This window comes from Opisthocomus hoazin, chromosome 23 (genome assembly GCF_030867145.1).
Source record: "Opisthocomus hoazin isolate bOpiHoa1 chromosome 23, bOpiHoa1.hap1, whole genome shotgun sequence".
In the NCBI taxonomy this organism is placed as follows: Eukaryota; Metazoa; Chordata; class Aves; order Opisthocomiformes; family Opisthocomidae; genus Opisthocomus; species Opisthocomus hoazin.
In genome coordinates, this window is record NC_134436.1 from 4,594,519 (window position 1) to 4,731,247 (window position 136,729).

Below are 136,729 nucleotides of genomic sequence, written 5' to 3' on the forward strand. Positions count from 1 at the left end.
GCCAAAACCTGAAAATAAACAGCGTTACTTGACTATCAAAACGCACAAGCACAACTTCAGGTACTACGCACGGTCCCAGCGTGGTTTTGGGTTTTTACGAGCTCACAGGGGCAGATTTTCTCCCCATCCATCAGCCGGGTGCTGGAACAGGAGCGCAAACGCCCGCTGCTCCGGCTTCTGATGTGCCAAGAGCCTGGGGACTCTGGGCCGAGGCGTTAACCCCAACCGAGCAACACCTAGGGCTAAACTCGGTATTTCTGGAGCCTCCTGAAAATACCAAATAAAGGGTAAAAATAAAAACACAGAACAGAACTTTTTTTTTTTTTTTTTTTTCTTCCCCCAGAAAGGAAAGCAGCGCTGCAGTTTGCTCAGCCCCGGGGGCCCCCATCGAGCGCCCAAGCAGCACCTGAACCTAAACTAACCCCCCAAAACAGCACAGTAAGTGTTTTTACATCGATCAGCCGTAATTTTGGGGAAAAAAAAACAAAAAACGAGTATTTGTTGGCTCCCCTAAAAGCGGGAGGCCCCGCCCGGCCCTGCCCTGCGCGCCCAGCCGGGAGCCGGCGGCGGGGGAATCGCGATACCGGCACCGCGATACCGGGTCCGCGACATCCCGGGTCCCCCCACGCGCTCACCGCCGCCACGAGCCCGCCCACGCAGCGCCCTCCGGACATCAATCTCCACGAGACCCCGCCCCCGGGCCCCGCCCACCCCGCCGCAGGCAGCAGGGGCCGGGCCGGGGCACAAAGCAGAACCAGCGAGGGGGGAGCCCACGCTGCAGCACCCAGCCTGGGTCCCAGCCCCCTCCCCGGGCCCGCGCTGCCCCTGCGCGCAGTGCCGCGCCTCGGACCACCGCTGCCGTGCGGGGGGGTGCGGGGCTGCCCTCACAGGTGGGTCCCAAACCCCCTCCCCTGGCCCCTGCGCGCAGTGCCGCGCCTCGGACCACCGCTGCCGTGCGGGGGGATGCGGGGTGCGCTCTCAGGCGGCTCCCACAGCCCATTCGGCCGCGCCCCGCGTCGTGTTTTCCCAGCCCACCCACTCTCAGGCAGCAGCACACCGGTTCCTGCTATCGGCTAGGTAAGGGCAGCCCGCAGCCTGGAGGTCCCACCTGACCCGGGACAAGGTGTCGGGGACCAGGATAAACGCCGGTCTAACGCGGCTCCAGCAGCCCTGACATACTAGGTAGCAAGTTCTCATTTTTCACAGCTCTGCTGTAGTGCAGAAATAGAACTATAAAGATAAAAAAAAATCTCTACAGATTGAACTTGTTTCTAGCTATTTAAGAAACAAACAAGCAAATGCACCCCCAAAAAACCACCCAACCCCAAACCCTACCCACCTTCAGCAACCCAGGTAAGACAATACCCCAAGTTTCCAGCCCTGTTTCAAAACACAGGACAGAGCAGGGCTGGGACAGCGCTAAGGGGAAGAATGGGCTGGGTGGTTTGCAAGGTAAGGTCGGTCCCATCTTCACAGTAAAAGAGAATTACAAGGGGAGGAACTCCCCTTTTTTCTCCCCAAAGCAAACACTGCCTGCTACCCAAGGTGGGAGTCTGAATTCCCCCTGTAAATCAGTTTTGCTGCAGAGGGTGATGACAGCAGCACAGGGAACAAGCCAGCTCTCTGACACCAGGTGAGGTGGCAAGCTGGAACAAAACAAGTTTATCTTCTGTTCAGACACATGGGTTTCTTTTTCACAGATCTGGCTAGTCACTAGAGCAGCATTTTCTGCCTCCTGATTTGCAAAGAACATTACTCATAATGCTAGAAGCAAGTACAGCTGACCAAATCAGGGTCAGAGTTAGGGCCATCAGCCCAGTGCCTCCTTTGAGACAGCCAAATAGCGAACGCAGGAATCATACAAGTGCAGGGTAAGCACACAGCAATTCTTCTCCAGAGTACTAATTCAGTCACCAAAAATTTGCACCCAGAGTGTCTTTCTATTACCAACCTTGATTTCTCACACCCCCTCCCCCCAGTGCCTTTCAGAACCCGTGTTCACAATACCTGCTGGCAACAGCTTGCACAGCTCAACTAGGTGCATGTAAAGCAACTTCTTTTTTTCTGAGCCAGCGACTTGCGAGTTTCATTTGATGCTCCTCTAGTACCTAAATATTTGGAGAAACCCTGTCCAGCACCTGTAGCTTTATAGACCTTACAAATCCTTTCCTAGCTTAGTTCTCTCTCCCCAGCTACGAATCCTCATTCCTCATACAGGAGCTGTGCTATCATCCCTCTCTGCACCTAGTCTAATTCTACTGTAACTTACTTCTCTGGGCACCTAGTGGGAGCAACACTGACTTCTGCCTGCTTCACACTGCAGTTACACGAATTGGAGCTCACTTCTGGCCAAGCTTCACCTCCTCCCCATAAAGCTGAAGCCTTGGGCTGGCAGTGCTGTAGATGTCCTAAGGGGACTAGGCATTGCCTGTGAACACATCAACAGATCTGGTCAAGTTGGTGTCTTCTTCTGACCTGCCCTGTCACAGACCTAGGGAGGGGGAGTGAAGAGGGAGATAACCACAGGCCTAGAAACAAAGTCACCAATAAGGGCTTTAGGAAAGCGAGACTGCAAAGAGCAGACTCTTATGGAAACTGCAACTCAGAGAAACAATGACATCTAAAACCAGTGCAGGAAAGGTTTCCTGAATCAGCTCTGCAGCTTCCTGCAAAGCTTTTCCTTGAATCGGAGGCGTAAGCAGGAGTGTCCGCCAGCCCACCTGCCCTCTGGCAAGGAAATTCAGGGTGCTCTCCTCATTGCACACTGAGGCTGCAAACTCAGCAGCGTACACTGAGGTGCTGAACACCCTCCATTCATTCAGACAGGTAAGATGGCGGAGGACACTACCCTGCCAGGGATGACACGCACACTCTCAATCCTTGGGAGGACAGAAGTCAAAAAGGTGTGAGTATTAAACAGACAAACAACAGGTCAGGTAAGAAAAATACTGCCTCTTCATTTAATGTTTAAAGACATCAGTAAACAAACAGAACAGTACAGACAGTCAGAGGCTAAACCCCTCCCGCTTCCCCAGACCACGCACTCCAAATGACGACAGGTACCAGGTGACGACTCTGGCGAAGGAGCAGCAAGTCCGGGATTTGAGAGATGGCCGAGAGAAATCTCTGCTGTGTGAGGGCAAGACGACAGGACTTGAGAAGCAGCATTTTCCCTCACCCATGAGCAGAGCAACGTCTCCTGGGTACAGTGAAGAAGGAATCGTTTCCATCCACTCCGAGCAAGCAGCCCAAATCTCTTGCGAACACACAGAAGGGCCAAGTGTGAAGTTGGAAAACACAGCTGGAAGCTACACTAGAGGTGCAAGACACACTATGTACTGACCTTGGCAGCCAAATCTCTGTTCCACAGTGATTTTAGCCTCTCAAAAAATAAACGAGGAAGTTAGGTCCAACTTGGCAAAGTGTTGCAGTACTGTGTATGGAGGGAACAAACAAGACTAAGCTCTGCGCACATTCTTCCATCTTGCTCCATCAAGCTGCTCCTGGTCCAGGGACATTCACGAGCCCTATTCCACAACTGGCCTTGTCTTCTCGAACAGTTTTCCTTGAGCTGTGGAGCATCAGTTGGTTAGAAGTGACATCAGGAAGCAGCTCTCAGTGCAGGCTTCAGAGGACAGTCGACTGCGTATCTGAGTGGAGGGCCGGGGAGAGCAGAATGTATCAGGTGTTGCAGCTGAAGAGAGGTGGAGTTCGTAGGCACAACCGCTCCAGCTCCCACCTTGCTGGCAGCAGCCTGCACAGGAGTTACAGGAGGTGAAGGAACCAGTGTGGGTCAGGCTCTGAGGGCAGTCGCACAGCTACCAGCCAGTATGCAGCACAGATTCAAGCGCTACTTGAATTTCCATTTCCCAGAGCGGTGACAGCTGGAACCGTGACACGTGGTGGAAAGTAAGGAACGCGTTTCACTGCTCTCTGCCTCTCCAGGCAGCAGAAGCCTGCAGTGGTGCTGTTTCTGCTGCCACTGCTGCAATCAGATACAAAGGGGGGGGGGGGGGGGGCTGTCTCCTATGTGGCCCAGTTAACTGCACCAAGCACCAATGTTCAGTGCAGGCCCCCCCATAGTCCAGAGCCCCAGCTCAGAGCCCTCAGATCTCAACGTCACTCTCTTTGTCGTTATCATGGTCACCATCATAGAACTCGTTGGCAGCTTCAGGCCTGAGGGAAAGACAATCACCATCAGCAAGGAGAGCCCCAACACCCTTGAGGCCAGAGAAGAATATCTAGGTCACACTGCCGAAGGCCAGAAGGCGCCCTGCCATGAAACAGCCCATGAAATGTTATGTGAGGAGACCACACATTTCTAGAGAGAGGCTCCCTGGACAAAACTGGGGACTCGGAAGTGACTCAGTAGCTTTTCTAGGAAACAGAGGGTCTCCACTACATCATCTGCCCACCCTAGCATGGAGAGAAAGGGAAGCCCATTTCTCCAGAACAAGAGCTGGTACCTGCTGTAGTTTTCCTCAGAGCCTCTTTCCTCTGGATCAGGCTCATCTGTGCGATCGTAGCTTAGCAAGTCAGAAGGGACATCATGGATTTGCACGCTGGGAGCATGGTTCAGCATTTTCAGATTCTCAAATATCGTCTGCCTGATCTGATCCAAGTACTACACAGAAAAAACACAGAGATTGCCACAGTGAGATCTGGCAGTCTGCTCAGAGCCACAACTGCTAGCACTGCTACCCACCTGCATCATCTATGTGGTGGCCACGAGAAACAAATTTGTGCAAAAAGCTATTTATCTGAGCAGAGTAGGTGGGAGAGTTAAATTAATCACTGAGACTCCAGCACTTAGAAAACAGCGACACAACCCAGCAAGGTTCTCAAACGCTATGAGACTTTCTGACATCCCAGAGGAAAGGCTCTGCTTGTTCTTAGTCATCCTTCTGCCCTGCAAGAGTTCCTTGCCTGGGCGTCAGCTGGTTTCACAGGACAGAGCATCAGCCACAGGGGTTTGGGAGGACATACCTGAATACCACAGAATCACAGAATCACAGAATAGTAGGGGTTGGAAGGGACCTCTGTGGGTCATCTAGTCCAACCCCCCCGCCGAAGCAGGGTCACCTACAGCAGGCTGCACAGGACCTTGTCCAGGCGGGTCTTGAATATCTCCAGAGAAGGAGACTCCACAACCTCCCTGGGCAGCCTGTTCCAGTGCTCCATCACCCTCAGAGAGAAGAAGTTCCTCCTCATGTTCAGACGGAACTTCCTGTGCCTCAGTTTGTGCCCATTACCCCTTGTCCTGTCACTGGGCACCACTGAAAAGAGCTTGGCCCCATCCTCCTGACACCCACCCTTCAGATATTTGTAGGCATTTATAAGGTCCCCTCGCAGCCTTCTCTTCTTCAGGCTGAACAAGCCCAGTTCCCTCAACCTCTCCTCGTAGTGGAGATGTTCCAGTCCCCTCACCATCCTTGTAGCCCTCCGCTGGACTCTCTCCAGTAGCTCTTCATCCTTCTTGAACCACAGTAGGGCTGCAAGCACTCACCTGCCTGGAGTTCTGATTTTCAATCCTTGTGCTGACGTCAGGATGAAGGGTGAAGTCTGGGGCAAAGTATTCAAAGTACTCTGCGATAGAACAAGCAAGAGAGTTACAGCACAGAGGCAAAGGAGTCCAGCCAGCAGACCCCTGCAGAGAAACAGAGCTCACTCTCCCACCACACTAGGGATAACCAGACCTTAAAAAGCACAGGGACACACAGCTCTGCAACTACAAGGAATTATATGAAACAGAGCAAGCAACAGTAATGCTCAGGTCACCGAAGAGGAAACAATCCAAATTAAATGATATACAACACAGTAAGAGTGTGTCTGCCCAGCAAAGCCTAGATGTGGGAGACAGGAGACGACTAAGGCCATCTCTGAGATGTCACTTCGGTCTTATCTCTGGTCAATGCAGGACAGAAGTGTTAATACTTCAGCTGACATAACAAATATTTTAGCTGATGAAGAAAACACAGAACTCCAACTTACCACTATATGGGAGCTCTTCACTAATTGCTTCATCCACAAGCAATGACGTTTCGTAAGTCCTGAAAACATGGAATAATGTGAGCTCAGTCCAGAGAAAACTACGTGGTGCATGCAGGGACAAAGCCCGCAGAAACCGCTTAATCAGTGACAGGGAAGAGACTCACCAGCACCGTGCCACATTGCGGACTGTGTAACCCCCTCCTCCCAGGACCAGCAAGGGGATGTTGAAGCTCTTTACATACTCCACACACTCCCTACAAAAAAATGTCAGAGCTGTTAACAGCAGCACACCTTCACGTGTCAGCGATGTCATGCTGCACTCCAATGCCACCACAGCTGGTGTGACACGGCTGGAGTTCAGGGCTTCCACTCAGGGAGCTTGAACCACATGCTACTCTGCACCACTGCCCTGCAGCACCTTGTACAAAGCCTCATTCCGAGACCCCCTCCTGCCACACAAGAGTTAAAAATCCCCTCAAAACTGCTGGTAGGCCAAAGTCAAAGCTCAAGCCTTGCAACAGAGGACTCACTAGAGCCCTTTACACTAAAGGACAGTCCTTTAACTAACTGCTGCACTACAGCCTTGGGGAACAGTGCCTGGAAAGCTGCCCAGCAGAAAAGGACCTGGGGGTGCTGGTCAACATCCGGCTGAACATGAGCCAGCAGTGTGCCCAGGTGGCCAAGAAGGCCAATGGCATCCTGGCTTTTGTCAGGAATAGTGTGACCAGCAGGAGTAGGGAGGTGACCGTGCCCCTGTACTCGGCACTGCTGAGGCCACAACTCAAATACTGTGTTCAGTTTTGGGGCCCTTCACTACAAGAAAGATATTAAGGTGTTGGAGCATGTCCAGAGAAGAGCAACGAGGCTGGTGAGGGGTCTGGAGAACAAGTCTTATGAGGAGCGGCCGAGAGAACTGTGGTTGTTTAGCTTGGAGAAGAGGAGGCTGATGGGAGATCTTACTGCTCTCTACAACTACCTGGAAGGAGGTTGTAGTGAGGCAGGTGTTGGTCTCTTCTCCCAGATAACCAGCGATGAGAGGAAATGGCCTCAAGTTGTATCAGGGGAGGCTTAGATTGGATATTAGGAAAAATTTCTTTACTGAAAGAGTGGTCAAGCCTTGGAGCAGGCTGCCCAGGGAAATGGTGATCACCATCCCTGGAGGTGTTCAAAAAATGTGTAGATATGGCAGTTCAGGACATGGTTTAGCAGGCATGGTGTTGATGGGTTGACAGTTGGACTTGATGATATTAGAGGTCTTTTCCAACCTTAACGATTCTATGCTCTGCCCCAGCCCCCACTGTACTTACCCATGTCCTCTTATACTGAGGTTAAAACAACCCAAACGGTCACAACCCAGAGAATCAGCACCGCACTGGGGAACAGAAAAAGAAAAACTCAGTTTTGGCTATGGAGGCATTGTTATCCAGACACATTTCAGCATCCCCACTCCCCAGCCACCCTAATTCACTAGGGGGTACAGACAGCAGCTCGGCTACGACACACCAACCCTGACCCCAGGGAACAGAAGGTAATGCTGTGATAGCAGCCCCTTCCCACCTACAGCCTCTGAAAGGGATGGACATGCACCCAGAGGCTTGCTTTCTTACCTGCAGTACTATGCAGGTGGGCTGATAGTAGTCTACCACCTGGTTAATGACTGGCTGGAAGAGGTGTTTATAACCTTTGGAGAGAAAAGGTAGATTAGACATGGCTCTGGAATAGAAGGACCAGCTAATGTCTGGGCCAGGGGAAACAGCAGGGAACACCTACTTACTTTGGTCATCAATGCCATCTCGTAGAGGCACATTGAGACAGTAGTAACGACCACTTTCTGCGCCAACTTCATACATGTCACCTGGCCAGGGAAAGACAGGATAGTCACAAGAGCTCTGAGACTCCAGAACTGGTGTGGAAAGGCCAGACCTGGTCTGGGTCAAGATATCTGTTAACTTACCTAGGATCCCTCTTTCTTACAAATAACTACACTTCGGTCCCTCTCCAGCTGCTTTTCCATGCCCTTTTTCCAAGCTGTTCTCCCCATAGCTCTAATTTCATGATTTTACACTTTTATACTCCAGCAGAGCTTTCAAAGGATTCTGAAGCGAGGCCAGGTTCACACTATAAGGGAAAATACATACCTGTACCAGGAAAGAAGTAGTTCCCGTATTTATGAAATGACACTGTCATGACACGGTCTGTCAAGTAGAAAGCCTCCTGCACACCATCTCCATGATGGATATCAATATCAATATACAGAACACGTGGGTGATACCTATTGAATAGAGGAGGAAAAACAGCATTACTGTCTGCACTGCACCCAACTTCACTATTCCCCACACGTCTCAGCATTGCCTAGAGCTCTGAAAACCACCACCAACATCTACTCGCAAGCCCACTTGCCAAAAGAACTCACCTGTCCCACCCCAGGCATATCAAATGGCTTTAGATATGTGACATTCATATACAGTTAAACACGCCCCACCATGAAAACGTTTTCTTCTGATGTGCTTGGAAAGAGGTATTGGAATAAAAGGTTTTCACATGGGGCCAGAAATACCTCAGAAAGCACATGATAAAGAAAATCTATTTTAACCACACAGGGGTTAGAAAGTTGTGGAGTTTTGTTTTTTCTACAACCAACCTGCTGTTAGTTAATCTTTAAGAGCTTCAACAATTGTTAACAATACGTGTAAGTGAAAAGTAATCTAGCCAAGGAGGAGGTAGGCACACTTACTTCCTCCACGTGCCAGATTACTGGCAGCCCCGTGTCCCAGCTGGCTAGCACCAAGAGCACCAGGCTGGACTAAATTTACTGGAGAAGCTGCCTGTGGGGTCACAGAGACAGAGGATGAAGAAGAGATCATCACAAGTAAATGCACTGGGGTAACGGTCAAAGCCAATGTGTTGTCAAGCACAGGAGACACAGCCCTAAGCCATCCCTGCCTGCCAGTTGTAGAGCTGCCTGCTCAGTTGGGAGAGAACTTCTCCAACTTTTCATAAGAAAATACTGCATCTGATCAATCCCCAAAGAGCAGGTGATCTGGCATCCACGCCAAAACCCTAAGTGACTGGGCAGGGACCTGAACAAAAAACAAAATAACATTAAAGCAGCAAGGAGGAGCATGTGGTTTGTGCCAGCTGCCTTAGAACCATGGCTTAAGTGTGTCTGCAGCGATCTGATCAAACTGGCTGATGGTGCTGACCCATTCTGATTAGCAGACCAGTACCTTGCCTCAGCCTCCCAACAGAGACATAAATCATTTAAGAAAGCCCAGATCATTCATCCCGTATGACGGCAAGGAGAAAAACAGGATGCATACACACAGCACTTGCACACTAGTAAAGGGAGAAAGGGACCTTCTAAGAGCAGAGGCACCACAGTACTCCCCTGGTGGGAAGCTAACTCAAGTATGCAGCCATCTGCTGCAGAAATGGTTCCTGAAAAGAGGGAACAAAAGAATGGAGACATATTATAATTTCTCACAAGGGGTAACTGGGCTGTATTTTAAGCCTCTGGTATATGGGACTCATGTGAGACAAGAAAATGGTTGTGCAGAGATACACAGTGAAGACCTGAGCTTCCAAACACAAAGTAGGGAGAACTGGCAGAGAGGAAAGTGGTACAAGAAACCCCAGTACATCCCATAAATCTGACTTTGAGGGCAAATAAACTGGCCACCAGTTAACTCCACAACAGCTTGTCTAAAACTCAGAGATAAGGAGGGCATTTTAGAGTACAAAAAGAAAAACAATCACAGATTAATCCCAGAAACAGAAGGTATTTCTGTAATTCTTCCTCCCATTCTGAATTTATTTTTCATTTTCTTAAAAAAACAAACTAAAACCCCTCTGATTCTTTTCTACTCAAAGCAAGTGTCCTTTGATCATTCTTATGTTACTCAGGTCCTGTTCTTAAGTCACTCAAGGAAATCAAGAAAGATTTGAGCCATTTAACTGTCTCCAGTGAGCCATAACTTGCATTTACCTACAAAAGGTTCACTGTGGCAAGAAGGCTGAGACTCAGGAGACCCTGAAATGAGTATTTCACACATGGATAAGGAGAAATGGAACTCAGGAACTTTTCTGTATCACTTAAGCTGCACGCAACAAAACTGGAATCAGACATTGCAATTCTCAAGCCCCTCTTCCTGTGCCTAAAGAAGAGGCCAGGCCAAAAACCAAGTCGTGGACTGCCTTAGACTCTAGAAAGGCAAACGATGCGGGGAAACAGAGAGAGAAAACGGTGAACCAGCAGAGGGAAACCACATGCCAGCCAGGACAGTGCTGCACTTGCCCCAGGTCCTTACTTGAGCAGCTCCAGGATGCCAATAACTATGTCATTAACATAACAAAACCCAGAAGCCTGCAAGACAGAGAAAAATCAGAGCATTAGAATAGGATCAACACAGAGCCTGGTCCTCAAAAAGAGAGAGGAGTACAGTAGGTTTGCCTCATTACCTCAAACTTCTTGGCATGATGTAGGCCCCCTGCCCAGTTTATCGCAATATCACAGATCTAAGAAAGGAAAGAGAAGTTAGTTAAAGGTGACAATGTGGTAACAACAACCAAGCACCCACTTCCTCACAGTGCACCCACTTTAACCTGCCCAGCCCTGTGGACCACAAACACCCTTCTGGCCTTTCCTTCTCCTACAGACGCCTTTCCAAGGCTCTATCTTGGTCGTCAGCCCAGACAATAGTGTTGGTTACATCATGTCCATACCAGATTAGGCCTGTGCTCTACGTTCCCTGTTAGACCAGAAAAGATCACCTCTCACCACCACTGCTCCCCTCCAGCCAGCACCAGACAGAGCACCTGGCACATACAGTGTATTTCTGCACTTGTTCTTTACACTCATTAGACCTTTCTCAGGTCTCTAAAAGACTCAAATCCTCTGTAGGTTTTGTGGTTTTTTTGATACCTTCCCAAGGAACCCTCTTCTTCAGAGCTTCTGCGTGATCTCATTTAGAGCATTTCCACAGCAGAGACCTAGCAGCACTCTCGAGGTCTCCCAGCAGCCAGTTTCACTGAAGACCCCAGGCATGTTCTACAGTGTTGAGAGTACTTTGTGACTTTAGTACACGCAGCATTAGTATCCTCTGATCCCTCCAGATTAAGCATCTACTAAATGGTTGCTTCTGACAGTACAGGAATGGTCTCAAGCTTAACAGTCCTACAGCACATGTATTCACACTGCAACACAGCAGTGCTTGCTGTGTTGTTTTACACAACAAATCCATGAGGTTCTCCTTAAATTGAAAACCAGTTGGCTTATGCCTGTGTTTCAAAAGATAAGCACATCAGCTCAATTACCTTGTTGTTCAGCTGTGTTGCTCCCTGCAGGGAGGCCCCAGTATAGCGAGAGCAAAATTCAAAGAGGCCTGGAAACACTGGGCTGAAAAAGAAACCACGATGCAAACATAGAACATCATCTCATTCCTCCCGAGCAAAGCCAGGAATAAAACTGTCCAGGGACATTACCTGAGCAAGATCAAAACTCACTCTCTGTGAAACAGTTAATTTGGGATCACTCTGACCCTGCTTATAGCACACTGAGCACCAGCAGGCCGAAAACACAATGGGGAACTCAATGAATCTGATAATGACTACCAAAGCTTCCAAGCTAGTCCTGAAAATCTTCCCCTGCTCACAGTGCATGCTAGTGTCTGTCCTGCAGCTCTGCTGACACCTGTCCAGAGGTAGGACACTATGTGAGACACTGCAACAGGAGAGGGTAGGACTGGTCTGCTCCTGTGCTGTCTCCCCCCTTGGCTGTATCTGGAAGATCCTGCCCCCCTCTGCTTCCCAGCACACCGCCCAGCATGTGCTATCCTGCAACCGGACACAAACGCTGCTCTTAAGACAGCACTGAGGTCTGATCCATCCCACCAAGCAGAGCCAGCCCAAGCACTGGGAGAGTACAGAAACACAGGACATGGAGCCCCTGTGTCACCAGCTTGCTGGCACTGCGTCACAAACAACATTCATGGATGAACCATGGCTTCAGGACTGTGGGGTTTTCTTTTCCCCCCTCATTTCCCTTAAGAACATGGTTTCTGACCATCAGAGCAGCAAGGTCACAGAACAGTTCTGTGTTCTCAGCCTAAATATTAAAAACCAGGCTATACTAATATCTGCTTGGGATAACACTGTTCTCTAGCCAATGTAATGCCTCCTGTGTTAGTACAGCTTTCTCCTCCACAGAATACATAAGAACAGTCTTACTCTGACAGCCCTTATAATCCTCAACCAGACAAGATTCACTGCTACTTACTCAGTTGCCCACAGAGCCCTTCCACACGTTTCAAGTTTCATCTCTCAAGAGCATTAAAGACTAGAATTGCATAGTCTCAACAAGATTTCATGTAGCTTTGTACAGAAGCATAAGTATCTGGTTAGTTCTACCTGAAAATCAGGCTCTCAAATCCATCTTGAATTTTGCATGCACATATTAAGGTATCTAAAATGACAGGCAATTATTTAAAAAAATAGTCAGCATGTTCAAGAACTGGAGGCTCCGCAAGAACAAGTACAGATACAGTCTCTAACCCAACAAGCTTACAGCCTAAATATAGATCTAAAAAGGAGGACTGTAAGATCTAAAGAGAAAAGAAAGGAATCAAGGGTGTTCCAGTAATCTGATATACACAGGAGGGACATGCACCTCATTCTCGTTAAAAACAGGTAAGAAACGGGACATTCTAGCAGAGTTCTCTGGACATGAGCAATGCAGGAACACCCTTTCCGACTGCGGTTTCGCAGGAGGCACAAAGCACCCACCAGTCATCGCCCACGTTGAAGGCGTTGAGGCTCTTGGTGAATCCCTGCATGTTGTTGGGACTCACTCTCTGCAGGAAGTCTATGTAGTCCTCGGAGTGGAATCGGCACATGTCATGCTGGGATGCCTGGTATGGTTTGAAAACCTTCAAGAGAGAAAGGCAAGACTTATTTCCCCTCCAAACTCGCACTTGCTTTGGCTGTCAGAAATCTCAAGCTAATTGACAAACGACTTGCACGAGGTATATCAAAAGAGTTTCCAATACTTTGGCTTCCTGACATTTGTACTCATTTAAACTCAACAAGTTGCTCCAAGAAGCCTGCTTTCCTACTGACTTTTCTCTTTCGGCCACAAACCTATCTCCTGCCTCTTATAATAACTGCAGCTCTTGCCACATATTCTCTGACGCCTTCATTCCCCCACTGCACCCCCCCCCCCCCCTTGGACAAGCCAGCAGAACACAACAGCTGAGTTCAAACTACAGCTTTTTCTTCACTGGGGGGCACTATTCCCTTCTCAGTCACCACTTTTCATACAATTTTAAGACATTGGTATAGGGGTGGGTTTGGTCCCTCCCTCAAATTTGCCTGTAATGGGCTGAGAGGTTCAAAGTTATTTGGAGAAAGCTCACAGACAGAAGAGTTGCATAAGCTTTGTTTCCTTTAGAAAGCTGGCAAAAAACGGTCAGGGAACTGGATGGATTCAAATTAAAGATCTCATGACAATACAGGCTTGCTGTTTTGGCACTTAATGCACATACCTCTATACACAGGAAGTTAAAAATTAACACCACATACCTGGCGAGAGGAAATGAAAGCTACACCAAAATAGATAAGAGATCTTTCTTGTGCTTTCCAGTATCTCTTAATTAAAGCACGCACTTTATGGAAAAAGTAGAATATAAGAAAAATAGTAAGGTGCACGGGCTTGTCTCCAAAGGGAAAATTCATCAGGGCAACCACACCCAAGTGCCTGTTTGCTGGGCTAAGCAGGAAACGTGTTAATTTTCCGAGACACAATATACGCTAACAAACAGGTCCTCTCCTTTCCTGACGAGATCTGCATGTTGCATGGTGTTTTCCACAGGGATGCGTGGGGTTCAGTGTTTCTCGGAGGCTGCTGCCTCTGACAACTCAAACAAGGAGGATGAGGCCACTCACAAGCACGAGCCATTAGTGCAGCTGCTAAGGGTGAAGGTGAGACCTATTCCCCAGGAGGGCTCTGCACAGGTACCTCCCACAAATCCAGAGGGCTGATTACATCACACAAGACCAAAACCAGCACTAAAGAGTCATCATAGAAAAGATACAGCTCTCACCAGACATCCAGAGGCTCTCTCAGACAACAAAAAGTAGGGAAAAGTAGAGATGTGTAACTCAAAACAGAAAGGCGGGCGGGGGGGGGACACACACGGACCAAAAGCTTCAAGACTGACTCAGCTGCTGGCAGAAGGAGAAAGCAGCCTCCTTCCACCCTTCACCCTGCTCCCCGCAATCCCACCCACCTTCCTAAGCAAGCTCTGGCACTCAGCCCCCTCTCTCCACTGTCTCATTTTGCTGACTCCACAGAAAGCTCTCCCAGCTTTGCCGTGTTATTGAGTTGCATCAGTTCACGCAGGGACCCGACAGCTTCCAGACACAGCACAGGACAGGCAGCAGGAACGTGCAGCAGAGGAGCAGGGAAGGCGAGCAGCAGGACAACCCTGCGTCTTTTGGCAACGCTGAGCCTTGGTTCACCGTGTTCTTGCCACAGATAAGCTGGGAAAGGTGCGAAGAAGGGAACCCAGCTTGACAGGACAGCGGCCTTTTCTTTGGAGGAGGCAGAGAGAACGGATAACGATGTAACCACAACACAAAGTTAACAGGACCTTTTAGAGCCACAACCAACCCATAATCCCCACTTTTATTTGCTCGCAACTGCCAGTCACCGACTGCTCAGGATGAAGCTCTGCAGTTTTCAGCTTCATGAGGGCATCTTGTGGAAGTTATAACCCCCAAAAAGGGGGTTTCAAGACTAAAAATACGGCAAAGAGTACAGCTCTGCCTCCTGCCTCATTCAGGCATGGATCTGACATTTAGAAGTGTTATGTCAGAATACGCTTTCTGCTGTTTCTGCAAGAAAAATCTCAACTCTAGGGAAGTTATTCACAGAAGTTCATACATTTACAGTGAAAATGTGAAAGAAATTCTGCAAAGATTCCACATCCTAAGCATACTCCAGCTGCATCCCCCTGGTGAGTGCAACAGCAGGTCACTGTGGCTGGATGTGCCTTTACTAGCGAATTATATTAATTACACAGGGAAGCTTTTCTAATGTTTAAATATACCAAATTCATTTTATATATTGCATTAAGAAATTGTTCCACTGATCCGTTTTAGCACCTTCCTTTAAGAAAACTGATACTGTGCTTTAGTTTTGAGACCGCTTATTTTCTGTTTGCTTTTGTGCAATCCACAGGTCTCTCACGGCGGAGGGAGATGCACTGGCCGTGGAAGAGCTTGAACTTGAGCCCATGCCAAACACCAGGCACTTGTACCATGCTAGAGATCACGACCACGCTGGGCAGCATGGATGGGCAGGTACAAAGCAGCCACGACCTAGCTTTTTCCTCTGCCCCACTTGTACCCATTCGGCTGTTCAGACTTTGCCCTTAAAGAGCAGGAAAACTGTATTGTTATCATGCTTGCATGAATACTGTACCTTGTCCTGCCCATACAGTGGAAAAGACACCGTAAACATGCTAGAACTAAAACCACTGGTCTGATCTTGCTCTCTGGTGCTGAGTTTAACATTGCCTGATTCTCAAATGCTTGAGAAGCGCCCTTTAAGAACAAGCTTTTTTAGGTGTCACAACAACTAAATACTTAGTCAAGTCTTTGACGGCGCAGTCAAAGTTTTTTATAGGTTTGCTTGATGTCCAACAGTAGGGTTGAGGGAACCTGGGAAGCTGATCACAGTCTGGAGAAGTGTCTGGTCTAGCTGGAGAGGGACTGAAATTTGCATGTTTCTGTCCGACAGCTCTGCGTGATCACTGTGTTTTCACAATGGCTCGTGATTTATCCCTAAAGCATGCTGCGGATGTGAACACACATCAGAGACAACTGATCACACTTTCTTCTCCAGAGCCTCAAAACAAGCCTGATTCTATGACCAGTTACTCACAATCACCCACAACTGTAAGCAACAATCCACAACCGAGTTCTGCACTCATTTTGAGAGCACATGCCTTCAAGTAACCACAGGGGTCATCCAGTTCAGGCTCATGAGTAACAGGGGAAGCAGCTGGTTTGCAAAGTGTCACATGGAGCAAAGCCTGATTGCAGAAGGGTGAGGAACACACGCGAGATGCACGAGCATAAAGAGGAAGAATGGGGGAAAGTCACAACATCCCTCACAGATCAGAGCAACAACAGTTTTCCGCCGTTCTTTCACCTTCCCTCCCTGTTTGTAGCTATGGATGACGCGGACTGTGACAGAAGCGTTCGTCACTTCTTTTAATGAGGTAATTCTCATGAAAATACACCATAAATGCACATATGTCTGCATATGTACACATATAAATACATACATATGTGTACATAAAACCAGAAGCACCTGGAGCTGTAGCCTACAACATTTAAAATAACCTTCTGGGTAAGGGCCCTTCCCCAGGGCACATCAGACAGATCACAGGCTGTGGAGACAATAGGCACCAGCTACACCAGCCCCTGGATCAGACAGCACGACCTGGAACCGCGCCACTCGGCCCACACATTAAATCGCTCAACGGTCTGCATCCGCTCAGAAGCAATCCTGCCACACACAGCAAGAAGCAGCCAACAGGAGCCAAAACAAGTTGCCCTGAAACGATCATCATCAGCATGTTCTGCACATCAAACCGGGCGAAAGTTATCTCAAAAGGGGAAGAATGGTAGAAGACTTTTACCATCCCTGCCTTGATCTTGTATCATGAGACATTAAGTTACATGCCCTGTACTCCGAGAGCCTTTCCTTCGCTCTGTGCTGCAAGAACAGGCAGAAAAGTGAACAAGGACTCTAGGGAAAGGAGCACAGCTCTTTCCCCACTTGCACCAAGTGAAATAAAATACTTCAAAAGAGGAGTACCAGACACTCGTAGTGTGATTCGATCACCCCCAACCAGTTCATTTCTTGAAAGGTGAAGATTTTCAGTTTTCTTGTTGATTATCGCTATGTGATAATAATGTTTTCCCTGGTTTACACAGGCTGGATTTCAGGAAGAGAAAAGTCCTTCTAACAGTCATCAACTGGAGTGCACTGGACTAGGTTGTTTGAGCTGGCTGGGCAACAAAGACTTTGAAGAGCAGGTTGGACAACCATTTATCAGACATGAGTGAACCCCACTCAGGCATCAAGGTGAATTAGCGAGCTTCCTGAGGGTTTTTTTTTCACCTTTACTATTCCACAATCACACAGCCCATAGTGGTCACTGGGTCCTTCCTAGAAGTGGCTACAGACACAGCAAATTCATGTATGGTCCCCGGCGGCACTGCTGCAGCTCCAGGGACAGCACTGCAAATGCAAGTTCAAATAAGATGCTGACAGCGAATGATGGTGCCTTTCAAATCAGCTCTGGGTGCTATAGTGGGGACTTTGGTTGATGAGGATGCCCAAGGCTGCTTAAAGCCTTATCTGCAACAGCTCTGCTCGTCGCCGTGCCAACAGCAGCGCTGAACGTGAGGCAGGGCCACCAGAAAGCTGCGAAGAACCTACCAGCACAGGCCAAGCCTCAACGTGGAGGCCACGGCTGGAGTCAGCGGGACGGCACCCAGCGCTCCAGCACGCTTCACGCACGCCGGAGCCTAAAGCGCCCGCTGGGAGGGCTGCCTGCCCCGGCCCCCTCCTCCCCGCCGCCCGGGCCCCCTCGGCCCCCAGGGAAGCGCCGCTTACGATCATCTTCTTGTAGAGGCCGTAGTGCAGGACCAGGCTGTGAGTGAGCGCCAGGCGATGCGGCTTCATGGGGTGCCCCGCTCCTGCAAGGGAAGCGGCGCGGGGAGTCACCGGGGGGCAGGGCCACACCAGCCGCCCCCACCAGGCCCGCTCGGCCGCGGTGAGGGGACCGGGCCCCGGCGAGCCACGGCCGGGCCGGGCAGGGCCGGGCAGGGCCGGGCCGGGCCGTCCCCCCGCCCCGGGACCGGCCTCAGCCCGCCCCGGTTCTCCCGCGGCCCCACCGCCCGCCCCAGCCCGCACCGTAGTGGAAGTTGCCCACGTCCGGGTCGTAGAAATAGGCCACGGTCTTCGCCATGGCGGAGAGGCCGGGACCCACCGCCCCGCGCTCCCGCTGACGTCATCACACCGCGCCCGCGCCGCCAGCTCACGCCTGCCGGGGCGCCGCCGGCTGCGACCGAGGGGCGGGGCCAGGGGCGGGGCTGTGGAGCGAGGGGCGGGGCTGGGGCGGGGCCACCATCGCTGCGGCGCCCCCGCGGTCCCAGCGCCCGCCCCAGTCAACCGGAGCTGCCCCCAGTCACTCCCGGCGGCTCCCAGTTGTCCACTGGATTCTCTCCTGTAACCGGGTAGCTGCCCCCAGTCACCCCCGGCTTCTCCCCAGTCACCTCGAGTCCCACGCCACCAGACACTCCTTGCTGCCCTCCACCTAGCCCCAGCTGCCCCCCAGGCACCCCCAGCTGTCCCCAGTTACTCCCAGTTGCCCACTGGATTCTCTCCTGTAACTCTACAGTTTCTCCTCCGTCACCCCCAGCCGCTCATCAGTCACCCCCACTTGCCCCCCTATCACCCCCCGTCACCCCCCAAGTGCCACAGCCCACCCACTGAGGGCACAGGGGACAGGGCAGCAGGGTCTCCCCGGGGCACCCACACCTTGCTGGGGCTCAGCCCCTTACTGGGAGCAGCCCCCCAGGCTGTGAGGGATGGGGACCCCCACCACCGGCCATCACCCGGCCAAGCAGCCCTCCTAGTCCCCACCCCGCCAGGGCGCAGGTCCTTCCGACCTCTGGCAACCTCTGAAAATAACCCGCCGGGCTTGGCAGGGAGCAGGGACAGGGAGGCACCGCCAGGCAGCCGGAGAACAAAAGCTGGGTGGAAAACTGCCGTGTAAGAAAAACCAGCCATGGAGAACGGGGGAAAAACCTGGAGCCTCACCTGGAGCCGACGAAGGATGGGGACAAGGCTGTGCCACGGGTGACGCCGGCAGCAAAACGTTTTTCCTTGCAGACTGGAAAGAAGAAAGGATGAGAGGAGCAGGCATTCTTGCCCGAAGGCTCCGAAAAGAAGCCAGCCGAAATTGGCGCTTGGCAAGGACTTGGTACTGCTGTTCTCCTGCCCGATCGCTTCCTGCGGGCAGGAGGTTCGGGGCGAAGGATGCGGCGCTGGAGGAGGTCTGCCCAAACCACCTGCAGCAGGGTGGGGTGTCAGAGAGGAGCAGGCGAAGGGCAAGGACCGCCAAGGGGCACGCCAAGAGCCGGCTGAGGATGGAGACCGTAGCAGACCAGCACCGGGACATTCTTGGTGACGGGATTTTTATGCCGGGTAATAAACTTGCGGGAGGGAAACCCCTTGGCGTGCAGCAAGAGGAGCTTCACGTGTGCATGGCCTGAGGTGCGTGGGATGGGGCTGGTGGGGCGGGATGGGATTTTGGGTGCTGTGCCAGGGCACAGCCAGGTGACAGAACTTTTGCCAATGCGTGATTAAATTGTGGGATTATTAAAGGCTGTTTTTGGCTGGCTCTGCCACCTACTGTGGGGACGATGCTCCCTCCGCACTGCTCTTCATGCCCTCCGGAGGTTTTTCCCTCTAGGATGCCAGCTCCCAAGCACGGAGCAAGGATGTTCTGGGGGATGCTGGAACCCTCTGGCCGTGACCCCGCAGGGCACAGCTGTGGTCGGGGACGCTCAGAGCTGCGATCCCTGGCACAGTGAGCATTAAGCCCAGCACGCACCCAGCTTAAATGAACAGAATTTTAACGTGCTGAACAACAAGGGTGTATCAGCAAACGCGTGGAGTGCGCTGACGTCTCAGCGGGGGCTGCTCACTCGGCATGAGATCGCCTGGTCGCCGCTCTGCAAGGTGCTGCCACCAGATAACGTCCAGCCAGGGACACCCAGTGGCTAAGCTGCCTGGCTGGGGGAAAGGGGCAAGGAGGGGAAAAACACGTCCCCACTTCCAGTGGGGATCGCTTTGACAACTAAGCTTGCCCTCTAGAAACTGGTTGCTGCTCTGGGCATCTTCACGGGTCTTGGAGCAGTGCAAAGAAAGCATCGGAGAGGGATATTTTTAGATGCTCTTTGTGCTCAGAGAGCAAAAACATGCTGTGGTTTAAAGGCCATTAGCTTGCTGGCGATGTTTGAAAAACTTAAATAAGGGCTTAAGATTCAGAGGGGTGTTTGATGGGATTTTTGCAGAGATGATGGCAATTTTTGGGCTGAGCATCACCACAGTGACCTCAGGAGGAGTTTGCCTGTGGGGTTGCCAGAGCTGGGCAATCTGGCCCATTTAGTTGCCACGTGGACAACCAGCGGGGCCGGGGCGGATGATCCCCCGAGCGGGTGTGTTCGCATTGTTCACGGGGTGACGTCTGTCGTAATGGCTGCGGAGGAGGCGTGGGAAGAGAGCGGACGAGAGGTAACGTGGCAATGCTCTGGGACCGGAGCCGGCTGCGGGACAGGGTGATGGGGGATAGTGCTGTCGCTCCACCCTATACTCGGTTTCTCCGTCCCCTCCCCCCCGGCCACCTCTTGACCTGGTGGCTTAAAATTTAAGGGCTTCCAGGCAATGTAATGAGAGGGATCAAAGCCTCCAAGGACCCCCAGGATTTACACCTGCACCCACCGGGGACCCCTGAGTGGGTGACCCAGGGAGGAAGGGCAGGAGGATGGCCTTGGTGAGGGCAGCAAGCAGGCAGCTGCCCGCCCCAGACCTTTGGCCGGATTGCCATTATGTCTCGGTGTGTGCTGCCTTGGCTGGTGGGGTCACACAGGATGGGGACAGGAGCTGGGATGGGGTCAGAAGGATGGAGTGGGGACAAAGGATGCAGAGCTCAGCCTCTGGAAATGCCATGAGCATGCAGCCCACAGCTGTGTTTGCACCTCCCCAGCATGCTGTGGGGCTTAGTCCCACACAGGGACTGTCCCCACCAGCTGGGATGGACATGGCCAGCCTGTTTGGAAGGGAGAGCTCAGCTGTGTGCATTCACACCTGGAATTCTGGCTGGTCTCAGGGCAGAGAGGACCTATGGTGTCCTTTTTGGGTCACCTGTGAGGTGCTGCATGAGACAAGACTCATGGTCTGGCCATAACAGTGTTAATGGGGTCCCACAGCTGGATGAGGACTGAGCAGCCCAGAGGGATGCTGAGGCAGGGGTGGTGGAAGCAGGAGGGAGACTGGGGGCACATGACACCTGAGGGGACCGTTGGGAGAAGAAATGCAATTGGCTGGGATAACCCAGCTGCAGAGCAGAGTGGGAGCTGCTGGACGGTAGCGGAGCCCCCTTGTCATCCCAATTCACCCCATGCAGGGTCAGGATTTGTCCCCAGGTGGGCTGCTGCACCATCCTCCCTCTCCCTGTCCTGCATCCCCCAGGTTATGGAAATGCGTCGACACCAGAGGCTGTGGGAAAATGAGAATATTCCCTCCAAGCATGGAGGGCTGAGTGACCAGGGCTTGTTTTGCCTGGTATGGCTGGCAGCTGCGAGGGCGGTGGAGTGCAGCAATGCATCGGGTGGGTGGGAATGCCCAGGAGAAGAAAGATTTATTGTGATTTATTGTGCAGGACAGTATGCATGGGCACAGGCAAAAATGGGAATAAGATCACAATGACTGCATCCCCTTGGGGCTCTGCAGGAACCCAGACCTGTGAGGTCCCCCTCTTCAAAGCAACAAGGGCAAGGAGTAAACTGCCTTTAAGGTCTTGATCAGCTGAGACTTGCATTGATGTTGCAGCTTGTTGGTCCAGCATTAGGAGACCTCTCCTTTCCTGTAGCCTTAGCAATGCATGGCAGGAGCAATAACTCTTGCTGCCCGTAGTCTCTTCTTGCCATCATTGGTTTATCTTAGGGCCTGTCTCCCTGCCAGGACAGCAGACAGACAGATGGCACCTGTGATGCGGTGACCTCCTGAAGTCATGGTGATGGAGGAGGGACCTGGGCTCTGGAGAGCTGACTCTTGGTCACTTGAGGAGAGGGGCAGGAGCTCTCATCATCACATAGTTGAAAGCCTGGAAGAGATGCAGGTTGTCTCACAGCAACATGGAGTGTGAGGCGATAATTCCCACAAACTGATATTTGCAGATAGACACCTAGTTCAGCAGAGACGGGGTGGGAGGGATTTTAAAAGCCTGTGCCTTTCAAGGTCTGGGTGAAGGACTGAGAGGAGCAAGCCTAACTTGCAGTAGCAAAGGAGGGTTGGGTGAAGCCTCCCAGAGCGAAGATAATGTGGCGGAGATGGAGGAGGTCATGGGACTGCCATGGCTAGAGATTTTGAACAGCTTATCCACCCCTTTTTCAGCCAGGAGGGAGAGGCAGTTGGCCTGGGGCAGGGCATTGGGCAACAGGGTCTCCTTTTCCAGGGTCTCCTTGGTTCTGTGACCACAGTGCGGGTGTCTGCACCCCTCTCCCCCCACACACGCTGCTGTGGGAATTGTCCTGATCTTGCTGAGCCCCACTTCCCCCCCCCCTGCCCTCCCATCGCCACGGCTGAGTGCTCTAAAAATCGCCGAGAACTTCGGAAAGGAGGGTGCCGGGGAGGTCAGGGCTGCCTTGCGTTCGTGCGAGGTTGTTCACCCCGCGGCGGGCAGCAGCTCGCCAGCACCGGCTCTCCCGGCCGGCGCTCCCGTTCGCTCCCCGCTGCAGCTGCCCGCGTTCCCCTGAGCTTCTCCCCGCACCTTCAGCCGCTGAAACCGCTTCGGAGAGATTTTTTTTTTTTTTTCCCGGGGTCGGGCCAGGCGGGTGCTCTCGCTGGCAGACGGCGGCAGGCTGCCGCGGCAGAAGCAGCTCGGCTCCTTGCTGAGGAAGGCAGGCAGCCGGGAGCCGGGGGGCCGGAGGATGCTCGCCGCGGTCCCCAGCCGAGGGGATGCGGGGTTGCTAGGAGGCAGGTGAAGGTGAAGAGGAGAACGCTGCGGAGGACCGCAGGCCCAGGTACCGCCGCCGCAGCGGAGACGGGGGCCGGCCGGGAGCGACCCTGCCTGCGCCGGGAAGCGAAGCCGGCGAGCGGGCGGCCGAGCTCCGAGCCCGCGGGGAGGGAGACGGCAAAGCCCAGGGGAGCTGGGGCGGAGAGAGGAAGCTCGGTTCTGCGGGCGGACGATGCGGGAGCCGGCTCGGCCCTCCGCCAGCCCGGCTGCCACGGCTCCCCGCCTGCCTTTGCCTTTGCGGGCAGAGGCCCTCGGCTGCGAGTAGCGAGGGATGGAGGGGGAGCCGGCGGGCACGGCGCGGTGAGGATGCTCAGCCCCCCGCAAAGGCGAGCGGGGTGATGCCGCCCGCCGCAGAGCCCGGGGGACCGGTGCCCTTGGGAAGCCACCTGCAAGGGACGGGGGAGTGCCACAGCCCGGGGCCGGGCGGGCCTGCGGGGATGCTGCCGCCGATGCCCTTGGGATGCCTCTTGCCGGGTGCGTGCGGGGCGGCAGTGTCCTTGGGAGAACATCGAGCCGTCTCCAGCCTGCCTTCTCCTCCGCGGGGCCCCTGCCACGATGGACCTTGCAGGGCGATAGATGAGCCCTTGGCAGCCCACCCCAAGCCGAGAGCTGGCTCTAGCCCAGGGTGGATGGGAGGAAGAGGAGGAGGACGATGGGCACGGGGACCTTGGCAGGGGGTGAGCACCGAGGTCTCTGATCCGCCTTCCCCCTTCTCCTAGATCCGCATGTCAGACCAGAACAGCACCGACGATGGGGAGTCAGACCCCCAGCACAGCCTGTCTATGGTCTTCCTCCTCGTCCTCGTCTTCTTCATCATGGGGCTGGTGGGTTTCCTGATCTGCCATGTCCTGAAGAAGAAGGGTTACCGGTGCCGGACCTTCCGGGACGAGCTCGACCCAGATAACAAAGACGTGCTGGCGGAGCTCCAGGCCAGTGAGTGCTGGGGCGATAGGGGCTCAGTGGGGGTTCGGGTGCTGCCTTTCACCAGCATGGACCAATACTCCTTAAACATGCTTCTGGGACACAGGCTGAGGCTGGGAGGGTTACCCATCACATACCACTGGGCTGGAAAAAAGAGATGAGGCAGTGAGAGCAGCACTGTGTTCCCCAGGGATCGGGAGTTTACAACCCCAAGAGACCTCTAATCTGCTGGCTCTGCAGGCTGGCGAAGGCTAGTGGTGCCAGGGAGGTGGGAATCAGCATCTGGCCCTTCCCAGAGTAGTGTTATCACCAAAAGTAATTCTGATGAACACCCAGGACCTGCTGAGCTCTGGTCCTTTGGTGTTAGGAGGTCTGGCATGGGGCCAGCATAGTGTTTGCTAAATGTCATGTCCTCTTCTAGTCCCTGTTATGCTCATGCAGCCCAGAGGGACAGGAGTGCTTGCTTGAGATCTCTGCCCCACACTGGAAAGGGACCTCTAGAGTTTTTCCATCGCTTCAGGCCATCATAAGCAGCTCTTTGATAGCAGGGTTGGGAAATCACTGCAGCGTTGAACGTGGGTGTAAGCCAGAGCTCAGTCCATGCAAGCTCTGTCGTTTGGTGGTGTCATCGGTCTCTGCTGAAATAGAGAAGACACATTCCTCCAGCTGCTTTCTTGCTTGAAAACAGCCAAATGGTGCTACACAACTCCTCTGGCTCCTCTGTGCCACCGTCAGTGCTCAGGAGGATCAGCACCTCCCACTGCCACTTCTCATGCACGGGAGAAAAACGTGGCTGCCTCAGCTTGCCCACAGATGCAGTGGGAGCTTCCAGTCATCCTTGGATATGCTCCTCTTGCTTCAGTGACTTGGCTGTACATGACATGGAGACAGTGTCTGAACCTTTCAGGATTGGCTTTACCTGCTGGAGTTGCCACAGCTCAGGAAAACATCTCTGTGGGCTTCCAGGAGCACAGCAGCAGCCCCTGACCATGCTCTTTGAGGCAACTGTCTACCAGACCATAACTCTGACCTGCTCACAGGGATGTATAACTGCAGACTCGGCTGCAGGTCCAGCCACCCAAGCCTCCTGCATCCAACAGTGGCCAGAAGCAGGTTGTGATGAACGCTGGGGATGAATACCACAATGGAGCAGACACCAAGCCAAGTTTCCCCAGCACACTTTTATGAGCTTCTAACAGTGTGTAGCTCCGGGGCTTTCTCCATCAGAGATGGTTTCTCTGTATTTAGCAGGCCCCAGTGGGTTTCTTTTCTGTGAACTTGTCCCATTTACCCTTAAGGACTTTTAGCACCTGCAGCATCCTCCACCCAGGGGCTCCAGGGCTGGACTGTCCCCAGGATTACCCTCCTCTTTCAACTTGTTTCGAACCTGCTTCACACTCGTTTCACGTGATGCTCCCTAGGAGCCACACAACCCCCCTCTCCCTGCACCTATGGATGCCATTTGAGCCATTTCTTTTCCAGAGTAAGGGATCTGGTGTTCCCCAGGGGCTTCCTGGTGTGATGTGGGACACAAGGCTTCTCTGACCTCTCTGTCGATGTGGCTGCTCCTGGGGAGGGACTGGCGAGCTAAGTATCTGAATCCCAGCCCTCAGTTCCACGTTTTTTCTTTTCAGATGAAGAGGAGGAGCTGAATGAGGACACTGTGGAGAAGATAGTGAGATGCATCATCCAAAATGAAGGTGAGCATTTCCTAGGGCTGGCCCAGAGACTTGCTGACCGCTTTGGCTGACACATTCCCTTTTTCCTCTTTCTTCAGCAAATGCGGAAGCCCTCAAGGAGATGCTGGGGGACAATGAAGGGGACATCCCATTGCCAGTGCCCAGGTGAGGGAAGCCTATTCCAGCTTGTGGCTTCTGGAGAGTAAGGGAGAAGCCTCTGAGTATCACCTTGGCCTGCACACTCTGCAGCCAGCCCCTTTCTGGCTTGTTATAAAGCATCTTCCCAACAAGAAGTCCTGCTCCCCCAGGGGTTGCAATGAGTACTTCACACCACTGTCCTCATTCCTGTCCTCACAGGAGGTCCTCTCCAGAGCTGCTGCTTCTCAGGACTTGCTACAGCGAGGCTGCACCAAGGTTGGGAAATCTCCTCCAGCTAACAAGTCCTGTCATGTCCTTCTATTGCAGCCTTTGTCCTCATCGTAACAGCCAGGATGGTGGCCCACCACACCACCACACAGTGCATTTGGGCTCCACACAGGCCCCCTGCATCCACTGCAGCAAGAGGAAGAGGCACCCACTGCATCGACAAGGACGGTCCAAGGATGGCAAAGGCAGGATGCATCCTGGAGAGACAACTGTCTTCTCAGTGGGCAGGTACTTAAAAAAGCCTTGCCAGACATGGCCTATCTGCTCTGATGGACCTAGCATCACAGAGAGTCTCCTCAGTTCCCCTATTCCTCTCCCCTTCCCCACTTGCCAGACACCAGGCACCCTCTTGCTCTTCTCCATTTAGATGCCCCAGTAGTAGCTCTGCAGCTGGGAGTCCCGAATACACAGGTGCCTCCTGCACCTGGAAATGCCTGTGGTATGTGGCAGGCCATGACGCACCAGTGGCTTCCCTCCTCCTTCTCTGGGAAGGTGATTCAAGCCTGGGCTGTCTTGCTGACGAAGTGCTGGGCAGAGCCCCAAATCCACGTCCTTTCAAAGCCTGTTGTCCCAGCTATGTGTGAGCAGGGCTCTTGCTGTGCAACAAGGGCAGTGACCCCAGTTTTAGGGATCTTATTAGGAGGGGGAGGAGGTGACAGCAGGTCCCAGGTACAAGTTCACAGCCACCACTGTCAGAATGAAAGAGTGGCTAAGCTCCTCCATCATCGTGGCCTCCAAAAATGACTGTAATTAGATGCCACGGGAGGAATATAAGAATAGGGGAGTGTGCCTGATACTTCCCACAAATGCTCTTCCAGTCCTCACCTGTTCTCACCTTAAGGGACTTCCTGAGCTGCCCGTGGTCTGTGTGGTCTGTAACCTTTAGTACAATCTGCAGTCTTGCCCAGGTTTCCCCATTCCTCAGCAGAAAGGTTTAAAGACCTTTAAGCAAGGTCTTACAGTGCTCAGCTCCCTACCTGCCATGGTGATCAGGGCAGGGTGACAAGCAACTGCTGGTCCCTGGATGACCACCCCAGTGAGACACAAAGCTCTGCTGTGCTCAGATCCTGCGGTAGGTCTTCATTCAGGGCCTAAGCCTTGATCAAGCTCCATGTTGCGGTGCAGAGAGACAGTCCTTTCATGGCAATGTTGAGCCAGAGTGGGCATCAGGGGTGTGGGTTTTTCCACCATCAGAGCTAGGATTCTCAGTAGGGAGGTGAACTGGGGGCTTTATGGGGAGCTGGTAAAGCGGAGAAACATGCCAGACCTCCCCATGCTGAACTCCAGCTAAGATCACACCCATGCTGAACTCCAGCTAAGATCACACCTTCTGGAGACCAATAGCTTCTGGCTTCCTCTTTGCCCATTGCTGTCAGTTGTCCTTAGTTTAAGGGGTGGTGTTTGGTAAGCCACTTCTCTGCAGAGTTGCATATTTGTGGTTAATCTCATTCCCTGCCTGGTGCCCAGCTCCATCCACTCCTCTGTGTCCTTCGTCCATGCTCTTCTCAGTCTCCTCTCACTCACCTCTGAGTGCTGGAGAAGGTGGTCTTCTTTCCTAAAGGCACCTTCCCTCAAATCTTGGTTGCCTCTCTTTACACTTAATAACCCATGTCACATCAGCCTTCTCCATGGGACAGTAATTACATTTCTCCAAGGTTACATTTTAAAAGTTCTGCTTCCTGAAGACCTTGGTGTAGGTCCAACTGCTAAGCGGCCTATGTGCCCACAAGGTACAGAACTACCTCCAAATTCTGGTTCTTGTTTCCAAGCTGGCCCCTTTGCTCTTCCAGATCCTAGATGACTTTTCTGGGACTGCCCTTGCTGTGTCTTATTTACCACGAATATCCTGATTGCACAAAGTACCTTGATTCATGAGTGATCCTACTTACAAAAGCTCTTTTAACCCACCTCTTCTGTTGCAATCTTCAGGTCTTGTTCCCCTCTTTTTTTTTTTTTGCAATTCCTTTTGTTTTGAAAACAGTGGTTGAGAGTCCAGTCCCCTTCCCTATTATCTACAGCTCACTGACTTAGTCTGGTCCCTGTCTGGTAGGCACAGGATCATTGCTGAAGAAAGGAAAGGAGTGGAAAGGAGCAAATTTAGTGGACATTCACCAAGAACATCAGGGGCTGGAGAACGTGGCATGTGAGGAGCTGCTGAGGGAACTGGGTTCGTTTAACCTGGGAAAGTCTAAAGGGGGAATCTAGTTGCTCTCTAAAACTACTCAAAGGGGTGGGGGGAGTTTAAATGAAGATGGAGCTAGACACTTCTCAGAGGTGCGCAGAGAAGGGCAAGAGGCAATGGCTGCAAGTTGCAACAAGAGAAATCCAGAAAAGATTTAAGGAAAAACTATTTTACCCAGAAATGGTGCAATCTCCATCTTCGGAGATTTCCAGAACCTCACTGGAAGGGGCCCTGAGCAGCCTGACTGAGGGTGGGAGGTGGCCCGTTTTTGAGCAGAGAGTTGGACTGGAGACCTCCCGAGGGCTTTTCCCACCTAAATTATTCTGTACTTCTGAGGTAGTTAGCATTATAGGATCTGTACTCTCATATTATTGAACAATTTACCATCCACCTTAGGGCTTTCCCTAAACCTTACCAAAGCTTTCATTTTTACTACCTCTACGACGCTATTGAACAGCCACATTGAAGGGGTCCTCTGTCATCACATGCTCCTGTCTGCAGACCACCCCATGGTTGTACCTCCCATTGCACACCTGCTGTCAGCGGCAGAGCTCGCCCACCGAGGCATCTGCGTCTGACCCTCCGTCCTTAGCCCGATCAGCTGCAGTGTGTCACATCCTACTGAATCAAATGCCTCGCTGATGCTGACTAGGCAGACATCCAGCATTCTCCTGCCTTTCCCCTCACCATCCGGAGGCCGATTACGCTACCTCTTGTGCCCCCTCCAGTCCAAACCCTGCCTGCTCCTTTGAATTTGTTCCCAGCCCTTCCAGGCTGACATTGCTGAACGGCATTACCAAGAAATAATCCTGCCACTTGTGCCTCCTCCTGATCCCACTTTGGGACTGGAACATTCTTTGGTCTTCCTGAATCACAGTGTCGTGCCTTGTCTCCAAACACCTGGACAGACCTGAAAAGTCACATTTGCTGCTGCTTGGCCTGAGCCAAGCAGTCCTGTGAGTACCTCGTTCAGAGCTGGAGCATTTCTCTTCTTGACCATTCCAATCATGAGTAGGATTTCTGACTGCAGTGCTGAGGGGTCTATACTGTCCACAGGCTGCCGACTGGTCCTCAGTCTGGCAGTGGTCTCCTCCATCTCTGGAATCGCATCTGGCATCTATTCTTACCTCTTGGACCTTTCTTCTCAGCTTCTTCCTTCAGAATGGCCATACTGCCATGTGCTTAACCTTCGGGTCTTGTTCTTCTTTCAACCCCAGCAGCCCTTGAACTTTGCTGCTGAAATTGTATTTTGCCCTGATGCTAACTCGCAGCTGAACCTCAGCAGAGCCAGGGCCATCTGCAGCTTCTCCACGTGTGACTCAAGTGCAGGGAGAGTGGTTGCTGGGTGAGTCACAGGCTGCATGATGGCTCTGTGGTGGGATCAGCATTTTTGGCTGGTGGACATCAGCTAACCATGGAAGAGATTTCCCATCCGCTGGTCCAGCTGCACTACTTACAAAGAGGAATCACAGTGTTGGTCACAACCAGTTCACTTGCAATTCAGAATTTTAGGCTTTGCCTATATGTTTCCCCTCACAAATCCTAAAGTTATGGCAGATCCCTAACTTCTCTTTTCTCCCCAGGTGCAATATTGCAACACCTCTGATTACAAATGCACCCTTTGTGGTCATCAGACCAACTTCTGCAGCTGTTCTCCTGCCTACTGTGGAGCTCTGAGCTGTTACCTGATACATGGCAGAACCTTGGTGAACCACCTAGGCACCATCCATCATTCCAGGGGATGGCGCACAATGTGCTTTGGCAGATTTTAGCCAAATAGCTCCTCCTGCCTTTGATCCCTGTACCCAAATATAGCTCGCTTTGCCAAACACCTGTCCCTGCCCTCACTTAGGGTGCACTATCTGCCAAAAACACTGGCTTTTGTTCCCCTGATGGCAGTCAGTCACTGGGCACAATGTCCATGTAGCTCTGTAAGGCCCTTGCTTCCTCAGCAGGCTCAGCCGGTTTGCATTTCACCTTCTAAATCAGAACCTGAGTTTCTGTACAAGCTCCTGTTCATCCAGGTTGCATCTCAGAAGCATTTCCCAGAGCTGTGACCCATCTTGTTGCAGGGAGGACAGGCTGGCAGGGGCTGCACCAGCTAACATCTGAATTGACCTCTTTCTCTTTCTCTTACTATTTGTTTTGTCAAAAATGAAGGGAAAAATGAGGTTAAGTCAGTGGAGGCATGGCTAGAGTGGAGGTCAGTGGTGTTGAATGGGTCTGAAAGGTTGGAGATTGGCACCAGTTGATGACAAAGAGAGGAGATGCAAGGCTGGAGGTGCAGGCAAGTGGAAATACAGCTGGATGAGAGGAGGGAAAGGATTTTGATTCGTCCTGCCCCCATTACAGGTTTCGTGTCACACACATTGGGAAGAAACCCACTTTCCATGAGCAGCAGGACGGTCCCCTGCCTGACGGCAGCCGGGAGCTGAGCACGGAGGAGCTGGAGCACAGCAGCAACCGGCTCCAGCAGGAGCGGGCTCGCAATGGGACTGTCCCTGCGGGTGGCCTGCAGAATGGAGCCGTCCAGAAGGGTGCCCAGAGCAGCAAGGGTGGGGAGCAGAGCCGCTCCGCCACCCCAGCTCCGAACACACCAGCCAGCTCCAGCACTCGTGACAGCAGACGCACAGGCAAGGGGTCTGGCGTGGCAGGCACGCTGCAGGATGCTGGCACTGCCCCCGGGAGCACGAGCCGCCAGCGGAAGCTCCTGAGCCATCGGCTGTTGGGAGGGTCGAGTCCCAGCATCCCAGGAGAGCTGGTGCAGGAAGGAGCCAGCATCTGCCTAGAGGAGACCGGACTGGGGTCAGCAGATGAAGTGTCGGATATTCATGGGAGTCTGAGTCTGCATGAACAGGCTGACGACTGGGGAAGAGACGACAGCAGCAGAAAACAGCCCGGAGCGGAGGACACGGGGCAGCAGGTAGGTTCCTCCTCTTCCTTGTGCCCGTGTGGTCCCTTGGGCTGGAGGACTTGAGTGGTTGTGGCACAGCACCCAAAGTCCTGCTGCCGACAAATCAACCAGCCCAAGCGCGGTGGTGTGAGCTGTGCAGTGGGGATAGGCAGGCCGAGGCTTGCGCCAGGCTGACTGCAGCGTGGGACCTGCCCTGTCCTGCCCACCCTGTTTCTGCTTACCTTTTTTGATTGCATTTCCCCATCCGTTTTCTAAGGTCTGGGGCATGCAGAGGCATGACAGTTCCCACCCTGCTGGTACCTGCACTGTGGGGAAAAGGCAGGTCACTGGTTGACTTGCGTGGGAGATGCTGCAGACCTGCTGCTGCCGGCCCCTTCAGCAAGAAATGCGTTTTCTTCTGTTATTGGGCTCTTTGGGGACATCCACCAGGATTACTTTTTCCTGACCTGGGGGATCTCTGCTGATGCATACAGCTTGCAAACCTCCAAAAACTGTAGCCTTCTGCACTGCTGGGTTTCAACATGGCCAGCAATGTACAGGCAGGGACAGATGTCTCCAGGAGCCCTTCTTGCCTTGAAGTCTAGGAAATGGTGAAGCCAACTGGTCATTTCTTGGTTGCTCTTCCCTGCCCTAGAGAGGCTGGCGCTGGCTGTGCTCAGAGAGGACAGCCCACCCTGGCTGGAGCTCCCAGCACCAGGTATCTCCCAATCTTTCCACCCAACCACTTTGCTCCAGGGCAGCACTGATGAGGATGCCATCTGCTTGGCTGTCGGTGGCCCACAATTTGGGGGATTTGTTTCCTGCTACGGCCTCCAGGCTGTTACCACTGAGCAAATGATGCTGTTGGTGCTGGTAGCGGACACTCAACACATTCACTCACTTACACGCTCGCCTGTGGTTCTGCAGTTGTGGAAAGATGGTTTTCGTGGAAGGGAGCTGGGGGAAATCACCTGGCGTGATGTCATCCCACCAGGGCTGCCCACGTTGAGCAGCCCCAGGAGCTGGCCTTGGCTTACCCCCAAAAAACCAGCACCAGGACACAAGTGGTAAAGCCCCTGGTAGTAAAAGGAAGCAAACGGATCTGGGTAAAAATCCTGGTTGTGTTCTTCAAAGACAGGATATTCTCTGGGGCTGGCTCTGCTGGAGTCCAACGGGCCTGGTACAGCACGTGCCTGCAGCCCTTGGCAGGGAGGTGGGATGGGGCAGGACTGGGTCAGCGTAGAAGAGCCCGAGGAAAGGTGCCTAGCTGAATGTCGGCTAAGTGAAAAGCAGGAACCTGCTGCATTTTTTGTGTCCCTCGGCTTTCTGGTCTGGAAGGGTCTGGGCTCCTCCACGCTGGAGGTTTGAGCCATTTCGTGAAGAATGGCAGACCAAGGCAGCCACGCCAGGCAGAACTGATGAGCTGCAGCCCTTCTCTGGAGACCTGGAGAGATGGCGACAGGTCCTCCTTCCTCCCATGGCCCACCACGCCGCAGGAGATGCCCATGGCCCCTCTGATCTCCAGGGAAAGATGTGCACGCAGGACAAGTCCAGGGACACTGTGATTTTCTCCTCTTCATCTGTCTCCTCTGTGGTGCCAGGCTCTTGCCTCAGACCCTGCTCCAGGCTTTGGGGTATTGTTTCACTGTGCTCCAGGACATACAGTCCCAGGAGAATGGTGATGGGACCTCACTGGGATGTCTGTCACTGAGCCCTGGCACCGCTCGGAACCTCTCTTGTCCCTTAGGTCCCAGCCAGGGCCACCATGAGGGTTGCCAGCTGCTGCTCACCGTGTCTTGCAGGTGATGGGGCTTGGGCTGTAGTCAGCTCCTGGAGCCTCAGTGGGGTTGTGCCCACCTGCCTGTGGGTCACTGCTGTCACCAACAAACACCTGGCCCCCCTACCCCTGCACCCCAATCCCATGGGAGCGCTGACATCTACATCCCTCCTCCCTCCCACAGGAGCTCAGCGCCATGGTGCAGGACCGAGGAGCAACTGTTTGACGTGAGTGCTCGTCCCCAGCCCCTGGGGTGATGTCCAGGGTTGGGTGGGCAGGCACTAGCAGTGTCCCTGCCATGGTGGGTCACAGTCTCGTGACGGAGAGAGGGTGAACCTCTTCTCCATGAGGGTTGGATGCCAACCCTGGGCCACCAGGTCCTACATGGGCAGGTCCTCTTGTTTGCATGCCCAGCCAGAGGCAGTGATCCCAGCCCTGTTGCAGCTGGCGGGGGATGCCATGGCTGTGGGGACGAGCCCCATCCTGCCCCTCTCCCTGCAGCTCCTCTCTGCTCCTGGCTGGAGCGTGGACGGGAGGCGCATGGCCCCTGGCCCAGCACTGGGCTGAGGGCTCTGTCACGGGGGGACCGTGGGGCAGCTGGCCCCAGGTGAGCAGCTACGCGCTTGGCATGGCCGGAGCGACGCGCCGACGTTACAGACAACCGCACTTGGCGCCAGACCTCATCCCATTGGCAATAGGTACCTGACTCCCACCCACCGCATCCGCCCTGGAGACCCCCTCCGGGGGACCCTCGGGCCTGGCAGGGGCAGGACAGCACCCAGTCCCTGCTGCCCACCTGGTCCCAGCAGCCCCCCAGCGCTGGGGGAAGGACGCATCAGAAGGGGCTGCAGCGAGGGGCAGGAACAGAAGCAGCAGTTCGAGACCCCCTGGGGTGGGGGACAGCACCCCCAACCCACCCGGCACGTTCACCGCAGAACACAGTCCCCCCCAGGCACCCCCGCCACGCAGAGCGGTCACGGGCACAAATCCTGCACCGGCGAGGGACCCTGCAGGTCCCCGGGAGATGCTGGCGGAGAGAGGAGCCTCCAGCCCCACCCCAGCACAGGAGGGGCTGGAGCCCGGCACTGGGGGCAGGACCGCATGCCGGCCGGGCCAGCGGGCAGCCCTGGTGCCCGCGGCGAGCTTGGTGTGTAACCGCACTGTACATAGACAAGCTAAACCCATTAAAGCTGCTGAACCCCTCGGCAGAGTTAACTGGCTTTATTGGGGCACAGCCCCCACCTTCCACCCCTGCCTGGGGGGAGATGCTCGGGGCGCAGGGGCTGAGCCCCCCCGGAGAACCAGGGCTGCACTGGGGGTGTACGGGCAGTGCCAGGCAGAAGGGGCAGAGGCAAGAGCTGGGTGAGACGGGGCCTGGCCGGGGCACTGAGCACCCCGGTAAAGGGGCTGCCAGGATGCCCTGTGCTGTATAAGGATGCAAGGGGCGCTGGGCAGGATGTGGCCCCCGGAGAGACCAGCTCTGGGCACGGGGCAGCGCCAGCCTCTGCTGCCGGGACAGCAGCCCGCGGCGGCTCGCTCAGGCGAAGCTTTTTGGGGAGCGGGGAGGGACAGGGGACCCACAGGGTCAGCTGAAGTGCAGCTCGGGGTCGGGCTCGGGGGCTCTGCCGGGCGGCGGGGGGGGTGCACGGAGCTGCGGAGAGACGAGAGGAGAAGTGGTGCTGACACACCGTGGTCGCTCGCCCCCCTCCAGACCCCCTGAAAACACACGGGTGGCAGTGTCCCCTGCTACAGAAGGGCTGGGGGCAGGTTTTGGGGGGCACAGCATCGCTGTGATGGGGCTTACTGGCCGGAGGCGGGTGGCTGCCAGGTCTGGAGAGCTCTGCCCGCTGCCCGTGCCATCCTGCCTGCAACCTGCAAGGGCCCAGCAGCTCAGCCCAGTTCTCCACACACCCTCCCAGCCCCTTTCCCAGTCCCCCCAGCACTCACCTCCCAGCAGCATTTCCGGAGAGGGGGTAGGGGCCAGGCTGGCCCCAGGTGCAAGGCCAGGAGGAGAGAAGGGTGGTGGGGACGGGGATGGCAGCTCCTGCAAAGACAGAGCCAAGAAGCGTGGGAGCAGCAGGGAGGGTGTCCACCCTCAGCAGCCATGGCACAAGATGGGGGGCTGCCCCATGCCAAGGGGACGCAGTGACCCTCCTGCCTCCTACCTGCCCAGCTGCCCTCCAGCCCCCGGTGAGCTCCTCCACCACGAGGGAGGGGAAGACGCCAACGCGGCCGTTGAAGTCGCCTGTCCAGAAACCGTCGTCCACCTCGCCGGGGGCACGGGGCAGCACCCGGATGATGGCCCCCTCGGGGAAGCTCAGCTCCTCGGGGCTCTGCCCCTCGTAGTCATACAGGGCTCGCACCAGCCAGGCTGTGGGGAGGATGGGGCAGGGGGCTCAGCACCCGCCGGCGCTGCTGCTCCTGCAGGGGCTCAGCAACCCCTGGGCACCAGCCCCACGCACCCGTCCCCCTCTCCAGGGAAGGTGACACCCCAGCACTCACCTCCGGGCTCCAGCACCAGCTCAGCAGCCATGATGCTGGAGAGCTGGCGGTGAAGGGCAGAGGGTTCCGGGGGGCCAGCCCCAGCCCCCGGCTCACCGCCCAGGGACAGCAGGTACTTTTCGGGGACATAGCCGACCTGGCCCACCTTGTTCCGAGCCTGGAGAGGCAGAAACTGTGTGATCATCCCAGCCCCTGGGACAGGAACAGCCCTGGAGGACTTCTGAAATCTGTATCCCCCAGCTTGGGGGTGCTCAGCCCCCCGTCTCCCACCTTCACCCACTCTTCTGCGTCACCATCCTCGATGACCTCCAGCTCCTCGCCCTGGGTGATGGACAGCTCATCTGTCTGGCAGCCCTGCAGGGGACAGGGGACAAAGTGGCATGGGGGCTGGGGATGCCAGCCCTGGGCAGGCAGGCTGAGGGGCAGGCAGCCGTGGCCATACCTGGTACCCGAAGATCACCCGGCAGGTGTAGGGGTAGGTGTGGGCAGCGGGGCTGGGCCCATCGTCCTCGTCTGGCTCGTCACTGTCCTCGTAGTCATCGAACTCGGCTGGATCCAGCCCTGTGGGTGCCTCCTCGCCGGCCCCCACCATGGCCCCCGCCAGCCAAGTGTCCACATCCAACCCTGCTGCCCGCAGCAGTGCCAGGCGTGCCTCTGCCTTCGCCCGGCTGACCTGGAGGAGCCACAGGGGGGGAACACACATTGTCAAGACCTAAGGGGATACCTGTGGAGTGGGGGACAGCCCAGCAAGCTCCTGGTCCACAGCGTGGCTGCCGCAGTGGCAGAGAATCCCCAGTGCTGCATCCCCAGCCGCCACACCTCCCCATCCCTGGGTGTCCCCCTCCCCAGGGGCGACAAACTTCGAGGCCACCCCGAGCCTCCTGCCTGGGGGACCCACCTCTGCCTTCCGGATGTTTTCCCTTGCTTCTTCCATCCGCCGCTCCATGGCGGCCGCCTCCGCCTCCGGAACCTGCTGCCGCCTGGCCTCCAGCCGCTGCAGCATCTGGGTGGGCACCCACAGGTCAGCGGGGTGGGGGGAGCAGGGAAAGCCCGTCCTTGAGCCACCCCCCCGTGCTCTGTGGGGAAGGACAGCACCCACCTCCTCGCTGTGTGCCTTGTTTCTGTGGTCCCGGGCCACCCGCGTGGCCCAGCGACGTGCCTCCTTCTCCAGGCTGGCCCCGTCATCTCCCGGCGGCAGCAGGCACACCTGGGTGAGGGGACATGGTGGCTGAGAAGGGGCTGGCTGTGTGGAACCCCCCCCACCATAACGTCCCCCTTTACCTACCTCCTTCACCCCTGCGAGCTGGAAGTGCTGCTCAGGGGCTAGGGTGAAGGTGGGGTGGTCCTGCAGGAAGAGGACGAGGTCCTGCTCCCGGCAGACCTGTGGCAGGGCAGTGGCATGGGGCCGGGGGGCTCGCCTGTCCCCTCCTGCCCCCCCACGCCTGGGACGGGTGCCGTTACCCGTGCGGATGCCTCCGCAACGCCCTGGAACCAGTCCCGCGTGGCCTGGCAGGTCTCCACCTCTGTCCTGCTGGCCACCGACAAGTGCTCCCGCAGCCGCTCGTAGAGGTCACCGTCCAGCGCCTGGGGGAAAGAGTGTGTGGGAATCCCCCTCTCCGGCGCTGCCTGCACCCCCCCGGGTAGCATTCCTGAACCCCCAATGCAGCTAGCCCTGACCTCCCACCAGCGGGACCCTCCCCGCTGCACCCCCTCCCAGCAGCACCGGGACCCCGGGGAGGGGCTGCGGGGGGTCCGGGCAGCTCCTACCTGCATGGCGGCGGGCAGCTCTACCCGCCGGTAGTGCTCCAGGTGAGCGGCGGCAGACACCAGAGCGAAGCCGTACTCGTTCTGCACCCCCGCGAGCTGCCTGGAGTGCTCGGCCAGCCGTGCCGAGAACTGAAGGGACGTGGAGAGCGAGGCTTGGCAATGGGGTGGGGGCCACCAACCTGTGCCCCCTGCATCCCTGTGCCTGGGGACCCCAACGGCTCCCTGCACTGCCGACCTTGGCGCTGAGTTTTTGCAGGCTGGCCTTGGTGTGAAATATCCTCCGGTCGCTCTTCCGGAGCCTGGGGAGGTCGGAGCGGGGGATGTGAGACTGCCCCGCAGCCACGGCAGCCCCCCCCACCCCCCCCATCCCCTCTGCTCACCGAGCCTCCACGTCAGCTGCCTTGTCCTTGGCCACCTCGCTGCTCCGCTGCAGGTGGCTGAACTGCTTCTTGGCCTTGTCTAGCTCCTTCACCGTCTCCAGTAGCTCCGCCTGCGCCTTCTGCAGCCGCTCCATGCCCTGCAGGGAGTGTCAGCCGGAGGGGTACAGGTGTCCCTGCCACCCAGGCACGGGGGACATGTCCTCACCCCAGTACCTTCTTGAGCATCTGCTCCTTGGAGAGGCGGGCGGTCCGGGCAGCCTCCGCGGCGAGGGCACGGTAGCTCTCCGAGGCGGTGACACGGACCTGCCCTGCATGCGCGGTCCCCTCAATGATGCCCTTCCAAACAGCGACTGTGCTCCTGTGCGTGTGGGGGTTAAGACAGAGCAGGGTGCTCTCCTGCCTCCCTGCCAGCTTTCGGGGATGTCCAGCAGGACAACCAGCAACCCCAGCCCCTGCAGTCCCCTCCGAGTCGGGTACCACATCCTTGGGGACATCCCACCCAGGGCTCCATCCCCAGGACACACAAATCCTGCTTGGCATTAGGCATCTCCCAGCTGGGAGGGCCATGGATGGGCGCCGCCAGCCCCAGCCCCTTGTCCCTATCCCTGTCCCCAGCCCACCTCGCATCGCCGGCCTCGCTGCGGCCCCGCTGCCAGTCTCTCTTCACAAACTGGCTCGCCAGCCTCTGCAGTGCCTGCGGACGGACCCGCTGTCACCGGCACTCCTCAACCCTGCTGGGCACCCCAGTACCCCGCCATCCCTCTCCGGGGCTGAAACTGGGCTCCCCCACACTGGCTGCCCACCTCACGGGTGTCAGAGCGGGGGGGGGGGACACCCCATGGTGCTTCGGTGTCAGCAGCAACCCCATCATGCTCCCCTCAAGAAAACCTTATTGGGGAGCAGCCACCACCATGAAAGGACCCCCCTAGCTGCGGCTTTTGGGACAGAGGACTGGGAAGGGGACACCAGTGAGGGACACTGGCTGCAGAGGCAGAGCAGAGGAGCCCTCAGCAAAGCCAAGCACAGCACGACCCCAAGCCTGGGGGGATGCCCAGCCCCCCCCAGCCTGGGGGCAGCAAGAGGGAGCGGGGTAGCATGGTGCCCGGCTTCAGGAAGGGGGGATGCATCTCTGCTGCAGGGTGTCCCCAAGGGATGCTGCAGGGACATCTCACTGAGCAAAACCAGGCTCTGACATTTAAAACCAGAGTCCTGTGATGACCCAGCAGAGAGCAGAGCTGGGCGGTTTCCTTCTCCTGCAAGGTTTTCCCTCCAGGACCCCCAAACGTCCCAGGTTTGGGCCACACTGTGCTCAGCAAAGCATCCGAGTGGGTGCCCTGACGTGGCTGGTCCCCCGCCCCGGCAGGGAAAATGCTGAGCCCATCCGCCACCGGCCTCCACGGCTGGCACGGAGCAGCCGAGCCCCATTTTGCTCGGATCATTTCTGACGCTGCCCATTGCTTGCGTGGGGCCGTGCCCCGCTCTGGAGCACCCCATGTGGGAAGGATGGGGCTCGGTGCTTGTGTCCCTCCCCTGGGCCGCTGGTCCCAAAACCTACGGCACCTCCTCACCTGACCATACTCCCTGTCGATGGCGGCCCTCTGCTTGCTGTAGGACCTGCGAGGAGAAAGCACGTGGGGCGGGCGAGGACCCACGCAGGGGGACAGGGACGGGCCACCCTTGCCATCCCCCCCTCTGCCACCACCCCACACCAGGATGTCCCCGCACGGCCACCCCGGCGGGTGATGGAGCCCACGACCTCGAGGCGGCAGGCTCAAGGTGAGCGGTGCCTGACCGGCGGCCTCCCCCCCCACTGCGATGAGCTGGCCGGTCTCAGCTCGTGGGGGGGGACACGCGTGGGGACCCTACCTGATGTCCTCCAGCAGCTCGGCGTCCCGCTGCTGCTTGCCCTGCAGGCCCGAGAGCTGCTCGAGGAGGTGGACCCGCACCTCCTGGGTGAGCTTCACCTGCGGGACGGCACCGCTCAGCGCCCGGGGGCCGCCGCGGTGGGGGGCAGGGGGGCAGGGGGCGAGCACTGCGCCCGCCGGCCCCGCGCCCGGTCCCCACCGTCCCCCTGCCCAGGTGCCACCGGCCACCGCCCAGCCGCGATCCCAGCGGCTTCCCCAGCTCCGGTGCGGGTCCGCCGGGGGAGACTCCCGATCCCCGCTGCAGGACCCGGCCCCGCTTCCCCGCTCCCGCTCGCCGTCCCGGGACCGGCCCCGTGCGCCCTCGGCCCCGCGCTCACCTTGCGCGGCGGCGGCTGCATCGCTGCGCTCCCCCGGGCACCGGTCCCGGTCCCGGTCCCGGTCCCCGCCACCGCCCCACGCGTCTGCGGAGCCCGGAACTGCCGTGACCAGCTCCGCCCCGCCCTCCGCGTGGCCCCGCCCCCTCCCGGGAGACCCGCCCCGGCAAGCACCGCCCCTAGGCCCGCCCCCTGTCCCAGGCAGGCCGCCCCTCGCGTCGGTTAAGCCACGCCCACCACGCCGGGCAAGCCACGCCCCCCCTCAGGGCCCCTTGCGCCGCCCAGCGGTGGGTGCTGCACGTCCGCCGGAGCGCTGGGAGAGGCGGACGTGGGGACATGGGGACAACAGGGACAGAGGGACGCGGGGACATGGGGACACAGACAGACGGGGAGATGGGGACGCAGGGAAACAGGGACACTGGAACACGGGGACACGGTGGGACAGGGACATGGGGAGATGGGGACACGGGGACACAGGAAGATGGGGAGACAGGGATGTGGGGACATGGGGAAACGGTGAGATGGGGACATGGGGAGGGCTGGGGCCTGTGTCCTGGGCAGGGGGACATGGGGAGTGCTGGGGCATGGGGACACCGGGAGCGCTGGGGCCGAGTCCTTGTTTGTAGGGACACACAGAGCACTGGTTGTGGGAAGTGGTGACACGTGGGGTGCTGGAGCACTGGTTCTGGGACACAGAGAGATGTGGGACACTGGGGCACTGGTCCTGGGGTACGAGGACCTGTGGGGCACTGGGGCCTCAGCCCCGAGGCACAGGGACATGTGGGGTCCCATGTCACATGGAAGGCACACGGTGACCCTGGACAGCTTGGCAGGACCCTGCTGTGGGGACACGGGTTCGGTGCTGAGCAGTGGCATTTGGTGTGGGGCACCATGAGGGCTCCCCAGCCAGCCCTTGTCCCGTCTGTCCCCCAGCCACTCTGTCCCTCTACCTTCCCCCTCCCACCCCCTTCAGCTCTCACTTCTCCTTCAGTCCTGTTTTTCCTCTGTCTGTCGTTCCTGCAGATCTCGTGGCTCTCCCTGCTGTCCCTTTTGTCCCCTTCCTGACCTCTCCCTGACATTTTTGGGGTCCGTTGCGCTTGTCCTGGTTCCCCTGCTGCGTGCTGACGCGCAGGGCTGGGCTGGGGCTGTGTCCCTGGGTCAGTTATTTCCCTCCACGGCCCCTTTGCTGCAGGAGGCAGCTGGGAAAATGGACCGGGGGCCACCCAGCACCCACTTGGCTGGCAGGAAGGGGATGGCAAAGTGGGACAATGCAGGGTGGCCCCATCAACAGGGTGGCATCGGCTGGTCAGCCCAACCGAGGTGATTGATGCCTGGGGATGTCTGGCCCTGGCAGGGCTGGCAGGCAGGGTGCCCTGTGCCCCCGGGGTGCTGCACCGGGGCAGGGGCACACGTCACCCGGCCAGGAGCCAGCTGCCTCCTTCCTGCCCCACAACTGGGGCACGTAAAGCTCCGCCTGATCTCTGCGGTTCGCAGCTGTCTTTCGACGGCTGCCTTGTGTCTGCTTCCTCCTCCTCGCAGCAAGCCGTTGCGTGCCGGCGGGCTGGAAACCACCCCAGTCTCCGTGACGTCCCCCGGGTGCTCGGCAGCGGCGGCAACTGGTGGTCATCTTGCGCTCCCCGCCTCCTGTCTGGCAGCTTGGACCACGGGGACGTGGGCAGCCCCCGGGCGCGACGAGGAGGAGAAAGAGGAAGGGTGCCAGCTGGGAGGGGGCTGGTGCCCGTCCTGCCACGGTGACACACAGCGGGGCCAGCCCTGCCTGTGGCATTTGTGCAGACCCAGCTTGTGCAGAGGCCACTCTGCAGAGATGTCCCAGCCAACGCCTTCACTCAGCTCCGCTGCTGCCTGTGTCACCATCCTGCTCAGCTGCGCCTGGCTCTGCTCGGCCGCCCAATTGTCCCCAAGTAAGTGCCTTGTTGGGTCTGGGGGGTGATGGGCAGGGCAGGGAGGCCTCGCTGGGACACTCCAACATTGTGTCCCCTGATACTTGGAGGGAATAGCTGGGTGTCACGGTGAAAGCTCAGGGCACTGCTCTGCTGCCTTGCCTGGGTTTCCGTGTTGAAGATCTAAGTGAAGACCTGAAACCCTGCCACTCCTTCCCCTTTAGGCAGCAAAAGTCATGTTACTGCTCTTGTAATCTGAATTTCCCCTGTTCCCTGGATGTGGAGAGGTGGCAGAGGTTGTGGGAAACTGGTTGGATGTACCTGGGGCCCCCAAGGGCCCGATGTCCTGGGGACCACCTGAATGGAGCTTTTGGAGCCTGGGGGTGACGTGCAGGGAGCAGAGCCTGGCTGTGTTTTTTTTGCGCAAGCCAGGAAAGGGATTTGATGGGATGTTGTTTCCCTGGTGTCCTGGGACCTTCCTGTTCTTCACTTCTGTTCTGAGCACACAGTGAAAAGCCTTGAACCACAGGAAGATGGGGAGGTGTGTGCAGCCCCAGCCGCAGTGGGGGGCCAAGCCGGTGGACTGGCTGGGAGAAGGAGGAGGCAGGAGCCCTGGTGGGAGAACATCTCCTCTCCTGGTGTGGGTGGCCATATCCCGACCCTGTCCTGGCACCAGTTTCCCATCTTCCCTTTTGATCCTGTTGGGTTACAGGGGACCCGTTGCACTAGGCTCAGTAGGAAGAAGATGTTGGCAGAGCTGTGTGTCCCTGCAGCAGGGCATGGGAGCAGAGCCTGCCTGGGCTGTGGGCAGGGTGCCTGGCTGGGCTGGCACCGCCGTGGTGCCGGCACCGGATGAGCAGTGCCAACAGCGCAGGACGTGGCGTGGCTCTGCATGGTGAGGGTAGCAGGATGTGGAGGGCTCCCATTCCCTGAGCTGTCCCTGCTGTGGGGCAGGGAGACGCCAGCTCCTACATTTGCTGAGAGGGGTGACATCTCATGTGTGGTCCAGAGTGGGAATGGTCAGTGGCAGGGGGCTCTCAGATGAGCCTGATGCTTTTTGTCCTCCACAGTGCGTAACAAAGGGCGAGTCTTGATCCCCCTCAACCCCCAAGAAGAAGTCACATGTCCCAGTGCCTCCGTGGAAGCTTTTCTCAACAGCACCCTCACCACCCGCCTCCTCCCTGCCCTCTATTCTGTGGTCCTGCTTGTGGGGCTGCCAGCCAATGCTCTGGCCTGCTGGGTCCTGGTAACAAACTTCAGGAGATGTTCCAGCACCCTCTTCCTGCTCAACCTGGCCAGCGCTGACCTGCTCTTCGTCCTTCTGCTGCCCTTCAAGATCTCCTACCACCTCTTGGGCAATCACTGGCTCTTTGGGGACTACCTGTGTCGCACCATGGTGGCCTTTTTCTACGGGAACATGTACAGCTCCATCCTCTTCCTCACCTGCATCGGCCTGGAGCGCTACATCTCTGTGGTGCATCCATTCCTGTGGAAAGGCTCCAGCTGGACACGGGGCAAGGCGGGTGTCTGTGTGGGCATCTGGTTGGTGGTGGGGCTGGGCATGAGCCCTCTGCTCTTGCAGACCCAGACAAGTCACATCTCAAGCCTGAACATCACAACATGCCATGATGTCATCCCACGAAAGGATGAGCACGTGTTCTTCATCTACTATTTCCTTTCCCTGGTGGGGCTGGGCTTTGGCTTGCCCTTCGTGCTTATGATCATATCTTACAGCTGCATCCTGGCACGGCTGCTGGCTGAGGGGAGACGCTACGGGCAGGTGGTGCGTGTCCTGGTCCTGGTCCTCCTTGTCTTCATCCTCTGCTTCACCCCCAGCAATGTACTGCTCTTCATCCACTACATGCTGGAGGCCACGGGGTGCCACAACGTCACTTACATCAGGTACACCCTGGCCCTGGCGCTTGGTGCCTTCAACAACTGCTTCGATCCCTTTGTCTACTTCTACATCTCCCAGGATTTTCGGAGGTGGATCCGGGGTGCAGGCAGCTGCTGCCTGGGTGGTGTCAAGACCTTGACGGGGAGGACCTCAGAGAAGGCAGCCTTGCCCCTGAAGTCCAGTCAGCAGGACCAGCTGTAGACAAGGCTGGGGAGCACTGGGCTGTGCTTGGTGCCCACCTTGAAGGGCTGCGCCGTCCCAGGCTGGCAGCAGACTTGGGCAGAAAATTCCACCTTGGATCTGAGGTTCACTAGGACTTTGCCCAGTTTTTCAGTTCCTCCATTGCTGCTTGTGCCGCCCCCATCCCATGGGTCCCCTAGCTGGGTGCCCGACACTGGCACCCGTGTCTCCCCACCTGCTGCACCCCAGCATCCCTCACCACTCATCCTGCAGTGACCAAACCCTCCAGAGTACAAATAAACTTTATTTCTCCCTGCTGGTGGAAGCAACATGTATAAATACCCGAGATGAGCAGGAGCCGTCCTCCATCGCCAGGTCTACACACCGGGCACACATGGCCAGCCCTGCTTCTGTTGACCCCCATTAAAATATGCCATGCTAGATGCAAGAAGGGAACTGGGAAATGACTTGGGTGTCCTGACCCTGCCCCATAGGCCCAGCACTGGGGAGAGGACATTGTGTGGTCTTCCTCTGTGCTGGCACCACATGCCCTCCTGCCTGATACCATGACGTGCTGCCAAAACATACAGGCAGGCTTTTATTTTCCCTTTTACTTGCTTCCCTCAGCACTGGGCCTGATGGTAGATGTGCGACCCATGAGCAAGAGCATGTGTGGCAGCATCCCCAGCCCTCCCAAGGGTGGGTACCACCTCTTTGCATCCTGGTCCCCACTAGTCCCCTGGTTCCCACCAGTGCCTGCTCCCAGCCCAGATCCACGGTGAGGAGGAGGAGGAGGACACGGGCTCCATGGTGTGGGAGTGTGGGGTACACATCATCACTGCCACCAGGCATGACTTGACCCCCAGGTCCCTGGCTGTCCCTTTGCCATGACAGGTCATGTCACCTGCTGGCCTGGCCCCGGGGGCTGGCCCTCGTTCTTCCTGAGGATGACATTGCTGAGCTCCTGGGTGAGTTTGTTGTTGATGGGCGAGGGAGGCTGCATGTTCCTCTTCCTGGGCATCTCCTGGGAGGACTCTGTGCTGGGGCTGCTCCCCAGCACAGCCCCCTGGTCCCAGTCCCTGGCCAGTGCCAGGGAAGGCTCCATTTTCCTCTCCAGAGAGGCTGTTTTGTTGGGTCTGAGCTCCTGGGCTGGAACTTTGTCGCTCTCCAGGTTCAAGCCCCTTTCGAGGGACACGGCTTTGGTGACAGAGGGACCCGCCACCTTCTGGGCTGGACTGGCAGGCAGTGAGGAGCGCAGTGCTGTGACTGGGGGTTGCTCGGGGAACGGGGATGGCTTCTTGGACCTGTCCACGGGGGGCATGGCCGACAGGTCTGCCAACAGCCCCTGCCCCAGCTCCAGCGTGGCCAGCTCGGGAAAGTTGCCCACCTCCTCGTAGACAGGATCAACATCCGCTTCCTTCTCCTGCTGCTCCTCCAGGGAGTCCTGGTGCATCTTCATGGGCTAGGGGAGTGCAGGGGATTGGGGTGAGGGGCACTGCCTGCAGCACTCAGCCGTACCCCTCCATGCCCCCTCACCTTGCCCTCCCTGCAGGGGACCCAGCCTCCATCAGGTCTCTTTGCTCAGACACTGCTACCCTTTCTTTCCCCATTGCTAATGGAGGGTGTTTTGGTCACTGCCAAGGCATGGTCCATGCCACCAGGTTGTGGCAGCAGCCCAGCATCCCTTGGCAGAGGTGGTCCGGGCTGGGGAGGGCAGATGGGTGCCCAGGCAAAGCACAAAGCCAGGCGATGTGAGGTCCATCCAGGTGGCCACCGTGGAAATAACCTGATGGCAAGGAGGACACAAACCTATTTTCTCACATTTCTTACGTTCAGCTCCTCTGGGCAATATTAAGCCCAACGGCAGAGGTGCTGGGAGCTGGGCTGGACTGTTGTGGCTTTGCTTGCATACACTGGGACCATTCAGGAACCCCCAGTCCTGGGTGTGGGACACACAGAGCAATGGGCACCCCCCTCCTCTGCCACACAATGTGGGGAGGATGGCCTGGACACGTCTCTGAGTGCAGGTGGGATGCTGCAGGCAAGCCCTTGCCGCCGTAACCGGGAGGCATGGCGCAAAGCCAGCAACGGATGCACTCCACGCGTGTGGGTACTTACAAAGAACATGGACAAAGTCCTTCGTGTGTGCAGGCGGCGCTAGAAACAGAGGAGACAGGCAGAGGTAAGCATGTGATAGCACAGAGCAGGGTCACAGATGCCTCGGCAGGCAGAAGACAGGCAGTGGGGCACAGCATCCCATGTGTCCACACAGCCCTGCACACACGGAGAGCTGCCACGGACACAAGCACAGCATGCAGCACGCACACGCTGGTGAGCACAGGGACACACACCCAAAGCATCCATCGATGCCAGGCGGCGTGCACCCGCCCCCGGGGCCCTGGGGTGGGCGCGTGGTCTCGGGAGGGGTGCCTGGACCTGGGTGGGCGCAGGAGCACTCATGGGCAGGGTAACTGTGGGGGATTTACCAGGGTCTGGTTGGCAGAGAGCATGGTGGCGTCGGTGCTGTCCCCATGCAGCGGCACCAGTGGCATTGTGCCGAACTTCTGCTTGGCGAGGTCGGAGGAGGAGCGCCGGCGCATGATCACAGGGCGCAGGTCATCATGCTGTGCACAAGGACAGGGCAGGGAGGAGGGTCATGCCCTGCCAGTCCCCTCCTGTCCCACGGCCAGCACAGCCAGCCTGCACCCACCTGAGCCTTGAGGATGCTGGTGGTCCAGTCCCACAGCTCAGCCTGCCCCGAGCACACCAGGTACCTGCAGAGGAGTCAGCTGAGAAGCTGCCAGGGAGCAGGACTGGCAGCACCCAGGTCCCCTTGTCACCTTTCCTGTGAGCCCAGGGCTGCCAGGTACAGCTACACACAGGGGGCTGCACCTCTGAAACTTCCTGCATGCCCAGATTTCTGCTTCCAGGCAAGGTGAGAGCTTGCCAGGTACCCGTGAGCCACCTCAGCTCAGCTGTTCTTGCTGCCCTGTGAAGAACATCTCAGCCCCATGCTGGTGGCAGGTGATGTGCTCAGCCGCTGTCCCAGCATTGCCAGTGCAAGTGAAATGGGGACAGGATCAGCAGGGTGCACGGTGTGCCTTGACAGACAACGGTGCCAGGGAGGTCGGGGCAGGGAGCCCAGCTCAGTGCAGGGTGCAGGATCACCTGGTGTTGGGTGCACAGGGACACGGAGCCATGCTGGGTGAAGGCTGGCAGGCAGCACAGCCATGTGGGTGGCATGCACACCCAGGCAGGGTGGGCAGGTCCCTCTGGAGCCCAGAGCTTGCAAGACATGTCTCCCAGGGGTGCTGGTGTGGGTGGGGAGGTAGGAAGGGTGTGTGGTATGGAGATGGGTTGCTTATAGAGCCTGGCCCCGAGCTTGTTCCAGGGAGCATGTGGCCACACCACTCTGTCACTCGAATGCCCCAGTGAGGCACCAGCTCTGGTCTGACTCCCAGGGCCCTGTAGCACTGCCCATGGCTGTCCAAGTCCCATTAAAACTGGGGACAGGTCTCAACGTCCCCCCAGCCCTAGGATGGCAGGGGCAGATACTCACAGCTGCTGTTTGTCCAGGGTCAGCGTGAAACCCCACCTGCAGAAAGGAAGAGACAGACTGTGGGGCAGAACTGCCCAGCTCAGACACCGCCTGGGGTCCATGGGCAGTGGGGTGGGGGGTTGAGCTCGCCCCATGGGCCCAGGCTTGTCATGGCTTTGGGTCCCAGTGGGGCTTGGCATGGCCCGAGCAGCTGGGTTCGTGTTCTGGGGGCAGGGACTGAGGGATGCATGCCCCAGGGCCACGGCCAGGAGAGGTCCCACTTACTGGGCTGGTGGCTTCAGCTTCTTTCTAATGCCCATGTAAACCTTGGCTGCATCCAGGGGCCACTCGCGCTCTGGCTTGGCACTCTGGGGAAGGAAAGCCATTGTGTCAGCCCAGCTAGATGCCAGCCTCCCTACCACGAGGACAGCCACCACCGTGCCACTGCTGTCCCCAGACTCCCGCTCCCTGCTTCCCCTCCCTGGGGCACAGGTCCATCCCTGCAGCATCCCCCGAGTACCCTCTTCTCCTTGAGCAGCAGCAGACTTCGGTCCCGGATGACAAAGTAGCGCTCCTGAAACTTGTTCCCCAGCAGTTTAGGGGGTTCCTCACGGCATTTCAGCAGCCCACACTTGGGGGTCTCGCGCTTGGCACCTGTCCAGCGTAGGGAGAGGGGGATCAGGGAGATTGGGAGCATGTGAGCGTGGCTGGGGTACTGCAGGAAGATCCAACTGTGGGTCTCAGGGATGTGCCCCTGATGGTTGCAGGGCAGTGGCCAGGGCAAGGGGAAGCTCAGGCAGATCTGTCCCCTGCTGGGGGCACCCTGAGGGGCTGGGACCCTTTGTGATTACCTTACCTGTGAAGAGACAGCTGCCCTCACCAATGGGGACCTTCCTCACCAGCAGGTACGCAGCACTGGGTTCTGGGAGCTTGCACCACTGCAAAGCTTGCTCCAGCACCTTCTCCTTGGGGTGCAGGGGCCGCTCTGGGGAGGCAAGGACACTCTCACTGCTGTGTCTCCTCCATTGTGCCAATCCCCGTCCTCCCTGCCCCCAGCAGCAAGCTGCCCTCTGTCCCATACCCCACACCTCCTCCTCACCAACCGGGTTGCTCAGAGAGCATGTCCCTGTACCATACCCACCACACTCACCCAGCTCCCCGTTCTCCAGGACCTCGAAGGTCAGCCAGATGTCCAGGCTGGCTGCCACATTGCGCATCTCCAGCACCTGGTTGGTAAGCTCCTCTGCCGTCATCGTGGGGGACACCTGAGGCCGGACACATGGGGAGCTGCAGTGGGTGGTGGTAGGATGGGTCCCAGGGACAGACTGCGCTAGAAGCCTCTGTCCTTCCTCCCTTCCTCTAGCATGGCCCTCCTTTGGGACTCACCTTCAGGGTGACGCAACAGTCGGGCAGCTTCTGCTCCAGGTAAACCTCGATGATGAGGTCCCCTGCCTGTGAGAGCTGGGGGAAGAGTGGGTGGCATTGGTGCCATGCTGGCATGGGTGCTGTGAACATCCCTTCTCCCCAGGGGCTGGTGATGGTGTCCCATGGAGCTGGGGCTGCTGCTCTCCTGGGGAGGAGCCTCAAGATGATGGGCAAAGGGGAGACAAGTGTGGGGGAAGGTCCTTCCCCAAATTTCTGCTGTGGGACAGCGGAAACCCAGGGTGGGCAGCTGGGAGTGTCCCCAACCTCCAGGCTCTCCCACCAGCCCAGGGTCCTTGATGTGGTGGAGGCTGGCAAACACATCCTTAGTACCTGAGTGTCCTTCCAGGTGGTGATCAGACTGTTCTCCAGATCCATCTGCGATACCTGGTCCTCGTCAATCTGCCAGATAAAGGGCACATGGGGTGAAAGGGGAGACACATGGTGTCAACGTGGACAGCAATATGGCTTGAGGACACATGGCCAGGACAGAGGCATGCAAGAGGAGGTGGAGGTGGGCAGTATTGAGGGGAGATACAAAGTGAGATGGACAGAGACGTTGCGGAGGGGGGTGGCAAGGCCCTTGCAGGGATCTTACGTTGAAGACGTTGACATAGTTGTCAATGAGGTCTTCCATCACCTTGACCTCGTGCTCCCCTTTGCCATCAGTCTGGAAGAGGCTGGGTGCGAAAAGCAGTGACAGGTTCTTGGTGCTCATCTGGTTGAGGTCTGCACATTTCTGCACCCTGGGGCAAGGAGCACAGGGGTGAGGGGCTGGCCCCGCTGTGGGTGGGGTTTCAGCCCCAGCCACCCTCCTCTGCCTCATACAAACTCACCTGAAAAACAGCCCGTTTTTACCCTGCTCCCCAACTCCCCAGGAGGGGGAACTTGAAGCCAGGCAGTTCCTGTTTCCAGGACTTCCAGCTGCCACCAAACCAGACAACAGCCCGCCCCCCCCCCCTTCCCGTCATGCTCTGAGTCAGGGATGGGAATTTGTTTTGTTCCCTCATTTTTGGGCACTGGTGAAGTTTACATCCTTTGAGGGTGTGTCACCTACTCCTGGACATCCTCCCAGTCTCTCCTGCTGCAGAATGGCTTTGGGAATATTTGAGGTGTCCCAGAGCAATGTCCTCTAGCACACCCCAGCACTGAACTGGGGGGCTGGTGGGGCAGGGCACAGGCACTGGGCTTTTCCTGGCTTGCAGTGATGGGACACAGCATTCCCTGCATGGTGGGGAGACCCCATGCTTCTGGCTGGCTGTGGGGACTCTGGCTGGACCAGGGAACCCTGCAGGAAGGTGGCCCACTGACCGGTAGAGGTGCCCGATGAGCGCAGCCAGGGTCTTGTGGTTGAGGCGAGGCAGGCGATGAATGAGCTCCTTGTACCGCTCCAGGCGCTGGGGCTTTGAGGAGATTTCTGGAGGAAGTAAAATGTGTCATGGACCATTGCTGAGTCTGGTGGACACGGAGCTGACATGGCACCAGGGCTGGGACCAAAACCCTGTCCCAAGGGACATCGACCCCAAGGGGGCCCTGGCAGGCGTCCCAGTGTGGGAGAAGGGGTTGGGTGAAGGAGGTACCTGCAGCCTCCTTCCACTGTGGGTGCAGCTCCAGAGTGAAGACAGGGTCCTCCAGCTCACGGAAGAACCTCTTCAGCACATCAGTGACATCCTCAATGAAGTTGTCGTTGATGCGCAGCTTGACGTTGCGGGCGTCCCGCCGAAACTCCTCCATCAGTACCTTGATCCGGGACTTGGCTCCGTTCTTGCGGTAAATCCCTTCATGCCGCAGCCCTGGGGCAGGGACATAGGGTCGTGGGGGCTCAATCCTGCCCTGAGAGACCCCAGTGGGGCTGGTGCCCCAAGAGTGGTGCCTCTTGCCCAGACCCCTGGCTGCTATGTGTGTGCCAGAGGATGCTCCAGCTTTGCTGCTGCAATGCTGGGCTCACCATACTGTGTGATGAAAGCAATACAGCTGTCCACGATGATGGGGATGTCCCCCCGGCTCAGCTGCTGGTCCCGTAGTGCATTACCCCGGCCCCCCGCTGATGCCTGGATGTCGGCGTACCATGCTGCCGAGTCTGCTCGCGACAAGCCCTGCAGGTAAAATGTCCTGAGAACGACAAGGGCAGAGAAGAGGGAATGAAGGTTGCCTAGGGGAGGCGGGTTATTCCCTCCTGCCCATAAACAGAGCCTGCCTCGGGGACAGGGAGTAAGGCACAGCCAGACAGAGCCGGGGGACATCCTACCCCAGTGAGAGACCCCTGGCTGGGGTGACCTGTGTAAGCCCCTTGGCCACAGCCCTGCTGTCCTAGTAGCATCCCCACCAAGGGTTTGGGATCACCCACGCTTGAGTGCCTTCGCCCCGGGCAGCCTGCTGAGGTTGCTTGGCTCATTCCCTCAGCCAGGACTCACCTCCCCATCTCCACCAGGATCAGCAGCTCCTTCTTCTCTGGGGTGTCCGTGGGGGGAACCAGACCTGCATTGGGGTAAGAAGTAGAGAGGTCAGAGCCATGCACGGTCACCCACCACATGCTGCCTGTCCTGGGCTGCGGCAGGGCACTCACTGAGCTCCTGCAGCCGTCGGAGGTTAATGCTGTCCTCAGCCCCATCATCCTCGGTGGGACAGATGAAGAGGTGAGCTTTCTGCAGGATGAAGAAGGCCTGCTGCCACTGCTCGGGGTTGAGCATGCACTTGTAGCGCAGCTGGCCCACGCGCTGGAACTCGTAGCCAAGCAGGCAATGACAGCTCACAGGCGTGAACCACTGCGGGATGGAGCAAAAGATGAGCCAGGTAAAGACAGGGCTTGGCCCCCAAACACAGACCCTCATGAGGATGGGGGCAGGTTGCCAGGGTGGATGGGAGCCCCTGCAAAAGGAAGGAGGGTGCTTGCCACAGAGAGAGAAGAATGTTGGTAGCTGGGAGGAATCACAACAGGGAAACAGGGACAGAGCCCAGGGACCCACCAGCAGCATGGGGTGCCAGGGCTGGGGCTGGCTCACCTTGCCAATGGCATTGGCCCAGGCTTGCAACGTCTCAGGCCCATCGGTTCCCAGCTGCTGCACTTTTTCCCCAGTGAGGAAGAGCTCGAGTGTGAAGCGAAACCTGCAGAGGACAAACCAGTCCATCAGGGCAGCCCTCCATCCCGAACCTGCACCCAGAGCCAGACCAGACCATTACACCAAGCAGGGAGCAATGCCCATCCCTGCCCTCTGCGTGCCCACAGGCTCTCTGGGATGCGATGGGGGCACGGCTGGGAGTACCTTTCAGTGGCGCCAGGGCTGGTGAGCGCCTGGGCTCTGCTCACACCCAGGGAGATGAGGTCCCTGCTGTCAATGTGACCCAGGGGCTCGGTGCATTTCTCTGTCTCGAAGAAGAGCAAGGCTCTCTCCAGGGAGCACCAAGTGCGCTGGAAGTCTGTGGGACCAGGGGGTCAGCAGTGCTGGGGTGGGCACCTCACTGGCTGCCCTCCCATGCTCCCTATGCTTACCCTCTTTGCTTTTCTTGGCACCTGGGAGCTTTGGGGGGGCTGTGGCCCGATACAGGTACCCACTGTGCGTCACTGGCTGCGTGATCTCATTGTAGACGCCCTCCGGACCTGGCTCCCGCGTGTGAGGGTCCCCTGTGGGGAACAGTGCTGAAAGCAGGGTGGGAGCAGGCACTCATCAAAGCATGGGTACCAGAGGGGCAGAAAGACCCCACCCATGCAGATGTAGGCAAAGCGGTGTGCCAGGCATGGGGTTCCCTGGAAAGGGGCTCCAGTGGAACCCGCCACCTTGCCCCCAAAAGAGGGCTACAGTGGGGCAGGTGGGTCCCCCAGGCAACCACAACACCTGATGCCCTGGCTGTCCCCAGCCTTGGGGCGTGCTGTGGGGGGTAGGAAGAACGCCCCCCATCACAGTCAGATGGGGCTTGAGGGTCCTTGTTACCTGGATGGTTCCTGGGCCTTTTGCTCTCTGGTCCCCACCAAAGATCAACCCCAGGCGCCATCTCACAGGCAGTGGGGTCAGCCGTCAGCCCAGCCTCTGAGGATGAGAAGAACTGCAGGATGGTCTTGAGTAGGGCTGGTCCTGTCACTGCAGCACACAGTGCCTGGGATGAGACAGGAGCCCTTAGGGACCATGTCCTGGCTCATGGAGACCCCTAGCCCACGGATAGGGATGCTTTAAGGCAGGCATAGCGGGGCACAACCTCCCACCTGAGCCCCTGGGACTGCCTGGCACAGGGGTGCAGGTGCACAGAGCCAAGCAGGAGGTGTTGGCGTCTCAGATCCAGAGCTCTGGGATGGTTCTCAGCACCCCAGCATCCTGCCTGCACCCCGAGGTGACCCCTACCTGGAGCACATCCTCCTGAGTTGCATAGTGGGGATGGGGCAGGCGGTACCGTCCCTCGCGGTACTTGCGGGAGATGAAGCCCCGTCTCTGCTCAGCACTGGCATCGGGGTAGAGGGCCTCAGCAGCGGGGAGGCGGGCGGCCCAAAACCGGTTGGCTCGGTCATTTCCAAGCACAATGAAGAGCTGCAGGAAAGTGTGATGGTCATGGTGAGCACCAGGGTCAGCCAGGAGGAGCAGGATGCCCAGCGTCCCTGCGTTTTGAGGGAGGCTGTGGGGCTACTGCCCTGCCCAGGGAAGCAGACTGGCCCCTAAGCATGCCATGCAAGCCCCAGCACCCTGCCCTGAGTGCCTCTACCTGTACAATTTCATTGGACCATACGCTGGTATCAAGCTTCAGACTTTGTACCTTGGAAATGTTGGAGCCCAGGCTGCGGTGCTGCCCTGTGGGGAGCAGGAGAGTGAGCACCCCTTGATCCTGCCAGGGGAATTGGCACCCAAGTCTCACCTATAACCCAGCCAGCACCCTGCCTGCCCAGGCAGGCCCAGTCTGCACCCATCGGGACCCCTATGTGCCCCCCAGGGAGAGGTACTGGCCTGCACACTGCTTGCAGATGACCACGCACAGGTTGATGGATGCCCAGTCTGGATTCTGAGCCCAGCAGTCCGCACAGTATTTGTTGGCTTTGTTGGACCAGATCTTCTCTGCTACCTCGTAGTCGTAGAGCATCTCGGCTATGGCCTCCTGCAGGGCCTCCATCCACTCCCGCTTCTCCCGCTCTGACTCCGCTACAAAGCTATGAGCACCAGCACAGCTGAAACTCAGGGGCCTGGAGCTCTCAGCACCTGGGTCCAGCACCCAGCTTCTCCCTCCACCTTGTCCCACCCAGACTCCTGGGATACCTGAATATTTTGAAGGGGGTGATGAGCTCGAAGCTGCGGTTCTTGGCTTCGCGGATGGTGGAGCCACGCATCTCGATCAAGCAGATGCCAATGCCCATTTTAAAGAACTGCAATTCAGAATGACACTGTGGCTGCAGTGGACACACCACACTGGACATGCTCGTGATGCTGTGGCTGGAGTCAGAGACCTGCACCTGGTACCCACACTCCCATCATTGCTCTGCTTGGACCAGTCAGACGTGGTACCCTGTCACATTACTCAGCCATCCCATGTGGGCTGACCTAAAGCATTCAGCAAGTATATTAAGCCTTAAAATGAAAGGCTTGTTCTGTCCACAGCCCCTGAAACCCGGCCAATCAGATCCCTCTGTTTTGGGGATTGGAGTCCACGTTGAGTCAGATGCACTCAAAAAGCAAATATCAACTTGAGCAAAACCCACAGAGGTTTGATGCTGCTTACCACACACCAGGCAAACTGGAAATGAGGTGACTGGGAAAAAAACAAGGGTGCTGAGAAAATTCAGCAGGCTGGAGGTGGGGATTTCCATGGGCAGTGGGCAGGGTGCGACGGGTCAACAGAGACCTGCTGCCTCCCATTGGGCAAGCCCATGTTGCAGCAGGTATGTTTGCTGGTGATTTCATGGTCATTGGTCCACCTGTCCTGTGATGGACTGGGATGCTTTGCTGCGGCTGAGACCTAAGCGCCGGGCAGAGATGAAGATACTTTGGCTATAGGGAGGACATTGGGAAAGCGATCCTCTCCTGGCACTTGCTGCATCTCCAAGTCTAAGCTCTCACCGTACAGCTGCCCTGTGCAGGATCTCCAGCTTCCCTCTCCACCATTTCCTTTCTCCTGCCCATCATTTTCCTTTCTACTCTCCCTTTGGCACCTACCCTGCCTAAGCTCCTTCCATCCCTCCATTGCTCTCACCCCCGTCCACCATTGGCACAGCTCTCTATGCCAGCGGGGTGTCTGGTCTGGGCACGAACCTGCTCACTCTTGTACAGCCACATCTCAGGCAGGCTCAGGGCTGCGAACACCTTGGACTTCTGGCCCTTCAGCTCCAGGGTGCCTGACTTCTGGCAGTGAGCAGTGTTGGTGGGCCGGGGCCGGGACCCCACCAGGCGCTGGTCCATCACCTTCTTCTGCAGTGTGGAGCACCACTCATTCCTCTGGGCTGGGGACCAAGCATGAGGCAGAGGGTCTGAGCCCTTCCCAACAACCCTGGCATGGACCAGAGCACCCAGCAGGCAGGGCAGGGAAGAGATCCCCATGCTTATGGTGGCTAGATGTTTTGGGGATGGGGTGAGACCTGACCCTGGGATGCTCTGGCTGGAGGAAGGAGGCAGGGATAGATCCTTGGGGACTGGTGGACCCTGGCCTGGGTCTTCGCTTACCCTCATTCTCAGCGCGGAAGACGAAGATTCGGTGGCTGGTGAAGACCTGGAACTTGTTGTCCTTGGTGGAGCGAGCCATCTCAATCACAGAGAGCGGGATCACCCCCTTGGAGTAGGGTTCCTGGAATGAGCCCCAGGCAGGGTTAACTCCCTTTACCCTTCTTTCTGGACACCTTCATAACCTGGGCACCCCAGCATCTGCCTTGCCAGGCACGCTGGCATCGTGAACATAAGGGTAACGGGATGTGGCAGGGACGTCTGCAAGCTCCTGTGATAGTGGCTGCTCCAGGGCCATGCACAGTATCTGTTTCTGCATAGGTGCCACTGACGTGGGGCCAGCCTGGCTAGCTGTGCCACAGGACTGGGGCAGCAGTGCCTGTCATGCCAGGTGACACGGCAGCTATCAGCTCCCCGCAAGAGGCCTAATGGGGGCATGCAGAGCCCCCGCAGAAGGACGAGAGCATGTGGGACAGGAAAGGGCTTTTGACTTATCCCATGCACCTGACCCACAGTGCCAGCACACACAGTGAGAAAAGCTCCCCCATGCAGCACATCCTCCACATCATCCAGGTGCTCTGACTCATAGTACAGCCCGGGGGACACCAGCAGCTGGGCAGGAGCTCTGGATTCAGGTAGGGATAGGTCTGCGGCTGGGATCCAAAGATTCTCCATTTTCAGCCTACCCCAGGGCTTGTGAGCTAGTGGGACACCCCTCACCTGCTCCGTGTTGGCAGAGGGACCCTTGCTACCCTGGCTTCCTATGGTGGGGGGCTGTGCCCAGAGCCCCTAGAGCACAGGAGCTGTGGCTGCTTCACCCTGGTGATGATAAGGTGTTGCTGGCTCTTTACAGAAGGATAAAGGGAGGCAAAGGGGATACGGCAGCTCACGTGGTGAGAAGGCACCCTGCTTAAACAGCAGGGTGTGGCCTTCCCACCCTGCCCACATCCTGCCCCTCTGTACCTTCTCACTGCTGAAGTACATCAGGTTCTTCCCGTCAAAGCGGACGTAGCGCCTCTGGAAGACATAGTTCCTGTTGGGATGGCAGAAAAACAGGGCTGTTGGGAAGGGGACAGTTCCCCAAGGGCCCCGCGTCTGCTCACAGGTCCTTCCCTCCCTCTGAGGATGGCTGAACAGAGATCCTTGCAACACAGTTGGGGCACCCAAGAGGGTCCTCCTCCTGTGGAGACGTCTGGCTGACCCGGTAATATGGTGACAAGTGTGCCCACCTCACCAGCCTTGCCTGAGGGGGCTTCACCTATGGGGATCAGGCCACGGATGGGCACGTACCCTTGTGGGGAGAGCTTGTCCAGCCAGCCGCTGAGCATGGTGGGTCGGGGCTCCGAGAGTGACGTGAAGCTGGCGTAAGGCGAGATGGTGAGGTCATCCAGGACCTCATCTGGGTAGAGATGGGCTGGCAGGCTGAATGGGGTGCCCTCGGCCCGTGGTGCCTCCACAGTTGAGTACCCTTCAGTGTCATTCTGGACAATGTGGTCGATGAGCCGGGACCGTGTCTCCTCTTCCTCGCTCCTTCCCTCGCTGCTGCACTCGCTGCTTGTCCTAGGAGAAATGGGGCTGTGAGGGAGTCTGGCTGCGGCACCATGGCTGCTCACCATGCGGGGTCCCAGTCAATGCCATCCCATTTGGGGATGTATTGCACTGCTCCTGGCCCCATCCTGAGCTCCCTGGGGCACCCAGTGACATGGGTGTTTCCATCTCCATGGCAGGGTGGGAAGAGGGCTCAGTGCTCACGAGGCCCATAGCCACCAGCAGCCCGAGGCTCAGCGAATCCTACATGACAGCAAGGCTGGGGGTAGCTGGCAAAATGGGCTCCCCTACCTCAGTTAATACTGCAGGGACCACCACACATCTCCAAACCCCTGGTATCACCTCCTTCCCCTCTTCACACTACAGGCAGCAAACTGAAGCCAGGCAGCTCCCCAGTCTCACGTTCTGCTGCCTGCTCTACACCCACCCCAGCTACCTCCTCACCAGGGGACTAAGCCTGCCTTCTGCCTTTACCCCTCCAGTGTTCATGGCACTGGGAAGGTCATTCTGCCATGACACCCTCCCGCCTGCTCTTGTGTCTAGTCAAAATCTTTTGCAAAGGGATTGCGGTGGACAGGTGGGTCAGTGGAACTCCTGCATCCATCTCCTTTTCTTGGTAAGTCATGCTAAAACCCCCAGCCAAGCCTGGTGAGACTATCCAGCCATAACAATAAAAGGAAACTGCAAAAATAAACTGCTAAGCCTGTCCCTTCCCCTCAGCCTTCTCAGCCAGACATTTGTCTTTCCCCAAAAAGGAAATGTGCTGCAAAATGTCTGACAGTCTCAGGAGCTCACAGGGCAGCTGCCCAGATGCAACGGTGGTGGACAGGAAGAGAGTCATGATGGTCCCTGCTGTTGGCAGCCGGGACACCTCAGCACCGGCAGGAGAGTGCCTGTGCCACTGGGTCACTTGTGGCACCCAGTGCCAAGAAAAGGCTCCAAGAAAGGCAATGACAATGGTCCCAGCCCTGTCACAGCTTCTGTCTGAGAAGCACCTGAGCAAGCTGGGGATCTCCAATGGGGAAAGGGTAAGCGATGGGGTGAGGTTTCTGAAGCTGTGAGCAGCATATGGAGGGCAGCAAGGCATCTCCTGACCATCAGGACCACTGCTCCAGTTGCAGGAGCTGGGGGCTGTCAGACAAAGCCAGCAGGAACAGGGTGCAGAACCACATGGAAAAGCAGCGGCTGACCTGTGGGACTCCTCACCAAGGGATGTTGCAAAAGGAGTAACCCACTGGGGGATACTGAATATGAGAAACTACCTCCAACTTGCAAGTCCATGGGCTAGAAATTATTTTGGACCAGGAGAATTACCCCAAACACCTCCCCTTACTGTAAATTCTCCAAGGACCCGCTTTTGAGCACTGCCTTATTAGCAGCCAAGGCATTGCATGGACCTGTGCTTTGACCCTGGACAGGCACCTTAAGTGGCCATTGAACATCTGATGTTCCTGACCTATGAGGAACAGAAGCAAGACCTGAAGTCTGGGAGGATGTTGGGCTGAAGCCACCCAGGCTAGAGGTTAGCTCTGGAGAAGTGGGATGGTGTACGGGACTGAGAAGGCTCGTGAAAAGGGAAAATGGCCTGTTTGGATCTAATGTCTGCAAGAAAGATGAGAAATGGCCATGAGTGACTTGGAGGCTCAGAGTGCAATGGAAATTGCTATTTAATTAGCATAACAGAGCCTTGGCAGGGTGACTCATATGGCTGGAGTCCCAGCCCAGTGTCCAGCTTCTTCAGGATGGACTGGCCAGGGAGTGGGGTGACTGGACGACTCTGTATGTCGTAGGCGGACAACAGCCTTGAGTGCCAGAGCTGCGTGGGAGACAGACCCGCTAAAAGGGGCAGGGCAAGAGAAAAAGGGGAAAAATTCATGACAGCCCCTTTCTGCGCCATGATTTACAGCCACTGAAACCATGAAGAGCTGGAGGACAAGCAGCATCTGACAGAGACAAACAAAGCCCACTGCCCAAATGGAGCAGGGTCTCTCGGCATCCCAGGAACACTCCAAGACTCAACCCATCTCCCAGCTCTGCCCCTGAGGACAGGGTTGGTGGAAGAAACCTCCAGGCAACAAGTCTGCAAAGGCCAAGTCATCTCCCTTTCCAGCTGGTGTTAGACAGTGAAGACAACTAAGCTTAGAGCTGAATGAGTCCCCAGGACAAGGAGAGGATGTTTCCAGGTCAGCTGAGCCTTGAGAGTGACACCTGAGGTGCACTGAGTTGGGGCAGTCTCAGCCTGTCAGTGGTCACATAGGAGAGCTGGTGGAGTATGGAGGATGGGTGATGCACGAAAAGAATCTGCTCGTGGTTAGGGGACCGAGGAGCTGCTGATGGATCTGGTTACTTCAACTGGGGCCCATAGGCCAGGCAAGCAACCTGCTGATGGGCACCTGGAGGTAGGCAGGGAGATAAGCAATAAGCTGTCAAGCACACACGATTCTCAGTGTTTCTTTTCCTGCAGGGAAGATGCCTTGAGATGTGGGGAGAAGCAGTCCCGGTAAGTATCTGCCTGAGGATCATCTTACAAGGGTCTTGATGCAAACCGGGACAGGGTCCACTATCCTCACCACAATGCCTGATGAGTTGCTGTCTGACCCAGTCCCTTGAGCTCCATGGGGTGACACAGGCACTGCTGTGCCACCATCTCTCTCCTGCTGAGGTTGATGTCTGAAGTAGGGCAGATGCTGTCCTCAGCACCAGCACTTCATGGGGCTGAGAACCACCAGCTTGGATGCAGGTGCTCAGTGTCAGAGTGAGTGAATTCCACCCTACACTCCAGGCTCTGCTCACCCCTCAAAGACCCAGGTCACAATTTTAAGGGGAATTTCACATTCCTCTTCCTCTTTGCTGAGGATATCTCATTGCTGGCTGAGGCGGCTCTGCTCATCTCTAACACCGACACTGGCTGCGCAGACCCCATGCCAGACTGCAGCATGGTCCAGACAAAACTCCCCCAGAACTGGGCAAGAGGAGTTTTCTCAGGTAGGAGGAAAATATTGTGCCAAAGGAGCAGGAGAGCCTCTCCGAAGTTTGAGAGTGGAAAATACTTCCCATAAGGAGTGGGTTGATCGACTGGAGGAGGTGCTCACCCTGTCCTCAGTGGCCAGGTAGCAGCCAGCAGGATGAGGAACTGGCTGAAGAGGAGAAACACTAATGTTGAAGGGTAGGATAGGGAGATCCCACATAGGCAGGGGCCAGGGCTGGCTGGCAGTGGCTCAGAAGCTGAGCAGGAACCCATAGCTCTGCTCCAGGGGGATCACGGTTGGACTGGTGGAGCTGGTCTGGGGAGGAAAGCATTGGAGCAGCTGGCCAGCAGAGTCTCTGAGCACAATGCAAAAGGTCTGCAAAGGCTTTTCTGTCTCTTGTTCAACTCCTCACACCCCAACCACCTTAGTGCTCGGGCTGGGAGAAAAAAAAACCTGTGGACTGAAAACCTCTGACACTCTGCTGACAGTTGCATCCTGTCTCTTCTCAGCAAGCCCAGCCTGCAAAGTCCCTGCTTGGTCCAGGTCTGCAAGTGCCTGGCTGATGCCCCTGGGATGCTCTGGATCCCAGCTCTCTGGCAGCCGCTGGATGGAGACTGTGACCAGTGGGCCAGCACCCAGCCCCTCTCTGAACTGCTGGTTCAGAGGTTGCATGGCAGATTTCAGTGTTTCTGTTTACAAAGCTCCTGTTCCCAGGTATTTGCCATTCCCCACCCATGGCCAATGTTGGCTCTCACCTGGCTGCAATGTTTGGCTGACTGTGGCACTGGATCAGCCCACACTGCAGTGATTCACACCCAGAGCAGAAGATGGGCGGGACTGACCAATACTGGGGCCAGAAAGGCAGGGGCAGGGGGATGCACTGGCCAGCAAGACCACGGGCAGAGCCGAAGAACATAGAGCTGCAGCTCGCCTCCTCCTCTCTAAGCAACACAGGAAAAGGAACCCTCCCCGTCCGAAATGGGAAGAGCAGCTTTCCTTCCTCTTTCTGAGATGCTATCAGGAGTTATGGAACATACATTTCAAAAGCTTTTTAAAGGTGCCCCTCACAACCTCACTGTTGACCACAGTGTGATGGATCAGCAAATGCTGATCTGATGATGCTGGAGCCTTTGGAGGTCGCACATCCCTTCATCTGGATCTCAGAGCCATCCCATTTCTGAGCAATCCCTGTCCCCCCTGGTGTTTCCCTGTTCACAATGGTCAAATCCAGGCTCTGCCCAGTATGTAGGTGCTCAGTGCCACTGGCACTGCCCCAGCTGTGCACCTAGAGCATCTGTAGGCAAGTACTGTCCCCCCGAGGCCTACCCACCAACACAGCTCCTTCTCATCTCTGAGCCCATCGACTCTTCTTGAGACTGTTGACCTGATCCCAGATGTTCCTGATCAGCTCTACGGTGGGGGAAAAGCCCCCACTGCCTCTCAGACTGTCCCCAGGGGTGTCCCCTGTCCCCCTGGCATGCAATCCCCAGACGCTGAGCCCAGCCCCTGCAGCCGGGAGGAGGTGATGCTTACCTGCACACTTCTCGCTCCAGGTCCAGCTCGGACACTGCCTCGTAGCTCTGACCAGTGGAGATGTCAACACCCTGGGAAGAAAGACTGGTCACATCTCCTCTCCCCTCTGTCCTCGCCCATCCTAGACCTCCTCAACCTGCCTGGCCCACTGCCCGTGTGGCTGAGCCTGTGATCCCATCCCAGCAGTGATGCTCAGCCAGGCACTGCTAGGCAGCAGGGTCTCACCAGTTGCAGCTCCCCACTTTGCAGCAGCTGGTGGGATGCAGAGTGATGGCAGGCAACAGCCACCATCCCCACAGTCTGCTCTCACCTGCTGCTCCTGTGGGGCCACGTGCCCAAAGACGGTCTCACTGTAGGGGCTGACGGGCTGCTCGCTGACCTCTGTGGGCAGAGACAAGGAAGGGCAGTCAGCAGTGACCATCCAGGACTGCCAACCCTGGAGGGGGACCCCCCGAGGCCACTGCAGTGTTCCCAAACATCCAGGGCATCTGGAACAACAGAGATGCCAACCCAAATACATGTGGGGCCACCCCAGTCCCTAAGCGAGGAAGGAGCACGGGGCAGGACCTGGGTGAAAGGCAGGGTGTGTGGGTGTCCCCATCACCCCTCTTCGCTGGGGACAGCGGAAGGCACCGGTGCCCTGTGGGCTCTCACCTGGCTTGCCGGTGGGTCTCTGCGGGACAGGGCGCAGGCTGCCGCTGGGCCTGCCGGGACTGCTGGAAAATGGGAGAGTGGTTACTGCGGCTGCAGCTGGGACGGGGTGGGAGCATGCAGGGTTTTTCCACCTTGTTTTCCCATCTGGCTTACAGAGGCTGGAGGCTGATCCTGACCAGGGCTGAGGCAGGCTTTGTTCCCTGGGATGTGCAGCATCCTCTCCTTGCTCCCAGCGCCCTCCTTGCTCCCTCCTCCTGCCCACCCTGGGACCCATCAGGCTGTGTCTCCTGGGGCCACTGGGCATTTCCCACCCCAACTCGACCCCTCTAACGTCTCCCATCTTGCTCCCAGTAGGAGCCAGCCCCAGAGCCCTCACTCAGCAATCCCGTCACCATGCCAGGGAGCCCCAGCGCTGCTGCCTTGGGGGTCAGAGGAGGGGCAGCAGCTTCTCCCCTCAACCAGAATGAGCCATCCGGGGGCTAGGGTCACCATGTTAGCTCAGAGGGATCTCAGCTGCCCTGTGGGACCACTCCAAGCAAAGCCTGGGGAAAGCACAGGGAGGGTGGTGAAAGGGGCTTTGTCAGCACCCAGAGACAGGCATGGCCAGGCTGGGGCTGGGGTCCCGAGGGGTGGGGGGCTCCCTAGATCCTCGACTCTGGCTGCTCTGTGCACCCCCTCTGCTCCCCAGGGTGAGGGAAAGTATCTGCTTACTCAGGCTTGTCGTCTGGACGGGTCAGCTCCTGTGTGGACAGAGCCAGGGTCTGAGCAAGAGCCTGACTCTGGGGACCATCTTCCCCTCCTGAGTCCTCAGCGGGTGCTGACGGGGGCTTGAGTCCTTCGTAGATGACATTGGACACCATCTCCAGCCTGCTCTGCCCTGAGCTTGGCTGTGAAGCTGCCCTGGAGCATGGTGAGGGATCTCTCCTGTCTGGGGTGGCTGTGGCACGCAGAGGAGGGTTGGATGCAGGGTGACACTCCGGCACGGTCTCAGGGCTGGGCTCAGCTGCTGGGACCCTGTGGCTGTGCCGTGGTGGGACAGATGGGACGAACAGGGAGGATTTCTCTGATGCCTCCAGGGTTTGTCCATGATCCAGAGCTGGGGAGGGCCGTATCTCCTCCCGAGCTCTCTGCCGTACTCGCAGCCGGGATGCTCTCATGCCCATGGCCACAGCTGTCCCTGGGCCAGCTGGCAGTGCTGACCTGGGCTCCAGGCCCTCCAGATCTGTGGAGCTCTCCCCCGGCACAAAGCCCTCCAGTACCACAAAGGCTGCAGGCGCCCCGTCACTGCCTGGGCTGTGTGTTGGCACTGTGCTGCGTGCCAGTGGGGTGGGTGCCAAGCTCTGCTCCGGCTTTGAGCGAGGGAAAACTGTCCTCGGCTTGGGAACCGGCTTCACAAGGGGAGGAGCAGGGTCCTTCTCTAGAGGCGATGCCTGGGCGGGTGCCGTGACATGTTGATGCGTCCCAAAAGCGTCAGCAGCCCCTCCTGGCTCTGCTTTCATGACATCCTCACCCACCTGGGGGACATCCAGGCCCTCCGTGGCTTGGAGATGTGTGTCTTCTGCTGCAGGTCCCCCCCAGGATTGACTGAGCATCTGTGTCTGCTGCACCAAGTTCAAGATCCTTTTGCGGTGCCCAGTGGCGGTAATGCCAATCTGCTGCAAGTGGTCGCCATCCAGTGAGGCCGCATCTCTGGCCACAAGGTACCCATGCTGCTTGAAGACGTCACGGTACCTCTCCAGGTGGATGGTGGCCAGCCAGTCTGCAATATCCGAATCAGGACCACACGAGGAGCTCATGGCCCTGGGGTGCCTCTGCGACGGATGCTCAGCCCATCATCTGTGGAAGGAGGAGAGAAAAGGAGTGAGGAGGCAGCAGGAAGGGAAAGGGGGGGGTTCAGCTGCCGTGAAGGGCACAGATCCTGAGGGTGCGAGCGCAGGACGCTCCCAAAGGTCCCCCCGCCTCGCCGCTCTCCTCAGAGCTACTCACCTCCCAGCTCAAGAAGCCGACATCCTGTTGTTCCTCAGCCCGAAGCCACTCCACCCCTCCCTGGAGCTGCCTGATCCTGGCCCTGCTTTGTCGGTGAGGCTGTGACCCGGGCGCCGACAGGAACGGAGCAGTCGGGGGCTCACGGGGCAGTGGGTGGGCGAGCAGATGCTGGGCACTGGGACATCCCAGGCTCTGCCACGCACCGGGCTGGGCAGGAGGCAAACAAGAGCCTGCGCAGCCGTGAGGGAGTCCTGGCGGAGGGGGCTGCCTGCAGCGGATAACGGAGGGAGCAGATGGGCCCCTCTCAGGGGATGAGCTCCTGTGCCGGCCAGCTTGGGGAGGGCTCTGTGGCCGGAAGGGCTAGAACATAATCTCTCTCTCTAGCTGCTGGCGAGGGCATGGGAGAGGTCAGCATGACTCACGAGCAGGGGAGGGGGGACAGCCTCCCACCCACCCCCAGCCGGGACGGGCCCCTGCGAGCCCCACTGCCAGCGCCCGCGGCTTGAGACAGAGGGGCATGGCCCAGAGCTCGCGCTCAGCACCGTGCCCACCTACGAGGTCCTGCTCCACCGTGGACCCCCCGTCCCCAAATTATTTGCTGGCACAGCCCCAGGACAGAGCTGCGGGCTCTCCGTGGAGCGCTGAGGGCCTTTTTCCCATGAATCATGCTGCTCCGCACTAAACCATCTGTGCTGACTGTGCTGCCACTGGGTCTTTTTCCAGTTCCTCCATTTCCCTCTATTGTTCGGCGCAGGCTTCCTTCCTGCTGCCTGCATTCTCCCACGCATCCCACAGAATCACAGAATCACAGAATCACAGAATAGTAGGGGTTGGAAGGGACCTCTGTGGGTCATCTAGTCCAACCCCCCCGCCGAAGCAGGGTCACCTACAGCAGGCTGCACAGGACCTTGTCCAGGCGGGTCTTGAATATCTCCAGAGAAGGAGACTCCACAACCTCCCTGGGCAGCCTGTTCCAGTGCTCCGTCACCCTCAGAGAGAAGAAGTTCCTCCTCATGTTCAGACGGAACTTCCTGTGCCTCAGTTTGTGCCCATTGCCCCTTGTCCTGTCACTGGGCACCACTGAAAAGAGCTTGGCCCCATCCTCCTGACACCCACCCTTCAGATATTTGTAGGCATCCCCTGCCCCCTCCCGCCGGCGCTGCGTCCCGACCCGCTGAGGGGCAGCCAGGCCAGGCTCCCCTCTGCACGAGCCCCCACGCCACTGCGCAGGCATCTGCCTGCTCCCCGTCACTGCCTGCACGGGCAAGGGTTGCATGAGGGGTGTGAGGAAGCACGGGCAGGCTGCTGTGCTGGCAGAGGTGGTGGTGTCCCTGGGAGCACGAGGAGGGGGATGCTGCCAGCAAGCCTGTGTGAACAGCGGGGGGTCTCTGCTCACAAGCGCATGGTGCATGTCCCCAGTCCTGTGTGCGTGTGTGCAGAGGGCTCGCTGTGGGGTGAGCAGCTGCGCACCGGCATGCGTTGAGGAGGGACGGTCACAGCAGGAGCTGGCTGAGAAGCTGGGAGGGCAGGGTGTGGGGAGCAGGGCATGGGGACACTGCAGCTGGAAGGCTGCCTGTTGATGTAGGACCTACACAAAGGGCAGGGCAGAGGGTTATGGAGAGTAGTGTCCCACACTGGTGTGAGCTGGGTGTCTCTACCGCAGGGTTACAGGGCTCTACCCAGTTCTGCCCAGCAGCCTGGTGCTGAAATGGGGCAATTTCCCCCCTTTCCTGTGCCTGTATCACCCTGAGGGATCTGTGGCCAGCTCTGCCAACTGCCTCTGCCTGGAGCTTCAGCAGGCAGCGTCCCGTGGGCAGCTGGTTTCCGAGACCTCCCCATGCCCGGGCAGTGGGCTCCAGGGCTACGCTGGGTGCTGGGCTGTGGTGTGGGCAGTCTGGCTGTGCCCGTGGGCAGTGACATTTTACAGGGAGGGGAACACTGTCCCTGTCCCTGCAAACCCATGCAGACCAGCTGGTGCAGTGGGCTGGCAGTGGCCATGGGCTGCCCCAGTCCTGGAACTTCCCCCTCTGTCCCCAGGTCTGTCCTATCTCTCCATCCCCTCGGGGTGGTCCCTCACCTCTCACCCTGCAGCGTGGTCCGCAGTCTCCTGGGGTCGTCTCTGGCAGAGCAGCATGGTGACAGTGCCACTGTGGGCTCCACAGCCACGTCGTTCTGGGCTCCAGGGCGACGCCAAGGTGTCCCCGCCAGGCACAAGGCTCAGCCTGCGGGCACAGGCAGGCAGCCCAGCAGGAACTGCTGTGGGCGTAGGCAGGCTTCGCAGCACCCAGCCTGCGCCTCCCACTGCTGGTCCCTCCTCCAGACCAACCCTCCGGTCCCCATCCCTGTCCCACCCTCCTGTCCTACCGCTTCCCAGGCATGACCCTGCCCTGCGCATGGACACTGGCCTCTCTGCCGCATATCTTGCCCCTTGGCCAGGCTCTGTTATCCTTCAGGGGCTGCCCCCCACCCTCCCTGCTCACCCTCTTGTGCTCCTGCTCTTGCCTTCTCAGCAAGGGTCCGGCTGCCCACCACGAGCCCTCGGACATGCACTGCCATGGGGAAGCAGGTTGCCCAGAGACCTGCACCCCAAGACTGTGTTGTCAAGGGAGATTTTTGAAGTTCTTGGGTGCATCTGGCTCTGTCTGCTGTTTTTACCTCCGCTCACAGGCAAGAGGAGATATTCACTATATTCTCCATGGCCTGGGACTGGGAAGGGTGCAGGTGCTGGGAAGGTGCTGCCAGGTTGGAGAAAACAGGCTGAAAAGTTTATGCTGATGACGGTACTTGGGAGGGCTGTCTCTGGGGCTGGCTGGGTGAAGTGTTGGGAGCCCAAAAAGCACCCCTGTGCTGCAGGGATGATGGGGATTCAGCACCCCATCCCACCACTGGTGCCCCGTGCCAAGGAGAATATGGAATGAACCGGGGGGAAGGAAGGCAGCAGGGTCTGCGGTGGCAGGGGGACATTGGGAGAGTTTCTGTCCTGCAAGGAGCCTGTACTTTCACCACTGGCTGACCTGGCTGCCTTTAATGCAATGCTTTTCGCAAGAGCCCCAGTCGGGCTGGCGGTTAGTCCGGCTCCACTGTTACCCAGCCTTGCACAAGGAGGATGTTTGAGGCTGATATCACACAACATCCTCCAGTTCTTCATTCCTGATGGCAAGGCTGATAACTTTTTTCTGCCCTGTGAGGGTCCAACTTCCTGGGGACACCCTTGCTCCAACTCAGCTGGTCCTCCCCTGCCCCAACGATGTCCCCAAAAGCCATTGTGGTGGGCTGGAAGCGGCAGGAGCCCCTAGTGTGGGAGGCCCACCCTGTACAAATCTCTGTGCATGCAGCTAGGTGTGGAAAGACAGCTTCTCCTTATCGCAGGTTTGCTTCTACAAAGCAGAAGCAGAACTCAGCACGAGCCCGGCATGGCTTTTGCCTTCCTCTCCCTTCCCTGCCAGCTGCTCTGGCTGGGGGTGACACGTCCCCAGAGCTGGGGACAGTGTGGGTGGCCCCTTGGACCACCCTGTGTGTGGGGCACAGGGACAGGGTGCATGGGAACCGTTAAGGTGTGCAGCGACTCTCCGGACCTGTACTGTGGACTTTGGTGTCCAGCTGGGTTCCCTCCTCTGCCTCTAAGAGGAAGCTGTTTGGCTGAATATAAACATGGCCACTCATGGGAATGTTGTTGAGGTCTGCAGCAGTCATGAGTGGCTGGAGGGGTAGAGCAAAGGGTGTCAGTGGTGCAGATGGCAGCCAGCGTGGCATTGTTTCCACCCTGTCACTCTGGAGGAATTAGCACTGGTGAACTATACTCCTGCATGGGTCTGGATTCAGACTTACCACTGTTAGGCACCCTGCAGCATCTCTGTAGACTCCTCATAACCTGCTGCTGGGAGTGGTGCTCCTCCCTGAGTGCTGGGAGGGCGGAGATGGGCTGCTGGGGAAAGAACTGTTGTCCAAGGGTAGAAGGGATGCCCTTGGACATCTTCAGGCTGGCAAGTCATAGTCCCATCTGCTGGCTCAACATGATCAGGAGGAGGGCCCAGCCACCACATCCCACATCCTGATGGCTGCTGACCGGACAGTTTGGTGCAGAAAACCTTCTCCACAACTTCCTTCTACCTTGACTGTCACCTAAATGCCAGGACTGGGGCTTGATTTCCCTGGCAGGGGGAAAAGCACCTCTGCTGAACCCCAGCAGCCAGTTACCAATGGGGGCTTTCCCTTCCCAGAGCCCCGCTGGGAGGACAGCCCAAGCTAGAGCATCCCCCAGCCACAGGACCACCCTGGAGCTGGACAGCTGGCATGGGGCCACTTTGAAGGGGAGCAGGGCACAAAAGAATACTGGGGCACTGGCAGGGCACTGGGAGCTGTGATGTGTGTGTTGCAGTCAGGTTGTTTCCTGAGGGCCCACTTTCTATCGTGCAGGTTTCAAAGCCTCTACTTGATCTCTTTGGTGTCCGCCAACCTGCTGATGCAATCTATATTTAGACTCTAGCCTCCCTGGGCCAAGGCAGAGACCCTTGTTGTGTCTATGGGTTCGCACAATGGGAAGGTCTTGCCTGCTTCCTGGAGGAGGCAGATCTGCAGGACTGGAAAACACCTCTCAGACTTGGGGACCGGGCTTTGTGAAGATATTGGCGAGGGCTGGAGGAAGCACAGATTAAAGTCAAGGTTGGATCCCTCCAGCACATTGGCGTGTGCAGTCCTTCCCCTTTCCAGGCAACACCCGTGATGACACTGTCCCTCAAGGTCCACATGTCCAGCTGCCCATCCACCCATCCATCCATCCATCCATCCATCCATCCATCCATCCATCCATCCATCCATCCATCCATCCATCCTTCCCTCCATTCCCCCATTCGTTTTTTTCTCCTACCCTCCAACCACCCATTCTTCCCTCCCTCCCTCCATACGTTTTTCCTCCCTCCCTCTCTCCCTCCCTCCCTCCCCCCCTCCCTTCCCTTCCCTTCCCTTCCCTTCCCTTCCCTTCCCTTCCCTTCCCTTCCCTTCCCTTCCCTTCCCTTCCCTTCCCTTCCCTTCCCTTCCCTTCCCTTCCCTTCCCTTCCCTTCCCTTCCCTTCCCTTCCCTTCCCTTCCCTTCCCTTCCCTTCCCTTCCCTTCCCTTCCCTTCCCTTCCCTTCCCTTCCCTTCCCTTCCCTTCCCTTCCCTTCCCTTCCCTTCCCTTCCCTTCCCTTCCCTTCCCCCATTCTTCCATCTAACCATCCATCCATCCCTAGCCATCAGCCTTTGCTGCACCCCTAGGGCAGCCTTTGCTCTACCTGTAGCCCTACCCATGTTGGATCATGCTGGGGAATGTGTGCAGTGATAGTGGGAGCATCTCTTGGAAGCAGGACAGGGTGACGGGCACTTAGGGCTTGTAACTAGAGGGCAAATGCCATGTTGGACAGCTGGAAATGTGGGGTTCAGGCTGAGCCTGGAGGGTTTGCGGAGGCACAGCAAAGAGCTGAGCCCCTGGGGAGGCCTTGGTGGAGTAGGGAGTGGGAAGCTGGAGGCTGTTGGGCTTGGAAACCTGCTGGACATCTCCAAGCAAAAGCCCTGCTGAATGCCAGTGCATGACATAAGACAGGCTGCTAGGGAGGTCCACGGTCCCAGCATGGGTGGTGGGGGTGAGAGCTGCCCAAGACCTATCTGTGAGCTCAGGACATGCAAAGCATGAGAGCCCAAGGATGGGTTCACATCCTCCCACAACCGGGGTGCGTTTGATGCTGGGAGCACTCCAGTGGGCTGTAGCAGTGTGTGCAGCAGGACAGAGGGGGCCACGCCACGCTCCCCAGGCCCCCCATCCATTGGGGCACCGGCTGACATCACCGTCTCCGGGTTAATCTCTCATCCAGCAGCAGCTTCCCGTTTCCTTTTCAATCTCTGCGCCTGGGGCGGCTCCTCTCCACTCGGGACCAGGCAGGAAAAGCCATCCAGCTGGGCTCTCACGCGGGGCCGCAGCCCCTGCGTGTCTGTCCCTCGCCCCACTGGGCTGTGGGCCACCCGCTCCTTCAGCATCCTGTCGAGGGCACCCGGGGGGCTCCGGTCCCTCTGCACCCTGCTTGCCCCCTCCCTCCCTCCCTCCCTCAGGTGCTCAGGGGATGCTGGCGCATGGCCCCCTTCCTGTTTGTGCTACAGGAAACCCAGCAGTGACACATTGTTCGGTAAGAAATGACCACGGTGGGGTTCCTGGCACCCCACGAAGTCTGGGGCAGCCACCATCCCCAGCCCCACAGGTTTCAACCCTGTTCTCAGTGCTCGATGTGGACCAATGTCCCCCGCTTTCTAGTGGCCCTTGTCCTCCCCATGCACTCAATGTCGCCACTGTTATGGCTATTTTGGGCAGCACCCTGGGGTGAGATGTCACCTACCCAGGCACAGCCTTCCCCAGGGCCGGCTGAGGAGCAGGGACTCCCCACTGGCCTCTCAGTGCTCAGGCAGCAGCTCCTCACACGCACTTAGGGCTGGCTAAAAATAGCCCTGCAGCAGAGCCGCAGCCTGGCTGCTGCAGAGAAACATCCGGGGAATGAGAAGAGATGAGGCTGCTGCCCACAGCACTGAGCCTGCCTGGGGTGGTCTTCACCTCAGCACCTTGTGGGCTTGGGGTGCCAGTGGGCTCTGCCTCATCAGGGCAGCACCCAGGGGTGTTTCTTCCCCTTGTTCTGGCCACAGCTCACTGCCCAGGTCTGGCACGATTATTGCAAAATGGTTTTGGGTCAATTCAGGATTGGGATATCTTTTCACAGGTAAAAGCCTCCCTGCTGCAAGTGCCCTGCATCTGCTGACATGGTGGGAGAAGCATGGGGCAGGGAGGGACTGGTCCCCTCGCCATGAGCCCCGTGCATTATGAGGGGGGAACCTGTACATGTCCTGCCTTTGGGTTTTCCACATTTTCCCTGCAGAGGTGGCTTCTCACCCCTGCTCTGCTTGAGTGGTCAGCCCAGCTGCAAACCATGGGAGCTGGCTGCCCTGATGGCCAGGACCTTCTCTCCCCTGCCCAGCGCTCTCTGCAGTGAGATACATGCACGTGACGTCCCCCTGGAGCAGTGCAGGGGACACACATCACCTAATGGGGCAGCTAAAGCTGGACAGTGAGTATCCACACCCGGGATGCTGGGGTGGGCATCTGGACAGACTGGGGAGGAGAAGCACAAGGTGTGGTAGAAGCAAGCACGGGGCACCAGTACTCACAGTGCAGGCTGAGATCACAGAAGGTCAAGGTGACCAGGCTGGGTGGGTCATAGAGACCCCAAAAGCCACAGTGGCGGGTGACTCCCGGCAGGCTGCAAGCCCTGGGCAGAGCTCTGGCTGTGAGAGTGGCTGCTACATACTGACATGTCCCCTAGTCTTTGCCTTGCTGGGACAGGTCCGGAGACGAGCACGTCAGCACCGTCAGCGGTGACAACCCTGTCTGCGTTGGCCTTGCACACATCAGGCTTACATCCATCCCGGCCAGAAGGCCAGCAGCTGCAGGCAGTCTCGGAGCGTGAGGGCGAATGCTTAGATGGAAAATCCAGCATTTGTCAGCATATTCCCCCAGCGATATCTGTCTAGACAAACTTCCTGTTGCCTGGTGGAAGCTTCCCCATGCCCACGCATGCTCACCCGCACGCGTGTGGGTGTGTGGAGCACAGCATCTGCCTCTCCTGCCCCACCACCAGCCACCTCACACCCTGCTGAGGGGCACCCCTGTGTTCTGGGACTGCACGACTGGACTGGGTCTCCTGTCCCACCCAGTATCTGGTACCTGGAGAGCCTTGGGGTGGGCTTGGTGCCAGCATCTTCTCTGTCCTGTGCCAGCCCAAAGCTTTCTCGCGCACACGTCAACCCCTTTATTGTTGTGCCCGAAACAACAGCAGCGGCAAACACCGAGGGGGTGGGAACAGAGGCTGCCCAAGACCCCACTGTCAAGACAAGACCCCCAAACACCACCTGAGGAAGGGGTCCCCAGAGTCAGCTGGGCTAAAGCCAGCACGTGGAGGTGAGCTTGATGCCCAGGAGAAGACCTGGGAGGACTCCCTGATGTGGAGAAGGGCACAAAAAACCTGGGGAGATTTGGTGGGCTGGAGTGGGTCCAACCTGACTGAGGGGCTGGCAGGCCCAGAGAGGATCAGTCCAAGCCCTGTGCTGCTGCAAAGCCTGGGCAGGACCTCCACAGACTCCCACTTCTGGACCTTGGAAGGACACCCCTAGAAGATCTTACAGTGGCAAAGGGATATCTTGGTGCCAGGAAAGCTCCTACCCTGTCACAAATGGTTCCTCCTCTCTTGCCCTGCTCAGCCTCTCTTTCAGCTGGTTCCACTGCCAGCTCTACCTCCTTCATGGGGACATCTCCATGGGCCACCATGGGTGCAGGGGTGACCAGGGGGCCTGTCCTCCCTCTTTCCAGCACCCATGCTGCAAGTTCCCATGGGATAGTAACCTGCTGCCTGGGTAGGGGGGTCTGTGATGAAGGAGTTGGAGAGCAGATGTGGCTGTTGGGGGACAAATTCCCACCCCTGCCCCTTGGCTGCAAAGCCCCAGTCACGAGCAGGTCACCCCGCAAGAGGGCTGTGGTGAGGGCTCAAGCCTCGTGGTCACTGGTGCTCAGGTGATCCTCAGGCAGCCCTGTCTCGTCGATGTTCTCCAGTGAGTCAGCATGCTGCACTGAGAGCTCGGCCAGGCTGACACTGGGAAGTGTGTTCTGCTCAGGGTACACCCAGGGCTTGTACCCGGGGTCGTGCTTGCGTTTCCACTCCGGGTACTTCAGCCCAGCCTTGTAGATCTTCTTCATTGCCTGCAGGCAGAGCAGGTGCAGACCATCATGGTGCTTCAAGTCCCCAGTGGGAATGGAGCCGCCCTGGTTTGTGGGCATAGCTCCCAGCTCCCCCATTGCTTGTTTTATGGGAGTGCTGGGAAGGGATGGGGGCCTGGTTCAGACCACAAACCCCCAGCAGCCTGCCCAGCAAGGGTCCAGTGAGCCCTGGGTCACCCAGCACCTATCTTGCCCCTCCCCATGAGGCTGCTTCAGGGCAGCTCATTCCTGATGCCCACATATCCCGCCGCTGACCATGCACCCTGCTTACCTTTGGTGCCACAAACTGGGAGACACGGTTCACCACCCACTTTGGCAGCGACCCTGCAAGAGCCCAAAGCCCCGTCACTCTGCTAACCTGGGACACCCCAGAGGAGGCACCACGAGCCTGCAGTGCCCCATGCCAGACTGACCGCCCCGAGAGCTGATGGCACCTGCCTCATGCTGTGCCCTGGGAGGGGACCCCCTTCTTCCCTGGGTTGTTCCTACTTCCCAGTGCCCTTTGGACCTCTGGGTGATGGAGAGCCACCATGGGTGAGTTCTGGGGGTTCAGTGGGACCTGTCCCTGGGGAGGCATGCTTCACCCTCCCCTCCTGCTGGCACTCACCACGAGGGTCCACCTGGGTGAGATAATAGAGGACGCAGGCACCAGCACCGTTCGCCTTGATCAGGTAACCTGTCTGCAGGGACACGGCCCTCACAAAATCCTTCCGGGGTGGGTATTTCTGCAGAGACACATGGTGCACCTCAGACCCTGCCTGAGCTGCTGCCCAGATCTGCCTGTGTCTGCTGGCCCATGGGACCAACACCCCTGCCAGGACTGGGGATGGCTGAGGGCTCACCGGGTGCTTGACGCTGTAGTTGATGATCATATAGTCATTGCCCAGGGGTAACCAGGAGCGCAGGGTAACGAAATCCCGGTTCTTCAGGGGGCTCGGGCATTTCCCTGCAGACAGAACCTTTTACACTCCAACCCATTGCCCCCATGACCCCACCCCCATGCATGGGGCTGCGGAGTCAGGGAGGGGGGCCCTGGGAGTCCCCAAGGGCTGGGGGCTGCTCACAGGAGTAGTATCCCACATCAGCATTGACAGTCAGGCGGCCGATGTCATGGGTCTCGATCATGTTTGAGTCCCATTTCTTGCGGTAGCGGGTGTCGTGCAGCACGTCGTAGAGCGTCTCAGCAGGGACGTCCTTGCAGGAGATGCGAGTCTGCGGGGAGACAGGCAGTTAGGCAGGGGGGCAGCACCCACCCCCAGAGCATGGATCTGTGCCCGTGTGGGGACAAGGACTTTAGGCTGTTCTTGTGTGCCATGGTATGCCCCTCTGCTGCTATAAAACTACGCACACGAGTGCCATGGAAGACGCTCTGCACACATGGTGCAGGGCACGGCCCTGCTTCAGGACAGTCCAGGCAGAGCCACGGGCCCTGCTTCTGGCATGGAGCACAGTGGCAAGGCAGGAGGGCAGCAGGGGTAGAAGGACCCTCTGCCTTCAGACTGAGCTGCCTGGCGGTCCAGGCTCTCGTGCCTGGGTACCCCAAACCCAGCCCTGTCCCCTCATCCCATGTTCCTGCAGGGTGAGCAAAGGGATGCTCCTGCCCTGGGTCTGGTCTGGGGAGGTTGGTGGGGCCCCAGCTGTAACTGGAGCCGTGGAGCTGCCCGACCGCACCAGCAAGTGCATTATTGATGAAGCTGTCCGCCCCGCTCCCCTCAATGCCAGGAGGAAGGAGATGTCATCTGCTCCCCATTAGAGGCCTTGCATCTTTGATGAGGTGTTCGGCAGTGCCGTGTAATTGGAGATGGCCTTCTGAACGTGGCAGGTCCCATCAATCTCAGGCAAGTTTCCCCTGATGGCCTGGGTGATGGTTTCTGCCCAGTGTGCTGGACTCTTGCCCAGGGCAGGCTTGGAGAAGTGCTGTGCTCCCTGGGGCACCGTGGAGGAGAGTGTGGGAGCACCCAGCCCCCTCCTCCTGCTCCCCCTCCCCAGCCACCCCCTCCCAGCTGGATCTGGGTGTGCTGCTGCTGCAGGGTGAAGGACGCCTCCAGCTGGAGGTGGAGCTCATGGTGCTTCTGGAAGCTCTGGTTATCACAGCAGGACATTTGCAGCCTTCCACCCCAAAAATACCCCACCAAAGCCTGTCCACCACCCCTCTCCAGCCAAGGAGGAACAGAGGCTGTGCAACAGCTGCACCAAGCACGGCAGGTGGTCAGCTGAGATGGGAAAAGCACAGAGCCCAAAACCAGCCCACCCTCAGCGAATTCAGGTGGAAAAAATCCAAAGCTCCAAATGCTCAGGGACTCTCTAGCTTACATCTGCACGAATGGAAAGACTGGGGCTCTTCTTTCAGCTCAGCTCTCCTGCCCAGACTGGGTGACATCCTCCCCCCTGCATTTCAGAAAGGGTCCCTGGGCAGTACTAATCCCTGCACCATGCTCAGACCCTGTCCAGAGCACGGAAAAATCACATCAAGGAAATATCACTTGCAGTAGACCAGGCTGGGCGCTGGTGCTCAGACCCGCCTGAACCTGCCTGGGGTTCCCTCTCTGTAGGGCTTGGTAGTGTCAAAGGGGGATTTAATTGCATCCCCTCTGTCGGGCTGTGCTTATTTGAACTTGGCTGGACTTCACGAGGTTCCTGCCAGCCCGTCTCTCCAGCCTGTCCAGGTCACGCCGAGCAGCAGCCTTGTCTCCAGCACTTCAAACACTCTCCTGCAGACTCTTTGGGAGAGCACCTGATCCCACTGTCCCAGTAACGGTGGGACCCAGCAACTGGTCACCATCTGGACTCTGCACTGCTGAACACTGTTCCTGAGACTGGTGGTGAGCTGGTTTTCCTCTCACCTCATTATCCAGTTCTCCAGTTCACCAATGTGAGGACGAGGAGACTGTGGGCAACCCTGTCAAAGGCTTTACTAAAGTCAAAGTACAGGGCTTTCACTGTTCTCCCCATACCCACACAGCCAGTCCTGTCATTGCAGGAGGCAATCTGGCTGGTCAAGCAGGATTTGCCCTTGGGAGCTCCCTGCTGCTCTTGCCACAGCTCTTGTCCTTCAAGACATGGCTTTCAGGAGGATGTTCTCCATCACCTGCCTAGGGATGGAGGTGACAGAGCATCCTTCTTGCCCTTCTGGAAGACAGATGTGATGTTTGCCTCTTCCCAGTTATCAGGGACTTCCTGCAGTCACCGGGACTTTTCAGAGGGACATTGGCCAGCCCCCTCAGCACCCGAGGGTATGTCCTGTCTGGTTCTGGGTGCTGAACTGGCTTAAGTGCTCCCTGGTCCTAGCCTAGAACCTCTTCCCTGGCTCAGTGCATCAAGACAGTGTGTATTGCATCTACACCTCCGCAAAAAGCACCACTCCTCCTCCTCACCTTGGCCCTGAAGGGCCCTCATCCCTGGAAGCACTGAAATCATTGTCTGCCCGGACCCTCCTTCCATCTCCCCAGCTGCACGCGCTGGTGTGCAGGTACCTGAGACAGGCTGCCAGTCACTCTGTGCTGAGAAGAGCAGTGCAAGAGCCTCCTCCAGTGTACTGTACCCCAGGCGCCTCCTCACCACCTCCCCATACCTTCTCTGTTCTTCAGGTCACAGTAACCCTTCCCTGACACTCCTGGTCGAAAGCTCTCTTTATGAAGCTGGCTGTCCTGTGCCCTACTTTCACAGAATCACAGAATCACAGAATGGTAGGGGTTGGAAGGGACCTCTGTGGGTCATCTAGTCCAACCCTCCTGCCGAAGCAGGGTCACCTACAGCAGGCTGCACAGGACATTGTCCAGGTGGGTCTTGAATATCTCCAGAGAAGGAGACTCCACAACTTCCCTGGGCAGCCTGTTCCAGGGCTCCGTCACCCTCAGAGGGAAGAAGTTCTGCTGCATGTTCAGACAGAACTTTCTATGCTTCAGTTTATGCCCATTGCCCCTTGTCCTGTTGCTGGGCACCACTGGAAAGAGTTTGGCCCCATCCTCCTGACACCCACCCTTCAGATATTCATAACCATATATTAGGTCCCCTCGCAGCCTTCTCTTCTTCAGGCTGAACAAGCCCAGCTCCCTCAGCCTCTCCTCGTAGGACAGATGCTCCAGTCCCCTCACCATCCTCATAGCCCTCCGCTGCACACTCTCCAGCAGCTCCTCATCTTTCTTGAAATGGGGAGCCCAGAACTGGACACAGTACTCCAGATGGGGCCTCCCTAGGGCAGTGTAGAGGGGAAGGAGAACCTCCCTCGACCTGCTGGCCACACTCCTCCTAATGCACCCCAGGATCCCACTGGCCTTCTTGGCAGCCAGCGCACACTGCTGGCTCATGGTCAACCTGTCGTCCCCCAGGACACCCAGGTCCCTCTCCGCAGAGCTGCTCTCCAGCAGGTCCACCCCAAGCCTGTACTGGTGCATGGGGTTGTTCCTCCCCAGGTGCAGGACCCTGCATTTGCCCTTGTTGAACCTCATCAGGTTCCTCTCTGCCCAGCTTTCCAGCCTGTCCAGGTCATGCTGCATGGCAGCACAGCCTTCTGGTGTATCCACCACTCCTCCCAGTTTGGTGTCATCAGCAAACTTGCTGAGGGTACATTCTAACTCTTCATCCAGGTCGTTGATGAAGAAGTTGGACAAGACTGGGCCCAGTACTGACCCTTGGGGGACATCGCTAGTTACTGGCATCCAGCTAGACTCAGCGCCGCTGATGACAACCCTCTGAGTTCTGCCATTCAGCCAGTTCTCAATCCATCTCACTGACCACTCATCCAGCCCACACTTCCTGAGCTTCCCTAAGAGGATGTTATGGGAGACCGTGTCAAACGCCTTGCTGAAGTCGAGGTAGACAACATCCACGGCTCTCCCCTCATCTACCCAACCAGTCATGCCATCGTAGAAAGCTGGCATTTCTTAGTTGGATACCATCCCTGTCCAGCAGTCCTTGTCCTCAGTGTCTAGAAAAGCCAAAGCGCTACCTGTGACACCAGCCATGGAGCCAAATATTGACCTGCAGGATGCTCCCACACAGGGGTTATCCCATGATGGGGTCCCATGCCCCTTGTCCCTAGCACCCTGTAACCACTCTTGATGTAGTCAGGGTCACCTGGCAGCGCTATGTGGATGAGCAATGCAGCTTAACAGCCTCAGGGATGGCTGAACCTCACTAGTCCCTCTGCAGCATCTGAGATCTGGCCCCTGGCAAGAAACAAACCTCCTGAGATAGCACATGGGGGCTCTTAAACTCTCTGGGATACTCAGCCAGTGCAGAATGCAAGGTGGAGCAGATGTGCTCTAGGAGCAGGTGTGGTGTGGCAGGGGGAGAGGCATCAGGGAGACATCCTGTGAACCTCTCTGATGCCCAGGAGCTCCCTCCACAATGTAATCGATCCCAGGGCCTTCCTGCCTGTGCCTGGATCAAGGGCAGCCGCAACACGAGCCCACATGCATGCATGGCAGGACGCTGCAGCGGGCGTCCCGGCAGGTCGAGAGGCTAAAGGCATGGGGCAGGAAGTGAGAGCCTGCAGAGCCGCTTGCCAGCAGAGCTTCTAGGGGACTAACCCCGCCAGCCCCAGCATTCGGGACAGGTACACCCCCGGGCAGGCTGGACAAAGATGCTGTGCACCCCCAGGATGGGCCAGCATGCCAGGGACCCTCAGGAGCAGTGGGGCATGCAGCTGGAGCAGGGGAGGGCTGGTGGTCCCGCAGCCGCCGGCATCTGCTTACCTTGATTTTCTGCACGGTGCAGCTTTCTTCCTGGCCCTGACTCCACACAGTCACACCAGCCTTGTTATACCGACAGTGCCAGCCCTCCAGGCTCTCACACTGATCTCTGAAGGAGCTGAAGTCGGAGTCATCTGGGATATAAACCATCTCCCCTCCTCTGGACATGGGGCTGAGCTGCCAGACCCGGGGTGCGGGCACAGGTTGCAGGCAGGCTCCTTCTGCCTCACCTCCTGGGAAACCTGGCTCTGCCCTTGAGCTGCGCCTTGCTGGGTGCCTGCTGCAGCTCACATCATCCTCCAACACCCAAGCCCGTGCCCCTGCGGCGGGCACCGGCCACCCAGGCAAGCCAGGACAGGCAGAGACCTCCCGCCGCCCCAGCCGCACTGCGCTGCACAGAGCAGCGAGGAGGAAGGCTCCTTGCCTGCAGTTGCTATCGCAGCTGCTGCGAGCTCAGATGTCTTCCCCGGCTGGCTAACCAGGATCACATTTCTCTCCGGCTGGCTGTCAGCTCCTCTATAATTCAGCAGGTAGCAGCACGCAGGTGGCTCGACTTTCAGGGCAGAGCTGCCCCCGGCTCCCCGAGCCCCCTGTCCCTGCTCTCCCCTAGCTGGCACGCTGGCAATCTCTGTGCCTGACTTTGCAGCACCAGCTCGCTGGCGGGATCAGCTGATCACCTGCCAGGAGCAGCAGCCAGGCCTCCCAGCAGCGTGGTGGAAGCCATGGGCTTCAGCATCAGCAGGATGGGGCCGCGGTCCAGCGCAGAGGACCTTGACTCAAGTGTCCTGGATCTGTGGGGTGGGGTCCTGGCATGGGGGAAGGAAAAGAATTTGCCCCTCATTGAGCTCACAGGATTCCAGTGATGCTGGTGGGAAGGCACCCCTGGGTGGTCTCTAGCCCACCCTCCTGCTTGGAGTAGAAACATAACCAGCACAGAGTGAGGTCATCCATGGCTTTACCCAGCTATGTCCTGAAGGATGGACTTGCCCTATCTCCCTAGTGGCACGTCCCACAGCTGCACCACCTCACCAGGAAAAAAAAAAAATCCTACTGTCTAACCTGAAGCTGCAGTTAATGTCCACTGTCCTTTGTTACATCTCATGCCCTACCAAGAGAGCATGGCTCCGTCGCCTTTACATCTGCCCTCCAGGTAGCTGCATGATGCTGGTAGATCCCAATCCACCCCTTCTGTAGCCCAGGGCCCCAGGCCTGCCAGCAGCATCTGCTGGTCCCTCTCCAGCTCCTCCACCTCTCCCTGAACTCGGAGGCTGGTCTGGGCACAGCACACAGCTGGGGTTTCCCTGGTGCTGTATGGAAGGGACAACCCCTTCTCTCAGGCTGCTGGCTACACTCCTCCTCATGTCACCCAGGATGCAGCTTGACCGATTTGTTCAGCTTCTTGTCCAGGACCTTGGCTTGGGACCTTGTCCCAGGTCCTTTTCACTGGGACCCTTTTAGCTCCTCAGTCCCCAGCCTGGGTGAAACCTGGGGTTATCTGGCCCATTTGATGATGTCCACAAGGTTTCTGTTCACCCAAATTTTGAGTTTCTTGGGGTCCACCTGGACTGAGGCTCTGCCATTTACTGCACACCCATTCCCCCGAGTTAGCCTTACCTACAAGGCAAGGGGGCAGTTTTCTCCTCACCCGTCCCTCTGACAGGGATGGGGAACATGGCCCCACTACTGATCCTGAGGTCACCCCACTTGAGATCAGCTGGCAGTTGGGCATCAAAGCATGGGTGAAAACTCATGGAATAGAGAGCAAGGAGAAAGCTGGAGAGCTGCAGCCGCTCTCAAGGTCTTGCCTAGGGAGGAAGGCTACCTGCAGCTGCCCACATTGGAGCATGGTGGGCTGAGCAACCACTCCTCTGTGCAGACTGGCTTATCATGGATCTGCGCGTTTCACAGCTCGGGCTGCTCTGGGTCCTGTGGCTGTCTGCAGGCGAGGCAGAGCTGCCAAGTGCCACGCTTGGTTAAAGAGCTGCCGCAGCGGGTAGGGAGTGGCAGATCCCAAGTTGGGGACAATGCAGAGGAAAGACCTTGAGGTGGCCTTGGGGCTGCAGAGCAGGGAGCAAGTGAGGCCAGACAGATTTATGGTCTAGAGCTGTCTAATGCCATTGCCATAGCATCCCTTTGAGTGCACAGGAACGTGTGTGTGAGCATGTGCACGCCTGTATGTCCATGTGCAAGCGTGTGCAGTCACCCAGCTCCTGAAAGAGCCAGACACAGTCTGAAGAGCCCATGCATGGGTGCGTGGGGAACGTGGGACCTGAGCCTGGAGGCTTTGTGGCTCCAAAGAGTGTCCATGGGGTGAAGGCAGGAAGGATACTGCAGTCCTGGGGATGGAGGAGCTTGGACCACCTGTGTGGGAAGGAGCAGACTGACTGCCCAGCAGTGTTGAAGCAGTAAGCAGCCCTGCCTGGCCACATTTCTCTCTGCACCTGAAGGAAGGGAGCATTTCTCTGCCCATTGGGTCAGGCTGGTAATTTCAACAGAAAGTGCTTTCTTCTCTTCTGAGGCAGCCCTTGGGGTGGCTGTTCAAGGTGGACAACAGTGCAGCCACCCAAAAGCTCTCCAGTCGCCATCACATGTCCCCTGCAAGCCACCAGCTGAGCTGGGATCCCATGATCCATTTGCCCTTGGTCTGTGTCTGTGCCCCCCCTTGTGAGAAATACAGCATCAGGAGACAAGGCTTGTCCTTCACCCCAGGGCACTGCTGAGATGGGTCTGCCTGCCCCTGGTTAGGATATGGCGAGAAGGTCCTAGTTCCCGTCCCAGTTGTGTCTGAACAAGGACTTTCTGGTATCTCCCTCCTCCTCCTTTAGTTCTCCAGGTCAAAGTTCTAAACTCTCCAAGTGTCTTTACAGACTCTAGAGCCAGGATGTGGGATTTACATGGTGGGAGTGGCGTTGCAGGGCTTTGAGTGTGGGTGTTCACAGCTCTGTTACCAAGCTCTGATGCCTCAGCAGGACAAGCTTCCAGCCTCTCCAGAGCTGGAGAAGAGCATCCAATCCCCTCTGCAGCGACCACTCCTGCTCCTCTGAGAATCGGCTTCGAAAGGCTTTGCAAATTGAAATGAAAATTGTTTTTCCTACAGAGAATGGTTGTGCTTTTCCTTTATGTGAAATGCAACACTGGCTCCCCTCAGATCCTCATTCCACTAGGGTTTATCTCCTGGGGAATGAAGAAGAGAATTAGGAGGAAAAGCTAGAAATGGGATGAGTGTTTCCTGGCCTGAAGAAACCTAAATGGAGCAGTTAGGAAGGGTTGCAGCCCGCCACACAGCACTAGGAAATGGTGGCTGAGAGGTGAAGATCTTCCCAGGAAGGGAGCAGGAAGGTGTTAAGCCCCTGAGAGGCATCAGGCCATGCTAGCTGTGGCCAGGCTGCCTCCTCTTTGAGGGACACAGTGAGAAGCAGGAAAGTCATGGAAAAGTGAGACCCCGACCCCGAAGTGGTGTAAGGCATGAAACATCCTGGTGCTGCAGGGACCACTGGGGCCAAGGGGAGAACCCAGAGCCCCAGGCCTGCAGGGACTCCTGGATGCCGAGTATGGTCCCAGAGTCCCAGGACTTCAGGGACTATCCTAGAGTCCCAGAGCTGCAGGGGACCCTGGGGCCCCAGGGAGACCCCCAGAGCCTCAGTAACACCAGAGCCATGGGGCTTTGGGAACCTCCGGGGACCGGATGAGACCCCAAAGCCCCAGACCCGTAGGGAGCCCCAGGGTCCTGGTGAGGCCCCAGAGCCTCAGTGAGCCCCAGAGCCCCGGGTCTGCAGGGACCCCCCAGCCATGCGCCCATCCAACCCAACCAAGTTACAGCCCAGCTGCAAGTCCCTCAGGCTGTGCCAGGCCGTCCCCCGCAGGAGGGCAATGCCCCCCACATCGGTGACATTCCGGGGCCAGGGCCACCGTGCGCCCGATGTGTGCAGTCTGGTGCTCGCCCGCTGGGTGTCACGCGTGTTCCACGCACGACAGCGACAGGGACATGGCCAGCGCCAGGGAGAGGGACAAGCCGAGGGACAGAGAGAAGAGCAGGGCTGTGCCTCCGAAAGGGACCCTACAGCCACCAGCCGCAGAGGCAATGTGTCCCCCTGCTCCACGCCGATGTCAGCAGCTCGCCCACGAAGGTGGAGGTGATGGCTGGGGCTGTTTCTGACTTGGGTCCCCCACCCTGGTGCCTGGTGGGTGCTGGCTGCTCCCCCACATGCCCTCCCAGGGTGACACTGGCAGTGGCTTTGCCCCCATTGTGCTTGGTGTCCCTCGCTGCTCTGAGCTGTTTTGTGGCACCCTGGGAACAGCCCAGTTTTGCCAGCTCAAAGCTGAGGATTTGGGGTGATTTGCAGCTTGGTGTCAGACTCTCGGCATACTTGCTATTGCTGGACCCAGTTAAAGGGCGCCAGGACAGTGGGCATGCTGGGGCTGTGATCCTCTCAGTGCCAGGGAGCTCAGAGAGGGGACCCCCCATAAATTTTGCTGTTCAGCAGGGGATAGGATGAAGCCCCAGAAACTCTCTTGCTTCCTGCTACCCTGTGCTGCCATTGCATCCTTCCTGCTCCTGGCAGGGTCCAAAAAGCTGAGCCCACCCACAGTGGCCTCCTTGACCACCTGGAGCCCTCCCAGAGAGGGGGGTGGGACAGGGACAGCATTGGCACCCTGCACCTGGGGACCACCAGCTCCTGTATGTTTTCAGTGCAGAGCTTTTTCTGCCACTTTGGGAGCATCTGGTGTCAGGAAAAAGTGTGGGTGAGGCATGCTCCCCCCCACACCCCCTTGAAGGCTGAGGCCCAGCACAGCCCAGGTATCCAGACCTGCTGAGTCCCTTCGCAGTCCCCAGTGCAGGGACACAGGCTCGTCTCTGGCACCATTTCACAGGGAGATGGGCAGAGGGCAGCACCATCTCCCTCAGGCAGAGGCAGGGCAGGGATTCAGAGCACCCACACTGGTGAAAACAAGTGGCACCGAGGGCAAAGCACTGCTGGCTGCGGGGGAGGCTGCCAGGCACATTCCCGGGGGCTGGCACAGCAAACAGGGGCGTGGGGGGATGGGGATTCCCTGCTCACCCACGCAGTGTTTTGGCCTCTGCCCTCAAGAAACCCGGTGGAGGGCAATGCATGGGATGTGCTCCTCTAGGGAGGCAGGTTCCACAGCACGTCTGCCCCACTGCAGATGGGTCAGAAGGTCCCTTGGGTGATGTGACTCCATGTATCTCCTGAATACTTGTGTACCTCTCTGCCGCTCCTCGGTGTCATCCTGCAACTGGGATCATGCAGGGCAGGGTCCTGCCCCAGGACGCTCCTCCAACTACATGCATCCCACATATCCGTGTGACACGTCTACACATGGCATTGCACAGTGACACGCATCTGCTTGACACACAGCACAGAAATGGCAGCACACTGCATGCGTGACACAGAGTCATGTGGGGCAAGGTCACATGTGGACACAGCCGTGAAGCGGTGACATGCACACAGGATCCTGCGACTTGCATGGACATGAGCGCCCACACACCCAGGCACATACATGTGCATGCACAGAGAGTGGTGCAGACGTGCTCTACACGTGTGCAGGCACGTGCATGCACACTGCAGTTGCTTTGCCTTGTGTCTTGACGCTCCTCAAAGGCCTCTCCTTAAGCCCCACACCCCAATCTCCCTAAACCTCCCTGTTGCATCCAGCTCCCCACATGCTTCCTGCTGCCATCTGTGTACAGCAGCCCCGTGTTCCCCCTTCCCCCGCTCTCCCACTGCTTCACACTGCTCATTTTACCTGAACCCTTCTGCTCAGAGCTGCTCGGGTGGCAGCCAGTCTGGTGGCAGCCCTGCCTTTGTTGCCCTGGAACATCTCTCCCTCCCCATGCTGCCCACTGCCAGCCTAGGACCCCACACCAGCCCCAGCTGCCCAAACCCCCAGCTCTGCTCCACTGCACTTTTCCCAGCCTGGCAGACAGGTCTGTGATGCCTGCAGCCCCAAGGCTGCCAGGACAGGTCTTGTTTGCACAGTGCCCCAGCCGGGCATCAGGATGATTTAAAAGGACTGTGAAAAATGTAGTTATTTTTCCCCCTTTCAGCTTCAAGTCAATACTCAGGGAAGGATGTTTAATTATCTTCGTCACCCTCCTAAATCTCTTTATGAGAGGGTTTGGGCTGCAAATCTCCACATCATTTCAAAGTTATTGGCTAGCACGGCGCACAGCGGCACAGTAAATTAGCAAGCATGGGTGCCCCTCCATGCTGCCTGCGCTGTGCCAGGGCCAGTGGCAGCAGGGAAGCCCCCTGCTAGCTTGGGGGTGAGGGCTGGTGTCCCCTTCAGGGATGGGCATTGCCTGGTCATCATGCCCTGGGACATGCCCCATCCCTGGCGCCTGGCTGCAGTGGATAATGCCAGAGGCTGGCAGCTTCTGTGGGGTGCAGGACTGGGCAGGATGAAGGGGGCACAGGATGGCCAAGGCCACTCCCGGGTGACCTCCTGCACCACAAGGCCCATCCTCTTCTCTGTGGCACGGTACCCCCAGTATAGCCTTGCTGCACCCCCTCCAGATGCTCTAAGGACACTCTCTCTGGAGCCAAGGCTGCAGCTGCAAGGTGTCCAGCACCCTCATCCCCGTGGTTGGCAGGACCTCCTCGGGGTGACCCAGTCTCACTGCTGGCTGAGGGATGGTCCTGGAAGAGCTGAGGCATCCACACATGAAAGATGCCAGGTCCACCGGCCTGCCCTGAGCCCCCCAAACTCCCCAGCCCTCCACCTCAGACCTCAAAGGCAGACAGGAAGGCGGGTGGGTGTGCTGAGATCCAGCGTGGTCGGTACCAGAGACCCATCCCTGGGGCAGGAGATACCCAGCCTGTGGGCACAGAGCCGGGTGCAGCAGGGCAGGTGGTTGTGGGCCAGGGTGCAGGATGCAAACCGGGCACCGCCATGCTCCACAACCCCTCCTCTGCTGGGGAGCACGGAAAGTGGGGTGTAGCCCCCCCCACGCAGCAGCAACCCTTGCAGGCAGCAGCCAGCAGCCAGCAGCTGTCGTGCCCTAAGCCTCCCCTTCTCATGTAAAGCCAGCAGAGCCAGGGCTGGGCTGGAGGCCTGAGATACACCAGAACAAAATGCCACCTTCCCGATAATGCCTTTTATTGGACTAGGTGACACGCAGGCTTTAAGGGATAGCAGGAGAATCCTCTCGGCTCATCCGCAGAAGGGATTTCCACAGCCCTCCCGGCAGCTTGTCAGCGCTCGGCTGCGAGTCCCTGAAGAGTTATTACCTCCCGACGCACGGCTCTGTCTGCTGGGAGCTGAATGGTGTCCCTGCCCCCTGTTCGCTGCTTAGAAAGATTACGCCGCCTTTGAATAAGCTCCGTGGAGCGCTGCTGCCGACGCATCAGACAGGGGCTAATCAGAAAATTAGCAGGGAAAGAAAACTTTGTGGTAGGAACTTATCTCTGGCACGGGTGCGTGCCGCTCCAGCTGCCACTGCTGCTCCCGCGCCCGGTCCCAGCCCTCAGCCGGGCTCCAGCGAGACGTCCCTGTGACCGCAGCGATGGAACCCGCTGCAAGTGCACGGGATGAGGAGGTGCTGCGCACACACACACACACTCGTGTACGCTTGAGCGTGTAGATGCAGTGTGTGCAAACACGCCTGCGTGCATGAGAAAACACACGCAGTCTTGTACACACGTGCATCCATCTGTGTGTGCCTGGCACGGACAGTTCTGTACGTGAGCGCGTGGTTATACGGACGCACACGCGCAGGGGCATGTCTGTACTCACGCACGTGCACACACGCACGTGCAGACATGTGCCTGTATACATGCACACACACAGGCACACGTGCACACGCATCCCTGCACGCACAGAGACACGCTTACACACACCTCCCTGCACTTACAAGCCTGGGCTTGCACACACATGCACCTGCATGCACGCGTTCCTACACACGTGAACATACGCGTGTATTCGCGTACATGCACACGTGGCCACGTAGGGCGTCTCGGGATCTCTCCCATCACTGGCTGACCTGTGAGCAGGGGACGGATGCTGCGCAGAGCCCACATCTCATCACCGATGCTGTGCCCGCTCAGCACAGAGCGGTGTCCCACTCCTGCACTGGCGTGACATTAGTCCCTGTCTCGCAGTGCCATCCTGGGGACTGCAGCCAGGAGCACTGATGGACACCCTTGGGTGGTCGCCAGCCATCCTGTCCTGTGCCCCAGGGAAGGGAGAGGGATGGGCCCAAGGAGATGGCACAAGGCCTGTGGTGGGCAGGGGGGCAGCAAGCCGTGAGGGGGGCAGGGAGGCAGCGCCTGGGAGCGGTGTGCAGGGGTGATTAAAATGCGCTGTTTGTTTTATTTAAGCACAACTGTCAGGGAGAGTTACAGGGCACTGAGCTAGAAAATAGCATTTACAGAAACTGCCTCCTGACACCCGGAGCCCTGACCTTTGCAAACTTCGTTAGCGCCATGTAGATTCCTGTACATCCAGCCCGGAGGGCACGTTGAGGAGGAGGGCGGGGACCCCTCCCCATGTCCCCAGGGTCTGCCAGCCCACTGCCAGGGCAGCCCCTCCTTTGGCCCCCAAATGCAGCCACGTCCCAGCCCGGGGGCTCTCCGTGGGATGCCTGAGCCCTGTGCGGCTCAGCACCGTGGCACAGTAGTGCTGGTGGCAGCGAGGGTAGGAGGGCATGGACCCCGCTGGGACCCCCGTGTCCCCTGCGCTGCTGCCCCCTGAGCTGTAGCTGGTGCTGGGCAACGCTCCCACCCCTGCTTGGCCACCGTCACTTTTCGGGGATGGCCGGTTCAGTCATAGCAACAGTTGCTACGATTCCCTTTTCCCATTCCATTTTCCCAGCTCCAGTGACTTCCCATGGCAGTTCTGGAGCTGCCAGGGATGTGTTTACAGGCAATCAAAGCTCATTAATTGCGCAGAAGCAACAGAGGCCCCGCGGCAATGTGTGGGGTTGAGTCCCACAGGGGAGAGAGCCAGACTCAGCCGCCCCTGGCACATCCAGGGCAGTATGGTGGGCAAGCAGGGTTCTGCACCCACCCCAGGCCACGCACAGCTGATCTTGGCCTGGAGGGATCCCGGAGCTGGCAGCAAAGCCGATGTGATGTGGGACATTCATGGGCATTGCGATGGGTCTCCAGCACCCACTCAGCAGCCCCAGGTGGATGTTCACCCGGGCTCCAAGCACCGCTGACACCAACCTCCAAGCACTGGAAACGTGGCTGAGCCCCCAGCTGCCGCCTCCCCAGGGAGTAGCAGCCCTGTCTCCCCCACCAGCAGCGCAGCGCTTTGCCGTGGGGATGAAATCAGCTCCGCTTTCGGCAGGCGGGAGCTGAGCGGGGGCTTGCTGGAGGCTCTTGCCCGCACGTGTCTGAGCAGAGCTGGCGCGGGCAGGTGCTGAGCCACTGGTCCCGAGCTGCACCGCGGAGAAACAACAGCATTTGGTAGCAGGGGGAGAAAAACCTTCTCCTGAATGATTGAAATGATGCTTTGATTTGGAACAGATGCGAGAGATAAGGAGGGGAGGCAGGTACCTGCACAGTTACAGCACGGAGCCAGCCACCATCCTGCTCATGGTTCCTTGCTGAAGGGAAGAGTCCTTGGAGGCAGCTGGTTCTCAGCTTTGCGCTGCCCTGCCTGCCCCAGGGCTGCCGGGATGAGCGCGGGCCTGCCCCGACACGCAGTGGTGCCAGCGCTGGGCACGGGATGCGGTGGAGCACGCAGCAGCACTTGGGATGTGCCCAGGTGCTGGATGTGGGGTGCTGGGTGCAGTCCTGGAGGGACTCCATGCTGCTGTGGCAGGGTGTGGGCAGGGGAGCCCGCGTCACTCCTGGGGGATGAGCTGTCCCCTGGCTGGGTGGGGGTCACTGGCCGAGAGGATTCATGGGGAGGGTGCTGTGCCATACCGGGAGGAGCTGCAGGCCTGGGACTTATCCTGCCGGGGAGGATGTGGGGCTGCGTGTGTGAGGCTGAGGCCCGTGCTCCACGCACAACTGCCTGTGCCTGGCTTGGCGTCCTGCAGGACCAGCACAAGAAGTGCTGTGGGGAGCATGGCGTGGCCTCTCGCTCCGCTTCTTCCTCCTCCTCCAGCACTGGCAGCAGGGCCCAGCAAGACAAACCACAGCTCTGCCAGGCTGAGGCCCAGAGCACAGCTGAAAATAAAGACTAATCAGTCTTCAGCTTCCACTGAAATTCAGTGTCCCCTGCCCTCCTGTCCGCACAGAGGCTGGCATGCGTGGGGCCGCGTCCTGGGTTGCTGGCAGAGATGCTCGGGGGCTTGCTGCTGTCAGTGGGAGATGCAGAGCGGCTTGACAGGGCCTGACCCCTTCCCCAGCTCTCCCTCCATCCCCTCTGGCTCTCAAGCTCTCCCGTGGTGCCATGGCCTGCTGGCGTCCCTCCCTGCCTGGCCAAAGCTGGCACGGGGACAAGGAAGGTGCAGGAGGGAGGTGGAGCTGCCCACTGCTGGGTCTGGGCTCAGATCAGCAAGAACATCCTGCCACACAAGCAGGGCAGAAGAGAGCACCCGCCTACCTTCAGAGATCCCTAAATTCCTCCTGCAAGACCTGCACAGGGTCATCAGCCACCTCTGAGGAAGTACTAGCCTTTTCCCCCTAAAAGCCAGCTCCCAAGGCTGGGAGGCAGCCGTGCCTCCATTCCCTGGGAAGGGATGCAGCAAGGTGGGAAAGGAAGCAGCACTCACCCAGCCTCCCTGTGCGGCTGCAGGAACCCACCCAGCCACATGTTGCTCCCCTACCCTCCACCCCACTGGGCTCTGCCCCAGGGCTGGGCAAGGCAAGGCTGCTCACTGACCCCCCCAGGACCAGGGTTGGGAGATGGTGGGGGCAGCTGATGAATACTCACATGAGCCAGGGCATGGAGTCGCCCATCACCCTGGGGAGCTGGGAAGGGCTCCGTCCTGCTTCTCACCCCATCTCAGCTCGTGCCTGGGTGGCAGGCAGCACCAGCGCCAGCGCTGGGGGAAGATGCTTGGCCCTTTTTAACCCTCTCCGTGGCACTGCTGCCTCCACCGTGTGATTGCCACTGGGTTGGGTCCCCGCGCCCCCCGTCATCCGCAGAAGATGCAGCGGGAGGCAATCGGCAGGCGCACGCTGCGGAGCGGCGCTTTTCTTCTCTAATCTTCTTATTTCATTTTAGCATTTACAATACACCCAGCCGGTAATCCTGACATCAAACACGCCACGCGCACTTTCAAGCTGCACCGACGTCAGGCTGCGCGAGCGCTGGCAGGAGCTGGCAGCTCCGACGTCTCGAGATAACAAGTAGAAGAAAGACAAGGAAAGCTGCTCTGCCAGCGTGATGAGCAGGCATCGGGTGCTCTGTCCTCTAGAGCCCTTACCCAGGGGCCACCCACAAGGTGCCCCCTTGGGACCACAGGGTCTCTCCGTCAGGGTGCCCTGGGTGCTGGAACCCATGGGGTGCCCCTGGAGCTGGCATGGCTGAGTTTAGGTGGGTGCCTATGCTGTTTGGGTCAGATTTTGTCTCTAGTGAGAGGTTGGAGCCAAAGCCATCCAAGCTGGCAGTTCAGGGGGCAGGAGCAGAGCTGGGTGACCCCTCTGGTGCCTGTCTGATCACCTTCCTCCCCCCAGAGCTGCACACACCTCTGGGACAACCACAATGCCAGAATATGCTGGAGGTTCTTTCCAGCCTTCACCTCACCTGAGTGCCTGGGTACGGCAGCTGGCCCTTGGCTGGGGTACCCGGGGGACCCATCCCCAGTGCAATGATGTGCCCCCTCTCCAGCGGGGGGGCAGGTGGGGGGAAGCTGCACGCTTCGGTTGGAGGGGACAGTGTCTGATACCCGCTATCCGTAAGCACCACCAGCGATGGGGCTGTGCAGTGCCATGGCATCATGCCCCATGCAGGGCTGCACCAGGGCTGGCTGCAGAAACCCAAGGGCTGGGCAGCTGACAATGCTCATGAGTCCCTTGCTTTGCTCCCCTGCCACGGGTTCTTCTCCTCTGATGGGCACCAGCTGCTGGGGCAGAAATATAGGTGGCAGACACTGCCAGGGAGACATTTCCCTGCTCCCACTGGGTGTGGTGCAACATCTGTCTCACTGCAGTAAGACCGATCCACCAGCGTTTGCTGAGTCCCCTGGGGTGGATTTTCTTCCCCAGCCTGCTGTCCAGCACCCAGCTTCCAGCTGTTGGGAAATTCCTGAAGTTTTCTTGGAGCTGAAAGTCTCAGCGGGACTGGATCAGGACAGAGGGATGAAGGACGGGGCTGAAAAGCCTGAGAAACCATTTAATTGACCATCAGGCCCTGTCGAAGATGGGGCCCCTGCCCAGCTCCCTCTCATGGATGGTTTCAGTGGGCAGCCCGAGGCTTAGCAAGGCTTTATCATGGCAGAGCACCCTAACACCCTGTGCCCATACAGTGCCCTGCACCCAGGCGGCTTGACCATCCTCTTCCTCAGCCCAAGCAGGAGGAGTGAGCCCAGCTAACACGTGCTTGGCCCGGCCCTGGCAGTGCTAGGGACCGTGAGGAAAGGCAGCCTGTCAAGAACAGCAACGGCTCAAGTCCCCATGCAAAACTCGGTGTGCCTCCACAGTGCCAGGCAGGCACTCGCAGCCCCGGCCCTGCTCCACCTGGTGGGGGGCTCCCCCCGAGGAATAGTCTCGGGTCTAATCCTTGTCTTGATATTTGGGATTTAGTCAGCACTGAAGTAAGTAGCTTTTTTTTTTCTTCTAAGGCAGGGAAGAGCTGCGACTCAACAGGAATTAATTTGCCTAATTAGCATCTTTGGGAAGCTCTCCCTCTTGCGCATGCCCTGGTGGGGGGGATTTCAGGGCTTGGGGACCCACCACGAAGGCTGTGCCTGATGGGATGCTGCCCAGCACGCTGTCCATACCCCCCGCCTGCCTGGTCCAGGCAACGCTGCCCTCATGCCCCTGCAGGGTCTGACCTGGGATGCAGCTGTAGAGCATCAGCCAGATGCCCATCGCTGTGGTGGCACCCACCAGCCCCATGTGGTGCCAAGGCTGGCCGGCCACAGCGGGCACAGGCGGCACGGAGTGGGGGGCTGACCGGGGGGTGCAGGAGAGGGCGACTGACAGGGAAGATAAATGGTTTTAATCACACCGCTTACAGGGCACCATCTGAAGTTTCATGTAAGTTATGATAGCGACAGTTTGCACGAAAATTGTATTTCCAGGCTTCATTGACTGGCTTAATGAGAATCTTTACGTGTCAGATATTAAATTAAGAAATTAAAGAGCTGTTTCGGTGTGTATAGACTCCTTCCCTCGCAGTGAGCTGCTTCTTCCAGATCAATCAGGAACGCGCCTCTAGAAAAGATGGGAGAAGCCTTTGATTTTCTGTCACCGGGGAAGTGAATCTAATACGCGTTGGCACCTAATTCATGTTTTATTAAAAGGTATGAGGTGGATGCTGCCGGCCCCCGCCTCTGCCTGCTGCCCTCTCTCTGCCTGTGCCACTCTGGGAGGAGGGAGCATCCCCGGCTCCGCCATCCTCCGGTCTCCGTGCTGCCTGGCCGTCACACCATGCCCAACATTCTTGGGCTCAGGTCATGCTAAGCACTGAGAGGGTGCAGGGCCCTGCGTGCCCTGGCTGATGGGTTTTTCTCTGGTAGCCAGAGATTAAGGTCAATTTGGAAAAAACATGTTGGAATCACTGGGTTGGAAAATACTGCTGCTCTCCTGTGTTGCATCCTTGCTTTCGATTCTGTACTGGGCGAGTTTGACCTGAATTCATTGATTGTTTTGGTCTTCCTTCAAATTTTGTTGGAAATGTGTATTTGTCCAACAACTCACCAGCTTGTGGGGAACAAGAAATTTGTCATGGCTGTGGGGAGGGACTAAAATGGCTGGAGGATGTGGAGTGTGCTGTGGGCACTGGCATACTCTTAGGCATGGTGAGAAGAAGTCATGAACCAGAGCAAGATGGGAGCAGTGAATCAGTTGACACCATGCCACAGACACTGGAGGCAAACAGCTGGCACAGTGATGCTGGAGAGTAACACCTGGGGCAGGAATCCCAGCGAGAAATGTCCCAGGGCAGGGGCATCCAGGGACACCGGGGATAAATGCCCTCATTCAGAGGCAACCAGTGACACCAGGGATAGATACCGCCATTCAAAGGCACCCAGGGACACTGGAGGTAACCCATGGGGCAGGGATATGCTGGGACACTGTAGATAAGTTGCGGACACCAGTCAGCTCAGTGCAGTTGTGGAGGGAGTCCAGCTGGGATGTCTCCCTGTTTCCTGATTCATCTGGTCCCTGCAACATGTTGTGGAGGAGCCTGGGGCCACCTTGGCCCCTGCTACCATCTCAGGTGTCCGCAGGAGGTGGACAAGGACATTGGGCTCTCTGTCCAGGAGGATGCTCGGGTGACCCCCAAGCCCTGGCAGTGAGCATGCCTGGATGGACTCCTGCTGCCTAGGCGTTCTCCGAGTCCACTCACCCCATCTTCACCTTCCAAAGTCGAAGGTGAGGAGGAGAAGGCCATCAGTGTTGCACACTGTCTGTCATGGCAAGAAAAATCACACCTCCAGGTGTGATGCCATCCATCTTCAGCTCCCTGTGTCAGCCCCGGCTTCTCCTTGTGTGGGGAAAGTTTGAGTAAACAGCTTAATTTGGTGCTAATATGAGCAGAGACATTGTTCGTGGTGTCAACTATTGATTTGCGTCCTTACGGCCCCATCAGTCATTTGGGCATTTTCATTTTTTGATATTACAATCGTAAGGCATAAACCTCCCAGCAGCCCTGGGCTGGGCTCACTGTGTCCGTTCCCGAGCCCAGTGGCCAGGGGCCCCGTGTCTCTGCAGGGGGCTGGTAGCTGGTAGCCCATTCCCCACTGCCACTCGCAGCATTGCTCTCATGGAGACATACATGGATGCAAACAGAGATGTGGAGGGAGTTGGACCCATGGTGACCTCTGCAACAAGGACTGGCTACCAGGAAGCCCAGTGGAGCTGGTGCCCTGAGGACCTTTGCCCAGCTGGCTGCAGGACTACCATGGGGTCAGGACTGGGATCCATCGGTGCTGTCATTCCCAAGCGATGGCCAGGCTGGTCGAGGTGCCATCACCTCCTGCGCCAGCCCACCCCAGCAGCCAGGCACCCCACTGGCCCTGCCTAAATGTCTCATTAAGAGGATTTGCGGGGCTGCCGAGCCGGGCTGTAATCTGGCACTTACCGTTCATCTGTTCCAACATCTCAGGCAGTCGGCAAAGGTCGTTGGATCTTTAATTACGCCAAGGCAAGCAGCGGGCACAGCGGGGAGGAGGAACGGCTGCGGGCATCAGGCAGGCAGCCCGAGAGCGGCAAGCGTGTTCTGGCTAACGAGGGAAATGTTTTCTGCCCTTGGGGGCCCCAGCAGATGCAACAAGCCTTCCCTGTAAGGTGTTTCCACGACCAGGCAACCCATCCCCTGGCTGTGCAGTGACCATAACCTTGCCTGGCATTGCCCCCTTCTTCCTCCTCTTCCTCCTCCTCCTCAGCCGTGCATCACCTGCCCCGCAGCGCCAGCCCAACCCCACTGACCTCCTTTCTGCTCCTCCTGAGCTGTGGGACATGATGGGAACCAAGCCCTGGGTGCATGGACACGGCTGGGCACACATCTATGCACACCTAAGCAAGCTCAGTGCATGCAGCAAGCACATTTGGGGGCACACCCCTGCTCCCTGGGCAGGTTTCGGGGCCACAGCTGTGCCTGTGCCAGGCTGAGCAGGGTGGCTGGAGCTCAGCTGGGCCAAGCCAGAGTCCCCGACTGGCAAAAACACTGGGACATGCTGGTGCCTCACGTGTCCAGGCAAGAGCATGCGTGTGCTCCCTGCCTGCAAATGCATGTAAGAGGGAGATGACAGGTGGGAGAGCACTGTACGGGTGTGTTTGTGTGTGTCGGTGCTGAATATGGGCTGTGTGTGCGTGTACATACACCTCCCAGGGCTGAACATGCACACGTGTGTGTGCGCACGCTGAACAGGCGGTGTGTTCCAGCACGTGGGTGTGTTTCTGAGTGCTGCATGCCCCCAGAATAAAGGATGTGTGTGTATACGTCGTCTATGTGTGTGCAGCGACGTGCATGCGGGATACAGGGTGCGTTTGCCCGTGTATGTGCCCCACTGCTGCGTGCACACTGGCGAAGGGAAGCGTGTGCACACGGTGTGTGCATACGTGCACGTGAGCTCCCGTGTGTGAGAGCTGAACACTTGCAGGATACAGCGTGTGTGTGCGGTGCTTGTTTGTGCTGTGGGAGGGGGCTGGAGGATGCTGCATGGTTGACAGGGTTCCAAAGAGCAAGTGACAGCAGGATGGGAAGTAAAGAAAGTCAAACAATTATCCCTGCCCTGCGCGCAGAGCCATGCTGCTGCACGGCGGTCATTAATGGACTGTCACATCCCGCGCTGACAGGTGGGGATCAGCACCTGACACAGACTGGCAGGGAACAAGGTGCTTTGGGGCTGCGGTTTTGGGGTGACAGGCAGGGATGGTGGCAGACGCTGCTGCCTCCCCCTGCCCATACGCTCTGCCTGGCTGCAGCCCTCCCCGGTCCCCACAACCCGCAGGGTGACACTGTGCCCGGGGACGCTTGGTGATGACGTGCACCCCTCCCTGCTGTCCCCACGGGCTGCAAAGTGTGCTGGAGGGATGCAAAGGCTCTGCCATCCGCCCTACGCTGGTGGGGGTCCCTCCAGCCCCAGGTGTGCCCCCAGGGCTGGCTGCAGCCTGAGTGACAGCCTCTCACTTTAATGAGCTCCGATGCCAGGCTGGCTGGCTGACACCCGTGGCCACCTCCTCAGGCCATCCCGGGGGGCTTGCCACTGTCAGGCACTGCTGGGGAGGGGGGTCCGGGGCCAGCGGGGGCTGACACCGATGCCATCCTTTCTCCTGGATGTCAGTGGAAAGCTGCCCGGGTTCACCTGGACCCCACAGTTTTGGGGCACTGATTGCCCTAGAAAACATGAGGGCTCCAGGAGATGCAGCCATGCTGCCAGTGCCCCCCGGCCTGCAGGGTCACGCTGCCTGCTGCCTGCTCAGAGCCATGGTCCATGAGGAGCAGTGGCACTCACGGCCTCCCCTGATGGGCCCCAGCCATCGTGGGCGGCGCAGAAAGGGATGGAGAAAGGCTGAGCCTGGCCAGGGCTGCAGACCATGGTGGGCACTGGGCACTCAGCACTGATTCTGGAGCATCCTTGACAAGCCACGGCACCATTACTTCTGAAGCATCCTCCTGCCTCATTCCACCATTTCTGGAGCATCCTCCCTCCTCAGCACCAGCATTTCTGGGGCACCCTCCTACCCTGCCCATCATTTCTGGAGCATTCTCTGTCTCAGCATCACCGTTTCTGGAGCATCCTCCGCACAGTGCCTCTACATTGCTGCAGCTGTGCCCCCAGTACCAGCTCCAGCTCCTGTCTCCAGCCTTTGCGATAGCAAGCGGCACATATTCTGCGTTCGCCTATCTCCTGTCTCTCTCCCTTCCTCCTACGTCTCCGCTCACTCACTCCCTTGAAGACACACATGCCTAATCCGCTTGTTAGCCTATCCCTTCATCTAAAACCAATATGCAGCCGAATGCCGGAGATAATTAATTGATCAATTAGATAAAGAACTGCCTGTGCTCGTGGCACAGCACACACGTGGAGGGGGAGGCTGTGCCAGCGCACCTCCAGTGTGACTTCCCAGCACATGTCCAGTGCCTGTGCAAGCAGTCGTGCTCAGTGTGTGCACCCAGCCGTGCACACCCAGCGACATTCAGCGTGCACACTCCCCTGTGCACACTCAGACACACACTTTATGTGCCCGCACACCACTGTTTGGAGGGTGCTGAGCACTGGTGCTGAGCTCGGGGTGGCACACACCACTCCCATATCCCCTTCCATCTCCCGCACCCCGCTTCCTGCCCTGATTTGCTTGCCAGCTCCAGGGACACATCTGCAAGGGTCCCACTGGAGGGGACAAGCCACCAGCCAAGGCCACCACAGGGCACCGGCAGCTCACAGGGCTGGAGCCAGCCTGCCTGCCCCGGCGCAGGGACATCGTTGGTTAGTGTCTGCTGCCATGCAACGGGGAGCCCAGGCTGCAGACCCACTGCCTGCCCCTGGCCCAGCCTGGACATGGGCAAAGGATGAGCCACCTTGTCACTGCGCCATGTGCCCCAGAGCCATCTGATGCTACAAAGTTGAGGGGTGCCTGCTCTGCTCCCTGGCAGTGTATGAGTGCTCCAAATCCTACCCAGGGTCTCCTGCCTGGACGCACTGGCTGCTGGGCACAGAGTGGGTGCCCCCAAACCCCACCACTCCTCCGGGATGCTGCTGTGCCTGGGTGCCCTTGAGCCTGGGTGCCCCCAGCCACCCCAGAGCAACTGCAGGCGGGATGCTGAGCACCTGGGGGGGTCTCAGCCGGCAGCGTGGGTGCCCCAGCACCCGGGGGGGGGAACAGCCAGGACTGCCATGGAGGTAGGGCGCCGCGGGGAAGTAAATAATGCAGCAAACCCGTGTCTACCAACCCCCTCCTCCACGGGCTTTGAAAAGCAACACATTACCCTGATCTCCAGACATGAGTTTTTGTCACCAAACAGGGTGATGAGGAGACTTTGAAGCAAATACAAACACCGGGAAAGGGAATACATAAGAAGAGAGTCGCGTGTTCTCTTCAGAAAACAATTGCGGTGTCAAATACATGGAGCAGCTCCGCAGAGGGGGGGCTGCTAACCAGGAACCTGACAGCCCCAAACACTGGGAAATTATCATCGAAATAAAGCAATCCTCCCTCCACTGACAGTGCTCCGGCACCTTCCCTGCTCCTGGTCGCGGGGAGCCTGGGGTGCCCCTTCCCCTCATCCCCTCGTACTCCTTGTTGCCCCGGGTGTTGCATCTGCCCCCACCCTGCACCCCAATGGGTCCACGGCGGTGGCATTGCCGTCCCAGCTGAGGACAGCACCCTGAGCCCCTCTGCACCCAACTCCTGCTTTGCACGTGCTCTTGTCACCTGTAAACGCACGCCTTGCACACATGCCTCTGCCTTGCACGCGCACACTTGCACGCAGAGACCTTGCACACCTCGCATGAGAGCACACCCCCTGCACACACCTCCTGCTTTGTGCCTACACTCACACCTTGCGCAGGCACTCACGCCTTGCACGCTCACACCTTGCATAAACTCGCATGTGTGCTCGTGCCCTGCGCATGCGCTCACGCCTGGCACACGTCACCCCCGCAGCCCCACACACGCCCTACCTGTGTGTTCCCCTTCTCCCTGGCAGCCTCCTTGAAGCAGCATAAATATATATATGTATGTATATGTATATAAAGGCACCGCTATATATAGCATGGAAGATGTGATAATTTTGTGGCAGGTCCCTCTCTGCGGCTGCCACCTCCTGCCGGATTTCGCTTGGGCTTTTGAGGTGCCTTGGTAACTCAGGTAGGATTTGGGGGGGTGTTCCCTAGGAGCTGGGCCCTGCTGCTGTGCCCTCGGTGGGAAAGGCCACCAGTTGCATGTCCTCGTGGAGCTCAGGGCAGCCTCTGGGAGCTGGGGTGGGGTGCTGCCCCTGCACCCCCTTGGGGAGCCGGGGAAGGGTTGTTTCCAAGGGCACAGCAGGCACTGGGGGTGCCTTAGTGTGGGGGTCCTGCCACGAGGACCCCTGGGATCTTGGGGTAAAGCGGAGGGCAGCTTTGTGTAGCACACAGTCGCCTCCTCGCCTTTAGATGCGTGTGCACTATCTCTACATGTGTACTCCCGTCCCATGCACACTTGCAGCACGTGTACGCTCACCCCCTGGGTGAGCACTTGCACCCTGCTCACACTCCCCCCCGGCACGAGCACTCCCTCTCTGCTCACACTCACCCCCTGCACAAGCGTTCCTGCCCTGTTCACACACACTGCGTACTCACCCCCTGGCCCTGCATGTTTTCTACACTTCTTCACGCCTTGCACACCCGCTCATGTCTCAGGCATGCATTCATCGCCTGCGTGTGCTCACACCCACCTTGCACTTTCACACCTCGCACGTGTGCCCAGCCACTGCACACCCGATCACACCCTGCCCACGCACCCTCCCTCGTTCTCCCGCTCATGCCTTGCACACGTGCATCCCTGTGCATGCTCAGGGGTGCCTCCTGGGCACGCAGACCCCAAACAAAGCTGTTCCCATCCCCACGGCTCCAGACCCCTTGCTGGACCCGTGGGGGCACGCTGCAGACTCAGTCACGCCAGCTCACTCCTTCGCACATCCCTGCAGACGCCTCTCCCCCTTCCCTCCTTCCCGCTCTGCTCATTCCTCATCCATCTCTCCATCCACCCCCTCATCCATCCGTCCGTCTGTCTGCCTGTCACCTTCCCGTGCTCGGTGCTGGGCACCCTTCTCCTCTCTCTTTATCTCTGGCTCCCAGCTGCTTCTCGCCCCTCCCTGCTGTTCCCTCCATCCCTCCTTCTCCCCATCCTTCACTCCTGCAGCCTCCTGCTGTGGTTATCGCTCCCTCACACACGTCCCTCCTCCCTCCCTCCCTTCTGCTCATCCTTTCGCCCCTCTTACGCTCTCCCCTTCTTCTATTCCATTTGCCTCGCTCAACCCCTCCATCCCCAGATTTGTCTCGTTTCCATCCCTCCCTCTTGCCACCACCTTGCCCGGGCACCTTGCGGTCCAGTCTCGGTGCAGCCACCCCACCCAGACGCGTGAGTCCCCTGCATCCCCCTCGCTCACGTGCTCCCTTGGCCTCTCCATGTCCCCACGACGCCCCGTTTTATCCTGCTGCTGCAGCCTTTAAAGTTTCAATCAGTGCTCGGCTGGGAGAGGCGGGGAAGGCTGAGCCTCCCGCTCCCAGCCCCACGACGCTGCGCTGCCACTCTGAGCGCTCCCGCCTTATAAATTTTACATTATTAGCCTCTTTAAAGTATATAAAATAACTATTCATAAATTATTGAGGGGAAATTTAAAATACTACAAATGTTTATAAATGTTTATCAAGAGGTCTTCAGAAGTGAGCGAGCGGAGCCTGAGCGACTTCCCACGGCTGGCAGGAGCGTGGCATCCGCCCTGCCCCTGCCCGCAGGGGTATTTTTGTGGGACCACCAGCAGGCGATTGGCGTGGGCTCCCACAGCTGCTTTAATTCATGTCCCCATGGATAGCGAGGAAAAAATTACCAGCTGTGCACTCTCTGCTTCTGCCAGCAGCGCTCTGTGTCTGGGCAGCCCCGGCCCTTCCCATCACCTGCTGCTGGGTGACCCTGCCCTGGGGCTGCCCCTGGGCAAGGGCAGATGGTCTGCCCTGCTGGGAACACGTCCTGACCCCCTAGGGACATGTTCTGCCCTGCTGGCAAGACGTCCTGTCCACCTTTGGGAGATGTGCTGTCCCACTGAGGACATGTCCTGTCCCCCAGCCCAATGCTCACTGTGTGCCCAGGTCACGGGCTGGCTCGGGGTCCCCAGCAAGCGACTGAGTGGTGCATGCACACAAGCACCTCTATGCACACACGCAGATGTGGGTATGTGCATGGACTCGCATGCACATGCAGTGCCAGCCTGCTTGCATCCAGGGCAGGGACGTGTCATCTCAGGCAGGGTGGCATGATGTAGGCAGCCAGCACCCTTCTCACTGCTGATGGCATCCCTGGTGGCCCTGGTGCTGGCTTAGCCTTGATACAGCTGCTGGCACTGCCTGGCATGGCATGGCATGGTGTGGCACAGCCCTACAAGTACAGCACTGCCAAGCCTGGCAGCCTGCTTGGCACGGCATGGCACAGCGTAGCAGAGCACAGCACTGCAGGGATGGTGCCACAGAACATGAGCAGCCTGCACGGTATGGCATGGCACAGTACTGCAGGGATGGCATCACTGAGCCTGGGCAGCCTGCTCAGCATGGCACAGCAAGGCACAGACCTGCAGGTACAGTGCCACTGAGCATGGCCAGCCTGCTTGGCACAGCATGGCACAGTTTGGCATGGCACAGTGCTGCAGGGATGGCACCACCAAGCCTGAGCAGCCTCCTCATCATGGCACAGCATAGCATGGCACAGCACATCCCTGCAGGGAAGGTATTGTTGAGCCCAGACAGCTGGCATGGCACAGCCCTGGCATAGCCATGGCACAACCTTAGTGCAGTGATCCTGCACACCCTCTGCTCCTCTCCTCGCAGAGCTCCAGGAGCCAGGGTTTGCCCGCAGGCAGGATGTCACTTCCAGCTGGGTGCAGCGCAGGAGGGTGCCCGGTGGCGGGGTCTGCCGAACCGCCTGCCCAGGGAATGACCAGTGACTGTGACAGCGGCGTCTGCATGAAAGACAGGAATGTGGGCAACATGCGTGCTGCAGGACATGGGCCTACCCAAGGCTACTGGAAAGGTACAAGGCTCTGGAGACGTCCTCTGGTCTGGCCACCGTGGGAAGCCCAGCTTGGCCCAGAGACTGCGCCCACCAAGATGGGAGCTGTGCCCACCGCAGGGTGGCAAAGGAGCTCTGCTGTAGCCCCGGCGAGTGGGTCGGCCAAGTGTGCACAACTCGTTCGTGGATGCTCAGTGATCCTGTAGCTTCCAACAGGAGCTGCCTGAAGGGATTGTGTTTAGAGCGCCGGCTGATTGGGGTAATCATGGGAGCACAGAGTGCATTAACTGTGGAGGTTTATAAAGGGAAATTAAAATAAAATTGGATGTGACAGAAAAGTACATGGAAAATTAGTATAAGAATATGAATATTTATGGCTGCAGGAGCACGCACTGGGAAAGTGCTCCTCTGTCCTCCCTGCCACCCTCCCCACCGCGGGCCTGGGGCAGGTCCCGAGGGCAGCAGCCAGCTGTGGGGCCAGGCTGCGGGGTTGGGCCCGCTGCGGTGGGCATGCCGTGCTCCCGTCACTGCCGACCTGCCTTCGGGGGGACTTTGGGGGTGATGGAGGCTGTGATGTTGCAGTTGCATGCCCATGTACCCCTCGCGTCTCAGGGGTTGTCCGCAGGGTCGCCATGTCCCAGTGGTGGTGGTGGCACTGGTGCCGGGGTGCATGGATGCTTCCACCACTGTGACAGCACAACGGCACAGGGACTGAGACAGGCACAGCTCGGGAGCATCGTTGGTGGCAGAGAGGAGGAGGTTGGCATTGTGTGGTGCTGGCACGCACCGAGGCTGCTCATGAAGGAATTAGGGCACTAGGACAGACCTCAGCCTGCCAGGATGGCAGGGCACAGCTTTCCTCCTGCCCGCTGGGGCTCTGCCCACCCGCCTGAGCTCCGGCAGAGCTTGCATGGGCAGCTGGCAGCGCTCAGCACCAGCAGCTGCCCAGCAGCATGCCAAAGATGCCACCACCCTGCTGGGAGTAACACACGTCACCCCATCCCAGCCAGAGCAGGGAGCTGCCTACAGCATCACTGCCTGCTTGCCTTGCAGCAGGTCCCATGATGGACCTGGGGGTAGCCACCCCCTGCCCCCTCCCGTTGTCACACTTAAAAGCCATTAAAATAATTGAATGCTTTAAATATTCAGCGCTCAGCTTAAATATTCATCAGCAAAGTTATTCTGATTGCTAAACTGCATCAGCACAGACCGGGAAACAGTTCCTCTCAACAGAGCTCCCCCCACCCGTGCGCACAGCCATGCGCACCCCGACCCTCACGTGGGCACGCACGGGCACGCGTGCAGGCACACGCACGTACACCCATGTACACGCACACGTGCATGCACGTATACACGCCTGCACCTCTGCGCAGACCATGCATATGCAGGCATACGTGCAGAAGGATGCATAGAAACACAGTCCCAGAGCGGGTGGGTGCGAGCACTGGCAGCAGTGGGGACACTGGGAGCATGTTTAGGTGGCTGGGGTGCACCCCCACCCGAGCTGTGCTCCCCTGGCGAGGCTGGGGGCAGGCACCCAGCCCAGCGGTGTCTGCAGCGTCCCCGTCACTGCCCACTCTGGCACCAGCAGCCTAGATCCATCTCCGGGACCACTCTGGGGTTGTTCCCAGCACCCCAATGGCTGCATCGCCCAGGCTCCTGGCATGGTCAAGGGCACTGCAGCACTCGCCTCTACCAAAAACACGTGAAATCTGCTGTGTGCTGTGCACCCTGAGCAACATTTCTGCGCAGTCTCTGCTGCAGGGGTGCAAGGTCTTGCAGTCGAGTATCCTTGAGCAGGTGCTTGCATTATTTACATGTTTTTACAAGGGAGAAGGACAGATTAAGGATTGATTCATAAAAAAATAGTAGTGAGAGACTGTCCAAAGCTGAGCTTATTGCCTGGGAAGACCTTGCTTTGAACCCCCTTTGCCCACCCTGGCTACTCCCTACTGGTACCCCAGCCCTTGCGGTGCTGCCAAGCCATCGCATGCTGGGGACAGGCAGCGGAGAGGTGCCTTTGAACACAAAAGAAGGGTTTGCTCTCATCTCTGCCAGGCTGATCCACCCAGCCGAGCCTGTCATAGCCACATCTTTATTCCTTCTAAGTGCCCGCTGCATAATCCTATCCCTCAGGCTGGCTCCTGGTGGGGATGCTCTCCGCCAGCTCTGCAGATGTGGCAACCGTGTGCCGTTTGCCAGGGCGATAGCAACATGTGCCCAGTCTCGGCCATATAACCCTGCCCTTCACTCTGACAAGCAGGTGATAGTCCACTTTACCCACTGCTGTATATTTTTGTGGCCTCCAAAAGCTGACCAGGATGGCCTGAACTGGGGCATGAAACAGAAAAGCACCAGTGGAGCACGCCCTGCAAAGCCAAAGGGCAAAGTGGGACCTGCCAGGAGCCCCGAGAGGGGTAAGAGCTCTGCATCACGCTGGGGCTCTCGAGATCCTCTCGTTTTCTGCTGAACTTGACAGCACTCTGGTATAATCTTCCATTAGGAGACAAAAGGTCTTTGCTTGACATCTTTGTTCCTGGAACAGAGCAACTCGGCTAAGAGAAGAGCAAGAGGAGGAGAATCAAGAATCATGACCCCTGGCTGAGAGCAAAGGATGCCCTGAAAAGAGGAAAAGAACTTGCCAGCGGCAGCAAAACCTCTGCCACCCTCCAGAGGCAGGTGAAATCATGAGCCAAAACCCGCTTTTAAAAGCATTTTCCTTCTTCAGTGAGATGCACCGAGGCGCGGCAGCATCATGGGAGGCTGTGGGGAGCCTGCATGTCCCCGGCAAGGCAGGCATGCTGGTGCTTTCTCCACCTTCCCATCTGGAGTCTTGCAAAAGGCAAGATCTGAAGTTCAACCCCTGCAGGCTGCAGGGAACAAGTCCATCATGCGAGGCCTCAGAGCCGCCAGGTCCTCTGGTGAACATCTGTAGCCACCTGGCCCCTTCCTGGGTGAAACCTGCCGGCAGTCCTGCATCCGCTGCCCTCACCGCAGATGTCATCAGTCTATAAAGAGCTTTTGCCTTTCACACAGGACGCAGTTTCTCTCCAGCAGCTGGCTGGCAGGGAGGGTATTACACGTGGGCGCTGGTGCACAAGTGCATTCCCACGTGCACATGGGTGCTGGCATGTGCAGGCACATGGAGAGGTGGAAACAGCCCCAGCAACGCTCTGCAAACAGCACTGATAAAATTGTTCCTCAAATACCTGAAGCAGGCTTAGGTTTAAGCAGTCTCCCTCCAAAGACGGCTGCCACGTACACTTCGCAGGCTAGAGCTGCCTCTTTAATCCTGAGGAATCATGTACTTTGCATCCGCGTTTGCCATTCAGATTTGCATCGCAGAAGGCTGTGCTGTGCTGCGCGGCATCTGGGAAAGGGGGCTCGGTGCTCCCCGCTGTGCTGGGGCCACCGGCACGCTGCCAGCCTCGGGTGGCAGGACCTTGCCCATGCCATGGCTCAGCCGGACCCGAAGGCAGAGCTGAGCAGGTCTGCCTGCCTCTCTGCTTGGCTACTGAGCACTGGGAAGGAGTCGCTGGTTTATCTGATACGATTTAATCAGCCCTATAATTAGATTAATTTTTTGATTTGATAGCAACCCATTTCTCACAGTTAGATTTATTTATGTGTGTTTTATGCTTTGGTTTGGCAATAAAATAGGAACTGAGGAGGTGCAAAAGTCCTTCCTTGCGCCTGTGCTCTGCCCCTAGAGAGTGCCTGGGCTGGAGATGCACGTCCTGGGGCTCTGCGGGCTCCTGACATGGGGCAGGAATGGGCAGGGTGGGCAGCTGCAGGGCTGGAAGAGCCCAGGAACAGCCTGCTGCAGGGAGGGTGCATCCCTAGGGGGGCAGCCAGGGGGGACAGAGGTAACCGGGATGGTCCCTGTGGCAGGAGGCACCCCGTGACCTGGGCTGGGCTCGAGGAACCAGCTGCAGGAGCCGAGGGGCTGCGGCCCCTCACTTGCTCCCCTCTGCCTTTTTGCAGAGATGGGTTCTGCATGCTGAAGCAGGTTGCATTTTGTTTTGATGAGTGGGCACGCAGCTGACCTGAACCTGCTGCATCTTTTCCCCCGTGTCGGCAGATGAGCTGTGGCTGGTCCCACCCCAGCCACCTCCCTGCAAAAGTTGCTTGTTCAAGGGGGGAGTAGATGGGCTGCAAAGTGTGTTGCAAAACAGAGGATGCTCATGCCACCTTGGCAAGGCTGAGGGAAAAGGGCTTCAGAAAGGCTTTGCTTGCCCCTCTGGGCTCTGCTGCCAGCTTGTCCACCCAGGCAGCACGGCAAGGCAGCCAGCAGCTGCTGCTGACGGATGAGGATGGACATGGCCCTCACGACGCCTTCAGCTATGGGCTATTGCACAGCCCCAAGCTGCCAAATGCCCCGCATGCCCCCCACCAGGCCTTTGCTCTGAAGGAGCGAGTGGCTCGCACGGGTTGGGAGCAGTGAGAGGTCATGCACAGAGGCAAGATGAGTTCCAGACCTCCTCACGCTCCTCTGTGCTGCTCTCCCCATGGCTGCAGCAGGACAGGAGGTCGATCATGTTGCAGCACCCGAGCAAGCCCGCTCCCAGCTGTGGCACATCTGCTTGGCCACAGGAACCCTGCCACCGACTCAGGGCCACCTCCACGGCAGGTCATTCCTTCACCTCGTCAGCAGCTAACGTGGCATCACCATTTGCCAGGCTAGCAGCCATGCCACCAGTCCTTCCCAGCTGCCTCACAAAGGGAATGGAGTGAATAATTAAAATTAAAAATAATGATTTCAGAGAGGGATGTGGAAGGCTGGGGGAAGGCAGGAAGAGGAAGGTAGGAGAGATGTGGAGCGAGTGCGAAGGTTTGCTGGAGAAGCCAGTGCAAGGAGCTCTTTGATGGGCAGCTCCTTTGATCAGAGATCTGAATATAGCCCTCACGTTTCCCCCGTGTGAGCCTGCTGCCTAATTACCAAACGGCGGGGCCGCTTTGAGTCCTCGGCACGTTGCTGTAATAGATTTCACTGTGTCCAGCCTGGAGAAGGACATCGATTCTCCCTGCAGCCGCAGACTTGTGCTAAACATTGCGTACTATTGATTTTTTTTCCTCCCCCCCCCCCCCCCATTTTTTCCTTTTTCTTTTTTTTAAGAATTTTCTTTATTTTCATTAAATCATTAATCAGAGAGAAATCTACATTTTTATCATTTCTATGGCTGGAGAGGAAGAGAGGAAAGTTATATTGCCATAGAAACCGTTCCCTACCATTCTCAGCCTCGGAGCAGTCCCTCTTGTGCTGTCTCTTGTCAAAAGGCGTAATTGTTGCTCCTGATCTTCACTGCTCAATTAGCAGTGATGTCTCCCTTCAAGTTAATTGCTGGAGATGGGAGGAAGTAGGACAAATGTAACCTTTTAGATGAAAAGATCTCTCCCCCCCACCCCCCCGCCTTCCCCGCCTTTCCTCGCCTGCATGCACTCGAGGGCCCCTCTGCAGCGAGCTGCTCTCGGGGGGAGCCACACCGACCCAAGCAGGAGTTTCCATGTGCTCCCTTTCTCCCACACAGCGCCGGGCTGGGGAGCCCTCCCCACCTTCCTCCTCCCTTTATCCATGGCAGGACCCCTCTGTATCCCCCCTCGGTTCCCTCTGACTCTTCCAGCAGCATCACTGTCTGTTCAGCCTCTCCCCAGCCACCTCTATGCTGCTGGTGTCACCCACCCCAACATCTCCTGGGCTGGGGCAACCCTCGTGGAATGCTCCAGGATTGCTGGTCCAGCTCAAGTGGCATGGTCCCACACTGTGGCAGAGCTAGGATGGACATCCTGCACCAGCAACAGCAGTTGGTGGATTCATGGTGATGGGGTGGCTGTGGACGAGGAGCGGGGGGACCCCAAGACAGCCTTGGCATCGCTGCTCCAGCTCTCATGGCATGGTCCCATGCTGCGGCAGAACTAGGCTGCCCCTCCCACCCCAGCAACATTGCTTGGTGGGTTCACAGTGACGGGATGGCTGTGGTCCAGGAGTGGGGGGACCCTGAGGCAGCCCCTGCACGTGCCCCGGGACTAAAAACCAGTGGGCTGAGCGTGGAGGGTACAGATGGGAAAACAAGCGTGAGCATTTCTTCCTGCAGAAATAAAACCAAGGATACCAGTGCAGCTCGCAAACGTGTGTGATAGGAGGAGTGACTCCAGGTAGGAGGAGAGCTCAGAAACGCTGCCTGGGCAGAGGGGTTTTGCAGCCTCGAGGGAAGACAGACAAGCCAGACAATACATTAAGGAGCAGAGAAATGTGGCAGTTGCCTGAACTTTCGTAGTCTGAAGAAGAGCCCTTAAACGACGACTAGAGTGTTTGTAAGACACAAATCACCCTAGCCTGGCACTATGTGGAGGGCACAGACCCACATGACACTGCCAAGTGTGCACAGCAGCCTGGACAAGCAGCAGCAACAGCGGGAATGGTAGGGACCGGCCCAAGGGTCACCCGAAAGCAGGGACAAGACAGACAAGCCAATCCCACGGCACAGGACCCTCTTGCCATGTACCAGCTAATGAAACAAATGAGCTCCTGAAGATCAGGATGGTGGTGAAGGCAACGAGGACAGCTGGTTAATGGCAGCAGTTGGAGGGTGCAAGGGCATCCAAAGCGTTGTCTGGCAACCAGGAGTTGCATGCAGGAAAAGAGGGTGTCACCACCTATGGTGGACACTGAGGCACTCTGTCAACCCTAGAAGACCACCAGTAAGGTCCAGGGCAGATCCAGCTAGCAAAGGCTGACAGCCAGGAGAACTGATATCACCTTATGTCAGCCCTTTGCCCCAGACCTGCTGTCCCCAGCTCCATGCTGGGACCTGGAAGTTCCACCGAAGAGCTTCTCCCCACAGGGACTCCTGCTGACTGCTTTGGGTAATAATCCCTTGTGATGTCCCCAGCCTTCCTGAAGCACCCGTGCTCTGGGGTTTTCTTGGTGGTGGCGTGATTCTTGTAGCTACCTGCACCTTTGAGGGTTGGCCCTTTCTGCAGCAGTGACAAGGAAGAGGTGTCACTGATGTCCACGGGCACCATTTGCCTTTCTGCGACATCTTCCCTGCAAGGATCGCACTGCTCCGAATCAGCCCGGAGCAGGAAGAGCCCTCACACCCTGCACTGCCTCTGCCTGAGCTGCATCACAGGAGGTTTTGCCTAATTGAGCACCACAGCTGCTCAGCCAGGACAGAGGGGACTGAGTGAAAGGGACCTCTCATCCAACCTCTTTTTCAGAGCAGCTCTGTCCCCAGTGCTAGATCCAGGCAGAACCACAGCTAGGATCTCTCTGAGGATGCTCTAAGGAAGAGCCCATGTCACTCCCAGAAGCTCTTGAGCTCAGATGAGAGACCCACCTCCTTCAACAAGCCCAGGGCAGCAGAAGATCAAGCAAAACCCTGTTCATCATAACTAGACCTTGTTATAAGCAGAACCTTGCTGTCACTCAGCAAATCACTTGCAAGGACCCTGACGAGAGGCAGATGAGCTCACTGTTCATCCCCGCTCCTGCTCCTCCCAGCTCCAGGCTCGTTACTATTTGGGTATGCTTGTTGGACAGCAGAAAGTTTGGGAGTGAGGTGTGATGGTGGTGAGGCCAGCAGAAATTGTGAAGCAAGAGGAGCCCTCACCTTGAGATGATGGCAAGGGACATGGGTACTGCTGCTCACACCTTAGGCAGGGGCAAGAGATGCTCACCAGGCTGCAAAATGATAGCCCCAACCCAACTGATCTCCTTCGCCTTTCTGCAGAGTCAGACAGTAATTACTCACTTTTATCTCACAGAGTGGGGATTGGGGGAGCCAATCTCATAAAGCCAGAACTAGGTTACTTTCCCAGCTCCCGTCACTCGCAAGATGTATTGCTGAGCAGATCCACCCTCAGCCCCTTCTCCCTGGCAATCTGCACCTCATTGGCCCAAGGCCACTATGTCTGGATGCTGCTGGCCCTGCTCCAGCACCGCTTGCCCTGGCTCCTCCTGGGTTTGGTTTGCAGGTCTGAGACAAGGACCCACCCCACCACCTCGCATCAGCCCCAGGGCCACCTTGCAAACACTGCCCTGGCCATGCATGCACCTTCTCTAATGCCCGGGATGCTCCTTCTGTAGTGCTTGGGATGGTCTGGGAAGTCTTGAAGTCAGACAAAAAAGCCACGTGAAGCTGAAAAGAGGCAATTTAGGGGCTCAGTGCATGGAGGAATCACTCGAGGATGCTTCCCTGCGTGGATGAGCACTTCCCTGGCCCCTTGGCTGCGGAAGGCATGGAGGAGCAATTGGCAAGCTGGGGCTCAGCTCCTGCTTCTCTTCCGCTGGATGCAAACAAGCCCTTAACATTTAAGCAAGTGCCTCTGCTTGTGGAGACATGCGGGGTGCCGAGTGCTCACTTCAGCGCACCTCGTGACTCACACCCTCCGTGAGAAGGTCAGGGAGGAGGATGGCGGGGAGGAGAGCACCCAAAGGCACCGGGCATCTCCCCTCCCAATGGCAGAGGCGGCAGGAGGCGAGGGCGCCCGTCATACTGTCGCCCGGGCCCTGCCGCCGTCCCCTGGCTCCGCCGCTCCTGCCACGGCTGCAATTAAAGCTCACCCTGAACGCTGCATTAATGTCAGGTTTGTATCTGATTTCCCCTGCGCCAGGTAAGGAGGGGCCGGCAGGCTTGGAGAAGGATCACACGTGGCAGCTTTTAATAGAAACCCGCCCGCCTGTCACAGGCTTCTCATCATTCCTCTTGAAACGTTTGCTAATTACCAAGAAGCCGGTGTTTGTATTTCGGGTGTGACGTTCCCCTCTGCAGCCCGTCTCCCCCTCCTCCTGGTCCGCACCCAAGCTTGTGGCAGCACTCGAAGGGCTTCAGGGAAGGTAAGACTTGCAGGGTGGGCTCCAGAAGGTCTGTGAGGATCCGGTTCCTTCTGGCGATGGGGTGGGTGGAAAATGGTTCCCTCCAGTTGCTCTTTTCTCCCAGGCACACCCCTTGCCATTTTCAAGGGAGGATAGTTCCTTTGGAAGTGTCTGGAGAGTTAAACCTGATGAGTTTGGGCTTTGGGATCACGCCAGCCACCCCCACCCATCCTAGTGATGCTCTGCTGCACCAGGACACCACTGCCACCAGCTCTGTCCGGGCAAGACTTGCACCCCTGCACCAGGGTCAGCCTGCCTCATGCATCGCCCCATTGGGGCCTTACCATGGGTTGTGCCCAAGCTGCTAGGGACACTAGGACTGGAGTGGTAGCACATGTCAACAGCTCTTGTCTCCCAGCTGCTTCCCATGCACGTGCCACCTTTTTCTTCCATGCTAGGGAGGGCTGGGGGATGGCAAGCACAGCGGGGCAGGGATGGGATGGGGACCTGCTGCCAGTGATGCTCTGTGGGGACTGAGAGACCCAGCCCTCAGGGGCTCTGACTCCATGGGACATCTCCTTCACTTTTCACCCTTCACTTGGGATCCCTCCTGGGGCAGCGTGAGCCAAGGGGCTGCGGGGAGACATCGGACAGGGGAAGGCAGGTTTGGAAAAGGGGCTGGAATCTTGTTTCAGAGGACATCCCAGCGAGCTGTGATGCTGCACAGCCTGCTGCTCCTCTGTTACCCCAAGCACTGGCTCTCGCATGCTGCCCCATGCCAGCCGGCCCCTCCTTGTGCCCAGTTTGCTGTGGCAGTGGGTGCTCAAGTATCACCACATTGCGCTCGGAGCCCAGAGAGGGGCTGGAGAGGGGGGATATTTGCTGAGCCCAGTTCCAACCATTCCTAATGCAGGGATGCCGCTTGAGACCCCCCAGGGTGGGAGACCCCTGTGAGGGCTCCTCCTGGTCTATGTCAGCCTGGCAGCTCGCGGGTGCCCTGCATGTCCCAGCTGCACACAGAGCTCTGTGTTTCTCCAGTGGGTTACTACACATGGGGTCTCCGTTGGCTCAGAAATGCTCCTTTTACCCTGGTGCAATCTGCTTCCCCCTTCTTGCTGGCACCAGGGATGGCGATAGGAGAAGCGGGGGAGCAATACAGGAGCCCCGCAACTTTACCCACCCACCTCCTGAATGTCGTGGCTGCTGCAGTTTTGGTGGTTGGAGAGGGGCCAAGGCAGGTGCCTCGCTGGCTGTGGAACCCACCCAGCATGGGGAGAGGCACCCCAAGGCACCCAGCTCCCCGGGGGCTGGTCGACTCCTGCTGCCACCCGGGTGAGTGACAGCTCCCAGCCCCCCAGCCCACCTCCCCCCTTGTCAATCCACTAGGGAATTATTTATCCTGACAATAGCAATTGTCTGCACGGGCCCTTCCCCCTCCCCAGCACCTACCCCAACAAAGGAAATCATCCTGATATGAAAGGGAAAATTAAATTACCCCAATAAAGACTTAGTGCTGCTTTAATGACATCACCAGACTCAGGCGCTAATTAGCTGAGTACAAAGGAAGCTAAATGTGAAAACGTGAATTTTTGTTCCCTTTTCTCCTGTCGTAGAGTCTCAGGAGTGGGAGTATTGGCAGGCATGGCAGGAGAAGCTGCTCCCGCCCGGCCGGGCATCTGCAGGCGCGTGCCAGGCTCCAGCAGCCGGGTGCTGCCACTGCTGAGCGGCACCGGGGCGAAGAGCTCCCTAAGGTTTTGGGAGATGCATAAAGCAGCTGGCATTCCTTTGGATCTAGCCAGGGATCCCTGGGGTGCCATTGCTCGAATTCTGCTCCATGCCATCCCTGCTTACTGCAGTCTGCCCCTCTGCCTTGGGCACGCAGCTGCACGCTGCGCTCCTCTCGCCAACTCCACGCATCCGCTCATACCGCACGGCGTGCCGCACCGCACAGCTCACACCTCCCACAAGCGAGCGTGCGCTGCGCGCACACGCCTCGCATCGCACACTGCGGGGCACAGAGTTGCAGCTGACTGCATGCAAACCACGCTGCAGGCGTGCACCCACGTCACGTCGCACACACGAAGCGGAGCCACACCTCAGCCTGCACACGCAGCGCGGCTGTGTGCCACGCGCTCCGTACCTGAGTGCATGCACATCTCATGCTTGGTGTACCCACATCTCCCACGCGCTTGGCATGTCCACGCACCTTCACTGCACATCTGCACTGGACGAACAGATGGCTCACACTGCGCATGCCGTGTGTATGCACCTCACACCATGTACAATGCACACCCCCTTGCCCGAGGTCCATGTCCCTTTGCTCTGGGCAAGCATCTGCCAGGGGAGCATGTCTCTGAACCCTGCCTGCACGACCCTGACACCCAGGACAGTGCCAGCTCTTCCCTCTGAGCTGTGCCGAAGCCCGATGCCCTCCTTCCTCCCCACACCACATCAAGGCATCATTTCTTTTTGCAGCTTGCAGGCTTGTCCGCCTCCTGTGCAGGCAGCATGCACTGCCATGTCCCCCCCACTGCTGCAGACCCCTGGCCTGGGCACCCCTGGCCCCGCAGCGCTTGCAGCCACCTTGGCATGTGGCATCGACTTACCGGTGCCGGTACGCCGGTTTTCTTCCAGTCCCATCTGAACGGTGACAGCGCTGAGCAGCACGACAGCCCCGGGGAGAGCTGGCAGCATCACGGAGCTGCTCAGCTGCAGGGTGCCAGCGCTGCATGGGACCCCACGAAGGGCCAGGGGACCGCTGGCCAAGGGGAGCTACAGCAAATACCCAGCAAGAAGAGAGCCCCGGCCACGTAGGGCTGCCCCACGAGACCAGAGCATGCCTGAACGCCCTCCCGGGCAGGGGAAGCAGGGAGTGGGAGGGCATCTTTGCATCCCTTTATTTGCCTTCATCTTTGGGGCTGGTTTTTCCCGTTGGAGGTGCTGCTACATCTGACCCCCCCCCCCCCCAGATGATTTCTCCCTCTGTGTCAGCAGCTGGGGGGCCCGTGGCAATGCGGTGGGGACCCCAGCAGAGGCACCAGAGCTGGCCGCAGGCACCGGGAGGTTGAGAAGCAGCGCTCCTGCTCCTGCCGCTTGCAGGGAAGGGGGGGCTGCTAATACGTAAAGCCCATATTAATTAAAGCTTAAATTATCCAGAAAGCCAGGATATTACTGCCTTCACCCTGAACCTCACCCCAGGCCCTTGGTCAGCACTCACAGCTCCTCCCCAGAACACTGGGTCATCTCAGGAAAATTTGGAGGGGGCTGTATTGACCTCTGATGCTTGCAGGCTGCTCACTATTGCCTGCTCAGGCTGCGCTGGTAGCTGATTAATGCTGTCCCAGTGCCACCAGTTGCTCCCAGCTGTCCCCAAGGGAGGCTGGCCCCCAGGCACGCCCTGGGCATGCAGCCCTGCCTGCAGTCTTGCTACTGGCTCCTGCATGGGGTGGCACTCCTGGGGAACAGCCAACCCACCTGGGATTTATGGGGATGCCGGGCACCCCCACCCTGCTCCCCTTGTCTCCGGCTACTGGGGTTCATCCGAGAGGAATGGGTGCGAATGCCTCCGTGCCTCCTTAAAATGACATAGCCTGTCTCCATGGCAACTCTTCTCTGCCTTTCGCCTCAGACCAAGAGCATCATCTGCTCCATCATCCCTGCAGGCCAGCGCCCAGCCTCCCTGGAAAGCAGTTGAAGAGGTGCTGAGGCTCCAGGACCCCTGCCTGCCGTAGTCCTCTGCCCCGCTGGCAGTGCCACCTTGCGTGGCACCCTGGCATCTGGTCCGTGGCTGGCTGGTGTGGACCTGCCTGGCTGTGGCATCTTGGTCCCCAGCTGCCTCCATTTTCCTCTGGTAACAACCGCTGCACCTTCCCATTGCGGTTAGTGCCGAGGGACACCCTGCACGGCCCTGGCACAGTCTGCCAGGGTTGTGGGAGCAGTGGGGCTGTGTCTGGATGGAGCTGGGTCCGCTGGTGATGCTGAGTGGCCCTTGCCCACGCTGAAGGTTTGTAAATTCACGGCAAAGCCCCTTGCTCCACATCCCCCTCCTCCTGCGAACAAGCAAGCACACACCGGGCGGGCTGGGAGGCAGCTGAGCATCGCTGGCGGAGCGGAGGAGCGCTGCGCCGGCAATACCAACCTGCCCATCAACCACTCAGACCCCACCGCGAAAATGAGAGGACAGAGCAGAGCGGCGGGGAAATTGGCCGGCACTCCAGCAAATCCCACCACCCCCTGCCTGGCACAGTGGGGCTGGCCTCGGCCTCCGACCCAGCACGTCCCCGCCTTTCTCTTAAACCTCTTTAAGTCACGGCGCGATGGCAGCCTGCCGGGAGAAGCCAGCCTGGCAGAGCTGTGGTGGCATGGATCCGGCCGTTCTTCTCCAGCCCTGGGGAGGCTGCCATCCCCGGTGCTGCGAGAGGGGTTTTCGGTGGGGATGCACACGGGAAGGAGTGTGCACGCAGAGGTGCATGAGGGCTAAGACGTGTGCAGCAGGAGGGATGGAGGCGTGCATGCGTGGGACACACGAGAAGTGAAGGTGCGTGTGCATGGCGGGGACATGCCAGGATGAAGGGGTGTGCACACACCGGGGTGAGCGCAGGGGAAAAGGGGAATTTGCATGCACCCAGGGCTGCACGCAGGGATGGAGCTGTGTGTGTGCACTCACACGGGGGGATGTATGTGTGCACATACGTGTGTGTGTGTGTGGTGGGGATGCGGGGGCGTTCATATTCCCTAAGGGCACGTTTTCCCCTCAGGACTGCAAGCATTGCGTCATTTCAGACACCCTCCTGGCCTCGGGGCTCCAGGGCTGCCCCAGCCCTGCCCGTGCCCTGCAGAGCAGGCAGCCTGCCCAGCTCCCTGGGGATCTGCCTTCCTCCCGAACGCTCCTTTGGCAGGCGACTTTTCCGAATACCCACATGGCACCTCACCGTGCTTGGTCTCGTCCCATTACTCCCCGCTGCCCGCTGGGAGCCGCACACAGTCGCTCCCCCCCAGCATCCCGGCATGTGTGCTGCGGTGTGTGGGTGTGTTTATTTATAGGGCTGCTGTAGAGCCGGCGTGCTGCGTGGGGGCCCGCCGCCCCCCAGCCCAGCTGGGCTCCCTTCCCCACATCCCTGGTCGGCCACACGCCTGCCGCCATGCCCCGGTGCCTGCTGGTGTGCAAATCTGCTTGCAGAGGGAATGGCTGGCTCCAGCGCTGTCTCCTGGCAGCACCCCCCTCGTCTGTGACCCTGCTCTTCTGCACCTTGTTTCCAGCTTGCCTGGCCCCCTTGCAGCCTCCAGGCTCGCCTGAGGTCCTGCTGTTGGGTTAAACTTCCCCCTGCGGATGCACATGTGTCCTGAGGTCTTCTCCTGCAGCCCATACCCAAGCCTCACTGAGGTGTTCGGAGCACACCTGATTCTCCCAACTTGTCCTGGCCACACTGCCCATCTGGCTCCCTGCTCCAAGAAGGGAGCCTGCTTGTGCTGAGAGGCTCCTGGCGCAGGGACGTGCTGTTCCAGTCTGCTGCGTACTCAACCCAGGACACCAGTCTCTTTGCCTTCGGATTACAGGGAGCCACGGAAAAGCTGCACAGGGATCCCAAGTAGACCACGTGGCAAAGTCCTTCCCTGCCTGTGCACATCCTTCAAGCATCCAAGCAAGAGCTTTTGAGTCCCATGGTGCAGCTGGGTGGATGCTGTCAGGGCAAGCGCATGGAGGTGGCAATCCGCACGCCATGCGATGTCCCATGTGGCACCGGCAGCTATTGAGGTGATGAGAGGATAACTGGAGACTCAGCCTATGCAGGTAGATCCACCTGGTGTCAAGCTCCCCTCTTTGCAATGAGATGGGCTATCAGGGAGATGGCAGGGTAGGGCAGGACCTTGCTTTGGAGGCACCCTGCAGTGATGGAGCACAAAGACCCAGCTCTGAAAAGTGCTTGTCTGAGAGGTAAGGGGATGGGGAAGGGTCAGAGGCTGCCAGAAGGGTGCATGCAGGGTGGTACATAGTGCCTTGTGAGGCACAGGCTGCTGCAGAGGGGCATGGTGGGGCCAGCTAAGCTCTGCCCTGATGCCAGGACTCCCTGGCACGGGGTTTGAGCCACTGCAGACCACTCCTTATGCCCAAGTGAGAGTGGTCACTGGATCTCAGAGGGCACTGGGCCAGAGCCATCATGCAGGACGGGGTCTGGATGCCACAGCCCAGCCTGCACTGGCTGGCCTCTCATTTGTTCTCATTAAAGGCTGGCAGGGTGTCTAATTAGGCGGCGTGAGTGCCAGCACCCTGCTGACAGACACCTGTGCAGACAGACCTCCTCCTCGGCCTGCCTCGTAATTAGCTTACAGGAAGCTGCCACGTCTCCTGGCAGGACCTGCTCTGGCACTGGGAAACAAAGCTCTTCCTCGCCGGGACATGGCGTGGTGCCAGGCCCCACCAACCGCTGCTGGAGCTGCCGGCACGACTGGCACTGCAGCCCTGTGGCATGCAAACCCCGTGGCCATGGCATCCTTGGGGTGCAGCCCCCTGCATCCAGCTCCCACGGATACCACTGGCACCCCAGCCATATGCCAGCACTTCCAGATGCCTGATGCACAGGGCAGAGTCACCCCACCATGGGCACCTGGCTTTTGTGCCCCCTTAGTTTGTGTCCCTCAGATCCACAGAGAGAGCGAGCCGTGGCTTTTCACACCCACCCGTGTGCACCCACCTGTGGCTTATGGACAGGGGCATGACAAGGATGGGGCACCTCCGTAGCCTTGTGAACTGTATAGGGATAACAAGCCAGCAGCTGCTTTAATTAGATTAATTGGCTCCCATTCGACTCCAGAAGAGTTGTCAGGCTGCAAGTGCATTCCTGCTGTACCTGGCTAATTATGGCACCGCGGCCACCACTCTGCAGTGTTTACGGCCACAGAGAGCCCGCACCAGGCAAAATCGTGCCAGGGAGCTGCTGCTGGGCAAGGGGCACCTGGCGGTGTATGGCTACTAAAATAGATTGGAGGCCAGGAACAGGAGGAAGGTCAGGGAGTCCTGAGGATGTTCCAGGCCCTGGAGAAGGGGCAGAGCTGCAGGAGAGCAAGGGCTGGACCCTGCGAGGAGCTGGAGCACAGAGATGGGATTTGGGGAGCCCAGGAGCAGAGAATGGGGATCAGGGCTAGGGAAGATGGTGCGGCAGAAGTCAGAAAGATGTGGGGACAGCAGCCTGAAGACGGGGTGCCCTGGGTTGGGGGACAACATCTAGAGTACCCATGCGAGCACTGGCAATGCGAGAAGCTGTGCCCTAGCCCCGGGGGCTGGCAGGGAGGGGTGAGTGGTGGGATCGAGCTCTGTGCCTGCTGTCCATGCCCAGAGGAAGAGGAGGCAAGCTGACAGAAGCAAGCGGGCAGGGCTGGACAGCAGCCGAGCAGGTGAGGCAGAGTCTTTCTTGGCTCTGCTGGGCGCGGACACATCAAGCTCCTGCCTGGCACTGGAGCCACTCAGAGGCACCAACTATTTATAAAAGCCACCCACAAGAGAAGCAAGGAGGTGACAGCCTAAAAATAACCACCTGAGCTGAGGTGGCAAGGCACCACTTCTCCACAGACTGGAGTGTGGGAGGCAGTACTGGGGGTTATTTTTATCCCTCTTGTCCTCAGCCTGTTATTAAAGCGCTGGCCTGCAGTGCCCACTGCAGCTGGAGCTGCAGTCTTTGCCCATGCAGATGGCCCATGCTCCAGGGCACTGTGTTCTCCTGGAGGCACAACCCACAGATGGCCAACGTTGGGAGTGCAGAAAGGCTGGTGAGCAGGAGCTTAGCAGCTCCAGCAGGCAAATAATGTGCCAGACACCCCTAGACATCCCCAGCAGACACCCCACAACCCCTCTTGGGTCTCGGGCTACTGCAGGCAGCCAGTACCCCGAGGATTTGCCCAGCTGTGGGATGCCAGCAGCTCCCCAGGGTGTCTTCCAAGACAGAGGGCAGCGACTATGCACCTGGGTTGGGAAGACACACATGCACACAAATATGTGCAGAGCATCCAGCTGATCCTACATACCACCTCACGACGCAACACCAGTGCACGGCATGGGGATGGGCTAGACCCTGCGTGCACCAGGGGCACCTACTTGCTGCAGAGGAGAGGAACGGCTTGCAGGTGTTGGTGAGTACCCCTGAGTGCCTGCTGTGCATGCCACCTGTGCCAGAGCTGTCCTAGCATCCCAGTGCGGAGGGCACTCATCGCCCGCATCCATAGGGGGGTTGTACACCACGCAGGTCAGCAATGAGCCCCCAAGCCTCTTGGCAGCTCCCCAGGATACTCTGAGGACCTGTATGGACACTGCAGCCCTCCAATCCCACATGACCTTGTAAGATACCAACCTGAAAAACTCTTAACCACGGAGTAGCTTACCACATACCCCTGAGTGCCAGTGCAATGCCCCGGGATGCCTGCCCAGCCTCCGAGCCCCTGCACACATCCTCATCAAGCCCACATGTCCCCAAGAGATGCCTGCACAGACCCCACGCCTGAGGACTGGACCCCTCATGGGGTGGGTGGAAGACGTGATGGCACTGCCAGGAGACGGACAGAGGACAGCAGCTGGGAGAAGGGCAGGGAGGAGGTGAAGTCATCCAGCTCCATCCTCAGGTGTGCGTAGGACACATTCAGCTGGGAGCTTGTTAGCCAAGACATCAGCAGCCCTTGCAAAGAGCTGACGTGGCTGCAGCACACACATCCCCGGGGCTCCCAGGGGAGCCTGCGCTTCGATTCGTGCCGCACATGAGGCCCCCAGAACAGACACAGCTTGGATGGAGTTATTTTTTCGCTCGTGAATGTTAATCCTGGCTCAGCTAATGCCTCTGCAGTGGCTCGCCTGGGCCCCCCTCCAGGCTGCTGCCTGCGCTTGCCAGCAGGCAAGTGAGAGGGGATGAGTGGGGCAGCCTCATCCCATGGCTCAACACGGGATGCCTCTGTGCCCATGGCAAAGCACCGTGCCAGGGCAAAGAGAGGAGGGAGGGTGAGCTGCCATGCCAGGCACCTAAGGGGCTGAGGTGCTCCCAGGTCTGTTGTATATGGGGGGACAACCCCAGAATGTGGACAATAGGATGTCCCCAGGGCTTCCCAGTGCCCTTGGGGATGGTGGGGTTGGTCACCAGTGGTAGAGCGGGGGTTGTCTGATAACCCCAGCTCGGGCCCTGTGGAGGATGTGGAAAAGAGCGGGGTGGTGGGAGTGAAGGAAGGGCTTCCCCAGCTGGCAAGGGGGATGTAATTGTATGGTACAGATTGAGCCTGTCAGACATCCCTCCGATAGCGCATCCCGGGGCGCCTTCACCATAAATAATAAATAACAGACCAGAGAGGAGGGGATTAACAAGGACAGGCGAGGCAGTTATTTCCTAATTGATGGTTTTGCATTCCTGCGGAGGCTGGAAACTCAGCCACCCTGATGCCATCACGGGGAGCAGGTGCCTCCTCCCCATGGCTTTACTGGGGAAATGCAGGCAGGGGAAACGCAGGCAGCTCCAGAGCAGAGCAGGCAGCTGGGGCACAGCATGGCTAGGCAGAGGGGCAGCAGCAGCCCCATGCCACAGGACCCACCATGCCCTGACAGGGGAAAGCCTTGGGGTCCAGTCAGGCTTGATGGTTTTCCTCTCATCCTCTGTTTAACTTCATTTCTACTAAACCTCTAGAGGAGGTATTGAAATCCCAGCGTACTGCCCATCCCTTGCTCTGACAGGTCAGGATGCAGGTTGTTCCATCTCCTGCCTTGCCCAGGGTTTGGGACATCCCAGCTGGACACAAGAGGGGAGTGGGATGGGGTCCTCGGGCAGCCCAGACAGATTGAATTTCCACGTGGGTTTAGCTGAGCTAAAACCAGCTCTGGGAGGAGGCCGGGCCAGTTTTGGAGATATAATTATGTCTAAAAAGAGCTTGGTTTTGTCCCTGCGGGGAGGAGCCGTGTCCAGCTCTGCCACTCGATGGGACTATGCCAACCTTTGGGGACCCCAGACATTGGCTTGGCCATGGTGGGGGCTTTTCCCTCCACCCAGCCAGCCTGTGGGCAGGGGGATGCCTGGCCACCGCCATACACAAGGCTGGTGGCCCGCTCCTGCAGCGTGGCCTGGTTCCCATCCCGGATTACCCTCTTCCCACTGATGGGAGGGGGAAGAGCTTGCTGAGTGCCAGATGGTGCCATTTATCTTTTTTTTTCTGGGTGAGGCTTGAATCTGTTTGTGCCCATGAGCAGGACCCCAGGAGACCGATGCAGACAGCGCTGGGCTGAGAGCCCTCCTGCCTTCAGGCGCAGGTATTTCTTATCTAGAAACAGCAACTTTGCAGCAAGGACCATTCCCTGAAACATCTTCCAAGGCTTTTCCTCACTTAGCAAACATCCCTCGCTGCATGAGGCAGTGTGAACATGGTGACCCCAGCTCCCTTTGGAGTGATTTTGCCCAGTGATTCAGGCTTCCCCTGCCTGCAGCCCTGCCTGCTTGCCTGCCTTTCCCAAGAGCCGAGGAACCGGGTTGGCTTGAGGGACGTGAGGAGGAGGGGGTGAGAAAGGCAGGGAGATGTCCATGGAGGCAGCACTTACCCCGGTGCTGGGGTGACGGCGCAGGGGCTGCCTGCCAGATTGCTGCCTGTGGCCTCTGTTCAGCTCGCAGTTATCTGGGGTAATGGCAGGGGAGGGTGACCCAGATAACGCGGGGAGGAGGATAATACGGAAGATGTAAGTGAGGCTTTGGGAACGGGAAATGGGGAGGGGACAAGAGAGAGGAGAGGAGGTCCAGGATGAACCCTGAGCTGGGAGGTTGGCCTGACACAGCCCAGAGCATCCCTGCTATCCCTAATCCAGGCAATACACGCCTCGGTGACCTGATAAGTCCCCTTCCAGATGTATGGCCCTGTATGGTTTGGGGTGGAAAAAGGGGTAGGCAGAGGTCAGGACTGGCAACAGTGTCTCCCAAGCAAAATCTTCCTTTTGCAGTGAGCACTCCTGACTGGGATGAGCCGAGGGGCTCAGAGAAAGCCATGCTGGAGGAGCTGCAAGATCTGCTTGGCTCACAGAAAGGATACAGGTCTCAGAACAGGTTCATCTGCCATCCCCAGGGTCACACAGCTACGGGGACTTTGCTGGGGGCACCTTGCAGGAGAACACCTGCAGGCCAGCAAAGGGGAGACCAGGGCTCCTGCCCTTACTGAGCACCTTTTCTCCTTGCAAAGGGCCCACACAGCATTTCCAGGACCCAACTGGCACACACCAAGTGGTATTTCATTATAAATCTCTCAGGCCTCTCCCATAATCCCTTCTCTGCAAAGAGCTGAGGAAGCAAAGGTCTGAGCCAGCTCTCGTCCATCACTGCAGAGAGGTGTCCCCACGCTGCTGCCACCTGCTCCAGCCACCTTGGCAATCTGCTGCGGCCACTTCCCTGGGGGAATTGCCGCCTCTTTGCTGTTTCTGGGCTGTAGTTCCTCTCCGTGACTCGATTTCCCCTCTGACCTATGCTGGGCTGGGGGTCAGCTCGTCTCTCCTCTCTCTGGTTGGGCTTTAAGGGCAATTTTCTCAGTCCAGCAATGAGGAAGACCAAAAGTGGGGGACCGCCCGTCTGAGCATGATGCTGATGAGTTGCTAGCAGTGCAGGGCTCTTCATTTAAAATAAAGGAAGCTGGGAATGGTGTGGGATCAGGGCAGCACTCCCAGATCCCATGGTGGAAGGACAACCTCTGTGCTGCCCCCATCCAGGGATGTTTGTCCGCAGCTTGGTGACTGGCCACACTTGAAGTGAAAGCTAAGGGTCTTTGTCCCAGCATGGTAAGAACGTCCTGATGGTGACACGTCCATGGCATGGAGCAAGGGTTCAGGTTCGGTTGGTGCTTGGCTCTGAGCTGCAGATGCCAGCGGGGCACAGGGTCTAATTTGAGGTCTTATTTGGGGGAGCAGAGTCTGCCCCGATCCTGCAGCAGGCACAGGAGGACCAGTCCTGGGGAGGAGAGCTGCAGAAAAGGGACTGTCTGCTCCATCAGCGGGTCGTGAGGGTGCCACCGGGTGACCCAACATGAGCATTTTACTGGTGTTTGCTGCAGAGGAGAGCATTGCTCCAGGCACCGGCAAGGAACCAGGGAACAAGACCCAGTGGAGCAGCACCAGCGTTTCCAAGCAATCCAGGCTCATCATCGCGTGATATTTTAAGTGGCAGAAAATAAAATAAAACAGACAATGGAGGATGGGAGAGAGGATGTGCTGGAGGGAGGGAAGGAGCTGCTCCCCTTCCCTCCTATGCAGCCCCACAGCTTTGGGGGATCAGGTGGGCTGGGGTGATGCTGGTGGGGGGCTGGGGCACGGGGCTTTTTGCAGGCTGGGTTTCGAAGAGGAGGCTCGCTGGCGGCAGGAGCATGACTTCTTCCATGACACACTCGAACGTGACTCAACGTCACCTATTTCCACCGTGATGACTTCTTCCGCTTCATCTTCTCAGCAGAAATCTGGGGCTTGGAGTGCTCGAAACACGGCTGGGGAGGGGGGCTAACGGGAGGAGGCTGTGATGAAGAGGATGTGCTCCCCTCCCAGCATGTCCCAGAGGGTGCCTCCACCCTGGGGAAAGGAGCACAGAGAGCCCTGTAAAGCCACTCTTTCATTAATCGAATATTCAATTTTCAAAATAACCTTGAGGAACTAAATGAAGAGGCTGGGAAGAGACAGCTAATTGTCAGCTGCACCTGCTCAGCACACAGCCACAAAAATGCTGCTTCTAGCTTCCTTCCAGCCCACTCACACAATTTGTTTTTTTTCTCCAAGCCGTTACGTCAATGCAGAGGGCACAGCAGCCTTACAGGGCATGAGAAGCATGCTGGGCCCCAGCATGTGGGATGCAACAAGGGGACTGGGGTTCTAAAAGCTGGCGAGTAGCTTTCCTGGTCCGGGGCGATGCTTTTTTGCAGGGCTGGGAGAGCGGGGTGGAACGTGCATGGGGGTACGGGCAGTGGTGCATGTGGGTGCTGTGTCTCAGAGTGGCCACGGTGATGGTGCCCGCAAGGTTCGGGTGCCCCAGGACCGTGCGTTCTCTGTAGGGTGCTGCAGGGGGATGCAATGGGCTGCACGGGCTGGCAGGGACCAGGGCATCCTGCACCCGTGCACAGAGGCTGTGCATATCACAGAATCACAGAACCACAGAATGGTAGGGGTTGGAAGGGACCTCTGTGGGTCATCTAATCCAACCCCCCTGCCGAAGCAGGGTCACCCAGAGCAGGCTGCACAGGACCTTGTCCAGGTGGGTCTTGAATATCTCCTGAGAAGGAGACTCCACAGCCTCCCTGGGCAGCCTGGGCCAGGGCTCTGTCACCCTCACAGTGTGAAGGCATGTTCCCTTGTCACAGCCCAGGCTCTGCAGCCAGTGTCACCAGGCCAAGTCTGGGGCTCTGCGCCTTCGCTCGGCACCTGGCCCCGCTCCATGGCTCCCTATAGTGCTGATGCTGGCTTCTCCCTCCTTCCTTTGGGCAGCCCCCTGCCCTGGCATCAGAGCCACACTGTGCATCTGCCCTCACACTGGAAAAGCCCCGGTGAACCTCTGTGCCAGCTGCCCCCATCCATAGGCCATTTAGTCAGCAGAGGCAGCATGACTTGCTCTTCCTGCAGGTATTGGGCCCCCCAGCCCCATCACCCCAGGGCAGAAGGTGTCCTCCACACCAGAGCCAGGAGCTGTGGGTGCAGGCAGGAGCACGGGGCACTTCTGCAGCCACTGCATCACTGCCTGCATGCACGAGGGGCAGACAGGGCTCTGCTCCTACCATGGCAGGGAGCAGGCAGCATTCTGCAGGCAGGGACCTCGCCATGGGGGCAGCTGGACTGGGCCATATGCTGCCTTTCATCAGCACTGGCCCGGCCCATCTCTCCAAATCGCTTGCTGCCTCCACACTTGGCTGCATTAATAATCAGCTGGCTGATGGGGAAGGATTTACCAGCTGTTTTTCATGACTCCGTTGGCCTCAGATAAATCAGGGAGGGGGTGTCACATGGTGCTTGCCAGGGGCCTGATGGATGGTGCCGAGTGAGCGGATCGCTCACACGCTGACACTTACAGACTCTGTCAGGTTGGTGGAGAGAGCAGGATTAATGGCCCCAATCAAGTGGGCAGCAATTGCTGGGGTGGTACCCAGCCCACCCCTTGCCACAGCATCACGGCTGCCTCAGCCCTGCCCCACACAGGGGCTGCTGGCAGGGTCCCCTCCCCTTCCCCAGCTTCCCCACTGGCCGGGCTGGCGTGGGCAGCTCCCCGAGCCCTGGCTGCAGGATGGAGATTAGCTCTAAAGAGCTGAGCACACACAATATTTCCAAAGCAATTGCAAGCGAAGCAGGGAGCAGCTGTGGGCTGAGCAGCCTGCCTCCCTCAATACCAGCAACATCTGGATGTGGCAGCTGTGCCGGCAAGCGAAACCTGTTCGGGGCGAGGGGGAAGGGTGCAGGACCCCATCACTTGGTATGGCATGTGCTGCTGGGCTGGTGATGAGAAACCTGCTTCTGGCTTCACGTCTCTGCTTGCGGGCTTATTCTCTGGAGGCAGCATCCCCTCCCGCTGCTGTAAGGCAGGGTGCTGCCCCCCCACCATGCACCCACCTCCCTGGGAGGGTGCTTGTCCCAGTTCCCTGGGGTGTGGGGGGAGGCTTTGCCCTGGGACTGCAGCATGTTTCAGCATGCTGCTGCACCCTGCACTTGCTCATGGCCCCTGTCACACAAGACCCCCCAGTGGCATGGGTGCTGGGGAGTGTGGTTGCCCCAGGAGGGGCTGGGTGCCTCAGTGGGTAGCTCAGCTCTTCTCTGACCATCTTGGCAACATCGTTAGAGCTGGAGCATATTTTAAAGGAGAGCTTTCAAGTGAGCTGAAACCCAAGGGGGCTGCAGCTTGGGGGTTGCAGTCAGCTATCAGGGGCTGCTGTAACCCACCCCCGGGGAGCAAGTGAGTCCCCAACAAGCAGGACCCCCAGCACAGCCCTCCCTGCCCATGGGGGTCTGCTCTCCCCCTGCACTGCTGCCTGGCCCAGTGCTGACACATACCTCACCGCACATGCACTGCCCTGCTGCACGCTCACTGCCCTGCTGCACACCCAGCCCCACTGCATGCACAGCCCCATTGGAGACGTACAGACCCTTTGCACACCCAGCTCCACGGCACACCCAGCCCCACTGCACACACACAGCCCCATTGGACACATATAAACCCCTTGCACACCCAGCCCCACTGCACACACCCAGCCCCACTGCATGCACAGCCCCATTGGAGACGTACAGACCCTTTGCACACCCAGCTCCACGGCACACCCAGCCCCACTGCACACACACAGCCCCATTGCACACATACAGACCCCTTGCACACCCAGCCCCACTGCACACACCCAGCCCCACTGCATGCACAGCCCCATTGGAGATGTACAGACCCTTTGCACACCCAGCTCCATGGCACACCCAGCCCCACTGCACACACACAGCCCCATTGCACACATACAGACCCCTTGCACACCCAGCCCCACTGCACACACCCAGCCCCACTGCATGCACTGTCCCATTGGAGATGTACAGACCCTTTGCACACCCAGCTCCATGGCACACCCAGCCCCACTGCACACACACAGCCCCATTGGACACATACAGACCCCTTGCACACCCAGCCCCACTGCACACACCCAGCCCCACTGCATGCACTGTCCCATTGGAGATGTACAGACCCTTTGCACACCCAGCTCCATGGCACACCCAGCCCCACTGCACACACACAGCCCCATTGGACACACACAGCCCCATTGGACACACACAGCCCCATTGGACACATACAGACCCCTTGCACACCCAGCCCCACTGCACACACCCAGCCCCCCTGCATGCACAGCCCCATTGGAGATGTACAGACCCCTTGCACACCCAGCTCCACGGCACACCCAGCCCCACTGCGCACCCACTGCTCCGCTGCACGCTCACTGCCCTGCTGCACACACGCGCCTCGCTGCGACCCACAGCCCACCCAGAGCCCCTGCTCCCCTGTTTGTGCACAGCCCCACTGCCTGCACACCGCCCTGCTGTGCGCACTACAGCCCGAATGCACCCGCAGACATGCACGCACGCCCGCGTGCGCACACAGACTCAGAATACCCCTGGAAACACCCACCAACACAAAGACATGTGCAGGCAGAGCCCATGTCACCCTGCCACTGTCCCCAGCACGCTCTGCCCAGCCAGCCTCCCTGTATCACCCACCTCCCGGCTTCATCACCCGAGATCCCATGGGCCACAGAACCCCAGGAGCAGCAGGACAGGGTGAATGTGGTGGCACCGAGGGCTGAGGGCACTCAGCAGCCCTGTTAGCACTGGGTTTCTGCTGCTAGGAAGAGCTCATGCATGCCAGGGCCACTGGGCAAGGGTGTCACCAGGGATGTGACCACACATCCTGGACACAGCCCTTTTGTGTCAATGCTGGTGGGACCGTGCAGCAGTGTCAGGTGCCAGGGCAGCTCAGCACAGCTCGGAGCACTGCTGGGACCTCCCTGGCCCCTCTCCTCCTGTCCAAGATGAGGGAACCAGGAGCTTTGTATTGTTAACGAGAATACTGAAATGTAAGCACCGGGTGGGTGGTGCCACCTCCCAGCCCTGCACTGTCATGGGGATGGGCAGAGCAAGCTGCTGGCACACAGGGTGCTTCCCCCACATCTAACTGCCTCCAGCTGGTCTGGGGACGGGCTGTTGGGGGGCAGTTCCATGTCCCCAGTGAGCCCCACCACCCTTCTGGGGACAGTCCCTTAGGGTGTCAAGGCCAAGAGACCATGTTCTGGAGACCCACCTCCTGTTCGTGTCAGCCGTGCGAGGAAATAGCATGGCAGCAGGGTCCGGGCATGCTTCACAGGACTTCCAGCAAATGCCTTTTTGAAGCCAAAGCAAATGAATTATTCCATTTAATTTGGGGTCATGAATAGCATCGCAGGTGGGAGCGCTGTCTCTATCGCGGCAGCTCCCAGCTCCACGGGGCTCTGTGCCACCCTGCACCCCGCAGCACCCCATTTGCAGGGCTCGAGGTTGATGCATGCCACAAGGACTCTGTCCACGCTCATGGCTCCTGCCGTCCCTCCAGGCTGTGACGATGGCTGCGTGAGATTTTTGCCCAGTTGCCCCAAAAAGGACATCCCACAGCACCCAGCTGCAAGGGGACTGCTTCAGGCAGGCAGCCCCGTGCCCACCCCCAGGTGCTCGGCTGGGCAGCAGCTCCCTGCGGGGCTGGGGACACAAGCTGCAGCTCCTGGGTGTCCCCAGCTGCAGACAGGCAGTGCCAGCCCCTGGACAGATGGGCTGCAGGAGGGCACAGGCTGCGCCCAGCTCAGTGCAGCCTTCCCTGGGGAGGGCAGCCGGGTACGCTGCCCAGGTGAGCTCCTGGCCCAGCTCCTGCCAGGCAGCTTTGATCTCCCTCCCCTGCCTGCTCCGAGCGGACGTGCCCGGCTCTAATTGCCGCTGTCTCTTTGCTCTGCGCGGGGCCTGGTGAAATATTTACACCGCGCTCCCCTTTGAAGTCTGACGTGCTCGCCAGCCCCGGCTCACCGCAGCTTGCTCCTCTCTCTGCTCAGTGCTTTGCGGGCACTGGGCTCAGCCCTGCTGCACTCATCCCTGCAGCCAGGGAAGGGCTCATGGTTGGGACAAGCCGTGCTACAACCCACCTAGCCCCTCAGCCTGGCTCCTTGCCCCCTGTACTGCTCAGCCTCCCGGCACAGGGCTAAAAAGATGCCGCAGTGCAACCCAGAGGTTTCCTCCATCCTTGAAGTGATGCCTTGCTGGATGTGTCCATATCTGCAAACAACCATCCCTGCCACATCTCAGGGCTTGCTGTGCCATGATCCCCTCCTGCCTTTATCATGGTTGCAGCGCTCGGGCCCAGGTCCCACAGCAGGCTGGGAAACGCGCAGCCGTGTCCCGGCTGGCTGGGGAAGCCGTGCCCCGTGCTGTCAGCCTGGCCGCCACTCCAGCAGCAAGGCTAACAAAGTGGAAAATGGGAGCTCGCTGCGGGTTGCTGAGCTGGAAACAGAGCCACCTTCCGCTTCCTCTGACGGCAGCGCAGGAGCAGCCCCGGGCAGCGAGCGAGGCGCAGCTCCCTGCCCGCCACGCGCTGCTCCCTGCCCCGGCCGTGGCACATTTATTACTGACTGTGCCACGTGGTAGCGGCCATCCTTGTCCCTGGGGTGCCACAAAGAGGAGGTTGGCTACCAAGAGTGCCCCTCTGGCACTGTCACCCACCGCTGAACATGGGACTGGGGTCTGCTGGGCGCTGGGTGCACTGTCCGGGTGCATGCATGGGCCATGCAGCAGTGTGGATGTGCCCTGCATGCACCTCCACGGGTTGGGCACCTGCTGTGCCCACCTCCCTGCTGCAGGGCTGACTGGAAAACGTGTCCTTGCAGTGGGAATTCCTCCACCTTCCCTCTCCTAGAGCTGCAGGCAGGATTTTGCTTATCGTGGGTGCTCTCCATGAGAGTCTCACCTGTCTCTTTGCCAGGCCCGATGGTGTCTGTAGAGCCACCAAGCACACACCGACACAGTGGGAACGGGGGACTCCATCGTGTTGTGGCTTTGGCTCTGCTTTGGTGCAGGGACCTTTGAGTCTGGCCAGCCATGTCCCCAAGGTCCCCTTTAGCTCCAGCTCCCTGACAGGGGTGTTTCTACAGAAACACTGTCTCCTTCTTTAGCGTGCAGGAATTTTGGACTTGCTGGGAAGCTGGATTTGGCAGATGCAGGTGCCAAACAGGGGACCTGCCTCCCTGCCTACCTGCCAGGGGCTCTGCCAGCATGGAGACCCTCACCTTCTCTGAGGGGCTGGTGCTGCCTACAAACATGAGAACCAGCCTCCTCTGCCCTGGGAGCCTCCGTGATGCTCTTCACAGGGGCAGGGAAATCACTCCTGCTCTCACTTCAGGTCGAAAACCAGAAATGGAGACCCCCCCTCATTCATTCAGGGTGCATTGGTTGTACCTAGGGCAGTGCTGGTGCAGGGCAGAGAAAGCACTTGGGGCTGCCCCATGCCCACCCAGCAACCCCTTGGCATGCAGCAACGAGGGGGTCTTCCCAGCCTCACCCCTTCCCAGCCTCACCCCTCAAGCCTCTAGAATTTGGAGGGGGTTCTCCCGGTACCTCCTTCCAGCCTCCCCTGGGGTGCTGGAGGCTCCTACCAGCCCTGATGCCCCCCCTGGAGTGGGGAGGGCACCCTGCACAGCATCAGGCACAGAGCGGGAGAGCTGCTAATTGCAATCCTCCGGCATCCGAAAGGAGTGAAACTCCCTGATTTATGGGCTGGCGGCAATAAAGCTTCGCATCACTGCAAGGGGAATTCACCTGCTTCCAAAACAAGGTTAAATAAATAGCTAAGAGGAGCGCTCGGTAATCCTGCAGGATACACACACGCGGGGCAGCACTCACCTTGTGCCACCGTCGCGGTGACACGATGGCAACGCAGCCACACCCAGCTGTCACACTCACCCTCTCCCCAGTGATGTGCACGTGAAGGGGCGTACACGCAGCCGTGCACCCAGACCCACAGTGATGCCAGCACACACTGTGTCACCCCTGGTCACGCAGGTACCCCACACCCGTGCAGGTGGCAAGGTTGCCCCAGGTGCCCTGTGTCTGCACGCAGGCAGCGCCAGCGCAGCGCGCTCGCCTTTGGTTTCTTTTAAAAGACAAGCAGTGACGCCTTGGTGAGACCCCCCGTCAGCGCCCTGGGTCAGCAGAGGATGGAGATGTTACGGGATGGCTGAAAAGCATCGGAAAAGATCATGCCAGCCGCGTGTCGAGCGTAATGTCAGGGATGCAGAGCCGCCCTGGAGCTGTTCTGCCCGAGGCAAGACACCGGCTGGTGTCCCGGGGGCGCGGAGCCGAGCAGCAGCGAGGTATAGCGCATGGCGGTACCAGCTCCCGGCTCTGGCTCCCGTTAGCCCCGGCTCCGGACATGTCTCCCAGGGATGGGGTGGCAATGGCCCTGCTGCTGTCCCATCCGTATGGGGATGGAATAAGTGGGTGCAGGGAAGGATGCAGCCAGGGTCATCGTGTCTCTGCAAATCATCGGCTGCTCAACCCTGCCTGGTGTTATGCAGCACTGCCTCTGCCTGCTCCGCAACCAGGGCTGCAGCAGCATCATTTTGTGAGAAAAGGAAATTGCCTGCATGGTCAGAGGAGGGGGGGGGGATGCTACAGAGTATCCAAGGCCTGCAGCATCATTACTGGGGGGTAAGCCTTGAAATCCCCTTCTCTGGATCAGCTTGACCAGCTCCAGCCAGCCTCCAGCCCTGGCAAGGGGACATCAGCACACACCTGCTCCTCAGCGAGACCTGAAGCACCCGTGGGAGCAGCCCCAAAGGAAGCAGAGGTGCCCTGGGGAGATGGCAGCCCAAGCAGGAGGGATTGAGGGGCAGAAAGCCAGGCTGGTGCAGCTGCACAGCAGCGGGGTGCAGGGGGGGCAGGAGGAGGGCGGCACGGCACGCTGCGGCGTGCACCTCCGAGCCGGCGCTGGAGGCCCGGTAAGCACCTCCGCTGGCTGTGCATGAAGAGCTTTCCCATCAGGCTGGAAGCGCTGGAGCATTTTTAGACCTTTTGTTCTCTGTATAAATACGTCTCTGGGAGTGAGTGCAGTCGATTGATTTTGTGCTGCGCTGTGCTGGCAGCCACCTGCTCGCACTCCATGAGCAGGGACCCCGCGCCTGCCGTTGTGCCTGCGAAACCCTCCGGCACTTGGGGAGGTGGCAGGCAGGGGACAGGGACTCATGGGACCTCTGTGCTGGCAGCTGAGCAGGCTGGCATGCCCTGCAAAGCACGGTGCTCCCCAGGATGAATGGAGGAGATGGGAGAGAGAGTGGGAAGAAGGGGTGGAAGGTTTATATGAGGGAATGGGGGTATGGGTGCTTCCCATATCTGCAGCTGAACCACACCGCATGAAGGAAGCAATTATCCCCAGCAGAGAGGAGGGAGAAGGGATCAAGAATGACAACCGCCTTGAGCTGAAGCTGGGGACAGGGATCAGCTCCTGGAGCCAGCTGGGAGCGATGGGCTAGGCAGGATGGGGATGGAGCTGAGCGATGCATGAGAGTGGATGCAGGTGACATGGCCAGGCGGGACAAGGATGCTGTCCTCCCTCATCCGGGGCCACCACCCAGCTCAGCATCCACCTCCCACCTCCTCCGGCCCTGGGAGTGTTGGTACCCAGCAAGCAGCGGGAGGCAGGTGAGACCCCGGCGACATTTACACTGCGCAAAATGCCGTATCAATAAAGGCAGGCGCGTGGCTCTGCGGCGAACGTCGCGGTGCTGCCGGGGAGCTTTTCCCCCGTAATTGCGGTGTGTTTGCTGCTCTCCCACTTTGCCATGGCAACGCCTGCCTGGCGCGCGAATGTGCCTCGCAGCACATATTGTTTCGGAAAGGTCACCGCCGAGTGTTGGTGGGCTCGGCAGAGTGCGCTGCTTTTATTTCTACATATTTATGAAGGGGGAGATGGAAGGTAATTACAGCTCCTTCTTGAGAATTAATCTCACAATGGGCCAGTGCGTTGCTGGGGATGAGCCCTTCCAGGGTGGCTGCGGGTAGCCGTGCCTTGCTGCAGGCAGATGTTGCAGCTGGGCGCAGTGCTGCAGGCAAACCGGGCATCGGCACACACCGGGCACCGGGCATGGCATGCACGGCAGTGGGGTGCAGCGCTGTGGGGCACCCCGGGGTGTGGGGCACCACATCAGCTATCATGTGGGACCATGGGGCACTTGTGGGTTACCGTGGGATGGAGCACCGTGGGGTACCACAGCATGTGGCATCTTGGGTTTCAGCGGGACATGGTCAGCCACAGGCAGTACCAAAGCCCAGCCCTGCACTCCTGGCTTGCCTGCAGCTGGGAATTAAAGATGAATGAATACAGCATTGCCTGGAAGGGTGGCAGTGCCACTGGTGTCTCCATTTCTCCCACGGACCTGCTGACTCCCTCCCTGTCCCCAGGGCTGGGCATGCAGAGCCCTGACTCCCAGCACAGGCAAGGCGGGAATGGAGCAGCATTCCTGAGCCTTCTCCCATCCCAGCGCTGTCAAAACTGGACCTGAACAGACTTGGGAGGGATATCCCAACCCAAACCAAAGTGTCACCCAGGCCGGGGACCCAGCCTACCCCATGCAGGCATGGGTCTGGGTCAGGGAGCCTAGCACCAATGATGCCAGCCCAGAGCGACTGTGGATGTTCAGGTGCCCACCTGTGGAGGAGGATGAGGAGCAGGAGCCTCCTCCTCTACCAAGATCCTCACATTCCCTTTTCCAGGATCCCCTCTGTGTGCCCTGCAGCCTCCGGAGCACCCGAGGAGCTGTCGGGGTTAAATATTCAGGAGCACTCGCTGCGCACATTTTGTAAAGATCAAGCGGGCTTCCAGGTCTGCGAGAGTTACTTACAATTCACTTCCTCTGCTGCCGGGGACGCGGGCGTGCGCCTTAATTAGTTTGCAGAATGATACATTTTTAAAGTCATTATTTCCGGACATGTTCAAAGTTACAGCATTTACTCTGCTCCAGTTGCGCAGGCGGCTGCTTCCGTGTGCTCCCCCTTGGGGACCTGCACCCCACCTGGGTGTCACGGAGGAGGGGTCACCCCACAGGGATGGGGCACGTGGAGAGTAACATGGGGGACATGGGGAGCTGTGGGGATTGAGCAAGGAGGGGTCCCCAAGGGGACAGACACCCCTGTCTCCTCCCTGCCCGGTCGCAGGGCTCTGCATGTCCTGGGAGCCCCTGGGGACACTGATCCCTGCCCCATCTGGGGACATGGGGACACTGATCCTTGCTCTGCCCCAGGGCAGGGGGACATGGACTCCTGCCCTGCCAAGTGGCAGTGGGCATCATGATCCCTGTCCTTCCTGAGGCCATGGAGAGACACTGATCCCTGCCCTGCCTGGGGCCATGGGGACACTGATCCCTGCCCTTCCTGAGGCCACAGAGAGACACTGATCCCTGCCCTGCCTGGGGCCATGGGGACACAGATGCCTGTCCTTTCTGAGGCCATGGAGAGACACTGATCCCTGCCCTGCCTGGGGCCATGGGGACACTGATCCCTGCCCTGCCTGGGGCCACAGGGACACTGATCCCTGCCCTGCCTGGGGCCATGGGGACTCTGATCAGTGCCCTGCCTGGGGACAGTGCAGGCAGCACAGGCAGCACCGGCAGCAGAGCAGCAGCTCACATCGCCCTTGGCATGCTGCACACAGGCAGGTGCAGAGAGGTAGGGCCCCGAACACTCCTGCAGAGCTGGTGTGCCCACCAGCAGCAGCCCCGTGGTAATTGTGGGTCTGTCTGCACTTAATCACAGCCTTCGGAGCAGGCAGAGCAGCAGCCAGAAAGTGCAGTGGAAACCACCCCAGCACTGCACCCAGGCTGGGTGACAGGCTCCCAGTACCCACTTGGGGCTGTACCTCCCACGTGTGGCTCTGCCTCTGGGTCCACTGCTCGGGCTTTTCCACCAGCCCTTCTCCTTCTCCTCTGAAGCTCATCCTGCCCAGCCTGCTGCCTACTGCATCCCTTTCCACCGTACCATCCTGCTTTCCCAGCACAGCATCCCTGCTCCCAGCACCTCTCCACTCTCCAGTGTCCTCTTTCTTCTCCTGCCCCTCCCCTGCTCCAGCACTTGGTGCCCGCTTGGGAGCATACAGGATTTTTGCAGGCTTCAAGAGATATTTTAGCTCTGAGAAGACAGGGGCTTTCTGCTGAAATACGGAGCACTGGGCTTTGATACATCAGCTGGGAAAGAGACTTGGCATAGAAATTTGGGGACTGGTGATGCATAGAAAGTGCCAACCTTGATGCCCTGGTGTGCTGCCCTCCTCATGCTCCTGCCATGTGTGCCCTTGCTGTTCCACCTGCATATGTCCCAAGCCTGTCCCAAGTTCTCACACTCCAGATGTGGGCAGCTGCCCCTTGGCCATGAGGTTTGTGCTGGTAGGTTTGCCCTGTGGCAGGCTCTGCCTGTGAGCTTCCACGTGCCTTCAGGACCTGCATCCAGGGAGGACCTTGGGGGGAACCAGGCACCCATGATGCCAGCCCGGATTCTGGGTGATTGCTGACTCCTGCAGACTCATCTCTGTGCTGTTAGACATGACGTACCCAGGATGGGTGCCCTAACTCTCCCCCCTGGCCACAGCAACCCCATGAGCTGGGTGGTGGACAGGTGGAAGCTGGGTGCCTGCCTGGAGCTGCAGGCAGCGGTAAGGGTGCTGGCAGGGAGGGTAGGCCAGGCAGAGGATCCCTGAGACCAAAACTTTCTCCCTCCTTACTGCCTGTCTTGGGCAGTGAAGGGATCCTGGGGAGGGGGAGCAAAACAGTTAGTGCTGCTATGCTGGGCCAGGACTCTGCAAAGTGGTGGCACTATCTTACCAGCATACAGATTTTAGGGACATTTCTCAGCTTGTCCATGGCCTTGGAAAATGCTGAATCCGTAGTCTTCCCTACGTGGTGTCTGGTAATTTTGGAGGAGCTTGTTGTGGATGTGATCTTTGTATGCAGCTCACCTGCCTTCCCTCCAGCCAGTGAGGGGGCTTAGGAGCTTCCACATCCTTGACAACAGCAGCCCCATACAGGGTTTCCCTACACATGGTCATCAAGGTGGGAGTGCAAGAATCACCTGCTAGGTGCTAACAAACACCAGACCTCTTTGGGAAGCCCTGCTGCATGAGTTGTTTCTGGTGGCTGTGACCTGGAAGACACCAGCGGTGCGACGAACTGATCCAGCAGTCCAAGTGAGCAGAGGATCTTGCTTATGGCAGGCTATGGGATCAAGCCGTACCTGGGCAAACCCAGAGTGAGAGAGTGACCTTGAAGGGTGGTGGGTAGGACACAGACTATCGCATGGCAGACCCAGGGGACATGATAACCTGGAAGGCTGGTGGGTAGCAGGGCTTGCTTGGGCTTCCCATCCGGCTACTCAACACCCATGCAGGGCACCTGGGAGGTGTCAGGGCTCCACTGTGCACCCAAAAACCAGGCAGCTCCGTTAGCACTGGTGGCAAGTGGGGTGGCCTGTGCTCTCCTGAGCTTGCTGGGAGAGAGCTTGGGATGTATTCATTCTCCCAGCAGCTGCCCGCAAAAACACCTCAGTGCTGTGGCTGCCTGGAGACCCTGGTGTGGCTCCGGAGGGGCACAGGTAGGTGAAGTCCATCACATGCGGGCTGTCTTCTTCCACAGATTTGGGTCCCCACGCTGTTGCATTCTGTCTTGGACCTGGTTTTGTCAGGACATGCAGGCTGGGGTGCAGAGTGAGGTGCACCGGGAAGACTCTGCAGCCAAATTGCTAAACTGCCTGCCTTGCGATGGAGAGATAACTCCGGCACCTCCAGGCCCTTGGTTCATTATCTCGCCTGTATGTTCATTAATCAACGATTCTTATGTGAACAGACACTTCTACAACCCTCTGCTTCCCATCACCCTGGCAACAGCACAGCAGAGCCGACCCTCCTCTTTGGATGTGCTCAGGGCTTCCACCTGCTCGGCAGCCCTGCCTGTAACTTTTTGGCTGTTCCCTTTGCTCCCACACCTTATCCTCCCACAGGGTTTGAATGATCAAGTCTTTGGGCTCCTCTTGACCAGCACTGGATGCTGGACCTCCCCATCTCCAGCAGCTGCTGAGGCAAGGAGCAGGGAAGCAGCAGTGTGATGGGGACTGGACTTCGCTGCTGTCTTTCCTGGCAGGTGCATGGCCAGGCCCTGGTGAACACAGCCTGTGAGGATGAGTGTTGGCTACAGGTATCATGGCAAGGGCCAGCGAGGCTCGCTGCAATGCCACAAAAGCCAAAGCCAGCCTCACACAGTGCTGTGGGTCAAATGGGGGATGGGCAGTCACCTATCCTGGGGTCTGGCTGAGCTCTATGAGGCACTGCCTGTGGGCCAGGGCAGGGAGAGGAGATGCGTGTCTGGGGAGGGGTTCAGAGATGCTTGCCCTGTTCCTGTTCAGACAGTCTCTCTGGGAAGCTCTCACAACGTAAAGAGCAGATATCCTGTCCTGCCAATTCCATCAGGACCCTCTGTGAGGGAAAGAACAAATCCTCCAGCTCCCTCAGGGTCCAACTAGGAGCTACCAGAGGAATGTGCTGCAGACAGGGGACCGCTGTCTCCCAGGGGCTGTCCCACAGCAGGACAGTTCTGGAGTGGAGAAGAAAAGCCCTGCACAGAAGCTCAGAGCAGCTGGAGGAGCCCATGTCACTTAAGGTTGAAGAGAGATGTTAAAGACAGCAGGAAAAGCAAACATTAGTGGTAGCCATGCGGCTAAGGGGAATAGGAAGGGCTTTTACAAATATATCAAGGGGAAAAGGAAATACTGGAGAGTCAAGACAAAGTAGGCCCATTAATAAATGAGGAAGGATATTAAATTAATGATGATTCTCAAATGGCTGAGTTAGTGAACTACTTATTGAGATCTGCCTTTAACAAGAACAACAAGGGAAAGTGGCTGAGACAGTCAGAAAGCAATGAAGGATGCTGAAATTTTCCTAGATGGAACAGGGGAAGGGGACCACTGGGCTATGAGTCTCGGATAGCAAGTGCCCAGGGTTGAGCAGTGCTAGTGAGCCCACCCCATGCACCTCTTCCACTTCAAGAGCAGAGGGAATGACCTCTGCGATGAGTTGCAGCGTCTGGAGCAGACTGGTGCTTGGCAAGAGGCCCAGAGCAAGTAAGGGGTCTGGAGAGACCATGACTCCTTGCCTTGGAAAAGGATGGGACCACAGCAGAGCTGGAAGAGAGAGTCCCAAGACCCCAGTGCTGCCCAGGCTTGGCAGTGCAGCCCACTCTACACGGATCCAGCACCTGTTGGGAGGCTTGGGGACCACAGGGGAACAGCAAGTACGGAGCCTGTATTTAAAAAGGAGGGGGAAGAGGTCCTGCTAGCTGGGCCTTAGTCCTCTTCATTCATTAAAATTTGTACTTGTAAAATAAGAGCCTCTTCTACTGACCTGCCTCTGTTCATCCTCACATTTAATTTGCACTGAATCAGCTAGTGACTGCTCAGCCCAAGGTTGCTCCTGTGCCCAGCTCTCCTCCACTGAAAGGCAAAGCTCTGGGAAGGGGATTTTCTGTCCCTCCGGGATGTCTGAGAAATCCCCAAAGACCCTTGAGCAGCTGCTGTCTGGAAAGGGCTGTTTGGACCCTCAGGATCAAATCAAGGCAGCATCAACCCCTGTTTGTTCATCCCCTGGGCTCTGCGGGGGCCAGTGCGGCTCAGTGCCCGGGGCTGCGCTCACTGATGGGAGAACAGGAGCTGATGCGGCCTG

At 58.1% G+C, this 136,729-nt stretch overlaps 6 protein-coding genes across 20 annotated transcripts; 2 read left to right on the forward strand and 4 right to left on the reverse strand.

Annotated features, from left to right (window-relative positions):
* Positions 1-2,935: 2,935 nt before the first annotated feature.
* HDAC3 (histone deacetylase 3) lies at positions 2,936-18,110 on the reverse strand. 2 transcript variants are annotated; one of them, XM_075442026.1, is made up of 15 exons: positions 17,978-18,110; positions 17,678-17,760; positions 12,772-12,914; positions 11,305-11,386; positions 10,450-10,506; positions 10,299-10,354; positions 8,130-8,263; positions 7,766-7,846; positions 7,599-7,672; positions 7,299-7,363; positions 6,156-6,245; positions 5,992-6,050; positions 5,507-5,586; positions 4,467-4,624; positions 2,936-4,176 (listed from the first exon to the last, which is right to left on the reverse strand). In XM_075442026.1, exons 1-15 carry the CDS (start codon positions 18,030-18,032, stop codon positions 4,107-4,109), a joined length of 1,287 nt encoding a protein of 428 aa, XP_075298141.1. In that variant the 5' UTR covers positions 18,033-18,110; the 3' UTR covers positions 2,936-4,106. The 2 variants fall into 2 exon arrangements, with proteins under 2 accessions (XP_075298141.1, XP_075298142.1); XM_075442027.1 differs by lacking the exons at positions 10,299-10,354; positions 10,450-10,506; positions 11,305-11,386; ... (1 more) ...; positions 17,678-17,760; positions 17,978-18,110 and adding an exon at positions 8,726-9,761.
* A 2,132-nt stretch (positions 18,111-20,242) lies between these two features.
* RELL2 (RELT like 2) lies at positions 20,243-33,944 on the forward strand. 2 transcript variants are annotated; one of them, XM_075442119.1, is made up of 8 exons: positions 20,243-20,365; positions 23,588-23,801; positions 25,424-25,489; positions 25,567-25,633; positions 25,934-26,122; positions 30,429-30,999; positions 32,931-32,973; positions 33,248-33,944. In XM_075442119.1, the coding sequence occupies exons 1-7, from the start codon at positions 20,327-20,329 to the stop codon at positions 32,970-32,972; spliced, it is 1,188 nt and encodes a 395-aa protein (XP_075298234.1). In that variant the 5' UTR covers positions 20,243-20,326; the 3' UTR covers position 32,973; positions 33,248-33,944. The 2 variants fall into 2 exon arrangements, with proteins under 2 accessions (XP_075298234.1, XP_075298235.1); XM_075442120.1 differs by lacking the exon at positions 20,243-20,365 and adding an exon at positions 22,522-22,875.
* Positions 33,786-39,731, reverse strand: FCHSD1 (FCH and double SH3 domains 1). Of its 5 annotated transcripts, none has more exons than XM_075442115.1 (19): positions 39,638-39,731; positions 39,262-39,359; positions 38,964-39,009; positions 38,016-38,089; positions 37,609-37,753; positions 37,396-37,532; positions 37,251-37,314; positions 37,016-37,144; positions 36,710-36,832; positions 36,534-36,629; positions 36,348-36,455; positions 36,147-36,251; positions 35,691-35,921; positions 35,519-35,602; positions 35,249-35,405; positions 34,912-35,117; positions 34,694-34,790; positions 34,551-34,618; positions 33,787-34,462 (listed from the first exon to the last, which is right to left on the reverse strand). In XM_075442115.1, the coding sequence occupies exons 1-19, from the start codon at positions 39,656-39,658 to the stop codon at positions 33,968-33,970; spliced, it is 2,484 nt and encodes an 827-aa protein (XP_075298230.1). In that variant the 5' UTR covers positions 39,659-39,731; the 3' UTR covers positions 33,787-33,967. The 5 variants fall into 5 exon arrangements, with proteins under 5 accessions (XP_075298229.1, XP_075298231.1, XP_075298230.1 ...); XM_075442118.1 differs by having other exon boundaries at positions 34,261-34,397; XM_075442114.1 differs by having other exon boundaries at positions 33,786-34,462; positions 36,348-36,629.
* Positions 39,732-41,382: 1,651 nt separating this feature from the next.
* LOC104338341 (proteinase-activated receptor 3) lies at positions 41,383-43,897 on the forward strand. Its single transcript, XM_075442040.1, has 2 exons — positions 41,383-41,556; positions 42,606-43,897. Exons 1-2 carry the CDS (start codon positions 41,460-41,462, stop codon positions 43,631-43,633), a joined length of 1,125 nt encoding a protein of 374 aa, XP_075298155.1. The 5' UTR covers positions 41,383-41,459; the 3' UTR covers positions 43,634-43,897.
* Positions 43,898-43,908: 11 nt separating this feature from the next.
* On the reverse strand, positions 43,909-66,163 carry ARAP3 (ArfGAP with RhoGAP domain, ankyrin repeat and PH domain 3). 9 transcript variants are annotated; one of them, XM_075442032.1, is made up of 36 exons: positions 65,969-66,163; positions 63,892-64,159; positions 62,617-63,741; positions 61,906-61,967; positions 61,562-61,632; positions 61,252-61,322; positions 56,492-56,761; positions 56,165-56,234; positions 55,205-55,325; positions 54,797-54,984; positions 53,807-53,913; positions 53,501-53,700; positions 53,262-53,347; positions 52,907-53,089; positions 52,502-52,664; positions 52,063-52,209; positions 51,836-51,989; positions 51,575-51,677; positions 51,139-51,337; positions 50,987-51,050; positions 50,521-50,684; positions 50,153-50,365; positions 49,884-49,989; positions 49,171-49,318; positions 48,906-48,974; positions 48,537-48,611; positions 48,301-48,415; positions 48,007-48,135; positions 47,671-47,804; positions 47,436-47,518; positions 47,172-47,207; positions 46,323-46,386; positions 46,099-46,236; positions 45,731-45,769; positions 45,000-45,074; positions 43,909-44,916 (listed from the first exon to the last, which is right to left on the reverse strand). In XM_075442032.1, the coding sequence occupies exons 3-36, from the start codon at positions 63,699-63,701 to the stop codon at positions 44,344-44,346; spliced, it is 5,505 nt and encodes a 1,834-aa protein (XP_075298147.1). In that variant the 5' UTR covers positions 63,702-63,741; positions 63,892-64,159; positions 65,969-66,163; the 3' UTR covers positions 43,909-44,343. The 9 variants fall into 9 exon arrangements, with proteins under 9 accessions (XP_075298147.1, XP_075298148.1, XP_075298149.1 ...); XM_075442033.1 differs by lacking the exon at positions 63,892-64,159 and having other exon boundaries at positions 65,976-66,163; XM_075442034.1 differs by lacking the exon at positions 63,892-64,159 and having other exon boundaries at positions 61,906-61,964.
* Positions 66,164-71,702: 5,539 nt separating this feature from the next.
* Positions 71,703-78,880, reverse strand: LOC104338331 (START domain-containing protein 10). Its single transcript, XM_009944365.2, has 6 exons — positions 78,372-78,880; positions 73,740-73,887; positions 73,518-73,621; positions 73,283-73,400; positions 72,947-72,999; positions 71,703-72,657 (listed from the first exon to the last, which is right to left on the reverse strand). Exons 1-6 carry the CDS (start codon positions 78,534-78,536, stop codon positions 72,445-72,447), a joined length of 801 nt encoding a protein of 266 aa, XP_009942667.1. The 5' UTR covers positions 78,537-78,880; the 3' UTR covers positions 71,703-72,444.
* Positions 78,881-136,729: the final 57,849 nt, after the last annotated feature.

What these genes read in the sequence shown, in the direction of transcription:
- HDAC3 (XM_075442026.1), bottom strand. Translation starts at nt 18,032, where the DNA reads ATGGCGAAGACCGTGGCCTATTTCTACGACCCGGACGTGGGCAACTTC. An exon ending in AGATGGCATTGATGACCAAA is followed by an intron (nt 7,673 to 7,765) that starts GTAAGTAGGTGT and finishes TTCTCTCCAAAG; the next exon opens with GTTATAAACACCTCTTCCAG. An exon ending in AAAATCAGAACTCCAGGCAG is followed by an intron (nt 4,625 to 5,506) that starts GTGAGTGCTTGC and finishes TTTTCTGTGTAG; the next exon opens with TACTTGGATCAGATCAGGCA.
- RELL2 (XM_075442119.1), top strand. Translation starts at nt 20,327, where the DNA reads ATGGCTGCGGAGGAGGCGTGGGAAGAGAGCGGACGAGAG. An exon ending in ACTGTCTTCTCAGTGGGCAG is followed by an intron (nt 26,123 to 30,428) that starts GTACTTAAAAAA and finishes CCCCCATTACAG; the next exon opens with GTTTCGTGTCACACACATTG. An exon ending in CGGAGGACACGGGGCAGCAG is followed by an intron (nt 31,000 to 32,930) that starts GTAGGTTCCTCC and finishes TCCCTCCCACAG; the next exon opens with GAGCTCAGCGCCATGGTGCA.
- FCHSD1 (XM_075442114.1), bottom strand. Translation starts at nt 39,658, where the DNA reads ATGCAGCCGCCGCCGCGCAAG. An exon ending in GGGTGATCTTCGGGTACCAG is followed by an intron (nt 35,603 to 35,690) that starts GTATGGCCACGG and finishes TGTCCCCTGCAG; the next exon opens with GGCTGCCAGACAGATGAGCT. An exon ending in CAGCCACCCGCCTCCGGCCA is followed by an intron (nt 34,463 to 34,550) that starts GTAAGCCCCATC and finishes GTGTGTTTTCAG; the next exon opens with GGGGTCTGGAGGGGGGCGAG.
- LOC104338341 (XM_075442040.1), top strand. Translation starts at nt 41,460, where the DNA reads ATGTCCCAGCCAACGCCTTCACTCAGCTCCGCTGCTGCCTGTGTCACC. An exon ending in GGCCGCCCAATTGTCCCCAA is followed by an intron (nt 41,557 to 42,605) that starts GTAAGTGCCTTG and finishes TGTCCTCCACAG; the next exon opens with TGCGTAACAAAGGGCGAGTC.
- ARAP3 (XM_075442033.1), bottom strand. Translation starts at nt 63,701, where the DNA reads ATGAGCTCCTCGTGTGGTCCTGATTCGGATATTGCAGACTGGCTGGCC. An exon ending in ACCCCCTTCAAAATATTCAG is followed by an intron (nt 53,701 to 53,806) that starts GTATCCCAGGAG and finishes TGGTGCTCATAG; the next exon opens with CTTTGTAGCGGAGTCAGAGC. An exon ending in TGCTTTCATCACACAGTATG is followed by an intron (nt 50,366 to 50,520) that starts GTGAGCCCAGCA and finishes TCCCTGCCCCAG; the next exon opens with GGCTGCGGCATGAAGGGATT.
- LOC104338331 (XM_009944365.2), bottom strand. Translation starts at nt 78,536, where the DNA reads ATGTCCAGAGGAGGGGAGATGGTTTATATCCCAGATGACTCCGACTTC. An exon ending in TGATGTGGGATACTACTCCT is followed by an intron (nt 73,622 to 73,739) that starts GTGAGCAGCCCC and finishes TTCTGTCTGCAG; the next exon opens with GGAAATGCCCGAGCCCCCTG. An exon ending in CACCCAGGTGGACCCTCGTG is followed by an intron (nt 73,000 to 73,282) that starts GTGAGTGCCAGC and finishes GGGCTCTTGCAG; the next exon opens with GGTCGCTGCCAAAGTGGGTG.